The following is a 142689-nucleotide window of genomic DNA, read 5'->3' as shown; positions in this document are numbered from 1 at the left end:
ATTGGTTTCAGGGTGAATCCTGATATGAAAACTGACGGTTATCATTAAAAAAATGCAACTGGACAAAGATTCTCACCTTTGTTTTAGTTATTTTCAAAAGCGAGACTTTTTACACATACTTCTATTTAAAAATTGTATTAAGTTTCACTTATTGTTATCAAACAATTGTTTAACCAAAAATATCCATTTTCATTCATTTCAGGTTCATTCTGACTGTTAGTAATAATAATTCTGTAATATCATAATACCGTGAAGCTGCAATATTTACGGAGACGGTTATCGTACCGTGAAAATCTCATACCGTTGCAATCCTAATTGTGGGAGTGCACATCACAATGGTGGCAATATGTAGATGGTGAACTGCACAAACTGAATAAGTGAAAATGAAATGAAAAAAAGTGACTCTGAAATACTTGTAGCGGTTTTCATGAACATGCATAACAAGTGTTATATTGTGGGATTTATAATTCAAAATTAAAACAAGATTATGAGGAATTTGAAGAAAAGGTGTATGAAAATGAGGTGCATGTAAAGTCAGCACTACAAGTTATCAGCCAACTTTAATTAGTAACTGATTTGGGATGGAAATGGAAGGTGGTAGACAGAAGAGGCTGACAGAACTGAGGTGTCGTTTAGTTCTTCGCTTTACTTTTTTATACAGACCCAAAAAGAAAACATGATCATTAAAATTATAAGATAGGACCCACCCACCTTACAAGTTAAAAGTACTACAAAGCAGTACACTTTGCAGTACTTTAAAGATGCAAAATACAAATTTTAACCACTTCACATTTGCTGTAACTCAACAGGATAACTGAGCTTCCTTTGAAATTGGTAAACACACAAGACAAACTGCAAGCCTCAACTTTGTTATCTTATCTGTGTTCTTTTTTTTAAATAAGTACTTTTTAGTTTCAACATTTCTATTTAATATATTTCCACCTAATTCAAAGGTGTAATGTTGCGTTCAGATGCATTAATGCAGATGGTAGACAGCAAACACCTTTTTGTTTGTTTTTCCTGTGCCTTCCAAAAGATGTCTTTCTGCCGTATACAGTTCCATGTAAACACAGCATAATTATTTTGTTTTTTTAATTTAGGTTAGCAGGATTTTACTGATAAAAACAGATGCAGGTAGAATATGAGTTTCTCTTGAGCTTTTTACATCTGCTATTTATAAATCAAGCACAAGGTAAGAGAGTCTAAAATCCATGTTACAGGCAGGAAGTGGGTCTCACCTGTTGTTCTTCCTGTTGTTTGGCTGATCTCTGTCATTGTCAGCCAGATTGAGAGATGCCAAAGAAACACTTGACACTGAGAAGCCTCGTGGACGCACGCCTGCAGCACAAAGACAGGTCAAGCACAGATCAGCAGCTGTCATACAGCGATAAGAAGGGCTGGAAATTTGCAACAGCCAAACGCTGGTAAAATATACAAGTGGCTGCTAGATTTGCTCCACTCACCAGCCAAAAAAAACAATGGTAATCTGTTGAGTGGATGGTGGATTTTCGAGTTCACCAGCAACAGTGGCAGGTGGACAAAAAAGTTATTTTCCAGCCCTGGCAATAAGTTTGTGTTTGTGCATTTGATTTATATGTTGCTCACCTGTCGCTCTCACAGGGGGCGTTGACGACTCCATGACGTCTCTGTGGATGGACTTGGGTCGAGGCTTCTTCTTGAGACTTCCAGACCGGGGCTTGATGACCTCGTCCATGTCATCCATCAGCTTGAGCTGCTTCCTCCTCATATATTCATTCTTGATGTATTCCCTCCTCGCCTTCTCTTCGTCCTTCTTCTGTTGCTCCTCCTCAGCTTTTAACCTGGAGCAAGAGACAAAGATAAAGATTGATTGTTTGACTGCACACTCGAGTTTAAAAGTGTGTGTGTATTCATGCTATAAACCTGGGAAAAGCGTCAGCATTAGCAAACAGAGAGTAAGAAGTCGCACAGACCGTGCAGCTTCCCGCTTCTGCTCCTGGTCCAGCTCCTGCTGTTGCTTCTTCTCCTGCGTCTCCTTCTCCCTCCGCAGCCTCTTCTCCAGCAGAGCTGCTTTCTTTGCTGCCATGTCGTCTTCTCCTTTCACATCATCCTGGTGTTTGATGGGTGGGAACGCATGTTTACTCAGCTGATGAATTACTAAATCGTGCATTAAGTTATTAAGACAAATAACGCTTGAGTGTGTAATCACTGGAATGATGGTTCTATTCGATGTGACGTTGTGTAATTACCTTCTGTCAGCAAAGCTCTGACATTGCTCTATAATCAGAGCTCTAATGGTCTAACATGCATCTGTGTTCTGGCTGTTTGTTTGGCCTAGATTCACATATGTATTGTATTTAATCAGCTCATGGCTCAACAGGCACAACACTGCACATGCTGTGCCTGACTCACGCAGTGTGAGATTCTTCCTGTTGCTGCAGCCTGCATATAGCACCATAAGGATTTATGGGCTTTATTATTAATGAGACGTTAATTATCTGTGTTTATAAGTCATTATTCTAGTTTTACTGAGGGAAAGGGTGATAAAAGGAAGGATAAAATGTAGACCCCTTTTTCAGACATTTTGACCAAACAGGTGCAACTAATGACATTATTAACTGCTGCGCTGCGCTGCAATAATTGTAGGTAAAGCACCATCATTATTACTATCAGTACCATCTGTGCTTTTCTTTCATTACAAGTCAAAATGTCTGTTAGAAAAAGTTTGTTATGAACAGAGGTGGGACCAAGTCATTGTTTTGCAAATCACAAGTAAGTCTTTGTTCTCAAGTCCCAAGTCAAGACAGGCAAGTCTCCGGTCCTAAAAGAGTCATAATGCGCTCAGCATCAAATATAATGCTAATAACTAATATAATTAGTCGCATCCAAAATATATAGAAGCCTTGATTTTCGAGAGCCTTGTGTCTTTTGTGTGTATAAACTCTAGCCTTTTGGAAAAAGTTAAAAGCAATAGTTCAACATTTTGGGAAATACCTTTTTTTGCTTTCTAATGGAAAGTTGTCAGCCTCTATTTCCACCAAAAAAAAAGTCACTAGAAGTAGTATGGAGGTGATAAAATAGGGCCAAGGGAAGCAGACCAAGTCAAGTTAGTTTAGTTTATGGGTAAAATTCATGGCTAAACGTGTGTCAAATTCAGTCCACCTTAAATACAGAATGAAATTCATGATAGTGATAATATTTGCAGAAACTATTATATGGATTATCCTAGACATTATAAAGATTACAAATATTTTAATGTGCCTATTAATATGATCAAATAATTCTGTTGCTTCAGCTCACCTTGAAGAAGAATCCACAGCACATCTTTTGGTCTTCTCCATATGTGTCTCCTCCTGCCTCTCCACCTCCCTCAGCTGCTCCTCCTGAAGGTTTCAGCCCAGACAGAGGCACCTCCACCAGGTCTCTCTTGTCCTGGGAGTCCCCCTTGACCCGGCTGCTTGTGGGCCCTTGGATCTCAGACACCGGTTGACACAAAACTTCTGACGACCTCTGTTTGATTTCACACTTCTTTCTTTCCTCCTGTCGCTCATCTTCCTTCTCTTTGGCTGCTTCTTTAGTAGAAGGCGGAGGAGTGCCAGCACTCTTCTTTACTGCTGCCTCTTCTTTGTCCTTATTGTTTTCTTTGTTGTCCTTGGCCTCTTGGTTCTTTCTGTCCTGTTGCCCCTCATCGTGGCCCAAGTAAGCAAACGAGCTGATCTGGGTTTGGCTGGAGGTGAAACGCCTCAGTCTGGGCAGGCTGTCCACTGAGGTGGGGGTGTTGAGCATTCGACTGAAAGGTGTGACCTTCAGATCATTTGGTCGCGGAGTCCGAGGTGTCCTTGCGTGGAAGGAGGCCGGCCGCCGCTTAATGCCAGCAGGGGAACGATTGGGAGCGCGGGGAGAGCCAGAAGAAGACAGGATGGGAGACAATGACCCAACGGAGCCTCGGCCTGACCCCCGGCCCGTTACACTGCTGCTGCGTAACTCACGGAGCTGCCTGAGGGGAAAGACAACACATACAGATCACATGATTGTAAACCTTTTTTTTTTTAGCTATATTATCAAAATCTAACATGAATACCTGTGTGGAGATGGAGCAGGAGGAGGAATGACCCAGGCTTGTTGCTGCTGCTCTCTCATGGACATGATCTTCTCCTGCTGCTGAGCCAAACGCTGCATCTCCGTCTGCAGGAAGCCCAGCGACGTGTTCAGCCTCTCAATGGAGCGTGTGTATTCTGTAAGGTCGATCTCTCCTGGAGCCACACCTGCATCACCACATTACATACACGGGTCAGTCAGTCAATGTTCAATTTAATGATTCATTCACAGCTCTGCCACTCTAGTTGTCATATTTTGTAGTTTAGTCATCAAAAACTATCAACCAACAAGGCTATTTCTCACCGCAGGAACCTTGACATAGTTCTAAGAACCTTTTTGTTGTGAAGAACTAGGAACAATCCTATTTGTTAAGATGCTGTTTTTAGGGAGTGTTGTAGCGAGTAGGCACTACTAAATAGATTTCTGCCACTGCCAAGTAAAGCATTCTAATACATCATCTGTGAGTGACACTAACCTCCACCATCCTCACAGGGGGATTTAGGAGCTGCTCCGTCTGGCTTGCATCTCTCCGCCCGCTCCATGCTGCCCTGGCTGGTTTCCTTTGAGGCTGTGAGTGGCTCTGGAGAAGGCGTTTCTGCTGCCGCTGAGCTTGGGCTGAGAGGGGCAGTGATTCCTTTTCTTCTCACTACATTCAGAAAGGCTGTTCTGCCCATCCTCTGACGATGGCGGGTGAACGCTGCTTCCACCTGGAAAATATGAAGAGGTCAGCATGGTGTGAACATTTACATTTAAAGCTATAAACCAGCACAAATTTACTTTGATTTTTAGAACTCTGAAATGGATAGTATCAATCTTAGACCTGACCTCATGTGAAATAAAATTAGAAAGACATTGTAGTATAACCATTAGTCCCCCATTGTCTTTGTTTTTAACCGATATTGTAGTTTAAAGTATGTATTTATTTAATTACCCATGTACTTGTTTTTATCTTCATTTTATTCTTTTCTATTTTATTTTTATCATTATTATTTTCTTATTTTTTCAACTTTTTTTAAATGTATTTATTTTTATACACTTAAAGGTCTTCATGTTCATGTGTTTTTTTTAATGTATGTTCGTCACCCACTGTCTTGCATGTATGTTATGAAACAGTATGTTAATTTAAAGAATGTATGTATTCACTAACTTATGTACTTATTTTTATTCATATTTTATTCTTTTTTTTTTTACTATTTTCTTTTATTTTTAAAATAATATTTTTCAACTTGATTTTTTAAATTTTATTTTATTTATTTATTTATTTTCATGCTCAAACATCCTTAATGTTCATGTGGTTGTGAATTTTGTTTATATATGTTCATTTTGTCATTTTAAAACAATAAAAAGAGACTTAAAAAAGTAACTATATACCACTGAAAATCTTTCATTGTGTTTATCCGTTTACCTTTTTCTTCTGGGCTTCAATGGCTCTACGTTTCTCCTCCAGCTTCATCCTCAGCTGAATCATCTCTGAGGCTATCAGGTGGGATGGATCTCTGGGGGAAGGCGTCACTGGAGAGGGAGATGTGATTGGCAAAGGAGGTGTAGATATCTAGAAAAAAGGGCAAATATCCTTGACGTTAACTCTATGCCAAATCACCTCTGCAACAAAGATAGAGTTTAAATTAAAAAGGAAATGAGTGACACACAAACCTGAGAAGAGATGCTTTTTGGCGGGTGTGTATACGGCACATTGAGATCTGAACTCTCTGGAGTGGTTCCTCCGCTGCTCCTTCCTTCCAGCTTCCTGAACTTCTGCTCTGCAAAGCTCGTCATCCGGACCATTCCTCCTCCAGAGCCCCCAGAGGACGAGGTGGGGCTGACCGTGTGGGATCTGGGGATTGTGGGCACTGAACTGGGACAGGGGCTGCTCCTCTCACCTCCGCCACCCCTCTCACCATCGTAGTTAGCATCAACGACCTCTCTCCGTCCTCCTTCCCTGCTTCTCTCCTTCACCTGCTGGTCAGGCAGCGGGCACGACCGCGTCATGGCCTCACAGTCTGGGTCTATGTCTGAATAGTCTCTCAGAGAGGAGGAGTCCTCATCCAAGCTCTGGATGTCCTCAGTCCTCACATGGATGCCCGTGTCAACTTCATCGGTGGACACAGAGTTGGCATCATGGTCGTTCAGCCGAGCCTTAGCTGAACCCGGGTCGTCTCCTTGACCTTGGGCCCCTGGAGGGTCTAAAGGGTCTGAAGGCTCTGCGCCGTGGAGAAAGAAGCCATTGTCTCCGTCTCCCACGCCCAGGCTAGCGTGGGGCCGTTCAGTGTCGTGGATAATCTTCAGGGCCTCTTCAATGCTCGGAGGAGTTGATGGGCTGATGTGGCCACTGTGGTTGCCGTGGTGATTGTTGGGGCTGTGGCTGCTGTCTGGAAGGACTCCATTAGAGTACCTAAAGACAGGTTTTGGTAAATTAACTGATGGTTGTTTAGCCCTTTGAATCCTGGATCAAGATCACTTCTTTTGTGTTGCATTCAGATGCCTTTCACATGTATTTAAACCTTTGAACCCCTTGAAGCACATTGGTTTGATTTATTTCAAAAACATGGGAAAAAAGACAATAAGCAACTTGGCAAGAATTGTTCCGTAAATTGCAAGATATTAGCAAATTAGACAAAAAAATTAAAGCTAGGGAAAATTTTTACAAAGCACTATATATCTAATTATCATAACTATAAATTAATTTATTTTTTTTTTTTACTTTCAAAGAAGTGTGCATTGTGCAGCTGTATTATCCAGGTAAATACAAGATCGGGATTTGGTATTGGCAGAAACTCAATATCAAATGACTTGGATTGGGATTGGGTGCCAAAAAACTTGATCGAGACATCCCTCTTATAGAGCACTGCTAGCGGGAATGTATAGTGTTAACCTCCTTTTTTTTGTAGATGTGGGTTTAACAAAAAGAATTGATTCTGCCACATACTGTCACATCCATGTCATCATCTTTTCAGACTTCGCTCTTTTTGTTGATTTGAGTTTGCGTTTTCTGCAAATGGGTCTCTATGTTGTGTAGGAAGAAGAGCCTCCTGCACTGAATACCACTGTCAGAATTTTTATTCATGATAACCAACACAGCCTCTGTTATTCTTGAATGGGAAAGAGGCAGAAATAGGGTATAAAGAAAACCCTTAATATAAACCCAAATCACAGAGATGATCCGCACAGGATTAATATTATCACATCCTCTGTGTTTGGTAAGATTTGGCAGCTAATTTGCTGTGGAATTATGGACATGGCAGATTCTCACAGGATTAACATCAAAGATGACTTCCCCAATGATTATTAATTACAGGAGGTCCACAGGTAATACTAGCCTCGTGCAAATATGACTTTAGACCACTCTACAAAAGTATGAAAAATAGTTAAATTTCCCCCAAACAACAAAACTGTCCTTTTAAATTGACAATTTGGTGGTTCAGTTCGTTTAAAAATCATCCCTCTGCTGTACCTGCTTTGGTTCTTGACTGAGAATGTGTTGTTCCGCCCCAGGGGTTTGTGGGGGGTGAAGTCCTCATCCTCCTCAGGTATGTGTCTGCCCTGGCCGTTTACATCAACAGGCATGAGGGAGAGGTGGCGCCTCATGCCCCCTCGAGATGCATAGTGAACTTTGAATCCGAGACCGTCACTACTGGCAGAGCGAGTCATCCCGCGGAGGGAGGGAGCTTCACACAGCGGCACAGTCGGGTCTCCATCCAGTGGAATCTCAAAGGAGATTCCCCGAGAGGAGGAGCTGAGGGAGGAAGGAAACTTATTGTTAGTTTAACTGGGAAACAACAATACACTTCATATTCGTAGGTCAATGAATGTTGCCTGCTCTATGGAGCTTAGATACTAACCGTTTTTCTTTGGGCCATGTCCCAACACAGCCATCCACGTAGGACATGGAGTTAGACCTCTTCATTATACCTGTTACAGACAAACAGCAGCTTCTTTCATAACAAATCACTGATTTAACCAGTCAGCAACAAATGCTGCAACACTTTAGTTTCAAAAAGACATATGCTTACATGCATACACAGTGTAAGTGAGACTTATTGTACATATTCTCAGTTGGATTTTTTTCTCTAAATAAATCATGTTGTTTAATTAGATTAATTTTCAAGTGCAGGGCTCAAAAGTAGCTTAAGAGCTACTGCATGTTTGTAAACCAGCCACTAGAGGGCATCTGGTTTTAAAAACACAACACTTCCACACATTCTTCCACAGGTCCTTTAAATCCTTGAAACCTGGTTTGACATCAGTTTTCTTGTGCTGTGTTGAGATGCCTTTCACAAGCTATTTAACCCTTTATAACCTGAGAAAATTGGTTGATATATTTTGAAAATATGAGAAGAAAGGCAATGAGCAACATGGCAGGACATGTCCCGCAAATTGCAATAAATTAGTGAAAGGTAACAAGAGAATTTTTATTATTACTACTTTTATTTGCTTATTTTCAGGTAATTCCCTTGTTCCTCTTTTTTTAAAAAATTTCCTGCTAATTTTTGGACTATGTCTTGTTGCTCATTGTTTCCTACCCATGTTTTTGGAAGAGGTCAAACAAATTTGCTCCCGTTTTAGGGTTGAGTCCTTGAAAGTTTTTAAGGTTTTTAAAATAGAAATAGACATGGGTCATTGTAAGTGCTTTTATTTTTATATTCTTTGTAAGAATTGAAATGAATGGTCTTTCAGTATTGTCTGTCATCACTGTTGCACAGCACAACTGAAAGGCACTTCTCCAACTTTTCGAAGTACTATAATTAAATTTTCATGTTTGACATAAACAGAACTGCATGTTATACTTTGCTGTAAATGTTTTTATCAAATGTTATAGGTGGTCTGCAGAAACAGAACTGTAGAACAATACTATTGTTTGCCCCACTGTCCTGATGTTATTCAAACTCTATTCAAATATAATTCAGCTTGCTGGTTCACATGAAAAGAGAACACAGTAAGAGAATGAAGAAATGTATGTGATGGTAAAAAAAAAACCCACATCAACGCAATGTTTAAGATATGTTATGTCAACAGCTACAAAAAATACATTTGCCATTAAGTTATATTATGTGGAAGATTACCCATGGAAGATTACTGATTAACCTGGGAACCCTGGTTGTAACAATAATACAACTCTAAAAGTATGCTGTGCTGGGCCCTTGAATTTAGGGGCAATGGACCGAGAAAGTCCATGAAAGGTCCTTCAGTGTGATGTTTAAAAAGATTTTTGGATTCATTCCCTGGGTTTATAGTACCAATTACAGCATTTTCCTGAAAGCACCACATTAATATTTAGGGGCAAAATAAAAAAATAAGAGGACAAACTTGTGGAGAACGGTGTTGAAATGAATACCAAGGCTCCTGTTAATAGCAGATATTTTACCGTGTGCTGGGATGTTCTCTGGGCTGTCAGGTCTGTCTGCATAGCTTTGTTTGACTGGACTGGACACAGGAGCCATATTTCTACAGGACACAGGCTCACAGGCTGCAGAGGAAAACATTCGATAGATACTCAACATTCAGCTGCAACCTTGAGTTTATTAATAGACTTAGCATGCATGACATGTCATCATTATCATTAGTGTGCTAATATTATTGTGAACTTGTACTGTACCGTTTGGATCGAAGACTCTGGGCTGTACGAATGAGGGTTTAACCACTTCAAACCACCAGAAAAGCTCAGCCATAAACACCAGGTAGTTACTCTGCAAGACCAGACACACACACACATGTTTTTGTGGTTAATGCTGCAATCATATATTCTGTTATTTATTCATGTCATTAGCATGTTTGTCTCTCAGCAGTCATAGCTCCTTCTCCCCCTCTGCAAAGATGTTAGATGAGCTACATTCGCAACATCATACAGCATTTTGACAGATCAGTGAGGTCACGGCCTGCAAGCTGTTGCTAGGGAACAGGCTCAGGTGTGTGTCTGTGTGTGTAGTTTAATATTAGTGCATGTTTCATTGTCTGAGTGGCATAATGTCAAACCCATACGGTTCTTTAAAACTGCAAAAAACACCATCTGGAGTTTAGTTTATATATGTCACATGTGCACAGACAGATTTACAAAGCAGCGAGTGAGTAACCCACATTAGTGATAAATGCATCACGATATAAACTGAAAGCCTCCGGGGGCCAAAACAGATGACTTCATCTGTTGAAAACCTTTCAGTTAACACACACAGGTCAGTTTATTTACTGTCTAGGAAAGGGAGAAAAACAAAAAAAAATCCTGTTAACTGGATCTTAATGTTAGACACAGCAGAGAAAACATCTTAAAGGAGCAGTGTGTAGGATTTAGGGGCATCTAGTGACGAGGACTGCAGATTGCAACCATTTGAAACCTCTCTTGGGTGCCAAGCAAGAGCTCCACAGAGGTCTCCTGCCCTCCAAAACAAATGGACCTGCTGATTTACAGCAGGTAAAAACACTGAATAAAGCAGTTTCACGCTGCATTTCAGTGTTTCTGCAACACTGTTCAGCATGCTAATGTGTGCTCACCTCTTTTCTCTCAGACCTTCAGGAGGTTTTTAACAGGTGTCGAATTATATGTAGATGTCTCATTCTCTCTAAAACAAATGGACCAGACGATTTAAACGAGTAAAAGCAACAAATAAAGCAGTTTTACGTTAAAAATCAGTGTTTTCCAACGCTGCTTGGCTCATTGCACAGGGACTGCTAACTATGGTGTCTCATGCATATACATGAATGGTGCTAACTAGAGCTCGTGTTTGGTTGGTCCATTCTGGACAACTGTAGAAATATGGTGGTGCAACATGGCACACTCTGTGTGTGAGGACCTGCTCCCTATGAAGATATTAACAGCTCATTTTGGATCCTGAGCAAATTGGTGTGATTTCTTTCAGAAACATGGGGGAAAAGGCATTGAGCAACTAAGAAATGTTCTACAAATTGTATGAAATTTGTACATTTATATATAAAAAAAATATCTAGGGAAAATGTCTGGGGAAAAAAAAGAAAAAAGCTACAGAAAAACTATATTTATAATTATAATAATTACATATTTAAAATTATGTTACAGAGTGATTATAACTTATAAGCACTTTTTTAAAAAGTTTTGTTTGCCCTGTTTTCTTATTTTCCTATTTATTTATTAATAATGTTCTTGTACTTTTCACTAATTTCTTGCTATTTTTTGGGTCATTTTTCTTTTGTTACTCATTGCCTTCTTATGTTTTTTAAAGTAACCAAGTCAATTTTCTCAGGTTACAAAAGGGTTAAGGTAACAGAAACACACCGATTATCATTTTTAGGCCATTAAACACTGATGACAATATACTTATGTTATATTTTGTTCAATTTTTTCCCAATCCATCCTCATTCCTTTACACTGGACCTTAAATAGCTTTTAAATAAATGGACATGCACACACACACACACACACACACACACACACACACACACACACACACACACACACACACACACACACACACACACACACACTGGGTAAGCTTCAGTGGGCAGTCTGTGGTAGATGGGCAGTGTGCCAGGTCTCTTTAACTGCTCTTCAAGACTATTTTCTCCCTTGCCTCCTTGTACTTTTGTCTCACTATACAGTCAAAACAAACTCACTATAAACAATACAGCGAACAAAAAAGCAGCAGAGAAATAGAGAGCAAAGAGTGCACAAGTGTGAATTTCGTCTGCTGTGTTGTTCTGAAGAATGGAAAGTCCCAGTCAGCTCGGACCGTGACTTGAATCCGAATGTTCCTACCCACGCTCCCCGCATACTATTTACCCACACTGGCTCTGCTGCCTCTAATGTCTGGATGGCACAGATGTTGTACAGTAAGTATTTTATTAATCAGAAACAAATGTGTGTACTGGGGAGATCTTAGCCTGACGACTGGGTGAATCAGCAGTTGTTATTATCTAAAGTTCACAGATTTTGATATAAACAGAGGGAGATGTGGAAGGCGGGGGGAGAACAAGGGAGACAGGCAGAGACGGGTCAGGACTGTGAATCTCCTCCAAGCAGAATCTGTCCTCTGTCTGAGAGAGGGAGAGTTATTTGGCTTGCAGCGCCTTTAGCACCAACACTCTCTCACACACACACACACACAGGCTGTCATATTCATTAAATCTGGCAGCAAAGCAATACTCACTGTAGCAAAAATGATCTTTATGTCCCTGCTAATACATCCATGCACACACAGGAACAACCCCTCTGAGAGCCAAGCCCGCTCACACACATTCATTATTAAACTTTTCCTTGCGTGACTCATTGTTGCCTGTTTGTAATTTCCCGCCCTGACTCTCCTTATTCCCCAAAACACTTTTCTTTTTCTCTGCTGAACCCACATCTCAAAAACAGTACTTTCTACATCCTCCACATATATTTCTTTTTAAATTATTTGAGCACTTCCTACCTTTATGGATGCATGTGCATAGAGCAGGTCCTCCAGGCTGAAGTGACAGCAGTGGTTGAGGTTGTTCCTGCAAAACTCCTGCACCAGCTGGAGGTTGTACAGACTGTCCGCCAAAGACATGGTCTCCTTGAGGCAGATATCTGCTCCGCCAGGGGAGGGGTCAGGCACACACACACAGGCAAGGGAGGGGTGATAGCAAGGGCCAGGCAGGAAGACAAAGGAAAGATAAGGCATAGTTTATGTTTAAAAAAAGATCCTACTTTTCCCACTGGTATTTGTACCATATGTAGTAGCTGATTTGAATGACTCAAAAGTCTTGAAACAGTTTTCAAACCGTCTTCACTCCCCTCTGGATGAATCATCAGGATTTTTATCCCCTGATGTTACTGTACAAACAGGAACAGATCATGGATAGACGACCAAACATTACAGCAGCTGATTTCTGTGGAATGATGTCATTCTGTACTTTTTTAATTATTCTTAGGGTAAATCCCTGCACACGCAGGAGGATGTAAATTAACTCACTTCCACATCTGGCCCACATGTGTACAAGCCCCCTGTGAACTACATTTGATCCCAAAAGTCTCCAAGCACTGACAAGAGAGTTGTTTATCTTTAAAATAGCAGCCTCTAACGGTCTGCCGTCACATACCCCTCGTGACCAATCACAACCCAACCCAGGGCATTTTTAGAAATAAGAGCGCAGGCAAGCTGAGAGGAAACGAGCCTTTGTTTCTCTTTGTCTCACACTTGTTCTCCGTGTCTGTCCTGATTACTCTCTGCCTCTCAGTGCCTTTCTTGGGTCCATAACATTATCCACCATTTATATCATTAAATGTAACCAAAAAAAGTCAAAACAGGACCCTTAAAGGGGCAGATCACTCCAAAATAAGAAATACATATTTTTCCTCTTACGTGTAGTGTTATTTATCTGCCTAGATACAGGCAGGTACATTAACCAACATCAGCTGGTAAGGGTTAGGGACACTTTTACCCAAACATTTACTGTAACATAAAACATGACTCTTTAGTTGAACTTAAAAAGAACTACTTTAAATACTGATTTATTATTTTTTTAAGTTGAACTAAACTACAGTGGAAGACCTGGAAAATAATGATCATATTATGCTATCATAAAAGCATCCATTTAGTTTGGGTTGAATAAAGGTTGTTCATTTTACATTTAATTTGATGTGATACATGTATATGAGCGTTTCTCTATCCTGATCTGTGTGACTAAATTCGGAAAACTTAAAAAATATATATAAATAATAGCATTTATTCCAGGAACGTTTTATCTTACCTCCCATGTCTTAGCATTTTAGACCTTTGAAAGACTGATTTAAGACATTTTATTACCAATCACGGCCTTATTTAATGATTTAATGCCATTAAGAATAATTAAGGACCTGCAGTAACCCTGTTTCAAATATATTTTATTTTGGCGCCTTGAGCACCACAGGCAAGTGCCATCTAGTTCCACTATATTTGAGAGAAGGCAGACATCTCTACGACTGACATTGCCAACACTCTACAACTTACACTAAACAATCTGGATTAATAAACAGCACTACAAGTAAGAGGAAAAATATGTATTTTTGATTTTGGTATGAACTGTTCCTTTAACCGCTTGATTACGTTATAAGATTGGGATTAGAGTTTGACAAATTTTAAACTATAAAACATTCCTTGTAAAAGGCTACTATGCTATTATTACTTGTTTTTATTAAACTGACACTCATACATTCATGAGGCAAAATGCTCACAAAATAAGGGCTTTGTTTTCAAGTCTTCTATTGAAATGTGAGTTTTTACTTAGAGCGGATAGAGCAAAGTCTCCTTTGTGCTTTCACATTTGGACTAAAAGTCATTGTGGTAAGCTCATTGTATGCCTTTTTTTCCTGTTTCTAATTCTATTACTAAACTGACTTCAGTCTTCGTGTTTACTTTTTGGAAAATCACAATAAAAGAGGGTGTAACTTCTGAGATCAAGTGGGTGTGGTTACAGATTGAGGGGTTGTTCTCACCTTCCAGTCTGACAGCCTGTGGGCAGTAGAAGTGCAGCAGGGCGGTGAGGGCACAGCCGTCTGTGTTGTCCTTCAGCAGGTTCTCCACCAGGGGGAGTACTGGAGCGCTCCTATGCTGGGCATGCTCCCTCCTGTAGCGAGCCTGAAACCATGGCAACGGCACAAAGACATCACCTACATGTGTCATTGGGGTGGATACGTACTGCTGGCTCTCTGATTGTTGGTACAAATTTGCCAACATCTGCAGAAACACTTTAATCTGCATGCGCACACACACACAACTCAGTCACACATAAAACAGACACGTAGGTGTTGATTTCAAGCATAGGGTGGGCTTCAGGCTCAACTTAAAAAATGCAGATTGAATTCATGGTAAAAAATAAACATCTAAACGGTTAGAAATACTGTCATCTTAAATTCAAATGGATAAAGAAAGATGCAATCTAAACCTTCAGCATTATTTTGCCCCCTTTAATTGCTTGTGAAAAGCCGTTATTTCTATGAATGGAGAAAAGGAAATAAACTCATTAAACAAATGAACAGTTTAAAGGGTTTAAAGTTTTTGTGTTCGCACTTCTATCCTTTTCTGTTTCTGTCTCACTGAGCCAGCAAAAACCACAGAGACAACACTACACATCTTCAGGGCATCAGCACTCCCAGTTTGCCAATAAACACACAAGAGGGGCGTAAAATTTGAGTTTTACAAGAGATGCAATGGAAGCTTTATTCAAAGACAGCCTCTCAGTCTAACAGCCTCTCAGTCTGTGCATTGAGCTATGAGGATCAAAACGTTGTCCTTTGTTAGATGTGGTTTGTATTTTCAAATATTTTTGGAGAGCAGAGTCAGTTGGACATTTTTGTATTAAAATGAAATAACCTTTCATTACTCACAGACTGCTTAAACAATAATGAGAATTATTGGATACCTGAACAGTTACTGGTGTCTGCTGACAGTTTATCAAGTTTTTTACGAGCCCAATTCAAACATGAGAAGCAATTTAGTAAAATGTACAAGGAATGCATTTCCTAAAATTGTTAAGGGCTTGAGTGGGCTAGGGTGGGAGCTATCAGACCAGTGCATGATGGGTCTAGGGGCCACATGCAATGACAAGAGAACTTTATGGGAGCATGTGAAGGTGTGAATCCTTGCAGGTTTTGGATGAGACGGAGACGAGGTAGATGGTGATGGCTGGTGAAGAGGAGTTCTTCAGAATGGATGGACTTACTGATACTAATCTCCAGTACCATTTGGTAGGAGACTTGATGGTAGATGATGATTGGACAACAACAGGAGAGAGTGGGAGAGGAATTAGGCCGACAGCAAAAAAAAAACTTTTACTATTACACCTGAGACTGGAGGACAATCCCTTAAGTCCCTTAAGTCATCCAATCAGCAAGTCTTTAGAGATGAGGGACATATTACTAAAAAAGTGAAGCTTTCAAAGGCTAAGGGATTTTTCCTCCTGGACATTATTTTCCCTTTTTTTGTGTCTAAATAAATACAACAATTTTTAAAACTGGTCCAGGTTTAAGCGAGAACACTGCAGCAGGCTGTGGTGAGACAGGCTGCAACATAACCATTGAGGACATATTCACCCATCAATGTACTTCCTTAAAAGTGCTTGTTTTTGCAACTACCATGTTTAGATTATTATTCTAAATGTCACACTACTTCCGTCAAGGATCCTACAGAAAGACCTAGTAAGATTAGCTCCAAAAGCGCCATAACCAAAGTAAAGCTGAGACTGTTCATAAATTCATGTATTGGACATAGTAAAACTGAGACATGACTGAGATATGATGGTGGCTCTATCTCTAAATGTCAGGGGGTCACCACAGTCTGTTGGATTAATCCTCTGGAGAAAAAATGAATATCAGTACATAATTTCCTAGCAGTCCATCCATTAACCGTTGAGATATTTCATCTTGTACATTTAAAAAATGTGGATCTGCACTCCTTTCTTGGCCTCTGTCCAAACATTTCAACAAAATTTTATTGAAATCCGTTGAAAGATTTAGAAAAATATATATGTTGCAAGCTAATGAGCAGATGAAAAATGGGACCTAAAGCTTAACCTCCTTGATGGAAGTACTCAAAGCTTCAAGCTTAGATTCGCACAGTATCAACACAAAACGCTGAGCACTTAGTCATAAGACCCGAGTTTAAGATTTTTCACACTGTCCCAGAATAGACGAGACCGAGAAGTGTCTTGTGCTCATCCATTCGTGTGTGTGTATGTGTGCGTGCATGTGTGTGTGTGTGTGTGTGAAATTATCTCCTCTGAGTATGTCCTACTCAGTGAATAGACTTCTGTTAAAGCTGATAATGCAGAGAGGGAGCTGTGTGGTGGAGCATGCAGGAGGGAAGCAGCTGACTGACACTGAGTGTACAGATCACTCTTTAAAAGACTTACTTTCTCCTTCATTGTAACTTGTTGCCTTTGACAAAGCCTGAGTGTCTATACGAGTGTGGGATGGGTCACATACCTCATGTGTGTTATCAGCTTACAGAGTAATTGCACTATGGCAGTGATCACTCTCACTTTAACGACACAAAAACAAAACAATGAGCGAGAGAACATTTGCTGAGAAACTCCCACAGCAGATAAAAGCTTCTTCTAAACTGATTCAGCCACTCGTAGCATCCTGCAGCTCTTTGAAGAGAAAATGTAGTTTCCTTTGTGGGAACAGAGACTAACTCACCATGTGACCATTTTACAACCTGTTGTATATAAACAAGTTAATCTATGTTTTCGGCCATGGCTGTGACGCAAGCCTCGGTCCAGACTAAAATATCTCAACCACTATCAGATAGATTGCCAAAGGACGTAGTACTCATGGTGCAGAGAGGACATATCATACCCATTTTTTTTGATCCCCAGCTTTTCCTCAAGCAACATGAGATTGATATTTTTGGTTTTGAGTGAAATGTTTCAACAACCATTGGATGGATTACCATGAAATTTGTTAGAGACATTATGGGCTTTGAAGCTTCACTCATAATGTTGACACTCAGATTCTGAATGAAGTTTTTAATGCTGCATCACTTTTTTTTGCATGTCTATTCACTCTGTCTAAAACTGGTATTGGCATTTTGTTTGTTTGCTCTTCTGCATGCCACACACAAAGGGAGGCACGCACCTGTATTAAAGAGGTGATATAATAATGTGACAAGTGAAAAAATATATTTATATATTTATATTTATATTTTATAACTAGAATCAGTTCCTTGCAGTTGTATGCTTTGTATGAACCCACAAGGTTGCATTTACAGTTTACATCCATGTCTGTGAAAACATGGACATTTTCAACCTGCTAGCAGAGAAGATCTATATAATCAGCACAATTTCAAAGTGCATCCTAGATCAGTGCCACCAATTCATCCTTGACTCAAACTGGACCTTTGTGTCAAATTTGAAAAAATTACATCAAGGACTTCTTAAAATATTGCATTCATGAGAATGAGACGGGAGTAGGATCACGGTGACCTTCACCTTTGGCCACCAAAATCAAATCAGCTCATTACTAAGTTCAAGTGGACATTTGTGCTAAAGTTGAAGAAATTCCCTCAGGGGATTCCTGAGATACTGTGTTCACGAGATTGGGATGTATGGAAGTACATTTGAATTCTCATTTGGAAACCTCGAAGGAAGCCCACGATGTAAAAAAACAAAAGCCACACATACACAAAAAAACGACGGCCCTAAAGACATTTGTGGCCCCTCAGGATGAATTCTTAGAACGTTGGTGATCCTTTGAATTTCATTTAGCGCCACCATCAGTTTGTCCAGCGCTGTACTTTAGGCCCAAATGCCTGCAAAATTAATGACATTTCCATCAGCCTCAGCTGTTCTTTGCGTTTTGTGCTAATTCTGAAAATGTAAGCCTGCTAACATACTAAACTAAGATGGTAAACATTATTTGGGCATATACCATTGCCACTGTGAGCATGTCGTCATGCTAGCATTAGCATTTAGCTCTGAGCATCCCTGCTTTGCACAGACAGCCTCAGAGCAGCGAGCATGGCTGTGAACTTTCAGTCTTGTTTACTTGAGATAAAGTTTAGCTGGAACTATATATGAAACCACACAGTTTTACAAACCAGTAACATCTTTACACACTCAACTGAATCAGAGATCAATCAGTGTTTACCTCTTTGACTAGCTATTGAATTGCAGGAACCCATTTCCATTTAGTACAGTTCTATATTTGCCTGTGTACACTTATACACACGCACAATGGGAAAATATTTACTTTTCTATTTTTTACATGCACCCTTTTTTGTCACTGTTTTAGAGCACCAACCCGAGGCCAGGGTCGTGACCTGAAAAGGCACTGTGCTGGAGCTTCACGGCTAAGTGAGTGGAGTTGGATGGTAGCTGACTGCTGTGTGTTTGTCCCAGCAGACCGACTCTTTGGGTCACATGGACGTTACATAACAACGAGGCCCGCAGGATGACAACACAGTCTCTGTCTGTCACTGACTCTCTTTTCCTACAGCTGACAAAGTTCCTGAGTGTCTCTCTCTCCACGTCTCCCACCCTGGTGTCATTTGTCCCGTTACCCTCTCTCTGAATTTCCCTCCTCACTTTTCTTCTCTCTCTCTCTGCTTCACATTTCTTTGTCTCCGCTAACAGCGGCGTCGTGATTCCTGCCAACATTTCTCTGCAGCTGGTCTGAGACTGAGCTCATCTGTTCCTCTGATTTATAGAGCTCTCTGTACTGAGCTGTATGTGTGTGTGTACATATCATGTGTGACTGCCTTATGTGGACGAAGACTTGTGCTAATGGCTATGAGTGAAACAAGGAAATATTTGTGCAATATAAGTGTAATTTTAACAGATAGCAGACAAAACAAAAGTTTGAGGAGAAGAAAATGCAGCTCAAAACAAAATCTAATTAGTTTTAAATATTAAAGAAAAAGTTCTGTTTTACTTCATTTCCCTTCCTATCCTTAAAGTAATGGTTCAATTTTTGAGATGTATGCTTTCCTGTTGAGAGTTAAATGAGAAGGCTGATTCTCTCATACCTGAGTGTTAGAGCAGAGCTGGATCATCCCAAAGACTGGAAACAGAAGGAAACAGCTATCCAGGCTCCGTTAAAATATCAACTATAATCCCTGCCTTGTGGTTGTATGCCTCCGCATGCAAGTTATCACTGTACTGACGTGTATGATTCCAGCTAATAATGTCTTCACTTAGACTATTTTTACAGAGGACTGCAGAGGACTGATGGAGAGCTTTGTCACATGTCACCTGAAATTCAATTTTAGCACATCTTTTTTTCTTTTTTTTTTTTTGACTACCAGAGGAACATACACCGTCATATTAGGGCCACCGTAGATATAAAGAAATCTAAAAGAAGAGAAAAAAAATCTAAGCTATTTTCTGAGTTTATAAAGTTGCAATTTGGAAGAAAAAAAAGTCAGAAAAATTGTGGATTTTTTTGTTTGTTTGTTTTTTGGGAGCCAAAGAGCCACATCACTTCACTTTGGCTCAACATCGTCACAAATCTGCTGCCACCTGCCTTGTATTATTCTTGCAATGGATGAACTTATCAAATTGTACTTTACAGTTGAATTTGTTTGTAGAAACAAAATAGAACATGAAGATGTTAAAGATACCACAGTGAAGTTTACCTTTGATCTTTTGACTATAAAATGTCATCACTTCATCATTTTATCCTATTTGTGTGAAATTTTGTTGTAACTAGAGAATGAATGTTTGTATAATGGCTAACAAAATGTTGTGTGAGTTGTTCTTCACAGTGCCCTTTGACAAACAAAATCTAACCAGTTTATTTTTGAGTCCAAGTGGACATTTGTGCCACATTTGAAGAAATTTCTTCAAGGAGTTGGGATGGCATGTATGGACGAAAATTGACAACAATAAAGCAGAGTGGCCACTTTTTCTTGTTTCAATCCTTTGTGCTAAGCTAAGCTAGATTCGTATTTAAAACACAAACAAAATGTTGAAATATTCCTTTAAACAGCCTGCGGTTTACATAACTAACAAATGAGAGCTTGTGTGAGTTCTTACTTTGTGTGTTGTTGCGTTTGACTCCTGGAGGGAAGCCTCTCTCAGCTTTTGCTCTTCGACGAGGATGTCCCTCAAGTGTTCATTCACCTTGAAACAGACAGACAGACAGAGATCAAGTTCAAATTTCAGACAAGCACTTTGTGCACATTAAGAGGCTGAATGGTGAGTCTGTGTTGGAGAGGAGAAACCTGAACATGAGAGGCTCCACCCACACATCAAAGAAAAACTTTTCACCACCTCTGCCCATTAGCCACTGATGTTAAATATCACTGTAACCTGAAACGCAGCATGCAGCTGACTTCTGACTCGAGCATGATATCAACTACAAAGACTTCAAAGATTATTCCAATAATAGCATTTTTTGTCTTTTTAACATTACTGTTTTTCGGTCTGCAGAGGTTCTGTTCAAACAGTGATGTAACATTTTGGCTTGAGGATGCACGAGGTCGCATCAACCAATCTCAACCGTGGCGTGCTTCGTCTCAGGACTACACAGAGAGACAATACATCATGTGTCTTTTTATGTGTGTGTCTGTAAATGAATCTGCATGTGTATGTCCGCCTTTGGGCTGGAAAATGGAGCAGTGAGCACATGAGTTTTGTCAGCGAGGAGTCAATTTAATTGATTAATTCATGCCATGTGGGGGCTTGTTTCATTATTTTAAACAAAGCAGACTGAGGTTAACATTGTATTTTGAGACAATTTTGTCAAAAGCCTCTTATAATCTCCTGCAAGGTCAGTAAACGCAGCTTTACATGACTATATAATCTGTAAGATGATGATATAAACCAAAGATTAAATCACAGGGAGTTAACCACTGCCCTCTTAAAGCTTACAGCCAGATCTGACTTTACCCTCTCAATCCTGCTTTGGCAGACCACAGGAGTTAAGTTGAGTCAGTTATTTCTTCGTAATCTCTCTGGCGTGATTACATGTGGTTAGCGCCAAATTAAAGTTTGAACCAGCAGTGGAGGATTTGAATGCCAACACACTTTTAAGCACCTCTCGTGTGCTCTATATCCAGAGTAAAACAAAGAGCTGCATTTCACACTGTAAAAGGCTCGAGTATGTGTACAACTGTTATCCTCTAAAACGGGAAAGCATATGTCTGTATGGTTTTGTGTGCACATGAACGTGCTCCTGTGTGTGCATGTGTGTGTGTGTGTGTGTGTGTGTGTGTGTGTGAGTGTACCTTGTTGATCCAGGTGGCGATTGCATCCTCTGTGTCATAAGGCAGCTCCTGGATGTGTCCGTCACTGTGTGAGGGTTCAGCTGAAGAGTACCTGTTGATGCAGGACATCACCCTCTCCACACTCACCATCTCTACAGTGTACGCCATCATCAGGGTGTCTATGAGCGCCAGATGAGAACTCTGTCGAGACAAAAGCCAGCAAGCAATTTATTCTCCCGTTTCTTTCAAAAAGCATGAAAGTGGCGACTAAATGACCAACTTTTTTATTTCTGTGCTATGCTTCTTCTCTATGCTTCTGTGCATCACATTGACTTTTTCAAGCACAAAGTTTCCAAAAACTGTTGAAATACAAGTTTTTATTCAAAAAGCTGATCTTAAGCAGTAGTGGAAGAAGCATGCAGTTACTTTACTTATGTAAAAGTACTAATACCGCAATACTATGTTACAAGTAAAAATCCTGCATTGAAAATGTCACTCAAGTAAAAGTAAGTAAGTGCAATCAGGAAAATGTAATTAAAGTATTAAAAGTAAAAGTACCCAATGCAGATATAAACAACAACAACAACAACAACAACAATAATAATAATAACAAACACATGGATCATAAATAAGTAACAAAGTGACAAGTTTTCAATTGATTTTCATGAACATTTCTAATGCATCACACCTGCTTAACATCCTCTGTGTGGAGCTGTGTTTCTTAACTTCAGCCAGAACTCAATAAAGCCATTGTGCAAGTGTTTGCTTTGCAAGCAAGGATCTTGCATGTGCAGCACACACTTTTGTTTGTTTATGTGTCGTATGAGGTGTCTGTAGTAAATCTGTCATGCTTCAAACCTGCTCTGTCTTGTGATGTCAACGGAGGAAGTTTTGTGGACACCAGGAAGTTGAAGATGATTAAAACCCATGAAGTTTTAGAGAATCAAAGTTCCTGTCCAACTACTTCTATAGAATGCAAACATGACCTAATGTGGTTTTACTGGCCATCGACGCAAACAGCAGACAAAGCATGACATTCTCCTCGCTTTTTCTAATCCCATTCCTGGCCGGTCAGACCAACAGACCTCCCCTTCCCTTTCCTGTCACACCACCAGGTCAACTCAAAAACATTCATGCTCTGTGTGCATGTGTGCAACCTAACTGAACAAACAACTTCAGTCAGGTGCTCCGCGATCCAGGTGACTCAAACCAACAGACACAAACAAGCAGCGAGACCTCGTCACACCGCAGACTGTACTGTCAGGCACAGGCCTTCATTCATAACCACAGAGCCTCGTGTAACAGCCAGTGTGACCAAGTGTTTCCCCAAGAAACCAACAACTGATCCAGCGCTGCAGCTCTGGACTGCTGCTGGTACTCAGCGTCTGCCAGCCTAAACAGACAGCGTGTACTGAAGAAATATGGCAGTTAGAAACAAACTCCTCATGGAAATAAGCGCTGAGATGCTTAAACAAACGTGGAGCGTACGTCAGTAATTGGTCTTAGAAAATAGAGAGGATAACTTTAAAAGCTGAACTCCTGAACTCCCCTCCTTCTCTCTTTCTTCATTTGCAAACAATTGTGTCCAGTTACTGCATATTACTAACTCAGCTTCTTTGTCGGAGCCTTTGCGCTCCCTTATCTCGTAGATTTTTCAGATTGTGGCTGTGGCTCGATCACCTACTACTACTGCCATTATTAGTCATAGTTCCACTATTACTAAACTCATATGATTATTATCGTTACATACATAAACTATAACATGTGCATGTATATATACTATCATAAACTACATTTATTAATATTAATATGTAATACTATTGTTATACTATATGTTACGTTATGGTTATTATTATTCTTGGTGTGCATTTCTCCGTCTCTCTTCATCTCCTTCCTATGTAGAATTTTGTCATATATTACTGTCGTTTTATTGTTCTGTAAACACATCTATTGCATGTCTGTCTGTCCTGGAAGAGGGATCCCTCCTCAGTGGCTCCTCTTGAGGTTTTTAGCATTTTTTTCCACAACAAAGGGTTTTTGGGGTAGTTTTTCCTAATCCGCCGTGAGGGTCTAAGGACAGAAGGATGTCGTATGCTGTAAAGCCCTCTGAGGCGAATTGTGATTTGTGATAATGGGCTTAATAAATAAAATTGACTTGACTTGACCAGTTGATTGCTGACACTGATGCATTGCTGACCTGTATAATGATGAATGCGGGTGGACATATACTGAATGCTGCAGCTGTACTTTATTACATGGGTAAACAGGTTTGTTTGGAGAGGTGCCTGATATTGTCTATGAAACAGTCTGCAGACATTGTTCTGAATTCTTGCATCTTCAGGATATTGCCAGATATTTGACATTGCGTGCATTCTCCTGCAGAGGTTCAGTGGCGGGTCTGGCTGACAGACTGGGGGAGAGACAGGCCAAGCAGCTTAGACCGGAGCTGGAGATCCAGAAAACATGATTTTCATGAAAACCCACAGAGCTTTTTCTGTGATTGAAGCTTTTCTGAACTCATTTGCATAACCCCCCTAAATCTTTAATGTTAAGAAGCTTGTGAAGGTGTGTGCACGTGTGTGTGTGTGTGTGTGTGTGTGTGTGTGTGTGTGTGTGTGTGTGTGTTTAGAGCGCTGGGCAAAGAAGCCACATGAATTTAAATGGTAATGACAAATCACTTTGTTAATTTATGTTTCATTAGAGCCTATTTGTTAATGAAAATCTACATTAAAACAAAAAACATGGATGACGGTTTTGTTGTCCATATTGTGGAATGTAAAAGTTTATAATTTGAATGTTTCCTAAGGGACTGTATGGACATTTTTAGAAGGGATGGTCGACATTTTTGGGAGAGGGTCCTCTACAATGGTATAATAGCAGTTCAGTATAATAGAAAGAGTGCACAGCACCCAGTAAAATCACAACTTGTTATTTTTACATTTATATCTGCTAAGATTAAAGAAACAATATAAAACATGTTTATAGCTTTAAATGTGCAGACAAGGAGGTTTTTAAAATTTGGATCAGGCTGTTTCCCCATTAACTTTGTCTGTAATAAATAATCATAATATTCAAAATCATCATGGGCGGCATTAAGCTGTTCATTATGGACAACATTAATTATTATTAGTTCTTTTCAGACAAGACACATTTATACTTTGTGGTAGTGTGACTCTGACTCGCTCTCATCTAATGTCAGTCTGCAGCAGTCCAGCACTACTAAAACCAGGACAATCTGACCACACATGATACAGTATCAAGTTGCTGTAAAAGTCAAGAGACTAGTTTCAATTTTTTTTTCAAAAAAAGATGCACCCCATAAAGTGTAGGAAATTAGCATATCACAAATCTACAACCAGCTTGCCAAATCACCTGAAAACTGTAAGTAGCCATTTAGCCCCCTTGCAAAGTATGCTTTTTTTCTAGCTATTATGGCTGATGTTTCGGCATCCTGCGTTTGAACAAAAAGGCTAAAATCCGTAATTCTTTTTAGTTGGGTCAAATGAAGATTGAGGTTTCAAAAGAGTCCAGCTTTTGTCCTTCTCTCTTATTATCCACCTCTTGAAGCTTCAAATAATCGCAATTATTGCTCATTGAAGTTTTGATGCCCAAAAACTGGTATTTTCCCAAATGTCAAACTATTCCTTTCATATCAATTTTAAGAATGAAACATGACGTCCAGCCTCTCTCCTGTCCCCAATAATTTTCATACGACCCCTAATAGAAAATGAATGTGTTATTGCTATAATTATTTTAATTTTAAGAGGTCAGAGGACTGAAACTTTGATACTACACCTACATGTGTACAATTGTGATTCTGTGACTCTTGTGTTGTTGTTACTTTTACCATGTTATTGTTCAACTGTGTTATGTCAGCTTTTCTGTGTCAATGTTTTGTCATGATTGTAGAGCAACATTGTATTCAGATCTAACATGTATGTGTGTATGTCCATATGGGTGTGTGCACGAGAGACAGAAGAAGAAGACAGACAATATATGGAGCCGCTGCCTACATACCTACGGACAGTTCTCATATCCAAGAGTAAAAAACACTGATGTTGACACTACATGGATTTAAAAGCCGTGGGCTGTCTATTATCCCTCCACAAAGACCTTTAGTGTGTGTGTGTGTGTGTGTGTGTGTGTGTGTGTGTGTGTGTGTGTGTGTGTGTGTGTGTGTGGGCACAGAAGCAAGTCTAAACCACTCATAGTGACAGACACACCTTATAAGGCTGTGGAAATGGCAGATACTGGTCATAAAGAGCCGTAAAGAGCTGCAGTGCTCTCTAACAGGAGCATCAGTATTCAGCCTCACTAGGGCTGCATGTCTGTGTGTGTGTGCATGTGTGTGTGTGTGTGCGCCCTTGATCAAAGGCATCTATAGGAAAGCACAGTACAGCTGAGCAAACAAATAATCAAAGTAACCTCCTTCCCCACAAACATCGCAAGTGTCCGTTCAACGCAACACAAGAGTTTTATATTATTGTACAACTTTACACCTACATGTCCGGCTCAGTTTGTCCAAACTGCCACTAAAAATAATGACCGCTCTCACTATCTTTCTCACACACACGTCCATAAAATTCACTAAATCTCTCAGCACTATTCAGCAGGAGGCTTTTAGATGAGGGTACGCGCCCCTCTACATGCAGGAAAATTCAATTACAGCTCTCTCTTCTCCATCACTTTAGGGTTTTAACACTTAGAGGGCAGCAAGTTCGAGACGTAAAAAAAGTCAGGGAGAAACAGGAAAGTAAAGCTGGACAAGGACACACAGGTCTTGAACACACTGCTGGAGGTCTGACAGCTCTTTGGGAGGAGTGTGTGTGTGTGTATCATGTGACAGGGTGGGGGCTCTCATTTGTGCACCAGACGTGCTTTGACTCACTGTGAGACCCCACCCTCCACAGTGCTGCAGTAGTGCACATCACGTCTTCCTCCTTCCTCCTCTCCTCTCCTCAGCCCTCCCTTCTCTCCATGTATGTACTCGGTTTCTCTCCTCCCCGTCGTCTCCTTTTTGTCCCCTCCTCTCCCCTTTTTCCAGATGGCCATACTGTATTAACAGTGGGCCTTTTCCACTCGTTCTCTGGCTCACACATGTCATCCCGCCTGCCATGAACACCTCCCCTCTTTTCTCCTCGCTTTTCTATCTTTCCTTACTGCATTTCCACAGCTTTTTCTCAATTCCCCTCTTTCCAATCGCCCTCTTTTTGACTTCCACATCCACTCTTTCCTTTCCTCTCTTGCTCTACTTTCCTGCTTCCTACTGGATCACAGTCAAATGGCAGCCCCTCTGACAGACTGCCACGCTCCTCCTCCTCCTCCTCCTCCTCCCTGACATGAGTTATTCTTCTATTGCATTTGGAAAACCATGAGGTCATCACTTTCTCCGCAGATATACCATAACCCAAAATGAAAGCCTCGACTTGAGCGTGACTGAAATTATCCTGCTGAGTCCACAAATACACACACACAGGCAGCTCCACTACGACAGAACCAATCCAATGAGTTCAGGAGGCAACAATAAAGGACAGATTAATGAGTGATCCACAAATGAAGGTCAACAGTTGTAGGAAGTCGATGGGCTACAGGCTTCATTTGTCTACTTAATACGGTCACTAAATCAACTCCCGAGCACACACAGAATCACAGAGACAAAGAAAGATATATAGATGTACTTGTATAGGTGACAAAGGACATGGGGTCTTTAAGTGCTGCACCAAATCGTCGCCCATCATTCCCACTTTTATGACACCCTAAATCAATACGTGATGTAGAGAACACAATCAAACATGACCAGAAAAACGCCCTTGACAAGTGACTTTGAATTAATCCATAAAGCAGAGAGAGAGAGGGCAAATAAAACACAACCTGACAGAGAGAAACATGTGTGGGCAGTGGAAGGCTCGATGAAATGTGCTCAAGCTTCAATTAAATATTCAGGGGATAACAATGTCCCACTCTCATTTAATCCACAAAGATAAGAGTTTGGATGAGACAGAGGTAGGAGTAGGATTTTTTAAAAAAAGAGCATGACAGGATGGAGAGAGGGAGGAGAGTTGAAGAAAGACACAGAAAGACAGATAGGGAGACAGAGTGAGAGTCAGAAAGGGAGGGAGGGAGGGAGGGAAAGAGGGAGAGAGGGTGCACTGCAATGCAGACACCTTTTGGCGTCAGCAGAAGTGCCCAGTCTCCAGCCATGCGTGTGCTTGCAGTGTGTCTGGATCTGCTGCCACAGACTCTCCCATCTTTCATAACAATAACTGAATGCTTTTAGGGCTCAGAATTTAATCTACTTCACTCACAATCCATTAAAAGGTGATATGATCCAAAAATGTCACAAATTAGCTTGTTACAGCTTCTCAGGTGTGAGGGGTTTTCTGCTCATCTCTGTTTAAAGAGACAGTTCAACCCCAAATCCAAAACATATATATTTTCCCTAACTCCAGTGCTGTTTATCAATCTAGATTGTTTTGCTGTGAGTAATTGCTGAAAATATCAACCATAGAGATGTCTGCCTTCTCTCCAATATGATGGAACTGGATGCCACTCGGTTTATGGTGCTCAAAGTGCATCCATGAGCAGTTGCACACTTCGATGCCTGATGCGTTTTGCAGGTAAAGTGCTGTAGATAGAAAATACTTCTGACAATAAATTGCTCACAACAAGGTCTATGGATTATCTTGAGTCAGTGAGTCATGGCTTGTGGAAGGAGACATTGGATTTTGCATTTTGAGCACAAGCCGAATGCCATCTAAATCCACCATATTTCAGCAAAGGCAGGCATCTCTATGGCCAATATTAAGAACACCTGGCAACTTTCACCAAAGCTATCTAGATTGTTAAATAGCACTACAGGTAAGAGGGTTTTGGACTGTAGGTCAGGCAAAATTAGCAATATTAATCAATTTTACTGACATTGTCGCTATTTTCTGATTGTACATTCCAGCCTTATGCGCTTCCATCCAGTGCTGCACACAGTATTAAAGACATAGTACTGGAATACCTCAAAGGCATGTTTGCCCGGAGCTGTGTAATGACACAGAGACCGAACAGTGAGTAATGGGTTGCTATAGGAAACCCGTCATTAGCGGTTGTTTTTCTCTCAACAGGACAGATCTTGGAAGACAGTCTAACAGTCGGACATATGGAGCTGTGTGCACAAACACACTATCATATAACTCAATAACTATTCCCCATTAGGGAAAGACAAGCACATTGTAACATCCACAGTAATTATTGTCCTGAATTGATGAGTTGATTCATTTATCATGTATCAAGCAACTGCTGGTTACAGCTTCTTCAGTTTGTGGATTTGCAGCTTTTTTCGGTTTTATATCTTTAGGGTTGGTTAAATTTTAAATGTTTGAGTCCTCGATTATAAATTAGTCAAATCAAGCAATTTGAGGATTTCATCTTGGTCTCTATACAATTGTGACAAACAGTTTTCTCTCTTTTTTTATATTTTATAAACAAATAATTCAAATGAATCTTTAGTTGTAGCCCTGGTTCATAGCATTATGTACTAACATGAATGTGAGCATATTTATACATTTGCAAATGAACAGACTGAGTTCGAAATCAAGCACTTCACACATCATATCACCACACTTCCTAATATCTATGCATTTTAAAGCGTGAATATGAATATTTGTCTACAGTACGAAGAAATATATACAGAAAAAAACAACAAAAAATATATAAGGTTGAACTGTAGAATGTAAAACTAGCAAAAAAATCAGGATGTCTTTAATCTTGTACTCTGTCATGCGAATCTCCACTCACCATGTGTATAGGTGTGCTAGTCAGATCTCTCTCAGTGACCAGTCGGTCCTGGTCAGTGACGTACAGGCCTTTCTGTGCCAGAGCCTGGATGACAGCGTTGTGTCCCAGTAAAGGTTTGACAGCATCACTGCGGAGGATCAGGCTTCCCGCCCGGCAGTAGAGCTCTGCAGACTGCAGCAGGCAGGCCACCGGAGGCTTCAGGTGCTCCTGGTTGTACTGGTCCCTGTATAAAGGCTCGGCCAGCTCCTCTGGTACAGCATCTAAAGAGAGAAAAAAAGAGACAGAGAGAGGATACGTGGGTTAGAGAAGGTTTTTGTTAATATGTACCCCCTGAACTAAGGATGCACAATATTGGATTTTCTGCTGATGTGTCGATATTTTCCAACTCATTTTGGCTGATTGCCAATGCCAATATATGCAAAAACTTTTTCCATCTTGTTGCAGAGAACATAAAGTCTCTCCTGTAGTGGAATTAACCTATTAACATGCCTGCTCTTACCATGATGGCCCATAGGTAGATGCAGACACGAGATACAATGTTTTTCAAAATGTTCACATCCTGTGGGGAAGTGACAAAACTAATTCAAGTAAGGTTACATGTAAAACATGCCATATTTGTTTTATGTAACATTTTAAAACAAAACTTTTCATCCTACTTTAACAGCCTTGGATAATGCTTTTCCTAAGACAGTCCTCAAAATAGTCACAACCAGGGTAAATCTGACCTAATTTAACTGATTAAAGCACCATCTTATTGCCCATTCACATCAGGAGAAAAATTCTTTTCAGGCCAATGCTGACATTTGACTTTAAAGAGAAACTTCTGTATTTTTTTAACCATACATGTTTTCACGTCTTTGTGTCTAACTGACTAATGGAGACAAAGATTTTTAAAATCAAAGAGACACAACTACAAAACAGGTTGCAATGTAATCCCTAAAGGCAATTGTGCACCATCAACTTACATCTTTTGAAAGTCCTTATTTTTGGCGCTGACAGGTTCTGATTGTTATTATATGAGTCTAACAATATTACAGAAAAGACCCTGCAGAGAATTTTTTTCTTTAACTTTTGCTGGTCTGTTTGTTATAGCATCCAAATATCGCTCAAAGAGAAGTGTTGTTCCGAAATCTCGGGAGATGTGACTTTTTGCAAGAAAAACAACAGTGGAAATGTTACTGACAGTGGGAGAGAGAAGCGCCAGTAAGAGTTTGTGGTGCTGGAATACAAAAAGCGTAGTTCAGTGTTATCTAAAAGATTTTCAGTGTCATGGCTGAATATTTAGCCAATTTTGATGATGTAAAAAAGTCTTTTCAACAGTGTTTTCAGGCAATCTGAGCCCATCAGTGGCAAAAACAAGCACTTTAAGTGGCTGTAAATTGAAGCTGAAGATTGCCACTACCGCATACAATCACGCACACATAGTTAGTGATGATTTAGTCTATGCGGTAAGGTCACTTAGAGGTGAAAAACACTTTTCAGGCAGATGGAAAGTTTTCAGCATTACAATAATAAGAACAAAAATGTCACGCTGCTGATGCTTATCTCACTATCTTGTGAGCACAAAGCCACTGTGTGTGTGTGTGTGTGTGTGTGTGTGTGTGTGTGTGTTTATCTCTATGCGTGGAAGTGGAAGTGTATGTTAAAAACCACAGAGTACCATCTAATTCTGTTACCTCATCCAGTAAATCTGATTTGAAGAAAATAGTTGAACACACACACACACACACACACACTTCCAGGACTTACTCTTTCTCTCTGCTTTTGACACTGTTGACCACAATATTCTCCTTAGTAAGCTTCAAAATTAGGTGGGTAGTGCAGGGACAGCCTCATCTGGTCAGCTGAGGAGTGGTGTTCCCCAGGGCTCAATCCTTGGTCCTGTTCTGTTCTCTCTATACATGCTTCTCCTTGGTTACTTGATTCAAGTCATTTTAACTGCATTTCTTGCCATTGTTATGTGGACGATATGCAGCTATATCTCTCCCTTAAACCAAATGACCTTAAAAAGCTCTCTGTACTGCAAGGCATAGCCATGCCTCGAAAAACTAAAGAATCTTCTTTGACCAACAAAACTTCAAATGCATGAAAGAAAATGCTCGAATACTGTTTCCTTCAACTATGAAATATTGCCAAAATCAAAGCTCAATTATCCTTTTTAAAACTATTCATGTTTTGTCTCCTCCCATCTTGATTATTGTAATTCACCGTTCACCACCCCAAATCACTCTTCGTGTCTCGTGGTCCAAATTGCAGCTGCTAGACTGCTAACTAGTGCATGATGTAGGTCACACATTCCATCATTGTTAGCCAATCTATGTAGGTTACCCAGAGAGTGCAGATTTTATTTTTGAAGTCACCTATAAAGCACCACACAGGCTTGCACTGCTTTGTATTACTGCATGTCCCCTAGCCACAGTCCTCTGACTATGGCCTTCTGTCAGTCCAAACATCTAAGCTTAAAACCAAAGGGGACTGCACATTTGCAGCAATAACTCACCCTCTGGATTCGTCTTCCCTAACCCGGTCTCACTCCGAGCTTGTCAAATATTGATGCGTGGTCAGTCACCCTTAGCATCAGATGCTGTCACAAAGAGTTAACGTTTAGCGGCCGTATGAGACGCACAGAGCAGTGGCACCATTTGATGCTCCTATAACTACCAAAGTATAAGAAGTGAGAAAGTCCCCATGAGGTGAATTGGAGGGGAGTTGGATGTTTAAAAAACTTCCAGACTATAACCCAGGAGACCACTGTTTGTTTCCCTTGTGAAACTTAAAATTAACCTAGTTATTTTAATAACAATAATGTGTGCTTACATGTGTAGCATGCTAGGTTTGTGATGTATGTCACATTATGTATGCAATGTATGTCATGTGACGTGACACTGAATTAGTAATAAGCATACCTGTTTTAAGCCAAACTATTGTTTTTTCTCTTCTTGTCTAAGCCTAAGGAAATAAACCTAAAAACACCTTGGTTCTAGGTTTATTCTGAAAGGAAACTGTGGGCATTGTATGAGTACAACATGTGCATTTCCTTTGAAACGACGAAACGTGTAGTTAGCTCCTTCTTTTGTTTTTAATGTGAACTATTAAGAAATAAGTGTCAACTTGAGCATCCCGGTGTGCGCTGAAACATCAGTCTTTGTCATTTTGTTGTTTAGGGCCACTGACCAAGCGTCAGTATTTCACAAGTTGAAAGAGAGAATGTGTTTTTCTCCCCCAGTTTTAAAAATGCAGAGTCAGTCAATAGTTTTAAGATGCTGTTAAAAATTCACCTGTTTAGAAAGCACAGGATTGTTTTTATAGTTTCTATTGTTTTATCTGTTTGACTTCTTTATTTGCACTTTTAAAGGCGCTTTATAAATTTACTTTACTTACTACTGTCTTTTTTTCTTCACCATACTTTGTTGTTGACCATGTTGTGACTCAAAGTTATACTGTACTAGTCATCAGTCTGTTATTGAACTACACATATACCCTAAATATCATCCCTACCTCATCACTTTAGTCAGACCCTTGTAAAGGAATGTGTGTGTTCATGTGTGTGTGGTGACACACTTTAATGACACTGCATGCTCCAGTATGAGTGTGTATTCCTGGTGTGTGGGGTCATTTCCTCTCTGCTCGCCTCTGAATCACATTAAAGGAAATTAAGGACGCTACAGTAATCCATCTTAAAGGTACAGCTTTCTGCTCTTTAGTCCTCAGGAATAACAACACCGTAGAGGCACAAGAGCTCAACAAAACAACGTAATAAAATCAAAAATTTACAGCTCAAAATCCATTACGCTTGTGATCAAACCTCTGAAGTTTTCCAGTGGCTGTGGTAAGAGCAGCCCTCCCATGCTCCAGCACCAGGCGATGAAAAGATATATTTAAAGCAACAGACAGATGCTGAACCACATCAACACCCACTTCATAGCAAGCCTTTCTGCGTCTGGTCACAACAATTCAATCGATCCAACTTTTGTCAGAAAGTCTATAAAGCTGATTAATGAAGCGCTCTCTGAGCCTACAGATACGGTAACAAAAGCGACATTTGTGTGAAGCATCTATGGTTCTTTTGTTGGTTACAGTACACTCTTTAAAGAGAAATCACTTGGAAATTCACAAAGACAGAGGCTTTCTTTTCAGATAATGGCAGTTTACACTTGAAAGTGTTTAATCTGATGTCCTTTAAGCTTTGAGGTTAATAAAATCCTTCAAAAATATATAATAAAAAGAACAGCAGGCTACAATGGCTTTACTAGAGTTCATGAAAATCTGCCTCATCAAGTAAAAACCCTCTCCTTTGTGTTGGCCATCAAAGAGGAAACAGACAGGAAGTAGCTGCCACAGGAAGTCCAGGCACGGAGAAGACTGCTCCCCTGGAGACCCCCGCGATCACAGCGCAGCATACACAACATCACGGTCAGCAGTGTTTATCTCTGCTGGCTAACTGTTTGCTGTCTCAGTTAGTGATCCAGGCTGCCAACTGGGGATGATTTCTAAAGTTTTTACAGAAATTAAGCTTTGTCTTATGTGATTCTATTACAAGGTGGCAGCTAACTGTTCATTTAAAACAGCGCTGATCTCCATCTTTATATAGATTGTTAAGAAGTAATAGGTAACAAGCAGCAGCAAATTTAACAAAGTTGTAGACAAACAAACATATAACAGGTACAGACAATTAAAGTTTGGAATCACAGCTTACCAAGAAATCAGTTCAACATATCTTGGATCACATAGAGCCAAATATCTGTCATAGCATCTACAAACTGATCTTCCTCCAATTTCCAAAAGCTACTTTTAAAAAAACTTATAGAAACCAGCCCCCCAGGACTAAATCAGTCTGTACCAGATTAACTGCAGGGTTAACATACCTAAAAGCCCATTTTCCCCATTTCAGACAATCTTTAGAAACAAATAGCAAGAGCAGGTCCTGCGAATATGTCACAGAGCGTAGACAACAGCTGCAAGAATTTTGGATGGAATTATATAGAAAACAAGGAAACAAGTCAAGAAAGTTAAGCAGATAAGCATGTCATCAGTTTAAGACACCTTCAAATGTGTAGTCTTGTTGAATGTCCTGACACTGCATGCTATGTAAGTCAGCGGACAGCATTAGCTGGCTTCTCATTTCAAAGCAGCGTACCACTTGACAAAAAGAGCACAAAGCCATGAAAATCAATGCACAGCTGTTAGCTGATCAAAGCCTAAAGGTCCATTCACCTAATGGAAGAAGTATGGATGTTTTCATTCAAGCCGGTCACCACAACATCTGACTTCACTATTCAGTTCCCTCATTGCTTTAAGGACAAAGTATACCTTTCAGTATAGCAGGAGAGAATACTCTTTTGACTCTAACTGGTGATTTTTGTCCTTTGTTTTAAGGGATGAAGTTGTGGGAACTGACGCATCCAACAGCGTGAGCTCAGTGAAAGGTTAGTGCTGGTGACCTGTTGTGACGCTGGTTACATCACTGCCCTGACCTGAGTGAAACAGCTGAGCCCAACCAGAATCACTACGGTGTCTGCTGCGCTGTAGCGGATAACGCGGTATCACTCTTTGGTGTAAACTCACCATTCAGACGTGATAAATTATTCAAATGATAACCACATATTGCTGTTGAGTGCAGTTATATTGAAGCATCTCTGAGGTAAACAAATGTCAGACAGTGAGTGAACAATAACCCACAGCTACATTAGTCCCAAGAGAACTTAACAGAAATCAATGCCGCTAATGCATCAATTCTTAAAATCCCCGTCCACTCAAACATCTGTTTCGCTTATTGTTACTTCACTTGCATGTCTGAGCTTCCCAGTGCAGATTTATGTACCTAGAGAACAGGTCTCATATTCAGAACCACAGAAAGCCAAAACAAGGCCCTTGAAGGGAGAGTTCACCCCAAAAATTAAAAATACATATTTTTCCTCTTACCTTCAGTGCTATTTGTTAATCTAGATTTTTTTGGTGTGAGTCATCGAGAGTTGGAGATATCGGCCGTAGCGATGTCCGCCTTCTCTGAAATACAATGTAACTAAATGGCACTCGGCCTGTGGTGCTCAAAGTGCAAAAAATAAACATTTGAAAAATGCAACAGCGATGTCTCTTTGCAGAAATCATAACCCAGTTACTCAAGATAATCCACAGACTTTGTTGCAAGCAGTTTTATGCAGGAACTATTTTCTCACTACACCCACCAAACGAATCACCACACAGAAGGTAGTGTGAATGTACTCATGGACGAGAGGCTCCAGATGTAAAAACAAACAGCGTCCTCTTCATCTTAGCTGTAATGTCAGCTAGCTCAGTGTTGCGCAGTGAGCTAGCAGTAGATGCACACTTCCCTCTGAACAGTGATATTGATGACAGATGTAGTTTGGTAAAAGTAAATAGTTCCAACATGAAATTGCTCACAACGTGGTCTATGAATTATCTTGAGTAACCGGGTCATGACTTCTGGAAAGAGATATTGCTGTTGAGTTTTTCAAATGTATTTTTTGACGCTTTGAGCACCACAAGCCGAGTGCCATCTAGTTCATCACAGACAGGACAGACGTCTGTACAGCCGATATTTCCAACACTCACCAAAATAATCTAGACTGATGTACAGCACTACAGGTGGAAGGAAAAATATGTATTTTTGACTTTAGCATGTGGTAGTTTGGAAGCCAATGATGGTTCAATATGTGATGTGAAACCTCCAATAGCCACACACCAACACTAAGAACCAACTTTTCAGTGAAGCAGGAGGCATCTTGTGTCCTGCAGTTGAATACTTTACTGAATATTAATAGATGATGGCTTTCTTAATAAGGGAGAAGGAATAGATGCAATTTTAACACATTAACTGAACTATTTCTGCAAAAACAGGCACAAATTATGAAAAAAAGAGTACTTTTCTATAACATAAAAAATGACTGGTGGGGTTCTTAAACAATACAGGCTAGCACTGACACACTATTATTAAAATCTGATGCAGTCTTTATTGGGCTTTTGCTCCTCTGATGCCAACATGGAGACACATCAGGACAAAAGTGTGGAGACAGTTAAGCTGTGCTCTGACATTCATTACACACCCACTCACAAACATCCCCATGTGCAAATGTGTTTTGCCTCAGTCCTATTAGACTCATCCACATCTTTAAAAAGCTGTCTGTTTTCTTTGGCTTTCTTTTGATTACTTTGGGGGTTGTACACTTAATTGCGCTAGTTTTTACAATATTGTCTTCTCTGTCTCTTCCCCCTTCTTCTTCATCGTACGGTAAATCACTTTGTTATGAAAAGTGGGGTATGAGCATTTTAACTTCTTTACTTTTCATGCACACTATGCACATTTGGTTGGCAAAGTTTCAGTACAAACTTCAGGCTGATGAGAAAGTTGTTACATCTGAGCATCGTTAGATTCAAACCATCGCTCATCTGTCCAAACTAGGCCAAACAAGGCTCTGAGGACTGGTTATGATTTGGGCCACAGTTCTCGGCGGTGCTGGGAGCTGAAAATGTGTCACTACAGGGACGGGAAAAAACAAGGCGGCAGCAGAATGTTCACAGCCGCAGGTCTTGCTGAACTAAGACATGTTGCCGTCCTGTGTCTCTCCAACATTTCACGCTCACTCTGAGAGTAACGAGTCACGTGCAGCTCTACTTGGCGCTCGCTGTTGGATCAATGGGCGTGATTCAGAGGTCTGTCTTTTGATCTGTATCTCTCTAGGTTTTTCTGTCTGTTGGGCAGCCACTCAGAGACTCAGAGTACCGTTCATGGAGTAGCAGCCGTTAAAAGCATTCATTAGGAGCTGGAGTAGACCTCTGACTGGAATTTCTCAGTCTTTATGAGGGGAGGCCGCCAGACCACACTGAGGACAGGAGACAGGCCAGAACGTGGATACATGAAGTCGCACACAAAGAATAATTACTGACAGACATATCCATATGAAAACATCACTGTTATGACTGTCAAGAAAAGCAAGTCGACTGCCTGTAATTTGTTATAATTTGCTAAAAAAGGTGTTTCTTCAGTGAAGCTGAAACAAGTAGTCAGTTAGCTGATAAACAGAAACCTAACTGGCAGTTATTGACAATTTATCAAGTCGACTAAGAGCCAAAAAAACCTTATTTCCAGCCTCTCAAATCTGAGGATTTGCTGCTTTCCTTTGGCTTATATGGCAGTAAACCAAATATCTTTAGTTTTCAGACTTCTGGTCAGACAAAACGAGACATTTGGAGACATCAATTTGGGCTTTAGGAAAGTGCGATGGGCCTTATTGACTTTATTCTGGCATTTTATAGATCAAGAGAAAAACTGTTTCAGTCATTTTTCAAGTGTTCCTTGTTTTCAGCTCCTCAATTGTGAGGATTTACTGCTTTTCCTCATCTAATGTGATAGAAAACTAAACATCTTTTGGTTTTGGACTTTTGGTTGGACATAACATGTAATTTTAGGACATCTTGGGCTTTAGGAAAGGGTGGTGAGCAATAAATAGGTTAATGTACATTTTCAAGTATGCAAGTATGAAGTAAAAAGACAGTATGAGGTTCAATGGTAGGTTTTAAGACTTGTAACATAAAAAATGTGGACTTTCATGGAGAGAAGCTTGTCTCATTTTGACTAAAATAAATTAAAAGATGGATAAATTAAATTGGATTAAATGTGTTTGGTAATTGACCTTACAAATTCAAAATTAAGACTACTTAATGACTTTTAAAGCCTATTTGTAAAATTAAAATTTCAAGACTTTTAAAGGACCTGCACACATTGTGTAGAAGAAGCCATTTGACACTGTTTACTGTGTATAAAATGATAAATGCATCTGCATTTATTGACACTAAGTGTAAAGCACTATTGACCAGTTCTTACCTTATAATGTTTTGTATTTTTGGATTGTTTTTACAGGTGTGAATGAATGTTTGTATGTGGTGTGTTTGCAAACTTTTCCTTAAAAAAGCATTGAATTTCATTGCATTTTCTGACATCTTTGACTCAAGTCACAACACAGAGTCCTTCAGCATCTGTTGATCTGCCATCAAACAGTGAAGGCTGACAGTAAAGATCTGTAGTCAGTGTTACATAACAGGTTTACCTCACACTCCAGCAGTGGGGGATCAGTGGCAATGGGCAAGCAACAGGTTAGATCAATGGCATTGTGACATGAGCAGTCATGTAGCCTATATGACCTCCAGGTAGAGATATGGAAAACAATGTAAACAAAAATACAGAAATGCAACCATTAAGCCTAAATAGTTTAAATCAGTTTGATAGTCCTAACAATGGGTATAAAGGGGACTATTTTGGTAAACATTTTTATTCAATTGCTTCTATTTGATGGGATAAAAAGAGAGGAAATACTGCAGTTTGTATTTATCTTCCTATTTAGTAGCTGAATTGCTTTTGTCTGACAGTGAGAGTCTGATCACAAGCTGTTGTTTACAAAATAGTCCCCCCGGTCCAACACGACATCAGTCCACATATTTACACATCCTCGATGATTATTTCAACAGTGTTTTCCACAGATTTAATCCAGAGATGCACGCGATAAGGAGGCGCCACCTACCCGAGCCGAAAGCCTTGGCCACGAGCCACGTCAGGCTGCATGATATTTTGGCCCTGGTGAAGTCGTAGTGATCGAAGCTCTTGATGGTGGGGACGATGAAGGTCCGTCTCATCCCTCTGTCATCTGCCGCATCTCCCATCTTCTGTCTCTCGGGATCCCGCTACACTGCAGCTGGAGGATCAGTCAGCCAGAGGAATTCCTCCTGACTGCGGATGACATCCCGTCCAGAGGAATTCAATGCAGCAAAATTTCCCCTTCTCCTGAAAAAAAAAAATGGAAAAAAACTTTGTGCGTGGCCTGGTTGCTGGAGAGCACGATGAGTTGGATCCTCGGTTACACCAGCACCATCCTCACTTAAATGTCTCAGTAATATCCTTAAACTCGGACAGCGCGGCGCAGTTTTTAGCAGCAGGATTTCTGAAGATTTCCTCCATTCCCAGACATTATCCTCCTCAGATTGTCCGACATAACGGAGCAGCTGTGCGGCAGAGGATGAGAGCTACAGTCCGACACCGGCGGACAGTTTCACTCAGGAACTACAGACATTGTTTGTTTTTCATGTTGTTCTTCTTTCTTTTTTCTAACAGTTTTCCTCTCTGCCTCTATCTTTCCGCGGCGTCTTCTCTGCGCTTTTCCTGCGGCACTGATAGGAGGAGAGAGCGCACTGCGCATGCGCGATCCACCCACCCAGTCTATTCAGTCCTGACAGGAGTCACCACAATGTAACACAAACCAAGGTGGAGTTAACTGGCAGGATGGTCTCCAACAAAAGCTCAGATGTTGTTTAAATGTGGAAAGAAATACTTTTTTTTGGTTGTAATTCTTCATACATAGCCTGTATATAACAGTATGATTTGCAAATCTACTGACCCTCATAAAATAATTCGTAGAAAAGAAAAAAAGGAGTCATAGATACGTTTATTCTGCTTTTCCATCACTAGAAATGTGGAAATCATTAAAAAAAAACCCATTATCTTCTCTTAACCCTTTCAAACCTGGACATGACGATGGACATCAGTTTTTCATTTGTTGTATTCAGACACCTCTCAGAAGAAGGCTTTGAAAACTGAGCAAAAAGGTTTAATTCCCTTCAAAAACATGGAAGAAGGCAATGAGTAAATTTCAAGAAATTGGCAGAAGGTGACAAGAAAATAGGCAGTTTTTTTTAGAGAGAGAGAGATTGATTTGATTTTTTTTTTAAATGGAAAATGTCCGAAAACTATATTTATGATTATTAGAATTATCTAAGCACTTTTTACAGGTACTTTTCTAGTTTGTTTTTTGCTTTTTTTTACTCTAATTTTCTTGTATTTTTTTTTTTAACTAATTTACTGTAAATCATGGGGTCATTTCTTGTAAAGTTGCTCATAGCCTTCCTCTTATATTCTTTTAAAGAAAAAGAGCCAATTTGCTCAGGTTCCAAAGGGTGAACAGAACAATTGATTGCATTACAGATTACAAGAAGGCAGACCTAAGTTTATATCAAACATTTATCTTCTACAAAGGAGATAAACTTGGGTTCTTGGCCAAAAGCCATGTTTACATCCTACATGTATCTCTTACATAGGAGATAAACCTAGGTTGTTGGCTAAACTTTGTTGATTTCAGCCAACATTGCCTTCAATAAACAAACAGACAAACAAACAAACAAAAAACATCACCTTTGCCAGGGCCTCTGTACAGACAGCACATCAGGTTTTGCCCAAAATTTTGGAGTTTTTGTTTGTTTGACTGTTTTGTATCGTCTTATTATGTGAATTATTTTACAGTGAAAACAGGCACAGAAAAAAGTCAGAAGTGTCTGAAATACAGGACTTAGCTAAAATGTCCTAATTAGGTGCCGGTATTCGTTTGGTTTAATTTATTTTCACATCACATCAGGTTTTGTACTGTACTGTATTAAATTGAGTATATGTTGTAAACGATTTTAAAGTAATCAGTTTTAGGCAACACGGCCTCCGTACTTTTTTGAAAGTGGTTTTGTATAAAAAGACAGTAATTTTCAGAAAAGTTTAAACGCTGTACAGGGGAGGTTGGAAGGCATAAACAGATAATGAAGATACCGCCTATATTAATAATCAGTAAAAAAGGAAATGATTTTTTAAAAAAAACAAAAAACAAAGATTTCAAAGTTTCAAGACTAAAGCAGTAATACAAAATTGATAGAATTTTTTTTTACAAGTTGAGGTGCATTACAATGAAATCCATGAAGTGTTAGACATATTTATCAGCTTTTTGTTAATTTATTTTCTTGATTATGTATCATTTTAAATTATTTTCTACTTTTTGATGCCTGGTATGCAATGCAAACAGAAGTTGTTGTTTGTTGTTTATGAGACTGTAGTCCAGTGATCTCAATGCAAAGCCCATGAGCCAAATCTGGCCCAGGATAGGATGCTGCATGTATAAACAGCATCAAAATAGAGCTTGTTCTTGAAAAAATCGCCAGGGGAGAATCCCTGGATTCCCCGACTGCTGCGACTGGCTGTAAAATGCATAAATTATCTGTGCTCTACAGTGTCAATCCTTGTGTCAGTTTTCTTAGTTGCCAAGTCTGTTGTTTTAAAAAAATAAATAAATTCATAGAAAGATGGGTAATGGGCATTTTTATTAGCTATGTTTGTTAGTTATCAGTTTCAAAAATGGCCCCCGGGTAATTCAAGTTGAGTATCCTTGCTGCCTTTTACACCACTAAACATCAAAATCAGAAATGTACTTGAAAAGAAGCAAGAACTAGATACAAATGCATTTAGGCTAAATTAGGTCACACAAACAAGAGTAAGCGACGACTGACATACAAAAACACAGTAAACTTTTGTGCCTAACCCCTAAAACTGTGGTTACTAGTAAATCATCATTATTATCTTATTTTAGTAGTTTCTTTAACTTGACTAGAAAGTTTGACTGCAGAGTGTTGATCAATAATTGAACATGTTCCATTGCCATATTGCTACATTTGCTCAATAAAATATTTGAATACTTATTACACCGCTGATGAAAGGCAAAATAAGCAGTTACAGCAGAGATTGAGTAGAAAACAAATGTTCACACACACATACGCGTTACACAGTACCAGTCATGAAGAGACTCCGGTTGTCATTATAGCGTCTTTCTCAATATGGATGGGTCTACAAAATAAAAATGTAATGATTAAGCAGCTTCAAAGGTTACAAGTGCATCAGAAAACAATACACAAGGAATGAAATACCTGATAAAAAATATTTGTAGAAATGAACATTATAAGAGGAAATAAAAGACAATAATCAACAAAAATGTAAAAAAAAAAAATAAAAAAAAAATACAGAAAGAATGATTAACATTCAGTCCAAACTATTAAGAGCAGCCTGTCTGTGCATCTCAGGGTACAGTTTGGCTTATGAGCAAAAAAAAGTCAGAGAAACATGGTTTTGGGTTTAACTTGCAGTAGGTCCAAGTTAAGCACAAACCTTAGCTGATCAGTAACACAGTTGATATATGTTTTATTATTTCCTGGTAAATCAATGATTTTTTGTCTGTCTGACATTTTGGTGACGTTTGCTGCTGTTGTCCTCAATAACTACAAACATGAGAGAGTTATCACAGAGACAGGAAGATGATGAGATGATATAAAGGTCGAGGTCAGAAAAATGATAACATTTAAAGTTAAAGCTGTAAATAATTATTATTTTCATTTTCCACTAATCTGTCAGTTATATTCTTCTATTAATTTTTGTGTCAGTAAAATGACAGAAACACAGAGAGTCATCAACCTTTCACATTTAGCATGAAAGCAGCAAATGTTTGTCTTTTTTCCTTAAAAAATAACACTTAAAAAAGATCAAGTTCCCAATTGAACACCAAAACCAAAGTTTTACAGTTCCTATTACCATCACACAGTGATTTAAATCTGCACACACACAACACACACACACACACGCCTGAATTATATAGAAAGAATTACAATTAAGATCCTATTTAACCTTGTTTAGCTCACATTTCAGAGCAATTATGCCATTGGATGACACTGCACTTCAAAGAACTTGTGAAGAGCAGTAGGGAGCAGAGGGGAGCAGTGAGTGAGTGAATAACAACATCGCTCCCTAGTGTCAACGGTGGGTTCATACAGCTGTTCAGAGCACACATCACAAGTGGGTCAATAGATGGCAGTCATCAGCTAAACATTCATCCAAGGCCCTCATTCTGCTCAACGGACTCTCTTCAGAGCGTTCTCTAAAATCTTTAAAGTGGCACTTAATTGCTCTTTTGACAGTTTTATTGAATTTTCTATCACCAAGAGGTGTAAATAAAATGAAACTATCAGCAGTGAATATGGGACAGTGGTCATAACAGCTTTAGTGTTCGGACAAGAAACATGGTTATTCTCCCATTTTCTACAATTGACTCCAAAAAATGTCTTTTTTTTTCATTGTTAAGGTTACTGCTCCTCCTCTTTGTGAGGTGAATCATCTGTACCTGGACCTGCACCTACAGTCATTTGAGAGTCATTACCAATCATAATGTACTGAGCATTTTCGATGTGAATATTTGGTTGTTGTTGCAACTGAAGCCTGCCGTCACCACCGTCCTGTGCTGATGGGGTGATAATAAGTTTCTGTTGCATTAAAAGGCTTATCTTCTCTTTCTCCAGCAACTCTGCTGCTGTGCACTCTGTGATCAACTGCTTGTGGTACTGGTTTACATTCTTTAGTCTCTCCTGTCTCTCTATCTGCATTTTCACTTTCTGCTGTGCGGTCCAGATTTTCCTCTGGTTTTTAATCTTCGCCGGTGACAGCGTTTTTTGTATTTTCCTCCCGAAGCTCTTGTCCTCCACAAGTGGAATTATCGTCTGCAAGACCATAGGGAGACTCTGTTTGGGCATGCAGTTCTCCCGTGGCAGCAGTGGGATAACAGTGTTGTGCTTGTATTTCTTGTTTATGGAGTTGATAAGGGCCGAGTCTGTCTCCATCTCCAGCATGCGAGTGTTGAAGTTGCGGGTGAGCAGCAGGAGAGTGAAGGCCGAGTTGCTGATAGCATCCTCAATACTCCTGAGGGTGCTCTTTCCAGGGATCTCAAAGTCCCCAGAATAAGTTGCACCTTCATCAATGCCAACATACGATTCCAGTTTCTCCCTCATGCTCTCAGCCGCATCTACATCCTCTGGTGCATGCAAGATAACAAATGCATAAAATCTTGCCTCGTCTTCCTCATAAGCGTCTTTACTTTCCTGCGATTCCTCTGGAACAGGCATCTTGGGTAGAAAAAAGTTTGTAGCAGTGGGTAGTGCAAAGTTTGGGTCAGTGGTTGGCTTGGTGGTTTGGTTAAGAGTCTCATTCTGAGCGATAAAGCTGTCCGACTTACTGCTCTCTGCGGCTAATGATTCATCCCTCTTTGAGTGTTTATTTGCTTCGGGGTCATTGGGTTTAGGCTGAGATTTGTTAAACTGCCCAGGCATACTTTTTGCTTCACATTCACCTAAAGCAAGGACATTTTGTTTGGATTCTGGAGTTATTTTGGTGTCTTGAAACAAGGCTGTTGCAGGGATACTTATCTCCAGATGAGTGGGGTATGAGGGCATTGAAGAGGTCGTCTGCAGGGGGCTGGGCAGACTGTGAGTTCTCTCTGGCTGATCCTGAGACAGGGTAACTTTTAAAGATGTGTTTCCTTCATCCAGGCTGCTAAGAGGATCATGGTAAGACCCCGTCTTGAGATCCTTTGACGAGATCATCCACTCCGCAAACTCAGGCCCACAGACAACTTTAGCTTCCTCTCGGAGTTGATCCAGATCTTCACAACTGCGTGTTCTTTCACTGTAGAGGGCTCTCTTATATGCCAGGTTTCTAAGACGTTCATCACACAGTCTTTGTTCTGACAACACCTTAAAAACACGAGCCAGTGCTGACAAAGAGTCTCCCGTAAGCTCTTGACCACAATGAATGACAAAATCAGCTAATTTGCCTCCACTCCTCTGCCACGTTTCTGCTAGATGTTTAGCGAGGTAGTTGTTCTTCAGCATCTGGAGTTTGTCCAGGGCCCGCTCCTCTTTCTCGAGTACAATCAGACACATGGCGTGGACGATATTATCTTCAGGTGACTCACCCAGCTGGAATGTCAGGCTCAGCAGTTGCTGCAGAGGTGCTTTAACTAGTATGTCGAGGACATCTCTCAGTCCTGTCCCCTGGTTTTCTTGTCCCTCTTGACTCATTTTTAGTCTTATGTACAACCTCCAGCCTTTAACAGAAGCTGACAGGGTCACAGGTGGTTTTCAGACATATTCTTCTTTATTTCCTCAAAAACTTAGGTGCACAATATCATAGACATTCTTGTTTCTGTAAAGAGAACAAATCATAAACATCAGGTATGAGGCAGTCAGCATTTGCAGCCACAGGTCTTTGGTACTGACTGCATGCGAAAAAGTGGCAGACACTTAAGCAATATTAAACTCTGTCATTACTTACCGGCATGGAGCTCAGAGCATTGTATTGAGTCTGAATGTTTCCACTTCAAATAAGGAAGTCAAGAAACGTGTCTCTTTCCTAGATCAGTTCAACCAGTAGAAAACTTTGCTCTGAACAGGAAGCTTCTGCTGCACAGTTCATTAGTCCAGAGTTCATCTGCAGATCAACGCAGTTGAGTCTTCTCAAACTTTTGATCTAAAGTTTATGAGTGAACATACCTGTGTCCGTTGTAGGCCTCTGCCATTTTGAAAGTTTTACAGAACATACTGATGATGTCACAAGTTGTGAACTAGGGGAGCTCATGAGGGACAAAAGACAGAAATTGGAAGAAGGTAAAACATAACTCTCCAAATAATAAAACAAGTTCCTCCGTCATCAATAAACGCAAAAACAAACATTCACCTGAACTGCTGCTCACTTCTTTAACATTGTGACAGTTTGTCAACTTTTTTATACTTTAAATTCTCACAACATTGCAGATCTTTTGAGAAAAAACAGACACTTGTGATGAGTGTGGAAGTCTTCAGCTCCTTGTGCACAATGGGCTCAGAGGAGAGAAGAATTCTGGCTTTTCTCCCCCCTCTCTGCTGAGAGGCAAGTATATTTTTATCCACAGAGGAAACCTCCAACCCTGTATTTACCAGGGGTGGGGTCACACCAGGCAGAGTGCAAGCCTGCGTCAAATCCCTCAATACAGTGCAGACAGAGAGCCTCTCTGTTCTTAGTGCTGTGTGCAGTGTGATATGTTTACTGTATGACCACTTCTGAGGGATTACAGTAACTTCATAGGAAGTGAGGTTTCTATGTATATTGTGGCATTGGTATGTATGCATCTTTACAGAATAAAGAATTCAGTTGAGCACATGCAACCACGACCACAGCTCTGTTGTTTTAAGCATTAACCTTCTTTAGCCAACGAGACACCAGCAAAGGGACTGTATGGAAATTATTAGGGCACAAGGGGGGTGGAGGAGGGTTAGAAAATAAAGATGGTTTTCTTTAGGTTATAAAGACGGTAGTTTGACTTGTCTGAGACTTATTTTTGAATAACTATATCATGGGGTGAAGTTACTGGGGTTCGGTTGTACAATATGACCGGGATTTGGGTTTGATAGCATTTTATCAAACCCCTTAAAGGTCCAGTGTTTAGGATTTTGGGAGATATAAAACAGTGTATAATAGTCACAACTATGTTTTTATTAGTTTATAATCATGTTACAATAAAAATTAATGTTTGTTTTATTACCTTAGAATGAGTCATTTATGTACAGCAGGTCCTCATCCAGAGTCCAGCATGTTGTTTCTGCAGTAACCCAGACCAAACAAACCAAACACTGGCTCCAGACAGTGCCATTTGCATTTTCGTGTTTTCGCTTCTGCCACTGTATTTCTCCCACAGTTTGTGAACTCTGAATGAAAATAACAAAAATTTTGACAGTTTCTTTATTGTAGTTCTAAAGTTTATCAGTGCTACAAAATATGCTATTATTTAATAAAAATGCTATGTAAAAGTACTGAATAATCATAAGTAACCCACTGCTGCCACCTTGTGGTAAAACATTAATGAGAGCTCATTTAGACCTACTTATAGTGTTGATGGACTTATTTTGACGTATGATGCTGTTTTACCTTCACTGCAAGCATTGTAAGGCTCAAATATGTTTTGCGGCTCAAGACAGACTTCTTCGTTCTTTTTTCTTTTTTAAAATTTTTTTCACCAAATATGGCTCTTTTAATAGTAAAGGTTCCCAACCTCTGCAGTAGACCAGGTTGGCCCAAATTTTTTACCTTGGAGGACCAAAAATATAAGTTAATGGTGGACCACAGGCCTAAAACAAACACTTATTATGTAGTATTGTAAAGATTCAAAGTGGTTCTGTGATCCCATTTGGGAATGAAATCATCACCTATTTTAGCAGGTTTTCCTGTGTTTAAAAAAATCAGCATATATCTTCACTAATTTTGGTAAATAAGAGGTATTATTGAATTTTTTCTAAGTAGTTTAGGTGGTGGGAATGAATATATCTCTTAGTTTAAAGAAAAAAAACATGTTTTTTTTAAACATATCTAAACCACAGTGATTCCTCTGTGCTGAAAGGGTGAGGAGCTTTCACTACATATTTTGTCACTGCTCTGTGACATTCACTAACTGTCCTGACTCATGTTTCCTTTTGCTGCAAGGGAAAACAGCGGTTGCTCCTCGCTGGGGGGCTGTGCTACATCCGCAGAAGCCATAGAAGCACCAGTGAAACATCAAAATAATATCAATTCTTCTTTATCATTCAGCAGATATAAACTAAGTAGATTCCTGATTTTTCTGCAGGTGCAATGCACTTACCCGAAGGCAAAATGGTTGTTGCAATGCTATAGGTCAAAGAATTTAATGGGTCAGAGAATACAGTGTAACACTGGCACTTGTCCTTCTCAGGTTATCAAAAATGTAACAAGCATGATGGACCATAAATAAATATTTTAGGGACCCATTGCCCCCCCCCCAACCCATTGTTGTGAGTGCCCTCCACCAAATATTACACTGAGTAGTTATTTCGTTGACTTTGGTGAAATATGTCCACACGATTAAGTCAAGGCCATGTGCTATATTTAGTCAGTCAGTCTAGTTAACAACTGTGTTTCTGAGCTAATATAAATTTCATTTTTTTGCAGATGCCTTTGTGGTTAGAAATGAAAAAAGCGATGAGATTGTGAAAGAGAGAACTGTTAAGGGATTCCTTGGCATGTGAGCTTAAAGGGACATTTCAATACAAAATTAAGAAAAAAAATTTTCCTCTCACCTGTTTTGCTATTTATCAATCTAGAAGAAGCTTGTGCTCATGACAGCGTGAGATGTAAGCATTAATGGCGTCCTCCTCGACAGAGCTCTAACATTAGCTAATGCATTGATGCAAGGTAAGCTAGCTGTAGATGCACGCTTCCTTCTGCGCGGTGATACAGTTTGAGGGTGTAGTTCAGTTGACTGATTCTGATACTGCTTAAAACAAGATCTGTGAATTATCTTAAGTAACTGAATCGTGATTTCTGGAAAAGAGACATCATTTTCTAAATGTTTTATCAAAAAAAGGCACATTTTGTTGAAAGACATCTTATTCTTTTATTTTTGAGAGACAGCAGACATCCCTGTGCCTGATGTCTTCAATTTCCGGCAACTCACACAAAAACAATTAAGACTGATAAAAATCGCTACAGGTAGGAGAAAAAAATATGTATTTTTGATTTTAGGGTGAACTCTCCATTTAACTTGAGAATGGGTCCAAAAAAAAAAAAAGTGAAAAGTAAAATTTAGCAACCACAGTTACATTTGTATGGTCTGGAACAAGCCATGATGTGCACATGAATTTTCCTCTCACACAATACATGCCTCGGTACACCTCCCTAACATATACACATGCAAACAGATGCATACATAATCTGTCCCTAACATGAAAGTACTTGCATACAAAAACAACACACACACACACACACGCACACACATTCACACAGCCTCAGGATCATCCTCAGTCAGTTACATAACGGACTGTCAAACGTCCATCTTTATTGAGGTCAGTTCTTTAAACGAGAATCACACTCTCCCAGCAGCTGTGTTAGTCAGCCTGGCGGTAAATTTGCCTTCACCTTCGGGCAAACATATAGTAAGAGGCTCTGTCAGTTTGGCAAATCTTGACTTTGGACAGCTACGGTAATGGTGTTTGGAGCAAATGCATTCTGACCTCCGCTTGTTGTTTTAAGTGGAAATAGTCAACACAAACAAATGCAACTTAACATGGTTTATTACCATAAACTGAAATGCACAGATGTGTGTGTTTGTGTATTTGTGCGTGTGGTTTCTGGCCGTGGGAGAGAGCCCTGTGGGAGACACAGAGGGGTCACATATAAGAGGCTTTAGGGCAGACAAGTGAAAAGGAGGCCCTTTCTTGGACAGAGACTACGGATTAGGATGAAAGACGTATGAGTGGGGGATGCTCTCTCTTTTTTATCTGTCTCACAGGCTTGCTTCATCTCTCTCCCACATTCTGCACGATATCTATTCAGAAAAAAATGAGCAAGACATAAAGAAGACGATACCAAGACAGACACAGTGGAAGATGCAGAGATCGAGATACAATGCCATATTGATAAAACAGTGAGATAGGGGCAGAGCAAAATTGAGACCTTGACAGATCGATAGCCTCTTTAGAATTCAGTTTGTGAGAGGCCGAGAGAGGCCACGCAACGCGCTGCTCTTTTCCCAGCCACTTGATTCGTCACACATGCTAAGAGAATTTAACACACTTGCTTCTGGCAGGCAAATATATGCTCCTCGCACATGTACATGTGAAGACATACGTAGATACAAGGCCATGCACTCATTCAACGGGTGTCCACGCCCATGGTTTGGCCCCTTTTGAAACACTGAATGAAACACCTGCACTTCAGCCATGGCTGCACTCGTTTTCCTGCATTCTCTGCTGAGAAAATACAAAGCAGCATAAAGCTTTAAAATCTTACGCAATAGTACGCTTTGTTGCATTTATTTTATATATTTGGATGGTTGCAGCTTTTGGTACATACATTGAGTCAAGCTCAGTCCATGCGTGTGCTGTGTATCAAAGCAAAAATAACCCTGGCTATCACACACGGAGGCTAGTTTATGTTGTTGACAAAACGGGTCAACAGATCTGAGTTAATGTGACAGTTAACTAGCATTAATTCAGGAGCAAAGGTAAATGAAGCGGGCCTGCGGACACGACAGGGGAGTGCAGTGGGGATGGGAAGACGTGTGTACTGTACCACACTGGACCATGCTTGGGTGAGCATGTAGGCCATGCCAACAACAATGCATAATACAGCCTCTGGTGATGGGGGATGGATACACACACAACGCCCCCCACCTCACACACACATAGACATACACTGGCGTAAACACACACACTAGCTCACACGCATGCACGGACATTGACGGTGATGGGGCATGGAGCAGTTTATGCTCATATCAAGAGAAAGTCTTTGATCAGTGTGACAGGAAGGGCACTCGCCCCAAAGGAATTAGCTAACTCTTGCCTTGCAAAAGCACATCCACAATAAATCAGGCGTGTTTGCATTTGCAACAGAGGAGGAGAGAGAATGCCTGATATTTAGCTTCATTAATATGCTAAATGTATGAATATGATTTGTTCCGGTTCAGCGTCCAGAGTAGCATGTCCAAGAGTGGCTTGATGACCATAAAAAGAAGAATGTGCAAAAATTCAGGTTGCGTGTATAATCCTCTCAGTTTAATAGGTTGTTAAGCTGCACAAGCAATTTGCATATGGCTTTTAAAACACGCGCAACTGCTAGTTTTATTTCTCCTGTAAATATATAAAAATTACACAGTGTTTCTGACATGAGGACTGGATTTAACATTTCATTTATTTCTGCCTTTGGTTTTGAAAGTTATTGTGCTTCATCACGAATACAATTGAGATACGTGATCATGACACCTGAGCTGTTCAACATGCTTTCTGTTCTGTAGTCCTCACAGCCTGATATACTTCGAGGTATTATATAAATATTTAGTTGATAATGTAGCTATATTTTTTATTTAACTATTATTTCGTTAAAGGAATAATATGACTTTTTTTTTTTAATAAATGTATTTCCTTTCTTGCTAATATTACTTAGATGAGAGGACTGATACTACTCTCATATCTGCCTCTTTTAAGGAATACCTCAGCCAAAAAAAGATCATTTGTTAATTAATAAGTCATGCAATATTACCTTGAAAACTTAGAAAATGCTTTTTTGATTTTAAGAGAGCCTAGATAACTTCCACTTTCAGTTTAGTTTTAAATAGTACATTTTTTTTTATCAAAAATGCATGTGTTGGGAAAGTACTGAACCTACAGCTGGACAGGTGAGCCTTGGATTATGCTGCATGAGTTGTGTGAGAATTTGTAAACCGGATGTTTCTATATAGTTTTGCTGTTGTTAAACATGGTCCCCACTTAATTTTCTATGGAGCCCTGGGAGAGAAGCAGAGTTTACTTTTCGAATTCAACGTAACACAGCATGACTAAATATGGTCATTTTATTGGTGGAGTATTCCTTTAATGATGAGGCATTTATGGGTGCAGCATTAGAGTCAAAGAAAAATTAGAGGCAACAGAGTATATCACATCCTATGTACCCTATCGTACCCTATCGTATCGTAATTAGTAAACATTAGATGCGCGAGTAGTTGGTTTTTCTGTTAGCTTTGGACTAAGCCAGGCTAGCTTTTGGTGAACTGAGGATAGAGCTTTTCAAATAGCTGGTAACCAACTAAAACTTCTGCTGTGTATCAAGCATATGGGAAACTACGGTAGCCGACATAAAAATGCAAATGGCCTTATCAAGAGCTAGTGTTTGATTTGTTTGTTCTTGGCTTGTGTAGAAACAACATGGCAGACTCTGTGGAAGAAGACAAAACACAGAGATTATTTTTTAGGTGATAATAAACTCATGTAAACATATATACTATATGATATCATATTCCATTTCTGCCAGTAGATTCCTCCTAAATTATTCACTCTGGACCTTAAAGTGCAAATTGGATTGGATCTTTGGCCAGTGAGAAAGGTTGCGAAAGGTTTTTAAAGTCATCCACTCATTCATAGATTTGTGAAAAAAAGAAGTTGCAGAACAGGAGCATAGCGTAGAAGAGTGGAGGAGAGGAATTAAAATCAGCATTGTATCAGAAATGAACAGAACTAAAAGAATAAATGGACCCAATCTGGCGGCACTTGCCGTTAGAATAGCTGTCTGTCCAAAAGCCTGTGCCCAATCCCCCATGTCACTTTTGTCCCTCTCCAAACCCTGCGGATGCTCCGCTTGTATAGCAGATGCACATAACCAAAGGATGTGAGGCATGAAAGCAATGGGAAATTCATTACATATTCCTACCCCCCTCCGTTCACCATAATCACCACAATTAGCAGACATCTGCAGTGACTCCAAAGCTGGGAGTGTATTCAGGCAATCAGAGCAGCTTCACCGACAGCACTGACTGCAGCCCCCTCTGTGATGGGCCTCATCCTGAAGGGAAGCATTCCATTAGAAACTCAGTGATTAATTGAGACGGAGAATTTGCTCCTGGCATCGAGCAAGAATGAAACCCAACAGGAGGCTTCCATGATGGCAGAGTTGTACGCGGGGTTGGTGGAGGTGGTCCGGAGTTGCCGGGGACTGTGCCATACTGTTGATGATGTGAGATAAGGCGCTCACAATGTGGTTTCGCAGTTAGCTGTATGATAACAGTTACCAGAAAACAGTCATATGTAGATTTTTTGACCCATCAAGTAAACAAAACCTGTGTGTGTCTAATGATAACCAAGCTTTTATAGCTACTCATGTTTGGAGGCAAAAAAAAAAAAAAAAAGCGATGGTGGTGATTGTTGTTGCTAATATCCTCGGTTTTCTTTCAGAAAAACACTTCATATCTGGATTCCCAAATTACCCAAAGCACAATAGCCCTGTATGGTGGGCATGTGCACATTTGTTTAGCTCGCAGATAAACCAGATGCACAAAGGGAACTGGATGCGGTATTGAGGCCCTGACCCTGTTCACTCCTATGAAAGTTGCTTACTGGCGCATGAAGCCAAAACTGTTCAACTGACACATAAAAAAATTATTTGAATGATTTGCACTGCTTCTGCATAGTGCCTGAGCAGGCACACCAGAAACACTTGGCTGAACTGGCTACTTCTGGTTTAAATGTAAATCAATGGGAAATGTACTTTTGGGTCCAATGCATGGATATAAGAGACCTGGGAGCAAAGTTGGACCCCGTTCATTCCTGTAAAAGTTGCTTAGTGGCGCATGAAGCCAAAAACATTCAATTGGCATGTCAAAAATTGTATGATTCCACCGCTTCTGCATCACTGGGCCCACAGAGCAAGCTCACAAGAGCCACTGGCTGAACTGGATACCTCCAGTTTAGCCCTCCGCTAACTTGAATGGGATAAAATTATTTAATTGTTCAGCTCTTCTGGACTTTCCAAATATTGCTGGACTGAATGCCTCAAATCCCGGTAGTTAAACGACTCATTTTGTGGGGATTGTGACGCTCAAAAAATTAATTGATATACCAATGCCTCTTTCACAAATTAAGGCTATGGGAAATGTCTGTTGGTGTCCAATGGCATCATGTGATGGGCTTAAAAGTTGTAATTCAACTGTTTGGCTACTATAAAAATTGACTACAAAGCCCAGCACACTTTGTAAGGTTTAACTGCTGAAACTTTTAAAGAAAAATACTTTTAGTGGACATAGCTACCATGACATCATCATCTATTGGTTTGTAATCTAGGGGAGAGTTGCCATTATCTTCACTCCTCAACTGCAGATATTTTTTTATCTGCATGTGTAATATTTTTAGGCAAACAACCCATATGTTCCTGCTAACATAAGCTAACATAGGAATGAATTAAACCAAAAGTGAACATAACACAGTCAACAACCAGCTTTAAACAAATTGTTTACATGGCAAATCAACAAACTTTCTGTCATGCAACTGTTTTAACGTTGTTTTCATAGCAATCATCCGATCAGATAATTTCTAAAACATAATAATATTGTTTAAACTTACCAGATATTGCAGTTAAAAAATGTAACATGTTACAAAAGAGCTGCTGGACTCATCTGGGCTTCCTTACAGTCCAGAACTAGCATGCATGATGAGAAAACTATACTGTGATGAAGAACAGATACATGAAGACAGCATGTTTTTGGAGTTGAGCTCCACAATATACAAACACAAATTTAGCTAAACTAACTGCCTGGTGGTTTTAGCTTTATGTTTACTGTAAGAGTCTTACTCATACTTGGCCCACTCTCAACATGAAACGGAATAAAAATATTTCTCAAAATGTGAAAATATTCCTTTAAAGTGTGTGACTGGATAATTCTCAGAAATGTTGAGTGGCCTACTGTACAGTATGTGCTCCATCTGTGGAGGATGACAGCATGTTAGACAGCTAATTACTGAAGCAGTTGGAGATGTCACTCTTACTAGGCACAGTGTGGGACAGCCATGGTTTTAAGCCTCAGCTTATTACGTTGTCATGGTAATCAACAGTAGCACATCGGACACTTTCCATTTGTGTTGAGTCCAGGGCTGGCTTGAGCCTAGATCACACACACACATATGGACCTGAGAGTAAATATGCACATCAGTCTAGCTTACACAGACATGGCTGCACATTGCCCTATGCAAAAAATATAGCACTGTTATGAGGTAAGCAGACAGACATGTTTGCAAAATGATAAAAACACATTTTGGATGCATGTGATTGATTGTGAGAAGATTTTGCAATTTACAACAAGTGAAAATTACAGAATGGTAGCCAAATTAGTTGCTTCAGGGATATCCTCACCATAGGTGAAATGACTCAGAGCTGATGAAATGGGAGCAAAAGCAGGAAAACACGAAAATGTGATGCGATGCACTTCATTACCCTTACCCAAGGAAGTTTTTCAGCAGGATTAGAGAAAAACTGCTGGTTCGATTTTCATTGAACTTGATGGAAGGATATGGTATGGTCCAAGGATGAACCCATTCAATTTTGGAGGGGATCCAAAATAAGGGCTGAATACAAATTTTACACTTTCATTAACGTTGCAAGAGTAAGAGTGAGTTACACCTCTAGTTCACTTTTTGCATGACTTGGGTGGCAAAACTCTTAAAATATTTATCTGCAACCAAACATGGCTTTACAGCCTCGTTGTGGTGTGACTATAAAGTCATAAAACTATGGTGCAGTTTGTAGCAACTTAAGCTTTTATATGATGCAATGCAATGCGATGTGATGCAATAGGATGTGATACGATACGATACAACACGACACAATACGATGCGATATGATATGTCTGACTGCAATCATTGAACGCTATCTGCAGTTGTACAGGTCTATCATTGTTGCTATATGGATCTGTGCATATAATCAGATATAAGTAACATCACTGTGTCCTGTCCAAAGAACGTAAACTTTTATCATAGAGAAGGGTCATTTTACATATATATACATATTTTCTCTTACACAGGTGATTGCTTTATACATTGAACTAATGCATCCAAATTAAGTAATCAAGTACCATCCTTAGTAATAATGCGGCTTTAAGTCCTTTAATACTTTATAACTTAAAAGCAATCATGTATGGAGTTTTAACGGTAAGTTAGTAAGAGGTAATCACTTTTCCCACTCTCTAGTCAGGCTTCAAGTCTGATATCATAAATAAATGATTAATAAATGGGTTCTCTGTGGTATATGGGAAGGAAAGAGCCCTAAAGAATAATCACCAGCCACCTATAGTTCATACTGATGGCTTATAACTGAAATAAAAGTTACAATTTACAGATCTGTTATAGAGTTTGCCTTGTCAGAAAGTGCTGCCAGAATCTTAAAACCCACAGAGAACCACGTGACTCCTCAATTAAAATGAAAATATGAATTTCAGCGAATATGGAATTATGAGGTTTTTCACATGATAGCAGTCACACACATGAAACTCCCACACGGTTAGATTTGTGAAAGAGCTGTGATTGAAGCTGCAGCTAAATTAAGAGGAAAGAGAGATTAGAAGCTTAAAGGAAATCAAGCCAAGGCTGTTGCTCTCGTTTGGATGTTTGAAATTAGACTGAATACCGAATAAATCTAGGTGCTATACTTCTGAGAGCATCATTCCCACCAGTTATGCAAATCAGCCTTCAAATCCGCACAATAATCAGATGATGTGCCGCTTTGTTGAGATTTGAGCGTGCTATTTTATCGGTTTAACGGAGACAAGAGCTCCCAGAGAAGAGCTAATTTGTGGTGGACGGCCTCTTGACTGTCGTAAAATTGTAGAGTCACAAAGAAATGGGTGTGATCCTCCACTTGGTGCTTCCTTCCTTCCAGTCCGAGGGGTCTGGGCCTAATAAAGGCCTGTGTGGTGCAGCACAGACAGACTGCCTTTCTTGCTGTGTGGAGAAATGTGTTCAATCACCATGGCTACCGGTCAGAGAAGAGCCCCCGCTGTGGTTATTAGGATTTCTCTGTCTGCTCACACACCGGCTCAGTATGCAGGTTAACAACTCGTAGTCTGTATTATGGATGTGAATCTGTGCGTATGCAGGAGGCCTGTGGGTCAAGGGGTGATTTAGCATTATAATCATCCCTCTATAGAAGGAGTGGTGGCATTTAAAACAAAAAAATTCAAATAATCATCTCTAGAAAACGCCCTAAAATGGACTTTCCCCTGGACTCCGCTGCCTCCCAACAGTAGCACTGATGTGAGAAGGGGAACATGAGAAAGCTTTGAGCAGTATTGATTCAGCTGAGTACTCTCGGCGCGAGTACCAGAGGATCTGAAGAGAGAATTATCCATGCACCATTTCCTCCCCTACTCCTGTGTGGAAAATTCTGCAGTTCCAGCTGTCTCGTAGCCTACATACAAGTCACATGCGCGCACAGACTTTCTTGAGGTTTGATGTTGCAAAATAATTGATTTATTTATAGTTGTTCCCTTCCATCTGGTTAGTCCGGCATATTTTATCTTGAAATAGGACAAAGCTGTCATGGTGTAAATCTTATAGTTTTCTCTGTCACATCATTTTTTCCTACATGAAATTGCCGTTATGGGGTTATTATAGTGATCCCAGAGCCTATATTAAGAACTCTGAGGTCATTATAAACACTAATAGCTACCACAGACACTCTGGGGTTAACATAAGTGCTCCAATTTGCCTGTTAGTCCACATGAGGACATTATTGGAAGCCATAAACCGTGGTGGATAAACCCACCAATGAAATTTCTGAGACACAGGGTATTGTCTGCATATGCCGCTTTGCCCCCGAGTATCCTCCTCTTCCACTCCCCACCCGGTTTCTCCTGAATAATACACGACAGTCACCCCCTCTTTCTCCCCGCGTGCCCTCGCCGTCCAATGGCATGCGCGCATTTTATCAAGCTATCTCCTCTGAGCCAATCCTGGTCCTCCCGGTGATCCCTGTAAACCGGATGCCCTCCCTCCTGCATCTCAAACAGACGTAATCTGTGGATCAGAGAGGCAGACGCTCAGTCGGTGGAGAGTTGGGCTCGGACGGAAGTGATGCGAGAGAAAAATAGTAGCAGACTTGAAGAAATCGCATCGGCAGGACAGTGAATCCTGCTGGTTCACTAGCAGGAAATGTTGTAAGTATGCCATCACGTAAAATGCATAACCTAAAACTAGTGTTGCTTTTGTTAAATCCAGAATCTGTGCAAACTTTAGAGTAAATTGTGCTTTTTTTTATTAACTCTGTTAATTAATCGTAGAAAGTGTGAATATTCTGCTTATGCACATTGAATGAATGTGAAACTGTGACAGTGTGTGTTGGGTTGGCGCTCAGCAGTAATGAGGCGTCTCTAAAATGAGCGCATGTGAAACATGCCAGCGGACAGAAAAGCGTGTCTTTCATCGGTCATTTCATAAGAGCATCCATGCGACTCGAGGAAAAATTCCGATTGCAGCCTTTTTCTGCACACTTCAACTTTTACACAGCGCCGCGAGACGCATCGATGGTACACAGTGTACAGATAAATGCTTGTTTCCGCCGCTTGGAAAGTTTTAACGCTATGTTTAAAGAGCCAGTGCGGCCCACAGGAATCCTGGTGGGAGCCTCCCAAACAATATAACTTTGATTCATTTCACTCTGCTGTTCCTATCGGGCCTGAAAGTCGGCGAACACTGATAAATGGTGGCTATTATTTTTCAGCTGAACAATGCGCACCGGCATTGTGTGGACCATCTGTCATTGTATCGACATTAACAGTAAACCTCCTGCCCCAAAGAATCCGAGTGAGACACCTGAAGAACAGAAAGCAGACAGCGATCATTCACTGCCGCCAGCCGTCTCTCGCCAAGCCGTGACTCATGATGAGATCCGTCGGGTGCGTAACGTGGCCAGAAAATGCACTAAAAAACAAACTAGTGTAATTAAAATGTCTCGTGATGAGACTCAGTGCAACATGGACGCATGACTTATGTTTTTTAATGCAGACAGAAATTGGAATAGTGCACTAGACTACTTGCGTGGTTTTTGCGCATCCTGAATTCTCGGAAACAGTCTGTGCGCATCTGACTTCCTCCCGGAATTTGGGCCTCAAGCACATGGCAAAAAACAGCCAGACTGCCATTTTCAGGGTGGGCACTCAGAGAGGATGCACTGACCAAATAAACAGCACGAGCGCCACAGTTTTGGCTCTACTCAGCTTTGACCCCCCAGGTAATTTAATGCAGCTGAGACCATCTTTCTTTAAGGAGACTTTGCCGTGCTCAGTCTCCCAGCGTGCAGTGCCAAGCACTAATATGCCTTAAGGTTAATGAGGCAGCTTCCATAAATTCTTCTGCCATTTAGATTATGGAGGGTCTAGACGCTTAGTGCAGCACTACATTTTACTGGCTATGGATTGTACACAGCTTGCTTTAATGAAAAATGCATGGCTTTTTATTGGAGAACAAACATTTACCTATGATGCTGACATTTAACTGCCTGTACTTTAATTTTCTAGTGTTCTGTCTTATGTTGCCTGAGGAGTTAGAGATGCACAATAATATCAGCACGTCATTCGTATCAGCAGATATTGGCTTTAAAATTAAATATCCAAATCGGCCAGCATGCTGATTTCTGCTGAGATCACAAACTGATATTTTTCTTTTTGTATTGACAAAGTGAGCATGTATAGAACAACAACCCTAAGTAATTTCCTTATTTTGCACAATGAATGAATATTACATACACTTTGTATTTCATGTCTCCATCTGCTGGTGGATTATCACAATAAGTGTATGCATTATATGATGTTATTTCCACTACAGAAGAGGAAATAAGTAAATTTAGGTGCGGAAAAAAGTGGCTATATCGACATCAGTTATTGGCCTAACGACTTGATATATGTTGGCAAAAAATCCAATATTGTGCATCCCTATGAGAAATGTACAGTGTATAATAGGTGCTGATGACAGCCTCACTTCCGTCCCTCTCAGGGCTGAGTGTACATATAATTCACTTTGTCCCTCGTGAAGAGGAAAAGCAGCATCCTCCTGCTCCCTCACAGCACTGAGCAGTCCGAGTGCATATCTGTTGTAGGGCTTTAATTCAGTTTTGAGCTGCTCTCAGCTGAGTGAATGGAGCAAAGCCACGGTCTTCCTGCTCCTGTTGTGCTGGTGGAGGGGTGGTTGCGTGTTGGCTTATCTTATCTCTTGCTGGAACTATGATCATCATTCCTGTGTGGCTCATCATCACACGTGACGAGCTTCACCAACCTGCAATTACGTCCAGAGGCAACCTGCTATCACGGTTGGAGAGGTTCTCGACCGCACGTCACCTCCACATCATCTTCGTCTCTTAGAACAATTCCAGTTAAAAAAATAATGCCCCTATTGTTTTTGTCAGTCAGTTAAAATGTAATGTTAGCATCAGGGAGTCCCATCTCCTACTATCACATGACTTTCAGCAGACACCCAGCTCCTTCCCTGCTGCTATCAAACACTGAACACACAAATGAGGAGGAAGGGAAAAAAAGCTAACATACTTGCTTCCCCCTATTTTCAGTCATTAAAATACAATATGCAAACTTTTAAATTCATTATTTCTGAGTCATCTGGAAGACATAAAAAAGCACACATGCCCTGTGGATAATGAACTAAATTTACAAAAGAGTGAGGTAATGCTTGTGTTGTTGATTTTTCAAGCTCAGACTTTATTGCAGGTGGAGATTTTTTGGGGGGAAAACAAGATAAGGCACTCTTGATATTTAGAACATGTGCATTTGTGCATTTGTTTTTGCTTGTAAAAACATGAAAGTAGCAGACATTTATTTTGACAAAATTAAACATTTACATGATGAATTGATGCAGGAATGGCACAAGCCGTTGCATAAAAATTGTAGGAAATCAAGTGTTAGTTGTTCAAAATTTTCTGGCGGAGGTCTTTGCTTCATGCATCACAGGTAAATGAAGTCAAGGGGTGAGTGAGTTTATAGCAGCAGGAACCTGCGTGTCCATATGTGCGTGTTTGTGCTTCCCTCGGGTGTGCGGTTGCAGTGTTGGGTAAATGGAAAGGTTAGGTGGTGGAGACCCCTGCACTCTGCCTCAGGCATCTCGACATACTGCCTATATAGTTGAGTGGATGACCTCTGACCTCTTGTCTAGCCAAAGGCGCGGGTCTGCTCAGGTCAAGCCAGGTGGCTTTCAAGAGTCCATTGGCCCTTTCAGGAACACAAATGACATTTGAACTCTTTCCATTTTGGGATCAAACGCGATCTTTTGGTTAATTAAGAAACTCTTGAGGCTTGTGTGTGACTGTGTGTAGATGAGTGTGTGTTACAGGTACATCTCTAGATCGTAAAACACAGATTACAAGGCAAGCCGGTTAAAAGCCTTCAGAACATCTTGATTTTATCTCTCTCCTCTATGCTTCATAAAGTCCAACACTTGTCCAAACTGTTTGATGCTTCAGGAGCTCCTTTTATCTTGAAGTTCACACTCGGGTTGCAACTCTATGAGATCGTCACAGTACGACAACCATGAAGTCTCAGAAAATATCACGGTTTCACAGTATCATGGAATTACCAAATTATTATCAGCAAGAATGAGCATTAAAGAGATGAAAACAGAATGTTCAGTTCTGGTTTAACAAATGTTCAAATCACTTAAAATTAAGACTTGAAAACATTTTTGAATGGAAGTATGAGTAAAAAATCTCCCTTTTGAAGATAATTAAAATAAAGGTTGCATTTCTTTTTTAAATATCATAGATAAGCAAATATACACGGTATGATAATTGTCAACGTTCATATCACAGTATACCACAAAACCAGTATATCGTTGCACCCCTAGTTCACACTAAGATTTTTCCCTAGAGATATGTCAAAGACACGCTGAGGTCGGCCATTGGTCCTCACTCTCGGCTCATTTATGAGACGTTACAGCTGTTGTACAGCCCGCTTTTAATCATGACGTGTGGTAGCTGTAAGACAAAAAAACCCGCATTAGTCCCGATCTTGTCACAGCTGGGAGAAAACAGCCCATCTCAATTCTGTCACAACATGCTCTCCATTGTCCCACCACGCAAGAAACTCCCCATGGAAATTTTGGAATCTTTCCCATTGTTCCTAAAGGAAAGGGGGCTTTCATATGGAAGTGGGGAACGCCAGGAAATGACAGGCATTCTTTGTGGACTATTTGAAAATAAACTTGTGGGTCCTCTCGCTTCCCTCTCGAACAGCTCCGCAAAAACTAGAAATAAGAAGAGAGGATTATGGTCTTAAAAATCCCTCAATGGCTTTTTCACTTTCTTATGTTTCCTGCTGCAATTTGTCCCGAAAGTATATTTTTGTATTCAGAGTACTGGAGACATGCCATCGGAGTTTCAGCTAAAGAGCTTTTGTCGAGAGCTTTTCACTCTTTTCTCTACAGTTTCCTGAATGGGTGCATTCTTATTTTCCTCCTTATTTGTCCTTATTTTGCCTCATCTTTACCCCTGGCTTTAAACACAACCCCACTGCTTGAGCTCTGCTTTATGAGATGTGACAGTGAGGTCTGGTTGCAGAGGCAGTCCGTGTGGACTGGGACGTAAAGCTTTACATTCAGCCGGCTGCGGTCGGGTTTAGGGAGGACTTAAACTCACTTCACCCCTATACAGTGCCTCGTATACAGGAACTGCCTTCATTCTGCTGAGCTGGCATGAAAGTGCAGAATTGGAAGGAGGAAAAAAAGGAGAAAAAAAACACACATTAGACTTGCCTTCCTTAACCTCCGAGTCCTTAATTGCACACATACAGTTGCTACCTTTAATAAAAAAAGGGGGAAGAAAAGTCAAAACAGGTGGTAATGATTTAAAAAATTGTACGCAACATTTTTCTTCGGTGTCAACAACATCTTTTTGAAGTTCGGCACCAGGTGTTCATAGTTCAACTCCCTCCTTTTTCCTTTTGATATTTAATAACTGGTTTTATTTAAAGGCGCTTTTTTTTTCTGAGCTGGTCGGTCAGTCTTCCTCAGATTAACACTCACACCTTACCCCCAAACTCCTCTTTCTCTTCCTCCTCCTCCTCTTGTTGTTTTTCCCACCCGGCCTGTGGTGGTTCCCAGGTATTTGACCAGTGTAGCGTGGCCGGGAGGCCGGTTGTTCTGTCCTCTGTAAGACAAAGGCAGCGTGCCTCAAGGAGAGGGATGAAAGGAAACGGGGCTGTGCAGCCACTCCTTTTTACAATGGGAAACCTCCTTAGTGAGGTTGTAGAGCAAATAACCACCTTCTCTCTTCCTTTTTTTCTCAACAAACACTGAGACTGAGAGTGTGTCTCTATCTTTTGTAGTGTGTGTGTGTGTGTGTGTGTGTGTGTGTGTGTGTGTGTGTACATAGATGTGTGTGCAAAGAGGAAGGGGTATCCTTTAGAACGTTTTTAGGCTTTCTCTTCCCTACACCTGCTTAGTGTGAGTCGACAGATGGTGCTTCTCTTGTTGGAGATGTTTCCTCTGTTAAGTTTGTTTTTTGTTGTGGTTTAAACTGTATAGAGTGGGCTAGAAATTCAGGGGGAGACGCATAAAAGAAGCTTTTAATGATGTAAATGATCCCAAAGCTGCCCAGTTTTGTCAGCTGGGCTAAAAGATTATTTTTCACATGGCGTTTAAGGTTCCTTTCTGTATTTGTGAAGAAAAATAGAGATTTTAATAGCATTCACATCCTTTACGTTTGCAATAGTGGTAATACGTCAGCATGAATTAGTTGTAGAGCTGCAAGGATTAGCTGATGAATTGATATGTCGATCAAAAGAAAATTAATCAAGTTTGTAATTTGTCAAGCCAAAATGTTACACATTTGTTGGTTCCAGCTTCTTACTAGTGAGAATTTGCTGCTTTTATTTTACATTTATGACAATTAATGAAGAGTGTTTGGGTTTTGGACCAAAAAAGCAAATATAAGATGTCACTTTTTGGCTCTGGGAAATTGTAATTCGAATTTATCACAATTTTTTGACATTTTATAGACTAAACGATGAATTGATTCATAATGAAAATATGCTGCAGACTAACTGATAATGAAAATAATTTTTAGTCGCAGCCCTAATCACTTGATACATTTATTGTTGGAGATTTTAACAGATGCACAATATATATGAGCTCATTGTGTATTTTGCATGTGAAAATCTGAAATTGTTTTTACAAAAATGTAAAAGGAAAAAAATCAAAATATTTTCAGTTGAAGTGTTGTTGAGGACGAAGTACCATAAGATGAAAATATTAAAAATTTTGTCTAAATGGTACTTGTACAAAAGTATTTTGTAACTCGCCATCCCTAGTTTTGCCAAGGATTCATTATTCAGTGAAACATTTGTATTGTTTACAAAATGTTGCCACATTATGACTTGTTTACAGATGAGGTCGAAATATACACACAGTACATCTCTGGCAGCTCTGACCCGCCGGCGCTCAGTCTAGTGTTATCCTCTCGGGTGGTGGTCAGGGGGAGGGAGTGGTAGCCGCGGGTGTCTTTTATGGCTCCGGCTCCAGAGACAACCTGTTCTCAGGCACCTCTCTTCTGGCACTTTTTTATGACATCATAAATTCCTCCATTTCCTCTGACCAGCCCTAGGTGGATATAAAGGACATACCTGGCCAGTAATTGTCTGTCTGGCCCTCTCATCTGTCAGTCTCCTTCTACTGCTGGTGACTTCCTCCAGAGCCAGACTCACAGACTGCCTGAAGATACTCTCAGATCTCTTAGATCTGGACAGTGGACCAATAAAAACAGCAATTTATTTGATGAGCAATAGGGTAAAGACGTTTTTTTTCCCCTTTTAGACGCCTTTTACTGCATCTTTGCTGGTCATTTAGGTCAGTGAGGAGAGTCAGCCTGGCACCAACGTTACAGCGCGGCCTCTCTGCATGCATGTGCACTTCAGACCGACAACAACAGCCCACTCTCAGACCTGTTGATACCTTTTGTTTGTTAAAGTCTGAGGATGAAGAGCAGAAAAGAAAGGATTAGGGGAAGAAAAAGGAGGGTTTTTTTAGTGGGGCGAAAGGAGAAGCCCTCAGGAACATTCAGCGTTCACATTCATCTGATACACGGCTGGGGCTCCTCTGGGAGGCTGGAACAATACGCGCACCAGCACGACAACATTCCTTGGGGTTAAAAAGGTCAAGGGTCACCCAACGACCCCAACCTGCCAATCAGTCCCAAGGCACTAACTCTGTGCCTTTTGTTTTTGGTTTATGTCTTCGCACTTGTTGAACAGACTCTGCACCTTGTGTTACAATGTGCCCTTTGCTCTCTGATAGACTGGACTGGCATGGAGCACTTTCACACTTTCATAATGTTTGTTAACTAGTAGTTTAGATGTCCAAGTTCAGCTTCACAGGAGGAGAGAATACATTTGGTAAAAGCTGCACAGACCTTCAAATTAAGTTACGTTGTTTGGCCTAGTTTGCCTGACAATATACATTTTTAGAATTATGTCTGCAGCCTGTGTCACATATAATATCCCAGCCAGATGTTTGGCAAGCTGAGATCCATATATGCTTTAAAAAGAACCACCACAAAGCAGCCAAACTGTAATTATCCAAAGATTTAAATGGCCACTTTATATAATGAACCCACCAGGGTCAAATATTAGCCTTAGGGCACTGTAGGTCCTCCGAGTCGTGTTTTTCCTCCCTTATGAAAAATCCGGGCTCAGTTTTTTTTTTTCCTGAACACTATAGCACACTTCAAATAAAGTCTGAAGGCTGCCATTAAAGTGGAGCATATGCATGTGTAGGCATGGCGTGTAAGGCCCCTACAGGCAGACTGCGGGTCTGTTAGTCATTACTGGTGAATGTACAGTATACAGTGGACATGTAGCTACATTAAAGTCTCGCCCACGGCCACATCAGACCACCCAGAGACACACCACTGGCACTTCCTGCACCATCGCTCAGCCCCAGGGGAAATGCGTTTTGGGATTTCCGGAGGATGCACTAGACATTAATTGTCTGTTGATTGGGAAACTTTCGACTGCAAATCAGATTAAATGTAAGTTAATTAAAAAGATGGTCAGATTCCCAGAAAAGCATTTTTCTTTGTTTCTGTACAACATATTTATCAATCTCCAACACGGGCGCACCCAATTTTTTAGGGACAGGCAGACGGCACCACAGAAAATCGCGGGGTGGCACACCAAAGCCAATTTCAGGAAACTAACTGTTGAAGTATTTAGGCTAGTTAAAAACTTGTCCGTATGGAGTGTTAAGGAATTGCATACTAATATAACTTGTTTTTTTATTTTACACTATATAGGAGTAGGGTGAAAACTGATACAGCATAATATCGGGATATTTTTGCATGTCAATATCGTATTGCTACATGGACACCAAGAATCGATTTTTCAAAAAAAAAATTACATAAATTATTATTCATACAAATAAGATAATAATAATAATAATAATAATGATAATAAACCAACTGCTTTTTCAGTGCACTAGATGCAATGTACTGCAGTAAAAATGATAAAAGTGGAACGAACAGACTGAAAACTTTATCTTATGTGATAAAACAGATGTTGACAAAGTTTTCCTTTGGTGACATAATGTACAGTTGGAAAATGGTAAATAACTTGCAGTATATAATAATATATGTTGGTCCTTGGCTGCTTTTTTTCCAGCCAATTCAGCATGTTGAATCTGCGTTAGAGATGACGGAGCTGGTGGTGAGTGAAACCACTCTGATTGGCAGTTCAGCTCTGTGCACGAGAAGAGAAACGGAAGTTAGATTGAAACAAATGTGTCATGTTCGATAAAACTGTTTTTTAAGTCATTGAGCTCTTTAGCAGAAACGGCTCTGAATTGTTTGTGTTATTATTTACTAGCGCACAGTAAATATGCCTTGGTCTTTCAACGTTGGGTTGTGTTGTTAGTGTGTTAACTGGCTAACTAGCGTCTTGAATCCGCCCCTTCAGTCTCCTGGTTTCCATTTTTTTTCATGACAAGTACAGACTACTGCTGTGTGCTAGTATGGAGAGTGTTTTCCTCTCAGGCAGGTTCAGAACGTACACCCTGTTTGGCCGTCAACTGTAGTCTTTGCGGTGTGTTCAAATGCCACCTTTTGGTGGAGACTCAGGCGGCCTGAGGCCACACAACAGTCTGCCTCCGTTGCCACTAGTTCTTTGATGTCGGTTTGGTGTGTCTGGGCCTTTTAAAAGGACAAATATTCAGCTGTAATTTGGTGCCCCCCCTGTTTTTTTCATCTAACTGTGTTTTGTTTACATCTGCTTTTGTCTTTTTTTCTGTAGGTGTTCACATTCCTGCTGCTTCTGCCTTCATGAAGATGATTCCCATCAGGTATACTGCACATCATTATTAAAACAGCTTCATAGAACCCTCAGTTTCTCCATTACTGAATATCCTCCATGTGTCACATTCTTTTGTCCTCTTTCGGTGGAGAGGCATCACAGAAAGATGACTATAAAGCTCTCCGAATTTTTTATCCCGCGCACTAAATCGGCTTACAGTAGAGGAAGGAGACATTGCTCTCTATTAGTCTGCAGCTAGAAATGAAAGCCTATCTGGCTGCAGCTGTGGAGGAGCTCCAAAGATGGGGACGTTTATTGTCGGGAACAAATAGAGGCCTTTTAATTTTGTCTAGCAGCTGACGCCTCTCCCCACCCACTCCTCCAAAACCGCTTTTGTCGGTAATGTAGAGTGGCCTGCTCAGGCAAGAGCGAGAGACCATGAGAGTTTCATGGTATGAAAAAAAAAAAAAAAAGTGCAGCAGAGTTTGTCGGTGTCGGCTTGGAGAGGAGAGGCCCGGCTGTTTGCCATATGATGTAATTATCTGCCATTTCAGAAGATTATCTCCCTCCATCAATATAGTGTTTAAATGTGTATATGCATGTGTGTGTGTGTATGTGTCTGTGTGTGATCTGATCTCTGGTTTGTACCCCGGTGTAATATTGAGACTCTGTGGCCTGCAGCTTGGCCCCCCATTTAAGCTGGGTTAGCTATGATCTCTCCCCCTCTAACCTCAATCCCTCCCCCCTCCGTGACCCCTCCCTCCCTCACCCACACCCACACACACCCACCCCCACATACACACACACATACAGAGTCTCTCAACACAAAAGAAATATTCAGCTGTAGAGAGGGGGTCCCTCAGAGGGCGCGACATTGAACTGGGGGGGATTAAGAAGAAATGGCTAGCTGACACTGGGGTTGCCATGGCAAAGCCCCCCTTTTCTCCGCTCCCTCGACCCCTCCGCCTATTTTTCGTTTTAGGGCTCATTGTGGGGTGAGGTGTGTGTGTGTGTGTGAGTGATAGAGTAGGGGAGATGTAATATGGCTTATGAATTTAGTCTCTTATCTGAGCTGCTTCACCCTGAGAGAGAAGAGACTTCTAGTTCACATGCTGCCGTTCAGATAGCTGAGAAAAAAAAGCAGAAAAGGGTCTAAAAACCAGTGTTTCATGATTTTTACTCAGCGGCTGTAAATTTAATACCACATTATAGGACATTGCTTGACTGCATAATTCTCTTCTACGATCGTACAAATGAATTTGTACATTTTTACATATTCATTAAGTAGAGCACGCCATGAAAGAATGCAGAGGCAATAATTCAGACACCCAGACAAAAACCAAACTGTCTATTTCATGACCTTCTGAATTATAGCTGCCGTAGCGTGATGCATTACTCATCCATTGTAGCCAGTGTGTGATCATGCTAGCCTGACGTCTGCCTCCCTCAGCAGAGTAATGGATGCAGGTCTAGCCGGGCCAATGACATCAGCACCCTAAGCCGATGAAACGGTGCGATGAATGACCATAGATCAGCGTTTACCATCCTGACGTCAGCCCCCGGTCTGCGCAGCAGCGCAGTGACACTGTCGGGAGTTGTTCCCCAGCTATGGGCTGCTCCTGACAATGGGAGCTCTCAGCCTGTGGTCGGGTGATGGCTGGGGTCTGAAAAGCATGGCTGCACAGTGGGACATCGCTGCATTGTTCTCAGGACTAGATGTCCATAAGAACCGTGGCAGGCTCGGGGATATTTCACTAATATTGTTCTGAGCAAACCAAAGAGGGTTTTTGTTTTGTTTTGTTTGTTTTGAAATACATATGTGTATTTTCTTTCATTTCATTTATTTTAAAAAAATCATATATATATAAAGTCTTTTAAGGGTCAGTTCACCCAGATTACAAAAGCATTTTCTCACTTAATTCTAGTGTTATCTATGTATGCAAATAGTTTTGGTTTAATTTGTCCATTTGCCTTTCTTCGCCCCAAAACAATAGATATGATTGGATTGTTTAGAGTAGCTGGGACTTTGTTTGGGACGTAGGTGTAGATTTCAGGGGGCACGCAGATGACACATCTCCCTCAAAATGTAGTACGTGTAAATTTTTCCCCAATAAGTGTACAAAATGCATGAATTTGTGCATAAAAATACACTAGAATGCAGGAAATTAAATGTTTGATGCTCAAAATCAAATCAAAAATCAAAAAATCAAAAATTCTCAGGTGGAAGACACAACACTCCTTTTCATGTGTCCCCATCCCCCCCTCCAATGTCATAACTAAGCCTACACCCTTGGTTAGGGCTGGGCAATATATTGATATTATATCAATTCTGTGATATGGGATTAGATATTGTCTTAGATTTTTGATATATCATAATATAATAAGTGTTGTCTTTTCCTGGTTTTAAAAGCTATATTTTAGTAAAATGATGTAATTTTCTGAACTTAACAGAATTGGGTAGTTGCTCTATTATTCACCTTTACCCATCTAGTCATTATATCCACATTGCTGGTGGGAATATTTTGTAAAAGCACTAATATTTATCCCTAAAATATTTTAACAATATCGATAACCAGCTATTTAGTTAAAAAATATTTTGTTTATTTCTCTTGTAATCTTAACTTTATTTGGAAAGGGCAATACTATAGAGTGTACAAAATACTTAAGATGTTGTAACATAAAACAATTTTCCATTTTTGATTCATGTCCTCAGACAAATAGAAGAGCCACGATTGCTGTGGGCCACGTCTCTCATTTCTCCGTCTTCACTTCCAGCATTATATACCTGTGTATACTCTTTACTTGTGTACATGTTGAACACTCAACTCGCAGAAGTTTCAAACATTTGCTGGTTCCAACTATTTAAATTTGACAATTTGCTGCCGTTCTTTGTAATTTATGATGCTAAATGGAGAGTCTTTGGACTGTTGAGCTCTGGAAAATTGTGCCGAAACATTTTTCAGATTTTTTTGACATTGAACAGAGTACTTGATATAGCGATTAATCATGAAAATTAACACCAGATTAATCAATAATGAAAGCAATCATAAATTGCAGTCCTACTATACAACCCACATGCCTATGTGTACTTCCACCTAAAGCTGTTTATAATTTTTCGTGGTTGGCTTTCTTACACGTGTCCTTTGTACACTCTGTAAAAAACTCAACTATATACATTAGCTTACTCAGGGAGCTTTTACGTTTCTACTCTCCTCATCAGTACCCTATATTCAGCATTCTCGGATTCAGCATTCTTTTTCTATTACTTTAATGCTCTCCACATAAAAAAAGCCCAACTTATTTCTAAGTAAAATGTGTTTTACCAATTTTAAAACTTAAACAGATAGATAGATAGATAGATAGATAGATTAGATAGATAGATAGATTCTTTTATTAATCCACAGAAGGATAGTAAGTTGTCATAGCAGCCTAATACATTACAGTTCAACAAAACATTAAAATACGACGAAAACATTTAAAATACAAAAAAAAAAAACAATGACAACACATTAAAAACAATGAATAAATAGGGATAAAATGAGTTCAGTCCACAAGCATCTCAGTACCCGTGAATCTGGCAGAGGCAGATGAGTTATAAGATTAGCTCCTGTATCGTTCCTTTGAACATCGGAGTTGGATTGGTCTGTGGTTTACTTTACCCTTGCCCCGCATCCATTTATTACAGATTTGTTGTTGAATATTTCAAATGTCATTTCCTTAATGCTGTTCCTCTCACATCTGTTATATTAGGGTGACAAAGAAATCTCCAATCAAATATCTGAAAATCAGCATAAATGTAACCAAAAGTTGTTATTTCTGCAATTTTAGGCGAATTGACCCTTTAAAGACAAACATACGGTGCCACATCTAACAACCTCCTCTTGATCTGTGTTTCAGATGCCGTTACGGCCAATTTCGAAGTGAAGATCAAAGACTTCAGAGCTCCTCTGATTAATGAGGTGCCGGTAGTTCACTAAAGCAGATCCTCTCAGTTTATGTTCAGGCTTAAACGCACAGCGTGATCATGTATAACATAACCAGAACCATGTTTGCCCTGTGGACAGTGGACTCATTCTGCCACTGTCCTGTGTCATTATGTCCCTGTGCTGAGCGACCTGACCTCTGGGGTTTGAGCGACGTCCCCGGCTCTGTTCCCGTCCCCCGCTCGTCTGACTGTCTGTCCTCCCTCCTCTACGCCCTGCCTCGTCTTGTCAGCTCAGCTCACAGTCACACTCCTGCTCGCCTCGGTGAACATTCAACGCTGTCGGTGAGTTTTGGTATGGATCACATAAAAACCATCGACCGTTGACTGTGCCCCGAGGCCTGCTCTGACGACGGCGGGAATGAGCAAAAAAAAAAAAAGAAGAACAAAAGGGCAAAGTGGGCGCATGCAAAGTCCAGACACACATGCACAAAAGTGACACTCTGTTTCCACTGTACCCAAAGACCAAAGGTCACAATCAACATTCATTGCTGTCGCTGGGTTGGACTGTGTAGAAAAGCTCACTGAACAATGAGTGCAACTGTGGCCCAGATCTGCCTGACTCGCGTCTCAGCCAATCAGCCGACCGGATGTGAAACACTCTGATTTCTTTATTTATATACTTCTTGTTTTTCACTTCTATTTTCTCCTCTCTTCCTCCCTCCCCGGCACTGGATAGTCTTCAGGGGAAGAGAGAAGGAGAGAGAGAGAGAGATAGAGACACAAATAGACTTCTGGCGGCTTGCTTGTCCTCATCCTCCTCTCCTCTCCTCTAATTGGTGGTTATGTGTGCAGCAAGGGGGAAGGAAGCGGAGTGAATGTGTAATCATTTGGAGTCTCTTCTCCTTTAGATGTTTCATCCCTCTCTTTTTTGTTTGTCTAATTATACACCGAGCTCAGTTAACTCTGTGTTACCGGCGCTGGCAATAGTGAGCGAGTGACAAAGAGAGGGAGGACAAGAGGGGACAAAAAAAAGGTGGAAAGATTATAGCGCCAGTAAAATTATTATCTAGTTTTTAGCAGATTTATTCTAATGTTCTTCCTGGTTGTGCTGCAAGTGTGCCAGGATATATTCAATTTTGAAATGCAGAGAGAAGATTGTTTTCACCTCCCTGACTGAGGATGTCTCATTATCTGTGTTTGAGCTTCATGAGAGACTGTCTGGTTTCCTGCCTGCCTCCGTTTGTGTGTGTGCCATGATAGAAGACCTGTCTGCCGATCTCAGAGTGCAATATGTTATTTTCTTTCTATATCAAAGCAGCCCACTGCCTCATGGGAAAACACAAGTCTATAACCTTGTCTTCCTTCAGACAGTCTGGGACCGGCCATGCTGCTGCCATTTCTCATTGTGTCCATCTGTAACCAGTCTCTGACACTGTGTCCTGTATTTGTAATTCATGATGTAAACACACAGTTGATTTATGTAGAAGTGTGTTTAGGAAAGTGTGATTCACTGATTAATTTAATAAAGTAAAATCCATGAATTAATGTCTGATGTGATTATTTACGGTGTTAATTCTACATGCAAGTCATTCAGTGTAGTTTCACTCCAGCTCCATCTTTTCATAGTCTCCATCACTCTTTTCTACCGGTATGTACCTTCTCTGTCATTTAGTAACCCATGTCCATGTCCCTCTCTCCCCAGTCTCTCTGTATTATTCATAGAAAAGCACTCTGTACAGTGGTGCAGAACAGTGGAGGTGATGTAATAGTGGCTGTGAGCGCAGCTCCAGACTGTCATTTGGGATGGATTCATGCAACACTAAAAAAAACCCCAAAACACTTATTTGTTTGGCCAGTGATTGCAGCAAATTCACGATAAAAGTCATCAAGATCAAAATCATTTTCTAGCAGTTTTGAAGTTAAAAAAATGACATTTCAGAAACTTGAAAACCAACTATGAGTAGGGAAATGTTAAGGTGTAGAAAGAGAGGAAAACAGTGAGGCAGCTAAAAGTCCACGGCATTGTGTGATCTATTATAAATGTTGTGTGATAAAAACATTTCCTGTCACTCACAAACAGCACTGAAACAGCAGAACTAACAAAAGTGTTGCTGAGACATCATTTCACAGCATTTCTTCTTCGGAGCAATTCTACTGCCACCCAGTGCTCGAAGAGCGCTCTACATGACTTTATGTACAAGAGAAGCGTTCATTCTGTTACATAGAAATCACACAATGAAATATTTGAAAGGTCTAGAGCTGCACAGACAAATTAATTAATCATTTGAAAGAAAAGTCATTTTTTCAAGTCAAAGTGTCAAGCATTTGCTGGTTCCAGCTTCAATGTGAGAATTTGCTATTGTTCTTTTTCCTGTATTATGGTAAATGAAGAGTCTTTGGGTTTTGGAGTGTAGGTTAGATTAAAAATAAATAAATAAATACTTTTTCTTTTTCTTGACATTCTATAGACATAGACAAAGATACGTAACTGATTAACAGCACAAACAAACAAACAAACAAACAAACAAACAAACAAACAAACAAAGAGATTAATCATTAATGAAAGTAATCATTAGCCCAGGACAGGTCTTATACAGTTTTCATAGTAAAACTTTTTGAAATTCTAACTGATCCTGGATCTATTTTTGGGGGGCTGTCTTTGATTTAAAAATGTATTCACTTTGTAGACTTGACTTTGGTTCTGCATACTTACTTTCAGAAATGAGCACATATACATCAAAAAGTGTGTTATAAATTACAAATACTTGCTCATCAAATGTATCAAAATTAAATACAAAATACTGGTATGAGAAAATGTATTTAAATTATGCATAATTATTATTCGAAAATACAAATAACATTTGGGGCACAATAGTCTGAATATGAGTTTGACTCTGACCTTAACCCATAATTACTCAGAAGACGAGCTCGTCTAATTTCTCACATGAGAGATTTGAAGTGGTTTGAATATCTTGGGAGAGATCGTGATATCTTTGAGGAGGGAGGATGCAAATTCAGGATATTTTTCTACAGTTTAAACAGTGGCGATAAAATTATATCTAATTTGAGGATAAAATATTATGTAATGTATTTCAATGAGCTTGTACTTTCTATGAGAAGTACAAGCTCCTAGTATTTGGTTACAGATAACATTTTATCTTTTTCTGTCAGGCAAAATACAAACTAAAAAATACTTTTACTTTTTTAAAACGGCATTTTAAAAAAGCAATTAAATATGTATCTTAAATACATTTAATTGAAATACTACTCATCTCTGTTAATATGCCACTTACTTAGATAAGAGCTACTTATTTGACAAAACAAAGCTATTGGGAACAGAATTCATTAATCATAATATTATGCATGTTTTATTATTTCATTAGCTGCAGGACAATATCATTATAACACCACTTAGTTAAAGGGCAAACTCCTGTGTTTAGGGCAGGAGTTTCCTGCAGTAAATCACTGCTCTTTGACCTGTGAATTACACAGCATTACGCTTCATTACAACTGATGTCGGAACTTCTGTCCACCTGGAAATACCTGTTCTGCTACGTGCTCCACATAAACAGCGCTCATGACTTCCTCCTGCTGATGTCAGAGGACTTTAACCATGTTGTCTTTAACTATTAGCCATCTCACGATGACAAAATAAACAAGGAAGTTAAGATAAAAGCTGTTATGCTGTCAGGGAAGCAAACACGTGTAGTGATTTTAGTTCAGTTTGAGCAACACACAGCACACACAGTGGAGTGTGTTTTCATTAAAAGAGGTGTCACTTTTTTTTTTTTTTTTTACAAAACTTTAATGATGCTATATGTAACAACATGTACAAATTCAACATTTTATAAAACAAAGAATATAAAAATAATATTTTACAATGCTTTTACAACTGAGCTGATGCCTGTATTATGTGACTTTTTTTTTTTTAAATGATGAGCAGCAAACCATCTTCAAACAGGAGTTAACTGAATTATTAAACTGTGAAACATTAATGGTTACTGGATAACGGGCAAAGTTGAGATACAAAATAGTTTTGGCTCCACCAATTTTCTTTTCAAAAATCAAAGGAACTTCAGTCCAGTGCCAGTGAGGTCTTGATGTGAACCAGTTGTGCTTTGTTCCTGCAATGAAAATATACCAAGTTGTAATTATAAATAATAACTCCCATGCCTGCAGAATTATTTTATTTTTTAAAGTTATGTTGCCAATTTTCTTGGCTCAAAATCTCACCTTAAACGGTTGATATAGTCCATGACCCAGGGGAGAGCAGGATTGGTGCACGCTTTGCCCCTCTTTGTGTGGAAACTATACATAAAATGAAACAGAATAAGCAATTATTCACTTCATATCACCAATATAATGTGTCTGAGTGATTTATGCTGTGGTTGAAATACTCACATGATGGCATTGATGTGACACACCTCGGTGATGGTCTGGACTGAGTACCCCTTAATTCTACTGAATGGTAATTTGGTTGTCATGTAAGTTTGACAACATGTATAACTCGCTGTGAAAAAAAAAAAAAGATAATTAGATACTGTAAAAAAGAAGTAAGGAGAAATATGTCTGTTTTAGCCAGATTTGTGTGCAACTAAATAACAAATTAAAGATAAAAAAAGAAAGATGAAGGAAGCATAGCACATACCTGCAGATGCATTTGTGAGCAGCAGACACACTGTGAGCAGAGCGATCACTGTCACTGTAGCTTTGATTGACACCATTTCGTCGTCTGTGTTGGCACTCTGAGCTGAGCTGCTGTCTTGTATGTCTGCAGGTGGAGTCTGAGAGGATTGTGTTGAGTGAGCTGATCACAGCTGCCTTTTGTACTGCTCAGCGGAGTGAAAAACTTCCACTCAGATCAGATGAGATCTGCCCACACCAGGTATTACACATCCACAGAAAACCCCAAATACCTTCCCTGATCAAGGAATAAATAGGGGAAGATGTGGGGGAATATCTCACACCCACTCACACACACACACACACACACACACACACACACACACACACACACACACACACACACGTGAATAAGATGAAGTGCTGATTCTTTGTGTGTGTACATGTTTAGAATTAAACAGATGAAGTTGAAAAACTCCAAATACTTAAACTGTTATATCAAAAATTTTCATGTTTAAAAGTCATGCAACAGGGGAAGAAAAAACAACAGCTAGTGTGATTATTCAGTGTTGTATGTAAATGTGAAATTAATGGTCAAATTGGTCAATTTAGAGATTTAAGCTATTTTGCTTCCATAAAATGTTTTCTTTTAGGCTTGTGGAAAGAAATATCCAAAATACACAATTAGGTTTATATTACTATGACTACGTCTACTACTACTGCTACTGCTACTGCTACTATGAGTAATGCATTTAATTTATCATAATTAACCTTTAACCTTTAACCTTTCGAAGCACCCAAGGAAACCTTACAAAACACAGTTTAAAGATCAATAAATAAAAAAAAAAAACAAGCAAGAATGTATCCATGGATCATAAAGTCAACCAATCCAGTAATATACAATAATATATTGATAAAATAACTACACAAAAATCATAAATGTAAAAATCTAGGTATAAAACCATCATCATAGAACCATCATCAGTACAAACCATTATAACAGGCAAAAATTCTCAAAAGTTACGCAGGTGACTCCCTCTTTGCACATAATACTGTAAAAGGCAGAATACACTCAATAAAAACAAACTATTCAAATTAAGAACTGATGGAGAGATGTGAGCCCCTATAACTAGGTTGCTTTGAGGTTGCATAGAGGTTCCTTTCTAGGTCAGAGGAACGCATATATATGTATATATACTCAAGAACCGTGCATCAAAGGAAAGAAGTGCGCTAAAATAGGTCATGAAACACTTGATGTCTGTCTAATTGCGCATCGCAAACTTTCCACTCAAACCACGCAACATCTTTGAAATACATCACTGATTTCCTGCAACGTGCCTTTTCCTAACTTGCAATGTTATAATTGATCGTAAGTAATGTCACTGGTGTACCTTAGCAGTGAGACAAATCTTAAAACAATAGTCACACAGACTCATATGAAAGTTTTGGTCACTGTTGTTCCTCCTGGTCAGACCTGATGTGAAGTGTGACTAAAATACAAAGTTGTCATTCAGCTAAAGTTCACTTGAAGCATTAGTTCAATTCAGTTCAATTTAATTCAATTAATTTTAATTCATAAAGCCCATTATCACAAAACACAGTTTGCCTCAGAGGGCTTTACAGCGTATAACATCCCTCTGCCCTTGGACCCTCACATCGTCTAAGGACCCCCCCCCCCCCAAAAAAAGAAAAAAACCTGGAGGGGGGGGGGGGGGGGGGGGGTTTTTCCAAAAAAAAATATTTTTTGTTAAAGGAAAAAGATAGTTCTTTCTATGTACATGCTGGGCATTTTACTTTAAAATAGACTTTTAAAAACTTAATCTATCCTTTGATAAAAGGGATATTTTTGGAACCCAGCTCTCTGTGAGAACAAGACATCAAATGACTCCTACTCACAGAAAGAATCAGGGGGTTTAGGCCGACAGCTCAGCCTTGAACTTTCAATGTGCCTTTTTCACTGCCCACTCCAAACCAGTGAGAGAAGCCGAGACTACACTGAACATTCAGAAATTCCCTTCAGGAGCTCTTTGTTCATAATGAGGAGTTGGCTGAGCAAACAGTTTGACCTGTCAAAACAAGAAAAGCACTTTCTGCTAATAACATTAACAAATGTTGTGTTCTATTTGTCCCAGCAAGCCAACAGTGAGTCAGCACGCACAAAAACAGGATCCCAAAACTGAAGCAGGATCATTGAACTCAACCATAGTTACCTCTATTACTTTTACATCTTTCCTACTGTGACAAGTCAATGTCGAGCTTAAACAGAGACATTGTCTTTCCCGTAGACTGAATATAATGCTGTTCTTGATAAATGTGTTGCAGTCTAATGATAAACTTTTTAACTGAAAATGATGTTTTAGCATAGGTGCAGGTTTGGGGGGAAGCAGGGGACATGTCCTCCTCAATATTTCGCACATGTACAGTTGTATCCCTCAATAAAACATGAATAAAGCAGATGACTTTTATTTTGACAAAATTAAAGACATTTATACAATAAATTGATGCAGAAAGGGCACAAATTAATGCATAAAAATGCGCCGGGGGAATCGCGTAGGATACTCAAAATTTTCTGGTGGAGGACCCCAAACCTCTTGTTTTATATGTATAGCCTCTGGTGTTGAAATGAAACCTAAATGCCTGCAACCCTTTTGTTTTAATATGTTTAGGAGTTTTGTAATACAAATCTGAGGAACAACACTCTCGTTAACTCGGTAATTAAGCAAAAAGACACCAGCATCTACAGAGGGAGGCAGCATTAAAATACAGTATTAGCCTACTGGAATATTTTCATATCCAGGGTGTAGCAATTGTATCAGGGTGACCATGGCCCCCCTGGCCCTCTCCTGGGGGCGCCACTGTTATAATGTTGTCTATATGCAGCAACAACAATCTACTGACATTCGCTGTCACTATGGAGGTCAGCAGGATGTTATGTTGTCGGGTTTGATTTGGGGTTGCTGACAGGGTTGTTTTGTACATTATGCAATTCTTGTCCTCAGGTCTCTCTTGAAAAATAGATAAACATCTTAATGAGACAAACCTATTAACAGTGCTATAAGAGGTATTCAGATATTGTACTTACAGTAAGTAAAAATACCAATGCAATAATATATGCAGTACATAGCGTATGCATGTATACATGTAAAACTATTCAAAAGGCATTATCAGCTTATATTGTTACAATAGTACACAAACATCTCCTGTTAATGTTTGATTATTGTTATAGCAAATTCTAAGTAGTTTATGTTGTTTGATTTATGAAAATTTGGCATTTGACATGTTTTTTGTGTGAAATGTGAATATTTAAAGCAACCACAGCTCTCAAATAAATATAGTGGAGTACAAAAGTGCAATATTTGAAATACGGTGAAGTAGGAGGATAAAAAAGCATAAAACTGAAGTAACCAAGTACAGATACCTCAAATATGTTTTTAAATACAGGAATTAATGAACCTCTGCTTATCAAAGTATCAAATAGGGTTAAGTAAATAATACTAATGGCATTTGAAATGTATTGATTATGCCTAATAGTGTTGACATTTGAGTAATCAGCAGCATTAACTGCCATGTAAAATCATTTCCCCAGCATGATGTCATACCAGGATCTTTTTTGTAGTAACTACCGCACATGTATGCGGCATCTCTCGTTTCTTTCTACTGAGAAGGGGGTTTTGTGCCACTGTTGTGGGTAAAAGTCACATTTCCCGCTTGACCCATTTACAACTCCGCACTGGTATTTCCAGCTGTAGTTCCTTGTTCTGTGGTTGGACATCACCTTTGACAGAGTATTTAAACTTTGCTGCCAGACACAAACATTATCAGCTCATCCAATCTGAGAATCCAGATCAGAAAAGTGATTCACTGCTGAAGAGAAGCTGTGTGATGATGGCTAAGCTCGCTGTGTGTGTCTCTGTAATGTTGGTGCTGCTGGTGGCACTGACTGAAAGCAGTAAGTATGACTTCAGCGATGACATGATTATGCATCTCACTAATATTACTGATTTAGGAGAACACATGAGTTGCTGCCTGTATTTCTCCAGATTCGGTGCTGTTTTCACATTAAAGTGGCACCTTAAAAATGTTACTTTGTCCTGTTTTGCTGAAATGTTCGGTCTGTCTCTCCTTTAGGTCCCATGTGCTGCACACAGTACCAAGAACATCCAGTCCCAGTGAAACTCCTGAAATACTACAGAATCCAGGAGATCACAGACTACTGCAACATCAAGGCAATAATGTAAGAAAATAAAATAAAAAATGTACCTCTATAACGTATGGAAATATAATCTGTGCTATGATGTCTTAATTTCTTCCCTTGTTTTAATACAGTTTCAGGACGGTAAAAAACAAACTTCTGTGTGCCGATCCTGACAAAAAGTGGGTGAAGATCGCCATGGACTCTGTACCAGAGTAAGTTCACTCCTCTATTCAGTCAATCTCTGAGCTGATACACAGCACAGTCATCAACACTGATCCAAGATCTTCTTTGAATTAATTTAACAATTTCCTTTTTTTCTATTTTCTAAATAGAAAACTTTGAGCAGCATCTTCACTCATGGAGACCACCTGAGGAAATCACCTAAAAGACACAAGATAAAAATTAATACATTATTTTGAAATCAATTGATGCAAAATATTTTTTATTTTTTTAAGCCAATAAAAAGAATATTTTTGTAATACTTTGCTGTTTTTGTGGTCATCTTTTTCACGATGTGATGTTTCTCAAAAGAAAATATGAAAATACCATATTACATTTTATGTATAGCCCTGCTATAAAATGATGCAGAGGTAAACAACCATTGGCAGTAAAGTTTACTCAAGGATCCAAAGTAAAAGTATTTTTTGATCAGCTGACAGAGATATTCCCCCTTAAAAGACATCTTACTTATCTGCTATTGTGTAAGAACACATATCCGGTGTAAGGGGAAAATCATCAGCACTAGTATGGCTAGTACTTGAGTAAATACCCTCAGTTGCCACTTTATAAGGTAACTAATGCAGTCTACTACAACAGCCCTGCAATAAATTCAATCTTAATGGAGGCTCAGTTTTTGTTGCAGTTGTGTTTAGTTACTGTGTTCCTAATATTTAGTCTACACTCAGTGATTGTAAAAACAACAAGAAGGACAAAATATTTAAAACATTATTTAGTAAAATGAAGCAATTCACAGAAGCACCTCAAACTATATCCTCTAACTAGGGATCAGCCCAGTCCAGGGCATGCTCCCCTTAGGAGATTTTTTTCCCTGTTTACTGCAGCTATATGCACTATTATTCAAGCCATGTGGGACAACATAATGCCTAAAAATCTGCACATAATAGCTGCCAAACTAAAAAAGATCATCCTGTACAGTCTACATCCTATTTTCATTTAAGTGTTCCACCTGTCTTCATCCTGCTGAAATCATAACACAACAAAAAATTAGGATGACTTGTTTTCACTCCTGCCACCTAAAGAGAGTGGAAATATGGTCTGCTGTTACTATTTGCAATCTATTTAAATTTGCATTTTAGTAATGAAATTAAACGCATTAAACAATTCAAAAATTAATTCTCAAGATTTTAAAATGACAGAAAAGACATTCTCAGACCATTTTTGTGGAGAGAGTTAATGGGGCTGACTGAACCATGTGAGGTAGGCCCCGAAAAAGGGAATCGACATGGCCACCAGAGAGTCATGTCACAATATATACACCGGTATCCACAGGGCCCTGGTTCTGTTTTTAAATTTTGTGAGTGTCAACAGCAAAAATGGGTATGTTACCCAGAGGCAATGATACCATAGAGGGTTAACATAGAAATAGAATTTATTGCAATACAACTATATTATTCTGCAGTAGTTTCAGCTACATGCGTGCCTAATATTGTACTTTTCATCCATACAAAGTGAGACACAGTGACAGTGCAGGGTGTAATTCTGGGTACCAGCAGTAGGAGGCGACAGTGTTCCGCACAGGAAGGATTCACTTTATGAATGAACTGCTGGATGTACAAGCGGAAGAGACTTTCCGTATTTCAGACTCAGCAAAATGAAATGTCTGCTCCTGTGTAACTGCTAATAATAACGAAATCTGCCGTGCTTCTGAATTAAAACCTCGGTGTGATTGTGGTTATGGTTCTGAAAGCATGATAAGATGAAGATACACGACGATGCTAACTGTGTTACATCTGTCCATATCAAGCTAGCTGAAGCTAACGGTTAGCTGCTGTTGTTTTTATGAAGAATGAGAGCTAGCTACGAGCGGAAAGATGATTAAAAGAGGAGAAAGGTAAGATACAGAAACGTAGAGGAGAAACACACAATTATTTGTAATGTGCCTTGTGTTACAGTTAAGTCTGGAGACACGTTAATGCTGCTTTTCATTATATTTCGCCAATATTATTGTGTGAGACGCTAACGGTTGAAATAGGAATTTGTGCCTAGCGTAACTTAACACCTTGAAACCTGAGCATATTAGCTTGATTTCAAAATTTTTTAAAAAAATTGGGGAAGGGTAATGAGCAACTTAAGAGGAAAATACTTTTTTTCTAGAAACTAGAAAAATTAGAAACACACACACACACACACACACACACACACACAAACAAACATGGGAAAGTAACGACATAAACAAAACAAACAAACAAAAAAGAAATGACCTGGAAAAAACCCCCACAAGGATATGGCCTGAAAAAAAGCTTAAAAAATCCAATAATTAAGTTCAGATAATTTCAAATATGTAGTTCTGATTATTATAAATATATAGTTCTCTGGGCATTTTCACAAGCTTTAAAAAAATGTATCTGCCAAATCTACTAATTTCTTGCAATTTGCAGGACAATTCTTGCCAAAGTGCTCTTGGTCTCATTTCCTTTTGAAAGACATCAAATAAGTTTGCTCAGGGGTTCAAAAAGCTAGGCAAATAAACACAAAGCACGTTTTCCCCAAAAAAGACTTTGCTTATATACCTCATATTGTGTGTCATTTACAGTGTAATATTATGTTATTGTAGTATTTGTGGACATGCAAAGGAAGGTGAATTTACTGTAAATTGTTTGATTTGATTGTATTCTGTGACAATTGTCCAAACACTCACAGAACACAAAGTAAGAAAAGAAAAACACCCTATTTTCTCTCTTTCTCTTTCCTATATTACATTCTGTCATCTACTAATAATTTAATTTAATTTAATTTAATTGTTTTTTCCGACATCTATGGCACGTCTGTTTGCCCTGGAAGAGGGGATCCATACTCAGACGCTCTTCCTGAGGTTTCTACCATCTTTTTTTGGCTGTTAAAGGGTTTTTTGGGGGGAGTTTTTCCTTAGTTAATGTGAGAGTCTAAGGACAGAGGGATGTTGTATGCTGCAAAGCCCTCTGAGGCAAATTGTGATTTGTGGTAATGGGCTTTATAAATAAAATTGACTTGTCTTGATTTGATTAGATAAATTGAGTTAAACTTCCACCTTCCAACCTTTATCTGCAGCAAGGTGTAGCTTTCTGTCGGTGCTTATGATCTTAGCACGACACCACAAATGTACAAAATTTCATAAATATATAATGCAACTATTGTTTTGTTTTCAATATAGGTGTGACGTGAACATGGAGGCCCTGAGAATGGTCACAGCTGGCTGAAGTACACCTGCTGACCCAGCAGGTTCCTTCCAGGTTGAAAGAGAAAGGAGGAGCTATGAAAGAAGAGGCAGGAAGGGCAGAGTGTGGAGGCGAGGCCCTGTTCAAGGACCAGGACTTCCCCTCTGATGACACGTCCCTGTTCTCTGACAGCTCCACACCCATCGCCAGGCTGCAGGGAGAGATCACCTGGAGACGCCCACAGGTCAGACCAAGTGCCAAGAGGAAATTGGAAATGCCGTCGTATATTCCTTGTGTGTTTGTTTTGTCATAGGTTCAATGCTGCATCACCTGCCACAGACGGGCCTTCCCCTATCAGGTGGTGGATCTGATTATGAAAGGGTGTCCGTAGTTTCATGGTAGAATTCAGTATTTCACAAAAAGCAAATGCATGTAATAAAAGACAAGAAACGCATTGTAGATAATACTAAACATTGTGAAAACACACACACACACACACTGTCGCTCCCTTAAGTGCAAGTGACATTTCAAATGCTGCTCTTCAGACTTGGCTTAAGACAAACCTGTTTTGTGTCTGTTGTTTTTGAGTGACTGACAAAATGGTGCGACAAAAATTATTGTGAGAGGCCCTGACCCCCACGTCAAAAGCTTCTGAATTTTTTTACCCCCCAAACCCAAATCTCAGGGTTATTGCATGTCTTCTTTGAGTCAGTGGATCTCAATTTATGTATATTTCCCATCTCCAGGAGATCTGCCAGTTGCCAGCTCTCTTTCCTGACAACATCAACCTGGGTCATGCGAAACAAGGCTTATTAGGAGACTGCTGGTTTCTCTGTGCCTGCACCTTCCTGCTCAAGAGCAAACATCTACTTAACAAGGTACAGTAACACCTGTATTATCATTTAGGCTTTAATAGAATTTTATGATCTGCCGCTCTGGCTTTGTACAGAATCTGACGATGTGAATTCTGTACAGTGTTTAGTGATTAGACTAAGTTCCAGATAATAAGCATGTCATAAGCACGTTTTCTACTGTATGTCATACCGCAGTGTTGATTCGGTGTGTGACGCTCTGTAGGTGTTGCCTCCAGACCAGCCCCAGTGGGGTGACAGCAGGTACAGGGGCTCCTTCCAGTTTCGTTTTTGGCAGCAGGGCCACTGGACAGAGGTAACCATTGATGACCGCCTGCCCTGTATCAATTCCACTCCCTGCTTCTCACGTTGCCACTCCCCCACTGCCTTTTGGGTAGCCCTGTTGGAGAAGGCCTATGCCAAGTAAGTAACCTGTGGAATTTCCATGTCTCATCTTTTAGTTTGACATACTGTTAACATTTATTTAGGAGATTGTTTTGGTTGGTACTTTGAGAGAGATTTACTAGTCTTGCAATGCATTTCTAATCACACGTTAAGTGAAGTTTGGAATTCCTATTTCCTGTCCTTTCCGTCCTCTTCAGGCTTCATGGCTCATATGAGAGACTTTGGGCAGGGCAGGTGTCCGAGGCACTGGTGGATCTAACCGGGGGCCTGGCGGAGCGTTGGAGCTTGGGAGAATCAGAAGAGGAGCAGAAACCAGAGCAGGACAGTGACCAGGTCAGGAGGAGAAGGCTGGACCTGGACCTTCTGTATGCTGTGAAAGATGAGTGTGCGCTCAGCTGCTCCACTCACAGCAGCCCTGGAGGTCAGAAAGAAGTGTTTTCTTTCACATTTTTGATTTTAATCCTGTGTCACATCACCTGATGACCTTGATGACTGTTTTAGATGCCAGTGAGCTGAGTCAGTACCATGCTCTGACTATCATGGAGTGGCTGGATGTGAAGACGGCATCAGGGAGCAATGTACGGCTGCTCAGGATCAGAAACCCCTGGGGAAGATGCTGTTGGGGAGGGGCCTGGACTGGGAGGTGGGCATGTGTGTCTGCTTATGTGTGTCATAGTCAAGATTTTACTTGAAAGGGTGCTGGGGCTCAGTGCGATCACTTGTAAGTTTGTAGAAAGCCCAGATAATGTGCACTGAAGCACCAGACTTGATTTATTGTGTATTTCGTTGGTCATTCACCAGTCTGCTCGGCAGGAAAATCCAGACATTTGGATTCAGTCTGCATTCACCCACTCTACCTCTTTCTCTGCAGTGGTGCCGGCTGGAGTTCTGTGGACCCTGCTTCTGCTTTGGACCTACAAGCCAGGGTGGCCGAGGGCGAGTTCTGGTTGGATGAGACTGAATTCTTATCCCAGTTTGATGATGTCACAGTGGGCTACCCCATTAGTGATGAGGGGCACTTAAAAAGCATTTACACCGGTGATTTCCTTATTTCATTAGGGGGTGTTTTAAACCTTCAGTCAGACAGTGACCTCATTGGCACCCTTTTTTTAAACCTGACAACTCTCTCCGACAGGACAACTGCTGACACACAACCATCAGCTGGCTGGCCGTTGGACGAAAGGGCACTCCGCGGGCGGCAGTCGAAACAGCAGCAGCTACAGCTGCAACCCAAAATTTTGGCTCAAAGTGTGTGAGACAGGAGAGGTGCTGGTTTCCCTGCTGCAGCATAGAAAATGGAGAAACACAGAAAAATACGCACAAACGCCGCTTGAGGATAGCGCGAACACAACACACCAGCACTACCAGGCTATTGCTCTACATATGTGGAAGGTTGGTGCTGTCATGTACAGGCAAAAAAAAATATTTGTGTCTCTTCATCATGTCACCAGCAATTTTCTGTCACTAGGTTGAGAAAAGGCGTTTTAATCTGAGCCGGATGTTGAACAAACCTCCTTGTGCTTCTACTCACTGCCACGCCTATGAGAGAGAGGTAGTTCTCCACGGGGAGCTGGAGCCTGGATACTACCTGCTGATCCCCAGCACCTACCAGCCAGGAGCTGAGGCCCGCTTTCTCATCAGGGCCTTTTCCTCCTCTCCAACATCCCTCAGGTAAGGACCAGTTAACAGATGACAAAAGTCAGCAAGCTTGTATTACTAGGGCCAGGCCCAAATATTCAGCCATTCGAAAATTTGTTAATTGGGAAGTATACAGTTTTCAATTTATGGATTCAGATATTCAGTTTTTTTTTCCATAGTGTTTGTGAGTAAGAAAAAAAATCGCTGTTAAATCCTGGATTTGTTGAAGTTATTATGCTCTGTTTCTGTTTCATAGGGCTTTTTTTGGATTATTATGAGTAGTTTGTAGGTCTATGATAAGTTGCCCATGATTATAAAAATTGTCACAAGCTGTGTAATGTCACAAAAACTGCATATATAAGTCACAGCTCACATGAGTTGAACCCATTCCCACAGCACAGAGCAGGCAAATTTTAAGATCCTGCATAGTGAGGATGCTTATCTTTTAAGACACACAAACAAATTTAATAGACTAATTTAGAACACTGGACACAGATTATTGTATAAAGAAACTGTCAGACTTTTTTGACTTCACAAACTAGTACTATAAAGTGTCACAACCGCTGTCAAGCTGTCGGAGGCACTCCGGATTGCCCCTCACCTGACACGAAAGCTCCTTGGCAGAAGCCTCGATTATTCGTTTATTTATGCTGAAGCTCCAGAGCCCAGAACATCGTATTTGGGACAGCCCTATGTATAACCTGTGTAAAGATTATGTATGCAGAACATGACGACATAGAAATACTTTTGCACAGCTTTTGCACCACTAAACAAAGCAAGAAAAAAAACTATGCACTCGGCACTTTAAGCTTTGGAGTGAGTGGGTGAGTGCAAGTGTGTGTGTGCGTAAAGACACCTTGTCATGACTTTAATAGCAGTTCATATATTTTAGTACTATTTTATTACTTGACAGTGCTTGTTTTTAATTATTTTGTTGTCCTTTAAATCTGTATTGCTCTGATGTCTTGTCTTGGAATGCTGAATTTCCCATCTGCACAACAAATTTAGCTTTGGGCACTAAGAAAGAAACCTTGAACCTTGAAAATAATGGTAAACATTTAGCCCACCCAAGGTATGCATTTTTTTTTGTGATAAAATTTGAACAAAGTGGGGGTTTCATACCATCTTCAAAAGTTCAGGTGCTGTAAGAGATATGTTTGGATGTTATTTTTTTTACTATGGAGCCAAAAATGCATCATGGAGAGAGAAAAAATCTAATTTATGGGCAAAAAATATTAATTAATTTTCTCAAATCAATAAAGTTGGATGCACAAACAAACAGAAAATCATGTAAAAAAATAATTTACAATGTATTTTTAATAAATGCAAAAGTGTCCTAGCAAAATCAAAGCAAAACTGCATTTTTTTTTCCATTCAACAATGTTGTGTTATGTTTTGAAATCCTTAAACATACAGGAAGTGAAAATGTTAACAATATTGTTAAATGCCATGTTTCTTAAATTTGAGCACATAATTCATTCATTTGAGATCACAGTTAATTATATATTTGGACACAAACTCTATGATTTCTCTTAAAATTAATGAAAGAAAGTAAATGATGACATCTGCTGGTCAGTTTATTACCCTACTTATTGTTTTTCAAAAGATGGGTTTTCTGACCTCCATGTTCCGCCAAGTATAGTTCTGTTGATTGAATTGAATTATTCATTACATGACAATGTTGATTTCATTCTCAGTGCCCTGAAAAGCCCAGCACCTTCACTGCCATTGACAACAGATGGAGAGTGGGAGACCAGTTACTTTCGGGGCTCGTGGGTGGAGGGAAGCACAGCTGGAGGAGGCAGGAACTTCCTGTCTCACTGGCAGAACCCGTGCTTCCCTTTTACACTGAGTGATGATTCAGCAGTGACATCAGGAGTGAATGTCAGGATTACCCTGCACCAGAGCCGCCCTGACACCGCCCTGCACCCTATTGGCTTCCACATTTATAAGGTCAGTCAAACATTAAAGGAGAATAACGGTGCCATTTATGGCCATTCACCTCTTTGCATAGGAATCAATTGTGTATGGCAAGCTATGACAGCTGCCATGCCTTTGAATCATTTTTTTTATAAGGAGCTAATGTCACTTTTTGTCCAGCTCCTTTAGATAAATGCACAGCTTTTAAAATGATATCTGTGATTGTTTTTTTTAGTACCTAATGGATTCAGACATGGTTGAATTTGCCTATTTTGGGCCAAATTTGCATTTTGTTTGCTGTATTTTGAACACCTCTTGGTTAGTCTTTCAAAATGAGCATTTAATTCAAAGCATTTCTTTACTGACTAATGATAGCTAATTGTTCTTATTCCATAGTATCTGAGCATTTGATCTTGACCATGTATTTAGTTCCCAAAAGGGGAATCAGAGCAGTTGTTACCCAGAGACGAGGATCCTGCAGCCAGCTGTGTCCCTCACTGCTATACTCAGGATGTCAGCCTGTCCTGCTGTCTGTCTCCTGGAGCTTACACCATAGTGCCATCCACCTATCAGCCCGACTGCTCAGCAAACTTCATCCTCAGTCTAGCTCGCAGAATCCACAGGTTGGCTCCCTTCTTTTGTCTTAAACTCGAATCAGAACATTGTTACACAGCTAATAGACGTGGCTCCAGATACTATTGTCAGAAAAAAAATAATTGACTTGTGTCTCTTTTAGAAAAGTGGTGAAAAGCCAGGAGACGCTGGGAAGAACCATTCAGGAGGTGAGTTAATTGAAGTAACTTAGTATTATAAAGTGCTAATTGTAAGAAAAAAAAAAAACAACAACCAAAAAACACACAAACTTGGCAACACTAGCTAATGAATCTACTTTATTTTACAAGAGTCTTCATCACAGTAATTTTCACAACCCACATACTCTATAATATGCATTTTTAGGGTGCCGGAACCTATTACTATTCGTCTATCTGTCATAGGGTGCCTGCACTGCTTCGCAATGTGTCATACTTATTAGGGTGCCTGCACTGCTTCGCAATGTGTCATACTTATTAGGGTGCCTGCACTGCAGGCACACTGCGAAGCAGTGCAGGCACACTTGTGGCGGAGTGGCCACTTGTGGTGCAGTTGCTGTTCATCATACTTATTTGTGTGGATGCTTCAAAGCGACCATTTGTTCCATATGGCGACATACTATCTTATGACTATGGTATGACTTTTTTCAACATTTTAAATGCTGACTTTTTGGACCATTCTTTTGAAATTCTACACTATAAACTTCTTCGAAATGCTGTACCATAAGTTTTATCGACACCTTGATCGATGACTTTTTTGACTGTTTTTACTACATGCTATAGTATGTCAACATTTAATTGTTGACTTTTTGGACCATTTCTTCCACATTCTATATTATAATGTTCTTCAAAATGCTAAACTACGACTTTTTTTGACATTTGGAACAATTAATTTTTTGACCATTTTTTCCACATGCTATAGTATGGAATTTTGTTACATACTATAGTATGACTTTTTTCAACATTTTAAATGTTGACTTTTTGGATTGTTCTTTTGAAATTCTACACCATAAACTTCTTCAAAATGCTCTACCACAAGTTTTATTAGCATCTGGAAGGATGACTTTTTTGACCATTTTTACCGCATTCTACCACTACTAGAACAAAAAACTACAACTGCTGCTTCTGTTACTTCTATTTCTACTGCAACTACTGCTACTACTATTAGTAATAGATTAGTTCTACAACAACAAATTCTACTCCTGCTACTGCGATTACTACTACTACTTCTACTACTACCACTGTTACTGCTTCCATTACTGCTAATACTAGTAGTTGTGGACTGGAACTATTGCTACTATTAATACAGCTACTTCTACTACTACTGCAATCATTACTACTAATGCTACTACTGCTTCTTATACTATTACTACTCCTTGTAGTGATAGATGTACACCTGCATACGTTCAGCTACAGAAACCATTCGAATGTCGAAATGTTATGCTCTTTCTGTCTCAATTCTTTTCTACATTTTATGCCTCATATTAAACATTTATTATTTTTACCTTTTCAGTTAACATCATCTTCTTCCTTTGAAACTCTTCCAGTTCAACTTGCAGCTTCTTCAGTTTAAAGCAGTGCAGCTTTCATTTCTGCCAGTTTTTCCGATATTTCTGGCAATTTGTAATATACTTTTTCATTTTCAGCAATATATTTCTGCATTTTCAGCCATGGTTTTAAACTGATTTCAGCTTTAAGCATCCACACACGTTCCGCAGGAAATGCACTTTGCAGTGCTGGAAACCTATTACTATTCATCATACTTAGGGTGCCTGTACCTCTGAAGGAGGGGCCACAAAAACACTTACACACATATAATAAATATTCATAAACATCTTTCTCACTCTGCATTGCTGCTGTCAGTATTATGTTGTACATGTACACATGTAGCTACTGCTTTAAATACTTAGTTAGGACATGGTGCAAGAGCAGGCACCCGCCAAAATTTCTTCTGAAATGTTCTAGTTTTCATTACCAATAGTTAGAATCTTAATTATCCAATGAGAGATTAGCACATTGATGGTTATGGGATGGTGCATCTTCAACTCAAAAACTAAAAGTGCACAACCAGAAAGACTACAGTTTTAAAGCATATATCAAAAACACAATCTACAGAAAAAATATTTTGAAGTTGCAGTCCTGGTGTTATGTTGCATTGTGCTAGAGAAACTTTCTTGTTTCAACCTGTGTCTCTGAGGCAGCACGTCCTCTCACACTTTCATCTGCAACAAAGCTCAACAAATAAAATGGTTGTTTCAGCAGCCTGAAAGTTAGTCCTAACTCTAGCACCACTCAGGGGAAGAAATTCCCTTTTTCCAACCTTAAATCCGTATTTTTAACTCTGTGGTCAGAGGATGGCAGCACTGAATGATTGCTGTGTCTTGCTTTTTGTGTCTCTCTCTGGGCGGCAGATCTCTCACATCTCTGTGATGCAAAGCTAGTTCTCTGGGACTGTTGCTGCTCGACTGACGTCGGCTCACCTCCCGGTGCCTCTTGGCCCATGATGAAAGAACCAGTTCTCCCATCCACCCTCACCATGGAGGCTGTGTGTATGTATGTGTACCACCAGTGGCTGAGAAGGCAGGCAGGCATATTTAGTGGGAATGTGTGTGTGTTGGGAATACTGGAAACCCCTTTATCCTGAGCCGCTGAGGCTCAGGGCTGATGGGCAGCCACACACTCATCGGCTATTAGGACATCAGAGGTTGTCGGTGGGCTGGGCTGCTAATGAAGTATGACGGGACTGGCTGGTGTAAACAAACAGCCGCCATTGAAGAGGGCCGCTGCTGCTCTTGCTCATTCACTCACTGGTGCGCCTGCCGGCCCGGAACAAAGGGCCTTCTCATGAAGGTCCTCACAGAGGCACAGGGGGCAAGGGGCGAGGGGATGGTCTCCGACAGCAGAGCCAACCAAACCACACCACACCATACCGTGCCATACCATGCCAGAGCTTTCTTCCCATCCCTTACCCCCCGACACTTTGCTCCTTACTTAAGTTGCAGTGTTGTCTCCAGACTTTGGGTTTTTACACTCCCTCATCCCCAAACATGCTCACCATACGGACTAACACTGAAGTCAGGCCAGAACTAAAGAAGCTCACTGTGTTCCTGACTCCATCCTTTTCCCCCCGAGCTCCCTTTTTGTCCCTCCAGACTCGGTCCACAGCTCGGCCTGGACCTGAACAGAGCCATAGTTTGAAGTTGCCGCTAGACCAGATGACAAGCGAGCGGATGGAAAGGACGAAACGAGGGATGCGGCACATCAGAGGAGGCTGGTTCATATGAAGAAGCCGCCAGTCCTTTTTGTGTCGAGGCTGTGTGCTGGTGTGTGCGTATGCTTGTTGGAAGCCATGTCTGTGTACCGAAGTCACAGATTTTCTATTATTTATTGGAGCCAATGTAACATAGACTTTCAAAATCTCTAATTAACTTATTAGAGTGGTACTTGGTTGTGTATTTATTATGTTTGGGAGTGAGATGTAATGAATAAAATATGAAAACATAACTCGGTGCTTATGTGTTTCATATTTTGGCTGTTTGTGTGTATATATTTACACCATGCCTATTTCCCGTGAGCATCAACCAAAACATACGGTTAGAAGTGTCACCCGCACGTTCATAATCGCGAGCAACACACGGCGTGCGCGTACACGTGCGTCCGCTGAGCGCGCCGCCGTTGCTGCGGAATTCCGGAGGCAGTGGTCGGACTCCGAAAGGCTCCCACCTAGAAAATAATGAACAACAAATTTGACGCGTGAGTAATCAAAAGTTTCTGTGAAATATCTGCCAGAGGGTGGCCCATCCCTCGTCGTGACAGGAAATTCACGGGGGTGCGTAACGTTAATGAGAACTGTTGCGTGTTAAAAAAGAGAGGTGTGTCAGCTTTATTGCATGGTCCTGCATGCTGTGTGTAACGTTTGATTTAACGTTATAAACCCACATGAGAGAAAGTGCAACACAGACACAGGTGCATATAAAATCAACGGAAGTAACAACAAAGATAAATAACATTTTATAATTGGGAAAATGCTGTGTTGCTAGCTTTAGCTTAGCTTGGCGGAAGTCGGACAGGCCCCGAATCCTCGGTGTGGTAGTTTTTGTGATGCGGGGAAATGTGCGCGCTGCTTCGGCTCAAACTAGACTCTCATGGCCCTAAAATACGGGCAGTTAGCTTATAGTGCATTGTAAGGTATTGACTGTCAGAGTAGTTTAAGTGCATGACTGAACGTGTGCGTCATAAACCGGCTACATTTTTGTAATTTACTGGTAAAAAGCAGTCTGTTGACAGCTTACTAGGCTACCTAGCTGGAAATAATGTAATGCGATGCAGCAGCCCTGTAATGAATTGTGTCTGTATTGAGGTGGTAATATTCACGTTTATTTTAGTGACAGATGTTTTGTTTCCCCCATTTATATCAATAAGGGCACACTGAGTATTAAGAATTGTTACTATAACACATTATAGTTCAAGAGCACCGTAGACTGCACCGTACAAAATTACTATAAGCTGACTGAACATTTTCTTCAACAGATAAAACAAAAAATCTCTTAATGTTGCATTATTAATTAGATTAAGAGGGTTAGTATTTATATGTATGTATTTATATAGCATCTTTCTTTAAAAGTCTGTTTAAAAGTGTTCATTGTTCACAAGCAAGGCAGAATTATTTATATAGCACATTTCATGCAAATCACAGTGCTTAACATAAAATATCAAAAGCAATTAGACTTCGTGCAAAAGGAACACATTTTAAGTAGACATTTAAATGCAATTAAAACCTTGTTGAATAACTGGAGAAAATAAGACAGGTATGTCATGCTAAAATAAAAGTTACAGTGCAGTGTAATAAATAAATAAATACAAAAAAGGCAGTAGCAAAGAGAAAAGTCTCCGGCCTTGATTTAAAAGAACTGAGAGTTGCAGTAGACCTGCAGTTTTCTGGGAGCTGGTTCCAGATATGTGGTGTATAAAAACTAAAAGCCCATGTTTAGCCTTAATTATAATTGGACAGAGTCCGACAATTTAGGAGCTTCAACCTCAAAAGCACAGTCTCCATTTGTCTTGAGCGTAGAGCGAGGAAAAACTAACATAGCTTGATCAGAGGACCTCAGTGACCTGCTGCTGATGTAGGGCTGCAGGTCACTGACCATGCAAGACCCTAAAAATGATCACAAAAATCTACGACTGGACGCTTACTTTTATTGGGAGCCAGTGTAAAGAAATCTAAATGGGACATTTTGCAGGATCTGGTCAAAAGCTTGGCAGTTGCGCTTTGCACAACTTTAGGCGATTTAGGGAAGTCTCGCTAAGGCTTGTGAAAAGGGAATTGCAGTAGTTAAGACAGGAGGAATTAAATGCATGAATAATCATCTCCAGCTCGGCTGTGGATGTCATGGGCCTGAGTTAAGCAATACTCCTCAGCTGGTAGAAACAAGGAATGGACCAAATAATAATCATATTGGTGAAGACTCAAAACCTGGCTCATATCAGATTGTTAGTTTTAGCAAGGTATACCTAAATAACTTTAAATAGAGTTGCCCCCTTAATTTAAATGAAGCCCGTGCATTTGTTTTGCTGCCTATGTATCCATCAAGTCTGAAAGATGATGACAGTGGAGATCACGATCAGGACCAAGGCTCACCGAAAGACAGTGAGAAGGAAAAAACTGAAGACGAGGACAAGGAACAGAACACCTCCAAGAAAAAGGTCAGCCTATTAACAAATGATTTACGTGTGTTTGCAGCCACAAAGTTAATTGTATCACTCAGCTGCTTTCTTGTTTCCTGCAGATGGTGGTGCCAGGGGCAGGAGAGCACCCTCTTCAATACAACTACACCTTTTGGTACTCCAGACGCACTCCAGGGAGACCGGCCAGTACTCAGAGCTACGAGCAGAACATTAAACAAATTGGCAGCTTTGCCTCGGTAATACCTACCATACACTAGAAGACTTTTACAAACTTTAAAAACGCTCAAGTCTGACACCCTCTTGCATCTAAAGACGATTTAATTTTTGATTTAAAATGAGTGCTAGTTGTTGGATAAGATACATGCCGAATTAAGCCATGACTGTTGTTCATGCAACAATTCAGCCAATTTCACCTCCTTTCCCACCGTACAAAAGTATCGAGACTTGCTCACATTCTTGCTTCTTCCTAAAGTTCCTTCCATGTTTACTGTCCACCCTTTTGTTTTCGGCGTTGGAGAGACTGCAGCTATTTGTTGTTGACAATATTCAAGCCATTGAACTTAAGTATTTGCATAAGCTAAGACTAAAAACTAACGATAATATTTAACATGTTTGATTTTATTAGAACATTAAGACAAGAAGAAGACCGACTTAAGACAGCTTGGACTGACCACCTTACACCAAAAGACTGAGATCACAGGGACTTAACCTATCACGATTTTTATTCTGATAATGCAAATTTGTCTGCAACAGTGAATTGCGTGAAAAGTCATTTGGCGTAAGGCCGGTGTAAGTCGCTCCTCATGAGGGAACATACAGTGGATGGGGAGGGGACAGTCTGTATTACCTTAGTCAGACACAGCATAAATCAGTGTATACAAGCTTATTCTGACTCATGTTGATATAAACACGTCTTGTCTTTCCCAAGGTGGAGCAGTTCTGGCGTTTCTATAGTCACATGATCCGGCCAGGCGACCTGACAGGCCATAGTGACTTCCATCTCTTCAAGGAGGGTATTAAACCCATGTGGGAGGTGGGCACTCTGAAATCATGACTGTATCTTGTAACACATCGAATCTAATTAGTTTTGTGGATAAAAATCTCACTCTGAAGCCCTGGTTATGTTGTTTTTAGGACGATGCCAATAAGATGGGTGGGAAGTGGATAATCCGTCTGAGGAAAGGCCTGGCATCTCGGTGCTGGGAAAACCTGATCCTGGCCATGCTCGGAGAGCAGTTTATGGTTGGAGAGGAGATCTGCGGGGCCGTGGTGTCAGTACGCTTTCAGGTAAACACACACTCACCTGTTGTACTTGGTTACACACTGCCATCTTCTTTGCTGAATCCAAATGCCCACCCTCCAGACTTGCGGACTGAACACTTGCAGGCTTCAGTTCGTTCATACGGAGAGTGACGTATTTACTCTTGTCATGTAAAGTCTGTGACTGCAAGCTGCTAATAGAGAAGCTTCGAATCCTTCTGTTGCCGTGGAAACATTTGAGCAGACAGCTACAATTATGTTCACAGATAATTGCTATACTCCTCACCCAAGCTGATGAATGGTGTCTGCTCACATCATGTAAATCACATATATGTGCTTTCTCAATGACTCAACAATACAATATTCACACGTATGGGCTACACACATTTTAATACAGAAATACTCAATAAATAAGGATCCTATGACTAAATATATTGGCAATTATTACATTGGAAGACCCTATCTAGATATCTTTTCTGTATTTTCTTAGCCTCTATATTTGATATTGGCCTACACTGCACAGTTTTTAGCCTGTAGGCTGTAGTTGTAAAATGCATTTTGCTTACCTCATCTTTAACATATTTCTGTGTCATGACATAGTTGTATGTTTTTTTCTGGCCTATTTAATTCAAGTATTGTTTTAATACAGTAATTTAAAATAAGTTTGCATAGTTTTTTATAGTCAACAGTTTGAAAAATCAAAACATCACGTCAGTACAGCAGTGAAATGTGGGCAATTAAACCAGTGAAGTCGGCACCCCAAGCAGACTCTCTGGACATCTGCAGAAAGTCCGCTTTAGGCTTCTTGTGGACAGAATGAATTGTGGATTTGGACAGCACTCGCAGACTCCCCATGAAAGCACCTGCAAAGTCTGTGAGTCTGCAAGTGCGGTGAAGTTCAGACATTTGGTAACTTCAGCCCTTCAGTTCACTCAGAAACACCTTTCCTGCCTCTTTTCTCCAGGAGGACATCATCTCCATCTGGAACAAAACAGCTAGCGACCAGGCAACCACTGCCCGCATCAGAGACACGCTGCGCAGAGTCCTCAACCTACCTCCTAACACCATCATGGAGTACAAGACTCACACAGACAGCATTAAGTATGTATGTCTCATCGTTTTATTATTTTCTCTCTCTCAAACATCACTTAATGCATGCTCACAAATTTTCTGTTGGGATTCGTCTGTGACTAGAATGCAATATTGATGAGCCGAATGATGTAAAGCAGAGCTAATGTTTTTCACAACTTAAATGGTTATTATTCTTATTATTGTTGCATTTTTATAAAATCAAAAATCAAACATTTACTTTTTCCAGCTTCTTAAATGTTAACAATTGCTGCTTCTGTAATTCATCATTATGATGAATATAATTGTTTTTTTTTGCAGCAGAACATTGGAGTCTTAAACTGTTGTTAAATTAAACTATTGTTTAACTATTTTTAAGCAATCATGATTAACCATTTTTTTTTGCTCTCAATAAAGCATTCACTTTGCATTTGCTATAAAATAAAATAGACAAATTTGTTTTCCTTTTTTCTGTTTTAATTTGTTGGTGACTGTGTTATAAAAGAAAGACAAGTGAAAGACAGCCATGTATGCAACTCCTTCATGTTTCATGCAATAATGTAATTATTCATGCAATAATGTTGTTATACTCCCATCAAAAAGGCCTAAATATCTAAACAGTTTGTTTATTTTGAATGATGATGTGCTGCATCCTTTGTTTACAGAGCATGGGAAGACTTCCATGGACTGGTGAATGCTAGTGGCGGACGTTAGCTCCTCAAACTGAGAACCTCTGCCAGAGTGAGTAATTGCTGATACATTATTTCAAGGTGAAAGAAATGGTTTATATCTAATATACTCTGTTTAATTCTAATGTTGTTAAAGTTCTAAGAGTGCCTTAAAAAAATAAATCTGTGATAGAATAAGAAAATAAAATAAAAAATAAATGTGGGAAAAGAATAAGGAGAAATTACACAGAGAAAATAAAGTAATTTATATGCTATCAATGAAAAATTACATATTCTTCCAAAAAATATAATGCATACAGATATAATTGTGAAAAGAAATGGAAATGCTTGTAATGATCTGTTTATTTCTCTTTGTATCGTCACATTCTTTAATTCTTTTTATGTTTTCCACATTTTGTTTGTTCACTTATTTATTCAGATTTTTATTTCTCTTTATATTTCTGCCTTTATTTTTCTTATTGGTTTACGAATTATTCTTTTGAATGGCACTCCTCTGACACCACTGTCTGTCTCTGGTTTTGGTGTGTAGGTGTGTATATGTGATGTGCTGGGGGATGACGAGTCCAGGGAAGGCTACCTCTGCGTGGACTGGCACTGTGTAAAATGAAGACGGAGCAAAAGCAGGAACGGAGGCCAGAAGACCATTCCTTCTTCGAGTCTAAAATTGGAAATGAACAGAAAAGCCTGTCAACCAAACACTGAACTAAGCCGATGAGGTAAATATGCGTTATTTTTAATCAACCAGAGAAGAGCAAAGCCTCCGATTTTATTTTTATTTTTGTTAATGCAAGTTGTAACATCTGTAAACTTGCCACAAGAGGGAGGCCATGTGACTGATGTTTGCTGATCTGGTCATTAGTTGTCAACAAAAGTGTACTTGAGAAAATACAACAAAAACAATATGTTATAGTATTAGATCTGGTTTTATTGCTTAACGAGACATCACAAACTTCCTGCTGTTTAAAATTAGTCTGTAAATCTGTTTATTGGGACTCAAACAGGGTTGGAGGTAGATGTTATTTTATTACAGTGCTGTATTTTAACTACAATTCTTCTGGTCATTTCGAACTAGAACGATTACTATTGTTGTGTACGATATATTTGTAAATACAGTCCACGTCAAAGATCACTTAACTGAATCAGCAACGATTCTCTGTCTTTGACTTGGAAGTTGAATCCCAAAGGATGAGGGCCATCCTGTGTTGGGCAGAAGGTTATTTAACCGGCATCTTAAGAATGGACTGCCAAGCTGCCTAAATCACTGTGCCTGGCCTCGAGCCTGAACCATTTTTTCCCTTTTGTCTCTTTTGTCTTTGTCCCGCCTTGAAAGAATCCAAGGGACAGGCTCTGCTTTAATGTCCTCAACGAAAGGTGTATAGGAGTCCTGAAACACTGACCTTCACTCCTTTTTTTCCATTTTGTAGTAAAGAAATGAAACAGGGCCCAGGGTCAGGGTCTGTTACAGTTTTTATCAATTCCTCTGGCGCATTTTTTGGAACCATGTCAAGAAAGCGCTTCTATAGTTCATTGAAAAACTGTAACGCTGCCTGTGTTTGGTGGTGTGATGATGGGTGCAGGTGTGTGTCAAAAGTAAAGCAACACTGTTGGATGTACACCTGATGGAATATAGCAATAAATGTCAAATATGCATCTGCTGCTAAAGCTGGTTCAGTGTCATGTTCTTTCACAAATGAATCCTAAAATTGATATTTCACTTGTTTATATTTCAAAAACAATTCACTCATAAATGTGTCCCAAAAAAGATATTTCGCTTGTCAAATTTCAAATACAATTCAAATGGTTCCACAAACTGACTCAGCTGGTGTTCCTCATTAGTTGTAGCCCACTTTCATCAATGTACGTTTTTCTCCTGATTGATCTTTTTCATCGATCAGCTCATTTCGAAGAACATGTAATTCTGTGGAGAAAATATTGAAAACAGGTTAGTTAATCATAATGGAATGCAGTTACATACAGCAGGTATTTTAATGTGTCATAGTAGGGAAAGTACAAGTATGACTAAAAACTAAAAGTTACAGTTCACCTCAAAATATGAAATATTTATTCTGCCTCTTACCTGAACTGCTATTTATCAGTTTAAATTGTTTTGGTGTGAGTTGTCGAGTGCTGGAGATATCAGCCGCAGAGATGTCTGCCTTCTCTTAATGAAGCTAAATTGCACTCGGCTTGTGGTGCTCAGGGCCAAAGAATTCCATTTAAAAAATTGCCGTTTTGAGATGTTTTCAGCTGTTTTTGGGACGTGTCATATTTTGGCATTTTTAGCCATATTTTTAGCCTTGCCTTTTTCGTCATTTTTTCAACATGCATAATTAAGGTGTTTTGGGCTCTTTTTGCACCTTTCTATGCTATGGCATGTCTTGGCACACTGTTCTATGTTGTTTAGAGGTATTCTGAACTGTTTTTGGGACATGTCATATTTTGGCATTTTAGCCATAAGATAGCCTTGCCTTTTTTGTCATTTTTTCAGCATGCATAATTATAATGTTTATGACCATTTTTTGACACATTCCATGCTATGGTGCATCTCAGCACACTATTTTATGCTGTTTTCAGCTGTTTAAACCTGTTTTTGGGACATGTCATATTTTGACTTTTTTTTTGCTAAACTATAGCCTTGCTTTGTGGTCATTTTTTCAACATGAGTAACTGTGGTGTTTTTGGCCATTTTTGCAACGTTCTATGTTATGACGTGTCTCGGGTTGCTGTTTTATGCTGTTTTAAGGTGTTTTGCTGTTGTTGGGACATGTCATGTTTTGATATTTTTAGCCATATTATAGCCTTGCCTTTTTTGTCAATTTTTCAGCATAAATAATTATGGTGTTTTTGTCCATTTTTGAAACATTCTGTCCTATGGCGTGTTTTGGCATGCTATTTTATGCCGTTTTGAGGTGTTTTCTGCTGTTTTTGGGACATGTCATATTTTGACATTTTTAGCCATACGATAGCCTTGCCTTTTTTATCAAATTTTGAACGTGCATAATTATGGTGTTTTTGTCCATTTTTGCAACATTATGTCCTATGGCGTGTTTTGGCATGCTATTTTATGCCGTTTTGAGGTGTTTTCAGCTGTTTTTGGGACATGTCATATTTTGGCATTTTAGCCACATTATAGCCTTGCCTTTTTTGTCATTTTTTCAACATGCATAATTATGGTGTTTTTGACCATTTTTTTGACACATTCCATGCTATGGTGCATCTCAGCATGCTATTTGATGCTGTTTTCAGCTGTTTAAACCTGTTTTTGGGACATGTCATATTTTGACTTTTTTTTGCTTAACTATAGCCTTGCCTTGTGGTCATTTTTTGAACATACAGAATTATGGTGTTTTTGGTCGGTTTTTGCAACTTTCTGTACTATGGCGTGGCTCACCACGCTATTGCATGTTGTTTTGAGGTGTTTTGAGACATGTCATATTTTGATATTTTTAGCCATACTATAGCCTTGCCTTTTTCGTCATTTTTTCAACATGCGTAATTATGGTGTTTATGTCCGTTTTTGCACCTTTCTATGGCATGGTGTATCTTGGCACACTACTTTATGCTGTTTTGAAGTATTTTCAGCTGTGTTTGGGACATGTCATATTTTGATATTTTTAGCCATACTATAGCCTTGCCTTTTCCGTAATTTTTTCAACATGCATAATTATGGTGTTTTTGACCATTTTTGTAACTTTCTATACAATGGGGTGTCTCAGGACGCTATTTTATACTGTTTTGAGGTGTTCTCAGCTGTTTTTGGTACATGTCATATTTTGACATTCTTAGCCATACTATAGCCTTGCCTTTTTCGTCATTTTTTTGACATGCATAATTATGGTGTTGGCCGTTTTTGTATCATTCTATGGTATGGTGTGTTTCCGCATGTTATTTCATGCTCTTTTGAGGTGTTTTCAGCTGTTTTTGGGACGTGTCATATTTTGACATTTTAGCCATACTATAGCCTTGTGTTTTTCGTCATTTTTTCGACATGCAAAATTATGGTGTTTTTGGCAGTTTTTTGCAACTTTCTATGCTATGGTGTGGCTCAACACGCTATTTTATGCTGTTTTGATATGTTTTCAGCTTTTTTTGAGACGTAATTTTTTTTTACATTTTTAGCCATGTTATAGCCTTGTCTTTTTTGTAATTTTTTCAGCAGGCTAAAAATATCAAAGGCTATTGTAACGCAAAAATATCAAAATATGATATGTCCCAAAAACAGCAGAAAATACCTTAAACAGCATAAAATACCAACCTGAGACACGTCATGGCATAGATTGTTGCAAAAATGGCCAAAAACACCATAATTATGCATGTTGAAAAAATGACAAAAATGGCAAGGCTATAGTAAGGCAAAATTGTCAAAATATGACATGTCCCAAAAATAGTTTAAAACACCTCAAAACAGCATAAAATAGCGTGCCGAGAAACGCCATAGCACAGAAAGTTGCAAAAAAGGGACAAAAACACCATAATTATGCATGTTGAAAAAATGACAAAAATGGCAAGGCTATAGTAAGGCAAAATTGTCAAAATATGACATGTCCCAAAAATAGTTTAAAACACCTCAAAACAGCATAAAATAGCATGCCAAGACACGCCATAGCATAGAAAGTTGCAAAAACAGTCAAAAACACCATAATTATGCATGATGAAAAAATGAAGAAAACGGCAAGGCTATAGTAAGACAAAATTTTCAAAATATGACATGTCCCAAAAATAGGTTAAAACACCTCAAAACAGCATGAAATAGCGTGCTGAGAAACGCCATAGCATAGAAAGTTGCAAAAACTGACAAAAACAACATAATTATGCATGTTGAAAAAATGACGAAAACAGCAAGGCTATAGTAAGGCAAAACTGTCAAAATATGACATCTCCCAAAAATAGTTTAAAACACCTCAAAACAGCATGAAATAGCGTGCTGAAACATGCCATAGCACAGAAAGTTGCAAAAACGGTCAAAAACACCATAATTATGTATGTTGAAAAAATGAAGAAAACGGCAAGGCTACAGTAAGGCAAAATTGTCAAAATGTGACGTCCCAAAAATAGTTTAAAACACCTCAAAACATTATAAAATAGCATTTGAAGACACGCCAAAGCATAGAAAGTTTCAAAAACTGACAAAAACACAACAATTCTGCCTGTTGAAATAATGACGAAAAAGGCAAGGCTTTAGTATGACTAAAATGTAAAAATATGCTATGTCCCACGAATGGTTCAAAACACCTAAAAACAGCATAAAATAGCGTGCGCGGACACGCCATAGCATAGAAAGTTGCAAAAACGGTCAAAAACACCATAATTATGCTAGTTGAAAAAATGACGAAAACGGGAAGGCTATAGTATGGTTAAAATGTTAAAATATGAAATGTCCCAAAATTAGTTCAAACCACCTCAAAAAAACATAAATTAGCGTGCCGAGACACGCCACAGTATACAGCGTTGCAAAAAGAGCCCAAAACACCTTAAGTATGCATGTTGAAAAAAAATACACAAAAACAGCTGAAAACACCTGAAAACATCTTAAAATAGCATGCCGAGACGCTATAGCATAGAATGTTTCAAAAATGACAAAAAAACCCCATAATTGTGCATGTTTTGAGGTGTTTGCAGCTGTTTTTTGGACGTCATATTTTCACATTTTTAGCCATACTATAGCCTTGCGTTTTTCGTTATTTTTTCAACATGCATTATTACGGTGCAACAGCTTGTTCCAGGATGTTAGGGGTTAACCATTTCTCTATGAAGATGCGTGAAGATTAGTCTCTCATCTTCTGTTGCTAAGTGAGCCTCAATTGCATCTCATCCATTTTATTTTCCTGCGACCATACATTAGCTAGAAGAAGGCTTGGTAGAGGAACACCTCTCGGTTCAATGCAGGTCAGTCTTGCCCTGATGCCAGCTCTCCCCCATCTCTTTGTCCGGCGCTTTCGATTTTGTTTCTCCCCCCTGGTCTGACTGGCAGCTCGGTGTATTGCAAAAGTAGCAAGAATATGAGGAGGTACTGGCTGCTGCATCTGCATGCACCGCCATCGTCATAACCATTCTGTACTATGACTTTTTGACTATTTTTTCTGTGACATACCATACCATGAAGTTTTGATGATCTTTTGAACATACTATACTACGACGTTCCGATCATTTTTTGACCAACATACTCTACTATGACATTTAGATCTATTTGTGAATTTCATACTATACTATAACTTTTTCATCATTTTTTTGAACGGTGTTTTTAACCAACATAATATCCTATGAGTTTTTGATCATTTTTAACTATACTACTTCTATACTATGATCAGCAGTCCCAATACCAGAGCGTCACTCCTCTGCTGCTGTCAAAGAAGTGTTTTAAGCACCTCCTTCCACAACCAGGTGCAATGCACCTCATCAGGTGATGCAGCACACCTAGGCAGATCTACAGGGACAACAATATAGACCACATACAGCCTGAACAATCATATATCATGACTTTATTTTGTGATTTTTGATGGCACACTATACTATGACATGGTTAATAACATACTTATTTATTCATGTATTCATGATTTTCTTTTTACAGTGACGGTGCAAATTAATAAATTTTGCTATAAATGTGCCAGTGCTAGCTGTAGGCTAATTTTCGGCTGTTGTCAGTGGGCCACGGGTTAAGATAGCCGCTAAAATAGAAGGACATAAAAGCATGCAAACAATAAAAAGCATGAATTAAGCATGAATATGAAGACGATAATTCTACATAACACAACATAAGATTAATAGCCAACAGACAGAGTATGTACAAGGTATAAAAAATTAGTAGGCAAGAAACATTTATGCCCTAAATAAAAACATCAGTAAAGAAGGCATAAAGACAAGACATACACATCAGCACACACAGTCAGCAATAAAACAATTAAACTCCATGCAGAGCAAATGTAACGTCAGGTATCAGAGCAAAGACTACATAAATCTGACATACACAGATTGTTAGACAACCAGACAAATGAAGACAGACAGCGAGGTGATGTGTGCTGACACACCTGGTTACTTATTAGACAGGTTTTATGATGGCTTTTGTTCAACATACTATTTTATGACTATTTCATACAATACTCTACTATGACATTTTTTACTATGACTGTGACATCATTTTGTAATTTTTGATGACATACTATACAAAGACATTGTATGATGATGATTTTTAAAAGCATACTATACTATGATTTTTTTTTCATGATTTTCAATAACATACTTTACTATGACATTTTTGATGACACGTTATACTATAACGTTTTCATGATTTTTTTTGACAATTCATGCAATGCCATTTTATTGTAATTTTTGACAACATACTATACTAAGACTTTTTTCATGATTTTTGACGACATACGATATGATGACTTTTTCTCACAATTTCAGATGGCACAATATACTATGCCTTTTTTGTGACATACCATACCATGATTTTTGTTCGCGATTTTTAATGAAATAGTACACTATTTTTGATGACACGTTATACTGTAACGTTTTCTTAATTTTTTTTGACAATTCATGCAATGCCATTTTATTGTAATTTTTGACAACATACTATACAAAGACTTTTTTCATGATTTTTGACGACATACGATATGATGACTTTTTCTCACAATTTCAGATGGCACAATATACTATGCCTTTTTTGTGACATACCATACCATGATTTTTGTTCGCGATTTTTAATGAAATAGTACACTATTTTTGATGACATATACTAAAAAGTCTATAATCATTTGTAATGACATACCATACTATGACTTTTTTGTTATTTTTAAAGACATCCTATGACTAAGACTTTTTATGTCTCTGCGCTTGTGATAGCTTTTTACAAATGTTTTACATTTTTGGGTTGTCCATCTATCTGTCCCATTCTTGTGAACACGATATCTCAAGAACACCTCAAGGGAATTTCTTTAGAAATGGCAAAAATGTTCACTTGGACTCAAGGATTAACTGATTAGATTTTGGTGGCCATAGGTCAAGATCACTGTAACCTTGCATCTGTCTCATTCCTGTAAATACATTATCTCAAAAATACCTTGAAGGTCAAACGTCAAGGTCACTGTGACCTCATAAACCATGTTTTTTTTTTTACCATAACTCAATAATTCAGCAGCAGCAACTCACACCAAAACAATCTAGACTGATAAACAGCACTACAGTAAGAGGGAAAAATGATTTTGGGGGTGAGCTGTCCCTTTAACACAACTTAAGTACTTTCCTGCAAGAGCAATGACAGAAATTTATATGCTCACCAACAAGAAGGTGGCTGCCAGCAGCAGCAGTTTAGTGTGTGATTCCATACTCAGCGGCACTAGAGGAGTGGAACACATTTTTTTTTAATTAAAAATACATCCCAAAGGTGTTTCCCAATCTATGGGGTGCACATGACTATACATGTCACCCCATAGTGGTTGCCAAATGTTTTCTGACATGCCCCCCTTCTGAAGCAGAAAAAAAGTTTATGCCACCCGCTCAATTATTTTAAAGACAACCAATGGAAAATTTGAAAATATTTTTTCAATTTTTGTGAAATAGATGTCAACATGATAGTATCAGCAAACTCTTAATTTTTTCTACATAATACATATCCATTCAGCTTTGTTTCACACCACATCTTCCCTTGGGCATCCACACCCCTGTATGCCCCTCCAGGAGGGCCCACCCCGGAGGTTAAATCAATTTGAAGTAGCAACAACTCACCCTCCAACCCAAAATATTCATGGTCCATGTTGTGCTCGTCATTGAAACCCGGCCACTTCTTCCATATTGTGCCCATTTTCTCTCCAATATTTGAGACAATCTGGTGTACGATTAAAAGACAAAATATACTTCATTAAGTACACATGTAAAACACATTATTATTTTGGGTTACTTAAAGAAGTACTTCACCCACAAAATGATCAGTTGTAAATTAAATGGTAATGGCATGTCAGCTTGAATTCATGCAGTTAACTCATTTTTTTCTAACATCTAAAGGGAAAATGGTGAATATATTGATTTATTGATTGGTTATTGACAAAGTTTAACAACAGAAAAACTATATCAAATCATAAATTTAGAAACACTTACACGTGTGCAGTATAATCTAAGTCCCATTTATCCAGTCGTATGCTCAGTGCTTCTCAATTACATGCATTTTCCCTAAACATGTCATGAACAGTCTCAGGCATGTACGAGCAGGGCCCCTGGGCAACTGTTGCCTTTCAACGGAGGGCACAAAAACAGTTTAAATGCACACTCTTGTCAATGTGCTACTCCTATGCCCAAGTGTCTCGGAACTTTTATGCAAAAATGCATGTGTTAGGGAAGTACTGAGCATACAACAGGATAGGAGAGATTTGGACTGTACTGCATGAGTTGTGTTTTTTGATTATTTTTTCAATTTGAAGGTACACAAGAAAAACAAACTCCTCTTCACAAATTCAACGTATACAAATTACACAAATTAACGTAAAATTAGTACCTGGAATTTCTGGTTGGAGAAGCAGCGGTACGGACAGCAGGAGCCCTGGATTCTGACGGTGGATGCTCCCTCTGAATCACACACCTCAAGGAGAGGGGTGAACATGCTCCACCTGAAAACAGCCAGCCGACACACAACAGTTCAACTCATTTAGTTACATAATCATGCAATAAGCAAACTGGCGGATACACCGGCCAGTGCTTCACACACTGGCAAAGCCTAGCCTTGATGCTTGGTTGATCACATTTTCAGCTGTCATGATTCTGCAGCACCAAAACCATTGTCTGCTCGGTGTCGGCAGAGTTCGAACTGGGGCATGCTTTATTCGAACACAACTGAGAGAATATTTATACCAAGTAGATCTCTGGCCACAGAAACCTCTGCCAGGTCAGTCTTAATTGGGGACAACTTCATTGAGTGTCGCTTCTGGAAAAAACTCTAAACCCGACACACAAAGGCACCCCAGCTAACCCTGGAGTCAGATTTAGGCCAAATGAAGAAGGAAGTATTTTTGGTTTGACAACAGGAGACTGGGTGCTGCCATTCCTCCCATTAGCCAACATTCCCATTAGGAAGGATGCCGCATTCCTTCCCTCCCCTGCAGCCCAGGGCAGCTCTGTCGGTGTGTCTCCGTCCAAGCAGCTGTTTTGTGCTTTAAGTCTACCAGGTTTAGTCTACACCCCGACTGGATGGAACAGTCTCGCTGCTATTTACAGACCAGCCTAGACAACTACGAGGACTCAGGGTGGCCAGAGGCTGGGAGTGACATGGAAAAAGGCTCACAGGACAAGATGCGCTGTCTGGGAATGTGGAGTATAAAGATTGCTGGTACAGTGTTGCGATCGTGGGGATTAAAGGGTAAAAGGGTTCATTCATTCACGTGACAGAAAGAAATGACTGTTGTGTTTTATATTTCTAACAGCAACATCTCTGTCCATAAAATGTGTCCTGTTACTCGAACATGCTGTCAGTAGCTTTTACAGAGACTGTTTTTTATGTAAAGTAGTTTGAATAGGAACTTCTTAATATAAATTCTGTTTTGTTTTTGTTGGGGTTTTTTTTTTTCAATTCTGTGAGTGTCAACTCTACTTTATTTTGAATGTGTAAAAAAATCTCAGATAATTAAAAAGTCTGGTTGAATAGTCTGAATAAACCAAAACAACAGTAGCTAAGCAGGGATTTTCCTTTTTCCATTTGTGATTCGAGTGAACTGATCCTTTTTATTACAGGAACAGTTCACCCTAAAATCAAAAAACATACCTGAAGTGCTATTCATCAACCTACACTGTTTTAGTAGGGCAATGTAGGGCCTACTTTCTTTGTACCAAACTACATCCAGCTGATGGAGGAAAGTTTGCATTGACTCATGGATGAAAGACTTGTGACAGTGCGAGTTGCAATCACTATTGGCGTCCTCCTTGTTTGTCCATTTTATTGAAGAGAACGTAGTAAAAAAACACATCCACATACTCATATCCATGCAAAAATCATGTTTACCTTTTTTGTGGAACTATCCTTTTAAATAAGTGTTGATATCACAATATAAAAATGACCTCTGCATTTCAGATTTTACCTAAATGTAAATGTACTTAAGTATTACCAGCAAACTGTACTTAGTGAACTAAAAGTACTATCCATGTGGGACAATTTCAATGTATATTATCGGATTATCATTATGTATACATTGATGTGAAAGGAGCTACTTTTAGCCACTTGTTTCGATAGTTTAATCGATAACAATGCACCATATTTTATAAACTGATCTTTCTTTCTCATGGGTAAAATGTGAAAAGGAACTAGTAAATATAGGATAAAATACAGAAATATAAGAAAACATGAATATCTCTGGAGAAGTACAAGTACATCACAATTGTATAAGTACTTGAGTTAGTGTTCTTTTCAACACTGTTAAACAAGAGTAACAGAAGCAGATTTAGACTGTCCTACCTCTGACGAACAGTGCCAATCAGATGTTTTAGAGGTGTATAGGCCCTCATCTCCATCAGGCAGCAGCCAAGGCAGCACGCATCCACCCTGAGGGGCCTTTCGAAATAAAAGAACTGCCGGCCCTGACAGTCGAAGCCCTGCAGGGAGCAGGCCCGAGCTGGACCGCAACACTGGAGGCACACACAAGAACTCTCTGACAGAAGGGAGAGATCAAGAGAATACACTGAAATACAACAGCATAAGTCTCTCTCTCTTTATATGAGATGTGGATGAATGTTTTCAGTTAACTCTTTGAAACCTAGATTGACATCTCCTTTCTTAGGCTGCATTCAGATGCCTTTCATAAGTATTTAAACATCTGAACCCTGAGAAAATTGATTACTTTCAAAAACATTGTTAAAGGCGATGTCCTGCAAATTGCAAGAAATTGGTATATTTAGAATATTAAATAAAAAGCTAGGGGAAGAATCCAAGGAGCTATATTTAAAATGATCAAAATTATGTTTTTAAAATCATTTGTCTAGAATTATTATAAATTTTGACTTTTTATACCAGGTAATTTCCTTTTTTTGCGAATTACAAGGCAATTTTCTTGTAGTTTTAACTATTTTCTTGTCAGTTTCTGGGCCATTTCTTCTTAAGTTGCTCATTGCCTTCTTCACATGTTTGGAAGAAATTATATATAGCCAGTTTGCCCAGGTTTTAAAAGGTTAACAAGATGATCAGAGAGCAGTACCTTCAACAGCCACAAATAGCTTTGACCTGTCTCCTGTGGCAATGCTGTAGATCCTCCTGGGAACACACTGCGGACCTACAATGACACAGCATCATTTTTTTTAAAACGGACAAATCTCCACACTGAAAGTATTCATTTTACACCAAAATACAAATAAGTAATCCCTCCTACTCACCTTGCAGCTCTGGTCTGGCAGTGATCTGTATTTGACTTACTGTTTCCAGCACAGACGTAAAGTGTAATCCAGCTGCACCTCCAGGCCACTGCTCCTCCACCTCTGGCCTCCTCACCATCCGTGGTGGCTGTGCGTAGACGTTCCCCCTTTTACTCCCAGGAACCGGACCTGACAGCGGCTCAGATTCGTGCTCAGGAGGTGTTTGGTGGTGTTTGGGTGTGGTTGAGTGAGTGTGGCACTCACACGAAGGCCCACAGCGGTTCTGGAAAGCTCTGAAGATCATCTGGATGTGTTTCTCTCGCTCCAGGCGACCAAAGGGAAGAGGCTGATTGGTCACCGCTGACATGGTGGAAAACTGGAAATATCAGAAATTACATAATGACAAACAGTTGCACTGCATGGCATACAAGTATGAGACCGGGGTACCAAAATCGTGCGACACAATTGTGCAAGATATTTACAATTACAACTTAAAAAAATGTAAACTGTACGTATTTTAATGGTCCTTTTGATAATTTTCAGTTCAGTCCTTATGTGTTTCTTAAACGTTACATTTTCCGGATTAAATTAACAAAGTCTTTGATTAAAATAGTCCTTCTTGCTATAACAGCAGCTAAGAAATGTACTTACTCCAACAGAAGTCTTACTTTACCCCCATACAACAGCTTTTGTGGAATTCACCTTTACTATAGGTTACTTTAACACAGAGAAAAATCCTGTGTGAGGAGGATGATAAAAAGTTTTGGGGAGGTGATGCAAAATATTCATGCAATGGATGTAAATTAGAGGTAAAAGTAATAAAATAAGAGTAAGTCTAACCTCCAGGTACAGATGCAAGTAATGATTTTTTGTTCTCAGATTCTCAGTTTAATTTGAATAATTATTTAACTGCATGAGGAAAATAACACTTTATGAGTTAAAATATCATTACTGATTTTGGTAATTGTTGTTTTGACACAATATTATTAGCAAAAACTCCAACCCAAATATTCATCTTGTGGACTCTTTTGTGGGGTCCCAAGCCCCAGGTTGGAAACCACCGAATGAAACAGTTAAAATAATAATTCAACCTATGATAAAACCTTTTTAAAGCACTCCTTCAAACCCAGACTATTTTTTTCTCTGTAACATTAAGACTTACAATAAAAACAAAGATCTCTTGAAATCATAAAAACAACTTTGCCCCTACCACACAAGCTTCTTTACAGCAAGTCAGCAGGTTCAGACAGCTCTCTGGCACCAATATACACACCCTTCCCTTAAAACAAAGTGATTTCATCATAGCAGCCAGACAGAGCCTTCTTTTTATTCACATCACACACACACTCAGCTTGCAGAGTTTGGTCTGATTCTGCAGCTGCATCCAACACTGTCCAGTATATTTTATATAGCAAAGTACCAAAATGAAGCCCAATCTCATGTCCGGCATACAGACAGTGACTGCTAAAAAGAATACAACAGGTGCCCTGACATTTCCTACAGCATTTTACCCTTAAGATTTAAGTGAAGACAGCATTAAAAAGAATTAAAAGTCTCTCACTTACCATCTGTGTACGACTTCCAGGAACCTAGACTCTGATGAGCTAAGTGAAAAAGGGACAAGATCAGACATCATTGAGTCGTGAGGGGGTGAGAGGGGGTGAAGCACAAACCTCCTCACCACCTCTGTGTGTTTGGGTGAATATTCACATGGTGATGTTTGGCTTTGTGAGTGTTACTCCTGTTTCCCGGCTCTGTCTCAACCTCTGACTCTGTTTCCATCCCAACCAGCCGGATCTGCCTTTTGTTGGGTTAAAAAGGCACCACTCAGCCATGTAATTGAAATCCTACGTCCAGAGGCGGGGGGGGGGCTGCACAGTGGGTCTGTGCTTTGGGGCTAGCTTAGTGGGGGGTGGGCCATTGGTCTCTAAGTGCCTCCAAAAAAGGTGTCAAACACTTGATCAAGAAATGTCTAAAAGCGAGCAGTCATGAGATTACAGTTTATTGATAAAAAGCATTCATGAAGCACATTTGGCTGTTTTTCACTGTTTATCATGACAGCCCTGAATTTGAAAAAGTAAACATACATCAAACATTAAACAGGAAGAGCAAGGAAACGTGCTCTTTTTTGTTTTATAGCATTTTATGCAAAAAATACTCTTTTCCTCAACAACCAGTCACAGCTCATACCAGTATGCATCACCACGGATCAAGCGTGGGGTCCTCACAGCTGTGCAGCGGATCCTTCGTCACCCTGAGCAAGCATCTTTGTCTCAACTACTGTGATAGTCCTAAGACTCCACGTCCTCTTTATTCTCTCTGTGTCATTCGTGAAAGATTACTGACAGACATTGTCAGAGTTCCACTTCGGTTAAAAGGGATAAAACCTGGAGATTTCTCCTGGTTCACCCCAGGAAGTTTGCTCCTATCCCAGTCTCAGTTACATCTGTGAGATTGTTTATTGGAGGCAGATATTTCTTTGGATCCCCGAGGAAAGGCAAGGGGGGAGGCTGGTTAAAATGTCCCATCAGGAAGATCCCAATGGTGCCGATAAAAAACACGGACGCCATGACAATAAAGCAGACCCTGTCGATCACCCGGGCGACCAGAAACCACTCTTCATTCTCCTGTGGTCAGAAGAAAATTTGGATATTATCACTAATGTTGATATAAACCCAAGAATATGAGCAAATATTGATAAGATGGAGAATTTACATTCTGGAAGTTGTTCTGTTGCCTTGCAGTCTCGGCTATGTGTTTGCAGGAAGCCACACACTGCTTCAGTGCTGGAGAGGCCTTTGCCAAACTGGAACTCAGATGTTCAGCTGTACCCCCCTCCAGCCCATCATCTGTGTACAAAACACACCAGTTATTCATAAGCAGAAACTTCCAGGCTGAACAATGAATGCCAAAAACTGCAGTTCCTTGAATGGCCACTTGAGACTAGCTCAAAAAGCGAGTCAATCCCCATGTTAAAACACCTAACTTTCTAGCAGAAATAAACATGTTTACAGCCTGATACAAAAAACAGTTTTGGACTCTATAGCTTATCTTCCCGCCCATGATACTCTATGGGGGATGAATGTTTATAAAACTCGCCTTTTAAATGGCATAGAGGCTTAAACTGATCCTTTCTGGGCCCTTGCTACTTTACATTTACATTCTACCACCTCATTTCATTAAAAAACACAATATCAGTTACCATTTCTATGCCGATGATGCACAACTATATCTTTCATTGACATCAGTAATACCAATACATTAAACAGCCTCCACATGTGCATTGCAAATATATATGACTGGATGGTGTCAAACTTTATATAATTAAAATCAGAGTTTGTTGAGACTCATCATTAATCATATTTCCTCCTATCTCAGGCCGCTCTCATTTAGCAATACTAACTCTTTCAGAGATCTTGATATTAACTTTAACACCAACCTACACTTCCACCAGCATATTAACTATTATGTTGTCCAATCATGTTTTTACTATTTCAAAAAAAAGATTCAAAGATCTGGTCATATTTGTCTAATTCAAAATGCTGCAGCCAGACTCATAATTAGGTCCAACAACAAAAATCACGTTTGTGGCTTCCAGCCAGTTTTTTAGCTGCTGGGTTCACTCCAGAATATATAGCTGACCTTCAAAACCTCCTGACCTCCTACAAGCCTGAATGCAACCTGAGATCCTCTGGTCGGTCATTCCTGGCCATTCCTCTGGTGAACCTTAAAACTAAAGCTGAGCAGGGCCGTCTCTGTTTGGGCCCTTCAGTTGTGGAATGACGTGCCAGAGGAGATCAGGAAAGCTCTTCTATTATGCTACTTTAAAAACCTGACTATTTAGACTTGCTTTTTATCAACTTTACTGTTATTTTATTTTCTATAGTTATATTTATAACATTTCATTAACTATGTGTTCTTTGTATTTTTAATTGTATGTAAAGCACTTTGTAACTTGTTTTGAAAAGTTCTTTATAAACAAAGTAATTATTATTATGAATACCATCAGTATTATTAGAGTTATGCATGATTAAGGGCGTGGCTACTTTGAGTGACAGGCACCGTACAGTCTTAGCACTGTCCGTTGGCACGTTGCTACTGTGATGACAACACTGATTTGATAACATAGCCATGGCCTAACCGCAGCTTCATAGCATATAGGTGTCGTAGCTTGGCTGTCACCATTTTAGTATGTTATTAATGACAGTTAACTGTAACATTTTTTTGGCCTACAATTATCTCGTTCAGCGTTTGGTTGTACTAAAAGACTCTTAAAGGAGTCAGTTCTTCAGATTTTATGGTAAAGACATTGCATTAATGATTTTAAGTCTGTTTTTCTCAAGTGAAAATTAACATAAGTACTATCGCATTAATGCAAAGCTGTAAATGCATCAAGCTAAACAAGCTAGCAGCTAGCAATAGGGTTAGTCCACCTATGAAGGCCACTATGATCACACATAGTCACAACTGGCTCCAAAAAACCAAGATGGCAGCAGCCAAAATGCAAAACTCAAGGCTTTAAAACTTGAGTCCACAAACCTAAGGGTGACGTTGTTACGTACATTATTTATGCAGTCTCCAGGTATTCATGACAGGGGGAATTACAAACTCATTCAAATACTTACGTAGTGTCTCTAATACTGTTTTCATCAGGCCATTTCTTTCTTTGAGTCTGGTGAACATGAGTTCAGAACGAGCTGTTCTCATCACATATTCCTCTGCCTTATTTATGAGGGTCATGGAGCTGCGGCGTCGGCAGGGGACCAGAAACATGCCGTTCGTGTCTGGAGCCAGAGTTTCACCGCTTCCATTTTCTGAGGTGTTGTCATTGTTTGGCGTCCAGGGTCTCATCTGCATCCTCAGCAGCCGCGGCAGGATGTTTAGGAGGATCTGAAGAGGACATGGGGTCAGAGGGTAATCCAGTGGCAAATAGACCCGTGTTTACTTCACAGCATGTTCAATCAGTAGCTTTTAAATAGACGTTTAGAAAAGGGTTTGGTCTGACCACAGTCTCACCTTTCTGACTCTGTCTGTCATTATGTGCGTGTTTGGGGTTCTCAGGGAAACATTGAGGACTATCACACAGTTCATCACCACCATGGTGGTCACTGACATCACAAACATCAAATACCTGCAGTCACAAGATGGTAAATCACATCACTTTTTCTCCCCTCAGATCAGCTGTAACTGAAGCAAAACTCTGGACTGAAAAAGTTGGAGTGATCATGCAAACTTACTTTCCAATGAGAGGCACTGCCCTCGAAGTCTCTGGAACCTTCTTAGCGATCAGGAAGAGGAACACAGTCTGGCCCAGGAGAGTGGCAATAGACATGGTGCACTTCTGACCACCCGCTGAAAACTCAAACCAATATTCAGTCAGATGAATGAAAACGGCCCAACTGTTCAAAAACCAGATCCAGATTTGGAAATCCTATGTTTTGCTGTCCAGGGTCAACTAATTCACATTACTTTTTGCATCGGTTTTGCAAAGGAACATTGACTGAGATCACCCTAATCCACATACAAACGTTTACGATGATCAGATCTCGATAACGAGGGCTCTAAATGGGACTACATATCAAAATGTAGACTACTTGCCATGTAAATAACTGGTAGAATAACCAGCATGGGGTCACTTTAAGCATTTTTATTTAAAGAGACAGAAAATACCAGATGCAATTGTTACAAACTACTTTTAACTGTCATTGAATTTAATAGAAATTTTTAAACAAAATCAATTGCACAAATATAAGTAAATTTATCCATATTTTAACAATATAAATGTTTTATTGCATTTTGTTTCTGATCGTCATGCTAAAAAGTTACATACTGAAGGTTTGATCCAGATAAAAACTGGATTACTCGATGTAATTTGAATTCAGTATCCACCTTTTTTTAACAACACATTTTCAAGATTTGATTCAATCTGACAGCCAAAGTCCGATCACATTATTTCTGAACAACGTGGCCCAGAAGTGGATGTTTTGTTGTGCGATTGTTGAGCCAGACCTCTGTCTTGTCAACTACATACAAGTCTAGGGAACATCTTGATGATGAGATCTTGGAAATCCAACATCTTATTGAATTATTTCCCTTTTCTAGTGTACTTTGTGCTTTGATTTTACCAGACATGAGTGAGCTTGATGTGACAGAAGCCTGACTCTGTAAGATTAAGCTTTCAGATACAAAAAGTGAGGGGAAAGACCTTTGGCAGGTAAGTAGTAGACAAGGAGGCCGAGGGAGGAGAAAAGCACACAGGGGGCGATGATGTTGATGATGTAGAAGAGAGGCTTCCTCTGGATGATGAGAAAAAAGACCACCTCCTGGTACTCCAGCTCATCTTTACTGAACTGAGTGTTGATCACTTTCTTGGCCGGCCTGTGTTTGATAACCCATTCTCCATTTTCTAACAACAACAAAAACATTGCTAAAGGATTCTTCAGACTATAGGTGTTTTTATTTTTAAAATTCTTTAAAAATAAATCCTTTAAATATTGCTGTACCTGTAAAAGCCTCTGGGTCAATATCGACCCACTCCAACGTGTGGTTATCCTCCTCTTTGAGAACCAGTTTGATCTCATTGGCACTGTAAGTCTGGGAGCTGAACACAAGGAGAAGACATACGGTCCGTCACCACAACAAACACGGCCATCTATTCACTTTTACAAGACAGCGTGGTGAAAAGGGGCCGTAAATGAAGGAAGCATTGTCCCCTGTTTCGACGCTGTTATTCTGTTTAAACATGAAGAAACCGGACATGTTGAGATCTGAACTGAGGGTTGAGAGTCCAGATTTGTGAATACAAGCAGAAAACCAGCTATTTGTCTAAATTGTTGGAAATTTGGAGGAATAATGGGTACATAAATTCTTGGTTGACTAGAAATTTTAGAGATTTGTGAGAGATAAATAACACCTGAGGTGCTTTTTATTCTTGATAGAGTTATAGTATATATATATTTTTTTAAATACACAATAAACCACTTAAGCTGCACTGCTTACCGGCCAGTCATCAAATCCCAACAAATCTTGTCTCCACTCACCGGAAGACCATGGTGCAGTTCTGCCAGTCAAAGGGGAAGTAGTTGACAGTGATGGCACAAGCACTGCGGTAGATGGCAGGAGGCAGCCAGTACACACAGCCGTTGGGAGACACCAGCGCATTGCAGTAAAGTGCCACCTCGAATTGTCCATCCACACTATGCACAAATTACAATAATAATAATTATTATTAGGGAAATGCACAGACACACTGTTTCCACATTGTGTATATTGGTACTTATTGTAGTTGAACACAGAACAATATAAGTATAGGTGCTTTTACTTGACTTGAATACTTTAATCTCATGCCACTTTCTACTTCTACTCCACTACACTTCAGAGGCAAATACTGTTCTTTTTTACTCCACGACATTATTGGATAACTTTGTGCAGCTGAACAACAGTTGGCTGATCTGAAAATTAATTTGTTTTTTCTTTTTAATTATTTTCAATTTACTCAACTTATTTTTATTAATTAAATGCATTTTCCTGATTGCACCTATATATTCTTGAGTAACATTTTCAATGCATGAAAATTGCATGAGTATTTTTACAGTGTGGTATTAGTACTTTTACTCAAGTAAAGGAATTAAATACTTTCTCCTCCACTGTCTAATAGTTTGCACATCATGAACCAGCAGGCAAACAAGATCCATTCAATATATATTTTTGAAAATTATGGCAAAATATCTTCCAGTTAAATTCTGCATTATGCATCTAACTTTTCTAACTTTTTAATTACTGTTCTTTAGAACAACAACATGCTCCTTGAATCACATTTTATTGTGTTAAATGTGAAATGAAAATGCAACAAAAAGAAAGCATTACTTTCTTCTTATTATTTTTTGCATTCATTGCTTTCATTGTTGTAAGCTGCACAGTGTCGTCATGTTGTCTAATATTTCCTCTGTGCTCAAGTTTAGCTTTTCCAACTAGTTACTGCACTGTGAAAAGTTGCTTAGTAAAATTGTGTCAATATGTGAAGGTTGTTGCACAGACTTGTTCTCCAGTATGACATCTGGCAGCCAGATGCTCTTCGAGGGGACCCTCAGCTCAGAGGTGATGTTCCCGTACAGGGCTGACCTGGGCGGCTGGTCCCATCTAAGCCTGTAGTCACACCATTGCTACACAAAAAAATAATGTGGGTTTGATCATAATTGCAAAAAAAAAAAAAAAATCAGCAGGTGAGGTGTGTGTAAGGTTACCATTTCTATCCAGACGCTTGTTGTCAGAGCCTCCTCCTTTTCATTCTAAGAAGAGATAGTCAAGTAAACGATGTTAACTATCAGGCCTGAGCATCCACCGGCACTGATGTAAAACAGACTGAACTTCACTCACCAGAGAGATGAGGTTGGTGAGCGTCATCTTGATGCCGACCTGAGTGATGTCACCACTGTTCTCCATGGGCCTGACATTCTTGTTGTAGCCCTTCATCAAATCCTTGAAAAGTTCCCCTTCAAGGTTTAGGGCTGACGCTGCAAGAAAAATAAGTGACAGCAAAGGGATTCATTTAAAGGGGCACTCCGTTATTTATACACATTAAATTCAGTTTGCCTGTCATGAGAAGTACTACTCAGCCTGTGAAAACAGTTGTAAAAATGACGCTCTTCCAACAACAAAAACCTAATGATGTCATAATGATCTCACCAGGATTATCTAATCTTGGGTTTGAGACATTTTTAAAGGTTGAGTATCCATTTTTTTCATGTGTATGTCTTAGTGACTAATTGTGTCATTTTTTTTCTTAATTGGTCCAGTATTAAGTGAGACCACTGCATCGGACCAGACACCAGACTTAATTTATATAAAAACAGTCATTTTGTCAACAAAAAAAGCACTTCATTCAAAGTCAACAAAACAATACAACTCACCAAAAACATCTTGGTTTGCCTTTCCAGTGTTCCAACAATCACCAACTCTGGTTTAGCCGATCACCCAGTTATATACACACTTACATTACTGTGTATTTAAATGGAGTCTGTTGGGTGTGCCGATGGTGATCTGGTTAAAGGTTCGTACTCTTTAACAAAAACGTTCATCACTGTGTGGATCCTTTTCATGATATTGTCAGACACTGTAACTGACTGTGCAGCTTGTTTTGCAAGTTTCTGTCTCACTTAATACTGGACCAGTTTCAAAGAACGTTGTCCCCATTGGTCACTTTGACACATAAACATGGGAAATTGGATCCAGGTTGAAATAACACGCAAACTTACCCTTCAACAAAAGACCTGCATTAAAAACTGAAAGATGTATAATGTTTAAAAGAGGCGGGAATTTAAGAGGTAATTTTGATTAACACCACTGAGTTGCATTAGGTTAAAACACAGGATCCATTGTTTTTGGCTGTTGACCCATGCCATGGATTAAACATCAGGAGATATTGGCCTCTTTAATTCTGACCATGTTTTTTTTTTTTTTTTTAAATGTGCTTCTTATGAGTCCACTATTTATACTGTACGCAAGTGCAGTACAAAATCACTTGGATACCCCATTAACCCTTTGAAACCTGGAGCAACATCAATTTTCTTGTGCTGCTTTCAGACACCTTTCACAAATATCTAAACCTTTGAGTCCGGAGCAAATTGTTGTGGCTTCTTTCAAAAAACATGGGGGGGAAAAAGGCAATAATTGAGTTAGTAAGAAATGGTCCCTGAAGTGCAAGAAGAAAAGAAAAGATTTAGATGATGATTTAAATGATTTTTAAAAAGCTAGAGAAAAAAAAAGAAGATGGAAAAACGTTTTATATAATTATCCTAATTATATATGTAAAATTGTGTCACAGAATTACTATACATTTTAAAGCACTTTTGCATGTAATTTCCTTGTTGTTTTTTTTAAAATCATTTTTGGTATTTTCTGCCAATTTTTGGTCGTTTCTTCTTTTACTGCTCATTGCTTTCTCCCCATGTTTTTGACAGAAATCAAGCTAATTTTCCATGGTCTCAAAGAGGTACGATGAATCTTCCCTCATATAATAGTCACGGGTAAATTGCCTTTTTAAGTCATGATACCAGGGCAGACATTGTTTAAATACAAACACATTAGGACAGAAATAAAGAAAAGTATTCTTTCTGTGTTAGTGTCCGGTTTGTGTACAGAATGACTTTGTATCGGATATCAGGTGGTGGTGAAGCACTTAACCAGAGATATTTTTGCATGGAGTCCAGATAGGTTATTGTTGATTGCAATCAAACTGTCACTGACCTCAGTGCAGCAGTGTTTTGCTGAGTTGTTGAATGAGTCGGAGGGACAGCTTCTTGTTTTTTCGCTATCAGTATGTGTGTAATTGTCCATTTTCCGTTCTTTATCGGCGTCGTTCATCATGCAGAGCCGGTTGTAACAATCGCTTATGTAGTCCTCCCGGCAGACCAGTTCAATCAGTTGTTTAAATCCACTTAGGATGTAAGGAAAAGTGGTTTTATTCAATCCAAAACGGAGAGCGGGAGCTTTGTAAACAATGTAGCAGTAGGCTGCCATGTTGGATCTCGCGCCGGTCTCGTCGAATATCGCGATTACAGACACACCCTCTGCCTCACAGCAAACACTTCGTCTTGTTTTTGTTTTTGTTCTCGTTCTTGTTTTTATTTTTGTTCTTGTTCTTATTTTTGTTCTTGTTGTTCTTCCTGTTCTTGAGTTTGTTCTGCTTCTTCTTCTTCTTCTTTTACATTCCCGGCAGACTCGATGCCTTGCGGCATATTGCTGCCACTCACCGGTCGGTCTTGGTATCACTCTAAATCTTTTTAAGTTTTATAAATAATCCTGTGGAAGATATTAAATCCAGGACTGCATACACAATCTGCAGCTGGTTCTCAGAGGGATTTAGTAAATGTTTTAATGTTACTCTCTGGATTCTGGTGTCTGATACAGCAGCATACAGTTGTTCTCTTTGTTCATTGTACAGGTTGCATTTAATCACTTCATGTTTTACAGATTGTTGTTGTTTGCAAAATCCTCAGAGTCCATCTTTGTGTTTCCCTGTCTTTGCCAGATCCCATGCAAGTCCACAGTGTCCCAGTCTCAGTCTGGTCACGATTACAGTTTGTCTTCTGTACTTGCCAAGATAACTTTGTGGTGTATTTACACTGTTCTGAATCAAAAAGTTTCCCATAACAGCAGAGTGGCAGAGACAGTTTCCCACTGTCTCTGCCACTCTGTTGTTATGGCTTCTTTGATGATTGACTGACACTCAAAAACCCCATCACAAACACTCAGATCAATGTCTCTTTTTAATGCCATCTCAGCTGCCTTGTCTGCTGTCTCATTTTCATTGATCCCGATGTGGGCAGGTACCCAGAGAAAACCCACCACTCCTCCAGCCTGTTCAATACTATACAACTGAACTAAGACTTCCATAACAAGGTCTGGCCGGGCCCCCCAACTTTGCCTTCTTGGGGTTTCTAAAACTGAGGCCGAATCTGAACATATGACTGCTCTCTTTGGTTGCACTTTCTCCACCCACTGTAGCGCCCATACAGCAATCACTTCTGTTGTATAAACAGAAATCCCCTCAGACAATCGAATGAGCTTTACAATTTCATGTTCAGGAATAGAAAGCAAATTCAGTTTTCTAGTCTGTGGATCCGTGGGCCCCATCAGTATAAATTTAAAGATAACTTTCACAGCAAACACTTGATGGTCCCTCTGGTAAATGGAGTGTAAAAATGGAATCAGTGTGAAGTCTACCACAGCTTTTGTCTGACTTATTAGATTAACAGTAGACTGTACAATAGAGCACACTAAACACACAATATAAGTACGATCCAGCACAACAAATGAAGTCTGATTTCACAACTTTGTATAAATATACTCTGCCAAATAATTAAAATACAATTCAATAACAACATACAGTGTATTTACAACAAAAGTAGATACTCGTTGTTTTAAGAGCTGCAACCTTTTTAATGATAACCGTCTGGGCTGTGAGTCTACAATTTTCTTTTAAATGTGAAGCATAATGAATATTAAGGAAAGCTATATTTAAACTGCGTATGTTTAAATTATTAAATTTATTACATTATTATTTATTATTACAGTTAGATGAGCCTTATGCTATACGTAAATTATCAGTATCTCAGAGGAATGCTGTACCTTTGTCTAAGAAATTTATGTTGCATTTAATTCAATATCTCAACATAAATCGGAAAATCTGATGTCAAAAATTCACACAATGCAAATCTGTAGAAACAAACAATATACTGCTTTAGCCTACCTGTGGCAGAAATCATACACATCCTCACAAAGAGTGACAGGGAGAGCGGACTTCCAGAATCCATTAATGAGTGTGCTTACACTGCACTGTCCGAGACAAAGCTGTGACCACTAATCTGATACACATTGACACTACTTGATGGAGTTGCTGGCACTCAAACTGTGTGTGTGTGTGTGTGTGTGTGTGTGTGTGTGTGTGTGTGTGTGTGTGTGTGTGTGTGTTGTGTGAATGTGTGTGTGTTTCCCAGCAAACGTCAGGGCGTGGGCTGATGGGAGGGCTGAGGTTTAAAGGAATGGTTGGGGGTTGGTGGGGTAGTTGATGATTGTTAGGGATAAATTCAAGAGTTTATTTCTGCATAGCCAGCTGTCACAACACACACACACACATTGTACTCAGTGTATGACTGCCCTCCAGTGTAAAGGTACACCATGAAAACACACACTGTTTTACAGTTCTGTTCAGTGCACCTGGCTGGTGTCACTCAGATGTCCATGTGAGCAAAGAAGCATAACTCATGGATTCTGTGAGGGTAAATTTAGCACAACAGTGAGCTATAAAAAGCTTGCCTTTTCCACCAGAAGCCCTGGTTAAATGTATTCTCTACAATGAAAGGATCACAGAGAGAAAGATTAGACAATAAAGAAAGGGGACGGCAGAAACCCTGTGTGTGTCTGCAAGCCAGAGAGTTAAAAAAAACTGTACAGTGGACAAGACAACAGGTGATAAGTCTTGTCCATTTACAGCACAGCCTCTGATGGCTGTCCAGGTTCTGTGTCATCACTCTGTGTCTGTGTGTGTGTGTGCATCACAAAAATATTTGTTCCTGCCATGATTTGGCATGCTTCCCCCCTCACACATAAACACACCAGCCAGGGGCAGGAGTTGAGGAGTTGCAACAGAAGTATGTGCGAGTGTTTACTCAGCTGTTCCACTCATATCCCTGAATATCCCTCTTCCCTTGGACCGGGCAGAAACCTGCCACAGATTAGTGGGCAGATATTAGTCGTGAAGTTACTTTGGTTTATCTGGGCTCATTCAGCCAATCATCACTGCAGCCAAACCGTAGATGAGACTTGGAAACCACAGTTGAGGTGGTAAATAGTAAACACACACCTAAGACAGGGCTTCTGCAATTATTGTTTATGCACTGAATCATTTTTAAAATCTTTTTTTACTATCTATGTCTGCATTATATTTATTAATTCTATTTTATTCTTTTTCTTCTATTTTTATTTCTTTTAATTAATATTTTTTATATACATTTTACTACCTATATCTGCATTATATTTATTTGTGTATTATATATTATATATATTTATTATTATTTATCATCAGCTAATATATTTTTTTTACTCCTCCTGAATTTTACTGTTTGGTAAATTACCTAATTTCATCGTTTTTCCCTCATTACACTCTTTGTCCCTGGGCAGGAGGGATAAAAGGTGCGTACAATGCGGGATAATGTCGGTGCCAGTTCAGTATGTTTGCACAAACTCTTTAAAGGTCCAGTGTTAAGGATTTTGGGGGATATATAGGCAGAAAGGGAATAAAATAACTTTATTCTTATTAGCATATAATTACCTAAAAATAAGAATCGTGTTTTTGTTACCTTAGAATGAGTCGTTTAAAACTACGTTGGAAGCGAGTCTTCCTCAGTGGCTCTATAGTAGTTAGGAGCCCCTCTGTGATGACTGCATCCAAAAAACACAGATTCCTTTATTTTTTTATGTGAAACTGCTGCGTTCAGTGTTTTCCCACTTTAAATCAATGGGTTTGTTTGTTTTATCAAATGGTAAAAACCTCATGAACATGTGTAATTTTGGGTTATCAGAGAAAAATGGAGAGCACAAATTAGCAGGTGCCTGGTGAACAGCGTGTCTCCAACATGCAAAACACTGCCAAAGTGCCAAGAGTGTCACTTCCTCAAGCAGCAGTTGTCTGTTCTCGCAATACTCTGATTCATGACAGACAATAACGAGACACTAAAGGTCAGCTTTGTTCTGTGTCCAGTTACAATTCCCCATCCTGGAAATAAGGAGTAAAGACAGGAAGGAGGTGGGACGTGCTGGTCACACACCACAGCTGCGGTGTTGACGGTAAAGCTTACCATTAAAGGGCCAGAGGATTGAGGTCAATCTGGGGACGCAAGATCAACATCGACACCTGTCTCGGAGAGAAAGTTTGGTTGCTGACAGAACTGCTCTACATCAGCAGCAAAATACTGCAGGATTAACAGCATTACTGACGGCTAATTTGAATATCTTGTAACCAAAATTCAATTTGGAATTACATATTTACAGATTATCACGACACACAACACAACATGCCATAGCATTAATAACAATTTTATTCATATATAGTTTTTTTTTTAGTTTTTTTTTTTTACAAAAATATAAATTCTCTATACAAATAAATATTGTAAGAATAAGGTAAGAATTAATATATACAGTCTGTGTGCTTCACAAGAGGCTTAACCTTTGCAAAAGACAAACATGAATAACTTATCATTTGTACAGATTCATAAATTAGGCAAAGCTGCGTCTCCAACCACATTATTAAAAAAAAGAAAGAAAGAAAGAAATCCTGTGGCATGATGGGTGGGCAATAGTTAGATTGATACATTCATGGTAGTGTTTTCACTTAGAGCCAAACTGAGAATCTCAGATGGGGAAAACAAAAAAAATGCTTTTCACAGGAGACGGCAGCAGAAGTTTGAGCGAGTGTGCGTTTTATTTGCGTCTCTCTGTCCCATGTCGAGGCTTTTCTGGTGCAAACAGGTCTCTTTCAGAGTCTTTGAGCTATCATCTCTCGCTTGAGTCTTTTATGTTTCATGTCATCATCTCACTTGCTGTTATGGTAAAGTTAAGTCTTGAGTGCCTCCAGTGCCAAAGAGATGATCCTTGGCACACTGCGGTAGAATGACTCATTCTCCAAGCCCACAAGACTGTAGAAGGTCAAAGGTTTTCCTCCCACTACTGCTCTCACTCGTGCCTGGTAAAGTCCACGATCATTCTTGGAGCTCAGATCAACTAACACCTAAACAAAAAAGAGACGTGTGAAAAAAGAGTAATACATGATTTAGACACATTTCTTTTTACCAGCGTACATTCACTTCTCTTAATTTCTATGTATAAAATGATGAGTTACCTCTTGGAAGTTCATGCGTAGGTTCTTGCCCGGGATGTTTAAGACCCAGCTGTAAGAGTCTCTGACTTGGCTGACTTGCTGTGAGGACTCTCTCACTCCAGGACAAACTACAGGAACAAAACAAAAACATTTCATTTGAGAAATAACTTAAATTGCATTACATTATTTTGCGATTGTATTTAATGAAAGTTTTGTGTGGCACATACTTTTCCCACTGGCCCCAGGTATCTGCCTCTTGCGAAGCAGGCTCCGGTATTTTCTGTGAACACTTGAAGTCTTGACGGCATGGACAGCTTGTCTGGGGTCAGGGGTCGTCTCTGTGTGAGTGCCCTCAGTGACCGGCTGAACGACAGTTGTTGACTGCACTGGAGGCGGAGGCGCTGAAGATTTTGAGTCTGTTCCTTCTCCGCTGTTAACAAAGGTAAAATCCTCTGATGTGGTGCTCCATTCCACATCAGTGTCACTTTGTGATGCATCTTCTGTCACAATTTCATCTTGTGCACTTAATTTCTGCATTTCACTCATCAGGGCTGTTAGAAGTGACCACGGCTTACGGGGTTCCTCAGCGGAGGAGGAGGAAGTAGTGTGGATTGGTGCTCCAGTGGAAGAGGCGGTTAAAGAGGGAGCATTGGGAGAATCCTCCTGGAGGTAGACTGTGTCCAAGTGCAGGATCGGAGGAGCAGCTCTTAAGTTCAGTTTGGAGCGCAGAGCTGAGATAACAGATCGAAATTCTCCCGCCAGCTGATGCACTGAGGCGTCCTCTGTCTGAAAAACAATAGGGCAAAAATAGAGTTGGGCATTAAGTTTAGCTTCAAATGAACCTAGATTAAAACTGCAAATAATTTAGTTTAGCTTTTTCATTATTATCAAAATGTCAAATCAAATCATGTAAATCTTTGAAAACTTTTTTGTTTATGTTTGCCTTTTTTAATGTGTTTATTTTGTCTCTTATTAATAACTGGTTTTTTTTTCTTTAATTACTTGCACCACAGAGGTTAGTTGTGGAGGGTAGAGCTTGAGTAGAGGAAAGTGGGCATAACTGTATAGTGAACTGTTATCTGTCTATCTCTGTATTACCAAATAAAACACCAACATAAATAAATAAAAGGTAAAGTTGGACATGAAGTTTATCTTCAAATAAACCCACATCAAAATATTACAAATAACTGCAATGTCTATATCTCCAATTGTTGGCGACCTACAGTCTCATGCCCTTTAGTCAAACAGAAAATGGGTTGACTTTTTATGAATTCCTCCCTGCTGAATGCTCAAGCTAAATAATGACCAGAAAGAAAAAAGAGCTCACATTAAAGGGGTAGTTTAGATCTCTTGAAATGGGGTTTGATGAGGTACTTATCCATAGTCAGTGTATCACATACAGTATATGACAATTTATGTTTCAGCAGATAGCCATTTCGGGTAAGCTGTTTACAGCTTCAGTTTCCTGTCAATGTTCCTGTCAAAGCTACAAAACTCCATTGGCAAAAACAGTAATTTTGGTTTGCTTAACATGTGAACTGCTGGTCTAACATTTCCCCAGTTAGTCTTATTGTGTAACTTTGGAAAATCTGAACTGACCCTTTAAAACACCAAGGTCAAAAAATATCACAAACTAAATGATCAAGGAAACAGCGACCAACAGCTCCTGTGTTCAGTGTTGTTTAATGACTTTTTTTTCTCAATTGAGTCTGGCTTTGAAGGGAGCTATACAATGGTTTCAGTTCCCTGATGGAGTTTACAGTCTTAGGGATGAGCTAGAGCTGTGAAAATGTTCTAAATACAGCGCACACTACTGATTTTCCTAGGTGGCTAAAATATGTTATTCTGCTGCCACCCCTCATAGCAGTACATTAAATTCCATTTAGTTACTTGTTACATTTCATTGCTCCTCCAAACTGGGAGCATGTTGACCGACACCTATTGTATTGAATACACAGACTATAGAAAAATATCTCATACAACCCTGCTTATTAAGGTTTGAGCAAATCCTACAACACCTAATCAAGAAAACTAATTGGTTAAACCATTACTAGTTAAAATAGGTTTATACTCCTCAAAATATTTCTGAATATTCAAACATCAGACTGCACTGGGAATATCTCTAAATCTACCTGTAAAAACAGCTTGTCCTCCTGTCTTGTTGGTGTGGAGGAGATGTCAGTGGATGAGTCAGCATGTCGTTTGTCCAGGTCCTCGGCTATGTTTCTAAGGTATTTCTCCCAGTCATCCACCGAGGGTCCCACGTCTCTGAATAAGGCTGGTGGAGCAGGAGAAGGACCCTGCTCAGCTGGTCCCACAGCTCCACCTTGCTGTTCTGCAAGTAATAAAACAAATGTTAAAATGGTGACCAACAACACAATTTCTTAATGCGCCTGAGAAAGACAGTTCTACTGCAAAACACTGCAGGGAGTGAAATAGTATTTGCAATGTTATCTGTGAGCTATCTATACGTTATGTTTGGACAGAATATGAAATGCCAAAATCTGTTTATCGCGTACCTTTAATCTGTGTGTGACCATGGCCTAGGTCCCTCCTCTCTCTGGTGTGAGCGAAAGCTGTGCTGTAGATGTGCTCCACAAGCTGAGGCAGAGTCTGGGTGAAGAAGGTCAAGTCAACTTTGTCCCGGATGTAGTCCTCGGCCCTTTGGAGCAAGTCCAACAGGGTTTGAAGGAAGGAACGTAGCTCTGGAAGGAGAGAACGACCAACAGATCAGAAACCTCAAAGCATAACATCAAAGCAATATAGAATGTATTTAGTATATTTAGTTTTTGTTCTTCATCTATCAAGCTGAGCTTTTAAATGAGAGTACTCACGACATTTCTTAAAGCGAGTGAGGCACTTGTCCTCTGCCATTCTGCTGCAAGCACTAGCAGACTGACCAGATGGGCAGGTCAGGGTATAGAAGTGACAGAGAGAGCTGAACTCCGACCTCTGTTCCTCTTCTGTCATTTCTGTTGTCTTCAGAAGCTCCGGACATGTTGGCTCCCTGCTTCCAAATGACTCTAAAAAAAGATAAATAGATTGTATTGTATAGATTGTGGTATTGTAGATCATTTGTTAACATTTAGACATACGTTGTGCGCCGAAATATTTTAGTTTCTGTGGTTGTTTTATTGTTGCTTGAAACTCACTCTGTATCTCAGCCTGAATCCAGTCAGAGAAAGCAGACACCCGTGTGTAGACTCCGGGCTTGCCCTTCTCCCCACAGCCGTCCCCCCAGGAGGTGATGCCGTGGAGCTGGAATCGACCTGAAATGCGGTCCTGGTAGATCAGGGGGCCTCCAGAATCTCCCTACAGATGTAAGAAAATCCTCCAAAAGTTAACAAAGTGTACCTGCAGTTTGTTTACAGAAAAAGATGGCTTGGGTGCTACTAAACAAGAGGAGCATCAAAACTTTTACAATGATGGGGTATGTCAGTGCAGCAACTATGGCCAATTCTCAAATATGACTGGAAAGGACACTCTTAGAAAATGCAGTTCTACCTACCTGACAGGAGTCTATGCCTCCGGAGAGATATCCAGCACACAGCATCGTATTGGTGACCAGTTCTTTGCCAAGCGCACTCTTACAGGTGCTCTGAGGCAGCAGGGGCACCTTGGCCTCCATCACCACATCAGCAGATGGGCCATCTGTAACAAAAAACACACACAGAAATGCACCATGTCATATACTGACTATTGATAAAACATCTAAATATTTCAACAAATGAGATCACTCACTGTCCTCATCAACAGTACAAATTCTCTCAAAAAAAGGAAACAAAAAGGATTTAAGCTTTCTTGCAGAAAACTAATCTATCTAATCCATGTCAGTTATCTCCCACTCACCCTCATAGAGGGAGCCCCAGCCTGCCACCAGACATGGACTGCCAGTAGGGGGCTCCATGCCAGAGGGGAGACACACCGGAGTGACACGGCCGGACAGGACCACTGGGGATGTCAGCTCCACCAGGGCTATGTCGTTGTTAAATGTCTTTGGATTGAACTGCAGGAGGTGGAAAAAGTTTGATTGAATTAATTGACTGATTCCAAACTGATGTGGCTGTTTGTTTGTCGGGGTAGGTGTGACAGAGAGATAATGCTGAGTCTACTCCTATCCCACAGTATACTGCATATTACACTTTGGTTTGTTACCTTAGGATGAGGGATGATGCGATTCACTTTGAGAACCTGCTCATCAGGATCAGTCTTTGTGATGTCAAATTCCCCCACCACGGCTGTCCAGTAGCTCTCACTTCGGCTGCTACAGAGGGTCAGAACAATCAGAGAAGGTAGGAGTGAAAAAGAGTAAAGAAACTATCATAATTTCAAAAAAATAAAAGCTCTTATTACCATTGCAGAAAAACAATGATGCACACTCACCCCGCGAAACAATGAGCAGCAGTGACAACCCAGGAGCTGTCCACCAAGACCCCTCCACACATCAGGCCACCATCGAGCTGGAGGTTGACCAGCCAGGGCCAGCTGCCTGGAGGAGCAGGCGAGCCACCCACAATCCGAGAGCGAGGCTGTGTGATGTTTTGTACTGTGGATGACCTCTGACCACACACTGCTGCTGAGACAGAGAGACACTGGTCAAAAACTGAAGCGAAATCAGCTTTTTGCAAAAGTTTTGCAAATAAGCCCTATACCTCTTCACTGATAGAGACAATCTGTATGAAATCACAAATGCATCTTTGTGAACACATGTATTCCCTCACCTTGTGCATGTGTCAGTGTGGCAGGTTCCAGGTTCTGCATTGTGTTGAGCAGGCTGCACTGAAGGACACGGGCGCTGCAACTCTCACCCATGATCCGGATGCAGGTCTCTTTGTCCTGTTCACCAGGTGGGCAGCGGTGCTGATAGTACGCGCAGGCCTGACTCAGAGCCCAACTCCGCTCAGCTTCATTTTGAAGCTTCTGGGCCTTACTGATGACATCACAGTTGGGCTCTGATAAGGCATTGCCAGGAGAAGCTGTTGGGCGAGAGGGGGAGTTATGGACGTACTGAGAAAGTACGACTCAAGATGTTAAGGAATAAAAAGGACAAGTCGAGTAATATTTCTACTTACAGCAGGATCCAGACAACTGTCCACAGTCCTGAAACAGACAGGGAACACAGCCCCTGCAGCCTGCCTCAGCCCGACTCCTCTCAGATGATGCACGCTCGAGAGCGGACAGAGCACTCGTCATTGCAGCCTCTAGAGCGACAGTGCCTCGGTCAGACAGAGCTGCAGGAGAGGACAGAAAGAAAGAGAACATTAGAAACAGAACATTTAAAGTATTTCAAAATGTGTAAAATTTGAGACAAGCTAAGGAAGGAGAAGAAGAGATATGGTGACAAGATGCAGACACTGAAGGCTCATACATTTTTAGAAATTGCAGTACAGTGGCAAACGCATCAGTACATATCTTGGACGAGCAACGGCAAAAACAAATTTAAGGAATTCGTTTGTGGATTAAATAAATACTGACAACAGGAGCGGCCTGACTGGACTAATGCCACTTTTCACAGTAATTTAATTTTATGAATACGGGTACATTTACTGAATTCTGACAAAACAGGAAGAACGTGTGGGTCGTTACACGGAAGACAGACGCTTGCTGTGGGAACATTATGTGTGTCTGTGAGCATTAGTATAAACTAGTGCAGCTTCCTGGTACGTGTGTGAGTAGCCCCCTTTTTCTCATGCTGCTCTTTGAGCTCATTGGCAGCGTGTTAGGGATGCTAGCTCACGCTCAGCGCGCTGGTGCGGCTTCTGCAGACACACATCAATCGGGCCGCCGACCCTGCAGCCCCCCTCTGTGCCGCTCCACATCACAGGATAGGCCACTAACAACAACAATGCTGATTGAAGACTTAATTAGAAGGCCAGGGCCGAGCTGGCAGAGGCTGTCGGGAAGGGACAGGCCCTAGGGGCACGGGCTGGCAGCCCTGGGGCAGCTCGGACCCCAACTCCCTTGTTCTAAACACTCCAAACACACACCGCCATCACCAGCCGCTTATATGACGGCTCTGCTGTACTCAGCACTTCAACCAGGGAAGGCCAGAGGTCCCTCACCACTGTGCTTTACTGCAGCATTTCTCTGCAGGAGCTGTCTAATAAGAGAACGTGCAAACATGACACAAATACAGGCCAAAACTATTCTTTGTGGTTTTGAAGACAGTTTATGAAGGTGAGTGCTGATGTGCAGTCTGATGAAATATTACTTCTTTAAAGGTTAGACGCCTGCTGCTTATCAGTAAAACATGTAAGCATATACTGTATGTATCCAAGAATACTTTCAGTTTTCCATCTTAAATAACAACGTGGGACTATGGCAAAACATTTCTTGGATTTGCACATATGCCCTGCGCCAACTTGCACCAGGTATGTGTATGACACACAATTTTAAGCAAATACTATTGGGCTATCTCATTGGGATTTGTCGCATTATCCGATGTTGTTGTTTTTTTTCCGCTTATACCTAATATCTCCTAGAGAGAAATTAGCTTTTAAAGCATCACATCACCAGCATTTGGTTACTCACTATGATACATTAAATTAAAAATTATAAGACATTTTGAAGTAGTTTAAGTATTTAGAAGTTGTCCGACTCTAATAGTTAACGCGGCTACATGTACATTAATAACCTGTTTATAAGGCTTATCCTGGTTAAGATATATTCTGGTGTTACATGTGTTTACATGAGCACAGAGAAATTTGGGTTTTTCACATTCCCTGCATACATCCCAGTCTCTTCAGCTAGCAAATTCGGGTTCCTTATAAACAAAATATGGTGTTCACATGCTCAAACACATAAACAGGATACTCAAAAAACCCAATCATAAACAGGTTATTCATGTCCATGTAAATGCAGTGACTGTCTGTAACACTCATGCTTAAATTGCAGTAATCAGATTTCAAAACTGTCACTCGCAGGTATTGCTGTCACTATATTGCCCTAATTGAGAAGCAAAACAAAAGAAATGTACATGTACATAAATTACCTTTAAGTGCACTCTGGGGCATCCTGTAGACCTCTCGACCTGTCGGGGCTCCCAGCAAGCAGTTGAGTCCAATAAGCAACAGTGAAATCAGCAGCAGCATGGTGTCAGAGCATCAGACCTCCACTCCACAGTGACAACAAGCAGACGCGCAGGTGACGCGCAGAACGACCAAAGAGGATGCAGAGGTGCCTGAGGTGATGCTAGCCTGCAGTGTTTCCAGGTTCTTACTTTGTGTTTGCTCTCTGCAATCAGTAACTGTCTCCCTCCTCCTGACTCTTTGGGCTCTCTCCCACACTGTGGTGCAGGGCATCTGTCTGTAAGTTTACTTAGAGGAACAATAGGTGCCTGGAGTGGTCCCTGGTATATATAGAGTCCCCAGGGGAACACCAGTAAAAGGGAGGGGGGAGAGGATAGGAAAGAGAGAGAGAGAGGAGGGAGGAGGGAGAAATGCTCCCATGGCCAATACACAAACAGATGAATTCATTAAGACTGTGACAGCAAATCGGGCGCAACTTGCCAAGGCTGGACATCACAAAGAGGTTTGGTTCTATGAAAAGAGTCGGAGGGAGGGAGAGAGATAGGATAGGGAGGGGGAGAAGGGGAAGGCGGAGTGATTGGCTGGGTGGCAGGAAAGGGGGTGTTGTTTGAATTAATTAATGTGAGAGGAAGAGGGAGAAAGTTATGCAGATAAGGATATGGGCTGATGTGACACTGGGGTAGAGGAATGTAGAGCGAGAGAGACGTCTGCGAACGTCTGAACCGAAGAGTCGCAGCAATAGCAAAGCGAGTGGGAGATGGAGGGAGGTTGAGTGACAGAGTGTGAGAGAGCGAGAGTGAGAGAGAAAGAAGTGTCTGCCATTCTGCATGTCCCTCAAAGGGGGCATTGTCCCCGGCGTCCCTCTGAGGTTGCCCACATCAAAGCAGTCCCCCGGGCATCACTTGGCCGCCGCCTCCATTGATCACTTACAGTCTTTTATCCCCCCCATTAAAATATTGTCAGTTCACATCACTTTTGTCTTTCTCTGCTGAACTCTGCTTTTGTTACATAAAGATACAGTTAAAAAAAAAAAGCTCTTGAACATGATGCATTTTTAAAATCCAGGAGAATATTAAATCATTCTTATGTTTTAGCATCTTGCATTTACTTTACTTTTTGGTTGTCTTGTCACTGCAGAAACATAAGTTAAACTGACATGCTGACTTTCAGAAGTTATTCTGAAGTATTCAGAAGTTATACAGATATCATACGCATATCCTCCCAATTAAAAGACTATTAAACAATTAGAAAGATGGTCTCATCATAAAAATAGGCTGTCTATGGAATAGAAAGAGGCAAATACTTGATATGGTGCTACATGACCAAAGGAAACAGAGAAAAATGGCTGTGGCATTCACTTTTGCTTAGGAGGTAGAAAATCTATAACTACCAGAATGCACTGCTTGACACTAAACTAATAAACACTCCTGCTGGTGAGCGACGTAAAGGGAACAATGCCTGCTGGCTGGTAAGATTAACAATTTCGTATAACTGTTTGATCAAGGTTTGGTCTAAATTTGAGAGATTATCAGAGAGAAGGGCGGGACGGTCTATATAAAAATGTGGAAGTATAGCCTGTAGTTAGAGCAACAGCACGAGAGCCTGCGAAACTTCACCAGATGACACAAAACGTGTCATACGACTCTCATCAATGACACAAAGCTGGTTGAAAATTGGGGAAATATCCCTTTAAGTAACATATATTTAGTGTTTTTATAGAAAAATAAAAATGCCACAGAACAGAAAAGCTGATGTGTCTCCTTACATCTGAAAGAGATTTAAGTGTGTAGTGTGTTTCTACAGCTCACAAGAACATTATGTTCGTTAAAAACAGCATTATGACTAGAGGTAGACAGATTATTAGCCTGGCCGATTATCGGGGCCAACATTGGGCATTTTGCCGATTATCTGTATCTGCATTTTATTTTGATGATCGTTGATAAAACTAATTAACTAAAAAGTGCAAAGAAAGTGTCAGCATGCAAGGAACTTTTACTTTGTAATACCTTTCATTTCTTCATTTTTATTTAAATTTTCACTTCACTTTATAAAAAAAAACAAAAAGCTGCTGGAAACTTGCTGTATATGATGTTCAAAGTCTCAGTTTTGATTAAGCATTTGCCAAAGGCATTTAAACAAAGTTTGTGTAGGAGTTTTTTACATTCCATATTCTAAATATTGACAGAAAGATTTTCATTTTTATTGTAAATGCATATCGGTTCCAAATATCAGTTATCACTCTCATTAACTACTAATAATCAGTATCAGCCCTGAAAAAACAATATCGGTCGACCCCCAATTATGATCAACCCATTTTAATGAGGTTGACGAACGAAAAGCTAGGATTTGTTCTCAATTTCTCAATCTTAACAACCAAAATAGTGACCTGTGTGTGTGATATGTTATGTATCAAACTCAGATTTGCAAGATTGCTTAGTCCAGATCTTGTAACTATAACTCAAAGAACTAAAAATCCACATGTTTAAGGACACATTTGTCTCTTTCACAACACAAAAACAGTGTGATTCAAATAATTAGATTCTAATGCAATCTACTGCATATTACTGTTATTGTATACTACTTCATAGATGGTGAAAATCTCTGCAGAGAGTAAGCAGTATAAAAACTGATATAAACAAAATGTTCTGTACATTCACAGGCAACAGACGGGGGCACAGTCGCAGTCTACATGGACACAGAAAGAAGTCTGTGCCAACTAGAAACCCAAACGAGAAGCACAAATTGGAGTCAACTTTGAGCCAACTAACTGGCTGAACGATAAAAAGAGTGGCGGCCAAATCTAGCCGGGCATTATCAAAGAGAGCCGTCCACTGCTGCCACAAGCCAGCACTGAGTTCACACTGACAACAACATACAGTACGTGTTAGAGAGTGTGTGACTGTGTGTTGATGTTCCACTTAAAGTTTGTGCAGCCAGCTCCGGTGAATTCAAAGGCTTTGATGGTAAAAAAAATGCAAACAACTGAAAATATTTGAGAGCAAGACACAAAAACTGAGCTATGGAAAACGATAAAGAGGATAAGGAGTGACAACTTGAGTCTGACAAAACAGAAAAAATCTTCCTTTGAAGCCTTGCTTTCAGACGTTTGTTAGTGTGTGTGTGTGTGTATGTTTTGTTGTGTGCATTGTGCCCCAGCCCCCTCCATGCACCCGTGCAGCACAATGGCCCTGAGATCTGAGAGCAGGATCAGGCGGAGCGGAGCGGGAATGGCATGGGACAAACGGGCGGCACTCTTTCATTCCTTCGCTCCCTCAGCCCATTTGCCTTTGATGTCCTTTGATTAATTTGCCTTCTGCTCACTCTTCCTTCATCTTTCCACTGAGCATGGAGCACTCTGCTCTCTTTTCTCCTGCGCCTCCCTGTCTGTAAACCCACTAACAGTGATGTTCTACCTTATCTACTCTCGTCCCAACAGTGGCTACATTTAATCATTTACACTGTAAGTCAAAAGATTTTAGAGACTTTGTATTTGTACGTAATTATACGTTTGAAACTTGGTGCAACATGATGCATTAAGGGTCAAGTAATCACTTACTTTACTCGAGATAGCCCAGATCTCTATCAGTATACTTAGGCAGCTTAAGCAGACTACATAAATTTGTTCTTTAATGAATGGTACAGTTTATATGTGTTTCTTGACAAGTTGAGTTTTCCAGGGCACCTGCCTTTAACCAAGCACTAAATTAGGTACATTGTGTACCCAAAAGATCACGGTGTGATGAGGCCAACAGAACTACTTATCCACAAAGAGCAGAGATGCAATTCTGAGGTACACACACCGAACCCCTTCCTCCCCCTGGCTGCAAATCGAGATCCTATCCATGAAAATCACAAACAAAATTGGTGACAAGGGACAACCCTGGCAGAGGCCAACACCAACCGAGAACGTGTTGACTTTACGCCGAGTATGCTGACTCAGCTCTCACTTTGGTCATACAGGGACTGGATGGCTCGTAGAAGCGACACCGGCACCCCGTATTCCCGCAGTATCCCCCACAAGACCCCCCAAGGAACGCGGCCATAGGCCTTCTCTAAGTCCACAACACGCAGGTAGACCGGATAGGCAAACTCCCACGCCCCCTCCAGGAGCTTTGCAAGGGTTAAGAGCTGATCCACTGTTCCACAACCAGGATGGAATCTGCATTGTTCCTCCTGAAGCTAGGGTTTGACAATCGGTTGGAGCCTCCCTTCCAGCATCCCAGAGTAAACTTTCCCTTGGAGGCTGAGCAGTGTAATACCCCAATAGTTGGAGCACACCCTCCAGTCCCTTTTAAAAATGGGAACCACCACTCTGGTCTGCCACTTCACAGGCACCGTACCCGACCTCCACGCGACTATGAACAGGCCTGTCAGCCAAGACAGCCCTACAATGTCCAGAGCATTCAGCATCTCAGGGCGAATCTCATCCACACCTGGCACCTTGCCACTGAGGAGCTTTTTGACCACCTCAGCGACCCCTGCCAGGGATATGGATGAAGGTTCCCCAGAGTCTTCAGATTCTGCCTCCTCCACGGAAGACATGACGGCAGGGTTCAGGAGTTCCTCAAAGTGTTCCTTCCACCGCTCAACAATATCCCCAGTCTGGGTCAACAGTTCTCCTCTCCTGCTGAATACAGCCTGAGACAAGCCTTGCTTTCCCTTCTGGAGATGTCCCACAGTTTGCCAGAACTTCCTTGAGGCCAACCTAAAGTCCTCCTCCATGGCCTCCCTAAACTCCTCCCACACCCAAGTTTTTGCTTTGAAAACTGCCTCAGCTGCAGCCCTCCTGGTCAACCGGTACCTGTCCGCTGCCTCAGGAGCACGTCGGGCCAAGGAAGTCTCCAGCTGCTGCCAGGAAAGGCACCAACGACCTTCTGACCACAGCTTCTAGAAGCTGCCTTCACAATTGAGTTTTTGAACACAGATCACTTGGATTTCACGTCCCCAACCTCCCCCAGGATGCGCGAGAAGTTCCTCTGGAGGTGTAAGTTACAGACCTCAAAGACAGATGCCTCCGCCAGACATTCCCAGTTCACCGTAAGTACATAGTGCCAACCAGGGATTGTATAGTTGTCCTGGGGGACTTCAACGCTCATGTGAGCAATGACATTGAAACCCGGTGAAACCTGTACTTGGTACCAGAGCTCCCTAGGCCAAAGACTGATGAAGAACTTGTGGTTGTATCATCCGATCCGACACTCGGGTGAAGAGAAGAGCGCAGCTGTCAACTGATCACCACCTGGTGGTTAGTTGGATCAGGTGGCGGGGGAGGCTCCCGAACAGACCCATATTCTTGACAATATGACAAAAATACTGATAATATTAATTTTAAGAACACAATCATAATTGTCACAGTTTGCCTTTAAATATCCAGTAAAAACTCAACAAATATTATCTCTCAGTTCTTTAATTGTAACAGTAATTCAGAGTGAGGTTCACATTCAGGACGCGAAGGCCTAAGGATCACTCTGACTACCGACTACTGAAGTTGCTCCTATTTTTGGAATTTTTTCACAGTAGATTGCCAAAATCACAATATGGCAATTTCTTATCATATTTAAGATTATACACTGATATTATCATTAACAATATGATATGGCATACCCCTTGTACCTATGGAAAATTGCTTAAAACAATCTAATGTAAGAAATACATTTCTGATCTGCTTAATTAATCCAGCAGGTCTCTTTGATCCAACTTTAAAGTTGGTTTCAATAATCTTAAAAGTGCAGGAAATGTCAGCTACTTATGTTTAACAGTATCACCACTGAAACTGAAAGCCGACCCAAGTGCTGTCTGCTTGACATTTTGCCTCGCTATGTTTGCATTTTTTTTCTGAGCTGTGTCTTCCGTTTTCAAAACTTCCTCTTGGATTCGTGCTGGTTACAGTCTGGCACCTGGTCAACACCTTTTTTGCTAAGTCCAAATTTCACTATTGCTTTTGCCTGAAATATCCCAAACACAGCGAAAGAGAATACAGGCAGACGGCAGGGACACTGCAGAAAACAAAAACAAACCACACACTTTAAGTGGGTCATAAGTAGTGATTGAGAGGGATTACCTCTGAGTCTATGCTTTGTTTTTTTGAGGGAAATTCCACATAGTACACCTTCAAATCTTCCCAATTCATGTCAATTGTAAATCTACATTAAAGCAGCTGCTCCTGTGCCTTTAATTGATTAATTTCTCTTTTCTGCTTTTATTTCCTTCATTGAATTGTCATCTTTCAACTGTATTTCTGGTCCTTTATCTTATTCATATTTTTTTTTACCTAATTTTATTCTATCATAATGATTTAAATATCTTTCTCATGCATTTCTTTGCCTGATGTAAAGCACTTTAAATTGCTCTTTGTTTGAAAGCTGCCCTAAAAAAAAGTTGTCTAGCCCTGCCTAATCTGAAAAATTATATGACCCAGCAGGGTTAATTTTTTATTAATATTTAATTTTATTTTTCAGGGTTTTTTTTTGTTTTTTTTAAGTTTCATATTTTCATATTTTATAATTTTATGGACGATATTCTATATACTTTATCTTTATATATATATATATATATATATATACACACACATATCTTTTTATAATGTTAGAGAAGCCACAATGCTTAAGACAAAGTGATTTTTAAAATCTCGATACATTACGTAGTTTTTAGTTTAGTTCCATCTATTTATCGATCTATCTATCTATCTATCTATCTGAACTGTTTTGTGATTCACCTGCAACACACACAGGTGAGACAGGTGCAAATACATCATTTTATGGTTTAGTACAAGACAATTACAATTACACTGCTTTACAGTAAACAAAAATGTTTTCGCTGTCTGAACATAGTGCACAGATTATTTTTTTTGCCCAGGTAACAGCTTAACTTGAGCCACTAAAATACATATTTGTCTCTCGGGTACTCGGTTAACTTTCAGGATTAAATACTTGAAAATTAAGATTTTATGTGAGAAAGATTGGTAAAATCATGTGAGACGTGTATGACACAGCAGAGATTGGACTATCTGAGCTACATAAATTCTTGTGAATGCACAATCATCTGTTGAACTGAAGTGATTCACTGTGTTGTGCACAGGCTCGCCACTGGCTGGCTGCTTGAGCAGGTTACATAAAGAAAACACAATGCTCGGCACAAAATCACACCACAATGAGAACCTTAACAACAATCGTGTTGAATAACACCCAGGTATTGTGTTTGGTTATGAAACCATTTCTCCCATTGTCTCAGGCAGAAAACAATTGAAATCTAGGTCAGTGGGGTACGCAACGGAGAAGAGGTTCCCAACATTTCAGCACAGACAGACACTTGAACCCCCTGACAATAGTCAAGCAGAGGCAGCTCGTCTGCAAAGGCCTATATTGGGTCATTGTTAGACATGTTGTTAATTAGATCTATTATGACCTCAACAATCACATTAACTGTCATTAAATGCACATTAACTACCAACTGTTCAATAATGAAATATCCACTTTATCTTAATGGAGTGATAATGATGACGTGGTTGATTAAGTTTACGTGAAAACATAGCAGAGATTTTTTTATGATAATTAAACTACACAGGCAATTTTGTTTTGTCATACAGTGTTAAATTGTACTGAATTAAACAACGTAAAAATTGTAAAAATTGTACGAAGAAATAAAACTTTGACTTCATGATAAAATTAAACTCTTTTTCTGTTTCTGTTAGTAAATGTTAATTTATGAACAAAATGAAGGGTCCTCTGTTTTCTCTGCCCGGCTATAATATGTGATGGGCTGTTCCCAGGATGATGTTTTGATGGTCAGTGATACTGAAAGGCTGAATCTTTGACCTCTGAGCTAAATTTGAGGGCTGAAAACACACATTTAACCCCCTGATTGCTTGTGTCAGTACTGGATACCTTTAAAGTATCAACCAAAATAACCCTGTACCAAGTAGTATCAAAATTTCTCTAATCAAACACATTAATCTTGTTTTTACCCAGATTTAGAAAAAAAAGACTGCTTGTATACTGTAGCTTTGCTTGCAGCCAATCATCATAGCTTTCTTCAGCTTAATGCATTGTGGGAATGGCCCACTACTGCAGCAGCTACAACTCATACAGTCTTTGGTGTGGTGAAGTCAAGCAGGATTTGATTTACATGAAGCACCCTATACAAACATATACAAGAAATCCTTTGTTCACTGTGCAATATAATGTTTTTTTACTTATGCATTTTTTCCCTGCCCTTGTCTTATGACTGTTTTTTATGATTGGTAATTATGTGTATGTGTTCCAGTGTGAACGTTTCTTTTTTTTCACTGCTGGGAGGGGCACTCGCAATTTCATTGTATTTTGATACAATGAAAATAAAGGCTTCTTATATTATCTTATCTTAATAAGCACCCTGAACAATCTAAAATAGACACTACACATTAACCTGCTCATATCAGTTGCTGTTTTCAACACTGCCTTTTTATATGTTTGTGTGTTTTAAATGTGTTTTAAAATGTGAATTGTGTAAGCCTTGTGATGGGAGAATATCTGTCACTCTTGGGATAGACAATAAGGTTTATCTATTCAAGTCTATTCATTTCTATTGTTATTAAAGACCCTTTAAGGGTACTGGCACTGTTATTATCATATTTTTAAACAATATCCAGCCCTTTAATTGGCTAATTTCAGGCTTTGTTAAGTAATGTATTGAAACGACTTCACATGTGCAGGTCAATGCAGCTTACCTGCAAAAAGGAAGGCCAGGTAAAGACGGGAATCTCAATGTGCTTCAGCATCTTTAAGTTGGTCTCTTTGCACTTGTTCACTCTGTCCACCTGCTGCCGGGTAAGACACAGCCTCACACTCTTTGTACCTAAAGTCACAATGAATAAAACAAACAGACACAGAATGAGAAAACCATTTGTTCACATGTACTTTGCAGCAGGGCTGCCGTGCACAAATAAATATAATGTTGAATCCCACTTTATACTGTAACAATGTAACTGTGGAACACTGTTCAATTGCAAACTAAAACTGTCTATCATTAGAGGCCAGTCAACAAGATGCCCCAGGTACAGTAAAAAATGTAAATAACTGAGCTTAAGAAAAGGTGCTCACCATTGTGTGATCCTGTGGGTTCCCTCTGGTGGGTTGAGCCTGCTTTAACAGTATGTCCAGTTGTTTTCACTTGTTCACCTTCCAACATGCTCAACAAATCCCTCAGTTTCCAAACACTGACCTGCTGCATGTCGACCATTAAATATGTTGAGCATGGGATGACCTCAGAATGGAGAATTTGTACATCAGTCGGGAGAAAAGCAAAAGTGGAACAAATTTTAAGTGTGTTAAGTGCAAACAAAACTAGTGTACTGAAAATGAAGATTATAAATTTTACTCATATGTTAAATAGTCTGTACTGAGAAATGCATTACATGATGTAAGTATATATACTTCTACCCTTACAGCCAAGCTGCTGAAGGCTAAAAAATAAAAAATGTTGCGTTTCTGATCTAACAGAGGAAAATAGACTAAACAATAAACTGAATGCAGCTTCTGTTTGGAGCACCAGACAGCTAAGAGAGGAGAGGAAACAACATTCAGTGATTTCTGTTAACTACTGTCATGCTACAGCTAATTTGAAAAGGCTGACATCTAGTGTCACAATAATGAAATTTCATTCAATAAAGATGCAGTCCAGTCTAGCAAAGTTCTCCTCCTCTGCTGGAACTGCAATGCTCTGCATGATTTGAGCTGTCACAAGGTTTGCAGGCCCTTGAATGTATGAGTGTTTAACAAAGTGAAAAGGGTGACGGGTGTTTTAAAGGATCACACCTTTGGTTGCTTTGGCAAGATATGCTCAAGCCCTCAAACTGCCGGCTTTGCTCCTGCTAGATCCGTGAAGCAGGGTTAGAAATTAGCACCAGTCACCAGCCAAATGCTGGTAAAATAGGTGGCTGCTATATTTGCTTTACTCACCAGCCAAAAAATAAAAGGTTTTTGTTGAGTAGCTGGTAGATTTCACCAGCTACAGTGGCAGGTGGAGGAAAAAGTAGATTTCTAACCCTGAGTAACTAGCTGCATAGTGCACATTCAACTGGATGTGTTCAACTGAAGTTTGATAACTCCATTGACTCCATTCACTTTTTCTTCCATATTTTAGTTATTGCGTTGAGGTGTGGGGCCTATGTGTTACAGAAAAGAGCAGTGCAGGGCTTAAATGAGTAACGTAACACTTTAAATTCCAGTAAGTACTGTAAAACTACAATAATCACTCACCAGTTGTTTTAACAAAGGTAGGTAATGACTTTTCAGCCTCCAGAGGAATTTAAAATAGCTTTGTTAGCGTGCCTAAAGGTGCTACACCAATGTGTTGATTGGAGTTTGTTCATCAGGTGGCCTTTTAACTGGATTATTTACAGTGTAACTGAACTAGCCACAAAAAGTTAGTAAATGTTTAGTAAATCGGCATTACCACAGACATTATTTGAATGTAAGGATGGTGATTGACTTGATTTCTGTCCTCCAGAAGCCACACTACAAATACACAGGTAGAAAATGAAAAGGGCCACATGGAGGCAGTGTGGGACACGGTTGGAAACACTGAGCTCAAAATTCAAAGTGTAGTTCATCAGACTTAAACCACTTAATCCATTCAAATTGCACTAAATATATTAGATGTGTTATATAAAGATATGGTACAATACATGGTGCAATAAAAGCTCAAGTCACAGCATGATCATCAAAACAAACACTAGAGTGCTTCCAACTGAAATATCAAAAGGTGGTACTCCACTATTCTGATCCTCTCTGACCTTTCCTCTCTGTCTCTCTCTCCTTCTCACGAACATACACACCTGCCACCCATGTGCCAAACAATAACAATTTTTAAAAATCTGTAAAACAGAAAATTTTGTGTCCAGTTTTTTCTGGCCCTTTTCATAGTACAGATAGATACAAAAATTCAATTTAACTTAATAATTACCTGTTACTTGTCCCAAAAGAAATATAATAATTACTTCTTGCACCAT

General features: G+C 39.8%; 9 protein-coding genes across 14 annotated transcripts in view; 3 read left to right on the top strand and 6 right to left on the bottom strand.

The window, feature by feature from the left end:
• Window positions 1–39679, bottom strand: part of camsap2b (calmodulin regulated spectrin-associated protein family, member 2b) — a 44153-nt gene extending 4474 nt beyond the window's left edge. For both annotated transcript variants that reach the window (XM_042497345.1, XM_042497346.1), the window contains exons 1-18: window positions 39011–39679; window positions 29475–29734; window positions 21711–21890; window positions 20518–20604; window positions 14480–14621; window positions 12453–12592; window positions 9671–9761; window positions 9440–9541; window positions 7917–7986; window positions 7529–7810; window positions 5731–6469; window positions 5483–5629; window positions 4553–4784; window positions 4061–4244; window positions 3280–3976; window positions 1953–2089; window positions 1606–1820; window positions 1239–1338 (exon numbers count right to left, since the gene is read on the bottom strand). In XM_042497345.1, the coding sequence (XP_042353279.1) occupies window positions 1239–1338; window positions 1606–1820; window positions 1953–2089; window positions 3280–3976; window positions 4061–4244; window positions 4553–4784; window positions 5483–5629; window positions 5731–6469; window positions 7529–7810; window positions 7917–7986; window positions 9440–9541; window positions 9671–9761; window positions 12453–12592; window positions 14480–14621; window positions 20518–20604; window positions 21711–21890; window positions 29475–29734; window positions 39011–39149 (3944 nt within the window). In that variant the 5' untranslated portion in view covers window positions 39150–39679. The remainder of the gene's footprint in view (window positions 1–1238; window positions 1339–1605; window positions 1821–1952; window positions 2090–3279; window positions 3977–4060; window positions 4245–4552; window positions 4785–5482; window positions 5630–5730; window positions 6470–7528; window positions 7811–7916; window positions 7987–9439; window positions 9542–9670; window positions 9762–12452; window positions 12593–14479; window positions 14622–20517; window positions 20605–21710; window positions 21891–29474; window positions 29735–39010) is intronic.
• Window positions 39680–41560: 1881 nt separating this feature from the next.
• Window positions 41561–45665, bottom strand: ticam1 (toll-like receptor adaptor molecule 1). Its single transcript, XM_042497697.1, has 2 exons — window positions 45445–45665; window positions 41561–45315 (listed from the first exon to the last, which is right to left on the bottom strand). The coding sequence occupies exon 2, from the start codon at window positions 45189–45191 to the stop codon at window positions 43425–43427; it is 1767 nt and encodes a 588-aa protein (XP_042353631.1). The 5' UTR covers window positions 45192–45315; window positions 45445–45665; the 3' UTR covers window positions 41561–43424.
• A 28787-nt stretch (window positions 45666–74452) lies between these two features.
• ccl20a.3 (chemokine (C-C motif) ligand 20a, duplicate 3) lies at window positions 74453–75541 on the bottom strand. The gene is made up of 4 exons (XM_042498428.1): window positions 75322–75541; window positions 75075–75183; window positions 74907–74981; window positions 74453–74797 (listed from the first exon to the last, which is right to left on the bottom strand). The coding sequence occupies exons 1-4, from the start codon at window positions 75395–75397 to the stop codon at window positions 74749–74751; spliced, it is 309 nt and encodes a 102-aa protein (XP_042354362.1). The 5' UTR covers window positions 75398–75541; the 3' UTR covers window positions 74453–74748.
• A 3596-nt stretch (window positions 75542–79137) lies between these two features.
• Window positions 79138–79916, top strand: ccl20a.4 (chemokine (C-C motif) ligand 20a, duplicate 4). Its single transcript, XM_042497110.1, has 4 exons — window positions 79138–79245; window positions 79425–79530; window positions 79623–79703; window positions 79824–79916. The coding sequence occupies exons 1-4, from the start codon at window positions 79179–79181 to the stop codon at window positions 79831–79833; spliced, it is 264 nt and encodes an 87-aa protein (XP_042353044.1). The 5' UTR covers window positions 79138–79178; the 3' UTR covers window positions 79834–79916.
• Window positions 79917–81275: 1359 nt separating this feature from the next.
• On the top strand, window positions 81276–91745 carry capn10 (calpain 10). 2 transcript variants are annotated; one of them, XM_042497651.1, is made up of 13 exons: window positions 81276–81562; window positions 82862–83109; window positions 83612–83743; window positions 83943–84139; window positions 84319–84542; window positions 84623–84764; window positions 84993–85159; window positions 85257–85513; window positions 85590–85792; window positions 87457–87712; window positions 88109–88302; window positions 88416–88461; window positions 90681–91745. In XM_042497651.1, the coding sequence occupies exons 2-13, from the start codon at window positions 82963–82965 to the stop codon at window positions 90708–90710; spliced, it is 1995 nt and encodes a 664-aa protein (XP_042353585.1). In that variant the 5' UTR covers window positions 81276–81562; window positions 82862–82962; the 3' UTR covers window positions 90711–91745. The 2 variants fall into 2 exon arrangements, with proteins under 2 accessions (XP_042353585.1, XP_042353586.1); XM_042497652.1 differs by lacking the exons at window positions 88416–88461; window positions 90681–91745 and having other exon boundaries at window positions 88076–88166.
• A 170-nt stretch (window positions 91746–91915) lies between these two features.
• On the top strand, window positions 91916–98636 carry eif4e2 (eukaryotic translation initiation factor 4E family member 2). Of its 2 annotated transcripts, none has more exons than XM_042498318.1 (8): window positions 91916–92022; window positions 93864–93975; window positions 94059–94193; window positions 94886–94990; window positions 95092–95244; window positions 96182–96318; window positions 96951–97026; window positions 97504–98636. In XM_042498318.1, exons 1-7 carry the CDS (start codon window positions 92003–92005, stop codon window positions 96997–96999), a joined length of 711 nt encoding a protein of 236 aa, XP_042354252.1. In that variant the 5' UTR covers window positions 91916–92002; the 3' UTR covers window positions 97000–97026; window positions 97504–98636. The 2 variants fall into 2 exon arrangements, with proteins under 2 accessions (XP_042354252.1, XP_042354253.1); XM_042498319.1 differs by having other exon boundaries at window positions 96182–96322.
• On the bottom strand, window positions 97911–110543 carry LOC121951832 (phospholipid scramblase family member 5). Its single transcript, XM_042498317.1, has 8 exons — window positions 110509–110543; window positions 109320–109674; window positions 109145–109219; window positions 108409–108601; window positions 106462–106573; window positions 105699–105798; window positions 105251–105309; window positions 97911–98892 (listed from the first exon to the last, which is right to left on the bottom strand). Exons 2-8 carry the CDS (start codon window positions 109663–109665, stop codon window positions 98866–98868), a joined length of 912 nt encoding a protein of 303 aa, XP_042354251.1. The 5' UTR covers window positions 109666–109674; window positions 110509–110543; the 3' UTR covers window positions 97911–98865.
• A 629-nt stretch (window positions 110544–111172) lies between these two features.
• Window positions 111173–121615, bottom strand: chrng (cholinergic receptor, nicotinic, gamma). Of its 3 annotated transcripts, none has more exons than XM_042497926.1 (12): window positions 121549–121615; window positions 117675–117811; window positions 117542–117586; window positions 117336–117460; window positions 116339–116494; window positions 115802–115899; window positions 115504–115704; window positions 114536–114650; window positions 114315–114429; window positions 113924–114188; window positions 112014–112147; window positions 111173–111925 (listed from the first exon to the last, which is right to left on the bottom strand). In XM_042497926.1, the coding sequence occupies exons 1-12, from the start codon at window positions 121610–121612 to the stop codon at window positions 111704–111706; spliced, it is 1677 nt and encodes a 558-aa protein (XP_042353860.1). In that variant the 5' UTR covers window positions 121613–121615; the 3' UTR covers window positions 111173–111703. The 3 variants fall into 3 exon arrangements, with proteins under 3 accessions (XP_042353860.1, XP_042353857.1, XP_042353858.1); XM_042497923.1 differs by having other exon boundaries at window positions 115504–115725; window positions 121549–121606; XM_042497924.1 differs by lacking the exon at window positions 121549–121615 and adding an exon at window positions 119544–119923 and having other exon boundaries at window positions 115504–115725.
• A 2354-nt stretch (window positions 121616–123969) lies between these two features.
• prss56 (serine protease 56) lies at window positions 123970–131765 on the bottom strand. Its single transcript, XM_042497520.1, has 14 exons — window positions 131666–131765; window positions 129747–129905; window positions 129396–129650; window positions 129058–129247; window positions 128830–128938; window positions 128524–128680; window positions 128183–128325; window positions 127827–127986; window positions 127509–127697; window positions 127194–127379; window positions 126807–127009; window positions 124902–125460; window positions 124696–124802; window positions 123970–124584 (listed from the first exon to the last, which is right to left on the bottom strand). Exons 1-14 carry the CDS (start codon window positions 131763–131765, stop codon window positions 124411–124413), a joined length of 2691 nt encoding a protein of 896 aa, XP_042353454.1. The 3' UTR covers window positions 123970–124410.
• Window positions 131766–142689: the final 10924 nt, after the last annotated feature.

This window comes from Plectropomus leopardus, chromosome 12, assembly GCF_008729295.1.
Source record: "Plectropomus leopardus isolate mb chromosome 12, YSFRI_Pleo_2.0, whole genome shotgun sequence".
Lineage (NCBI taxonomy): Eukaryota > Metazoa > Chordata > Actinopteri > Perciformes > Serranidae > Plectropomus > Plectropomus leopardus.
This window is presented reverse-complemented; position numbering and strand designations above follow the sequence as displayed.

Excerpts from the sequence above, each read along its gene's own strand:
- LOC121951832 (XM_042498317.1), bottom strand. The coding sequence starts at position 109,665 with ATGTCAGCGGTGACCAATCAGCCTCTTCCCTTTGGTCGCCTGGAGCGA. Across the intron at positions 106,574-108,408 it reads ATTGGCACTGTTCGTCAGAG|GTGGAGCATGTTCACCCCTC; the intron begins GTAGGACAGTCT and ends GGCTGTTTTCAG. Across the intron at positions 105,799-106,461 it reads TCTCCAACCAGAAATTCCAG|ATTGTCTCAAATATTGGAGA; the intron begins GTACTAATTTTA and ends ATCGTACACCAG.
- ticam1 (XM_042497697.1), bottom strand. The coding sequence starts at position 45,191 with ATGAGTCAAGAGGGACAAGAAAACCAGGGGACAGGACTGAGAGATGTC.
- prss56 (XM_042497520.1), bottom strand. The coding sequence starts at position 131,765 with ATGCTGCTGCTGATTTCACTGTTGCTTATTGGACTCAACTGCTTGCTG. Across the intron at positions 129,248-129,395 it reads CACACTGACACATGCACAAG|CAGTGTGTGGTCAGAGGTCA; the intron begins GTGAGGGAATAC and ends CTGTCTCAGCAG. Across the intron at positions 124,803-124,901 it reads ACCTGGGGCCAGTGGGAAAA|TTTGTCCTGGAGTGAGAGAG; the intron begins GTATGTGCCACA and ends TTGTTCCTGTAG.
- capn10 (XM_042497651.1), top strand. The coding sequence starts at position 82,963 with ATGAAAGAAGAGGCAGGAAGGGCAGAGTGTGGAGGCGAGGCCCTGTTC. Across the intron at positions 83,110-83,611 it reads TCACCTGGAGACGCCCACAG|GAGATCTGCCAGTTGCCAGC; the intron begins GTCAGACCAAGT and ends TCCCATCTCCAG. Across the intron at positions 84,765-84,992 it reads GGAGGGGCCTGGACTGGGAG|TGGTGCCGGCTGGAGTTCTG; the intron begins GTGGGCATGTGT and ends CTTTCTCTGCAG.
- ccl20a.3 (XM_042498428.1), bottom strand. The coding sequence starts at position 75,397 with ATGGTGTCAATCAAAGCTACAGTGACAGTGATCGCTCTGCTCACAGTG. Across the intron at positions 75,184-75,321 it reads GCTCACAAATGCATCTGCAG|CGAGTTATACATGTTGTCAA; the intron begins GTATGTGCTATG and ends TTTTTTTCACAG. Across the intron at positions 74,798-74,906 it reads GACTATATCAACCGTTTAAG|GAACAAAGCACAACTGGTTC; the intron begins GTGAGATTTTGA and ends TTTTCATTGCAG.
- eif4e2 (XM_042498318.1), top strand. The coding sequence starts at position 92,003 with ATGAACAACAAATTTGACGC. Across the intron at positions 94,194-94,885 it reads AAATTGGCAGCTTTGCCTCG|GTGGAGCAGTTCTGGCGTTT; the intron begins GTAATACCTACC and ends GTCTTTCCCAAG. Across the intron at positions 96,319-96,950 it reads ACTCACACAGACAGCATTAA|AGCATGGGAAGACTTCCATG; the intron begins GTATGTATGTCT and ends CTTTGTTTACAG.
- chrng (XM_042497926.1), bottom strand. The coding sequence starts at position 121,612 with ATGGATTCTGGAAGTCCGCTCTCCCTGTCACTCTTTGTGAGGATGTGT. Across the intron at positions 117,812-121,548 it reads GTGTATGATTTCTGCCACAG|CGTCAGCCCTAAACCTTGAA; the intron begins GTAGGCTAAAGC and ends TTTTTCTTGCAG. Across the intron at positions 117,587-117,674 it reads TCACCAACCTCATCTCTCTG|AATGAAAAGGAGGAGGCTCT; the intron begins GTGAGTGAAGTT and ends ATCTCTTCTTAG.
- ccl20a.4 (XM_042497110.1), top strand. The coding sequence starts at position 79,179 with ATGATGGCTAAGCTCGCTGTGTGTGTCTCTGTAATGTTGGTGCTGCTG. Across the intron at positions 79,246-79,424 it reads GGTGGCACTGACTGAAAGCA|GTCCCATGTGCTGCACACAG; the intron begins GTAAGTATGACT and ends TCTCTCCTTTAG. Across the intron at positions 79,531-79,622 it reads TGCAACATCAAGGCAATAAT|TTTCAGGACGGTAAAAAACA; the intron begins GTAAGAAAATAA and ends GTTTTAATACAG.